The 139,937-nt window shown below is 49.0% G+C and overlaps 8 protein-coding genes and 1 pseudogene across 14 annotated transcripts; all 9 read left to right on the top strand.

The window, feature by feature from the left end:
- The window catches only part of LOC129475436 (melanoma-associated antigen 8-like), a 21,560-nt pseudogene extending 15,051 nt beyond the window's left edge, over window positions 1-6,509 (top strand).
- A 17,096-nt stretch (window positions 6,510-23,605) lies between these two features.
- LOC129475685 (transmembrane protein 185A) lies at window positions 23,606-58,007 on the top strand. 3 transcript variants are annotated; one of them, XM_055267926.2, is made up of 7 exons: window positions 23,606-23,861; window positions 43,378-43,554; window positions 45,990-46,197; window positions 50,524-50,607; window positions 54,117-54,293; window positions 54,917-55,040; window positions 56,324-58,007. In XM_055267926.2, the coding sequence occupies exons 1-7, from the start codon at window positions 23,824-23,826 to the stop codon at window positions 56,566-56,568; spliced, it is 1,053 nt and encodes a 350-aa protein (XP_055123901.1). In that variant the 5' UTR covers window positions 23,606-23,823; the 3' UTR covers window positions 56,569-58,007. The 3 variants fall into 3 exon arrangements, with proteins under 3 accessions (XP_055123901.1, XP_063491289.1, XP_063491290.1); XM_063635219.1 differs by lacking the exon at window positions 50,524-50,607 and having other exon boundaries at window positions 23,628-23,861; XM_063635220.1 differs by lacking the exon at window positions 43,378-43,554 and having other exon boundaries at window positions 23,630-23,861.
- A 121-nt stretch (window positions 58,008-58,128) lies between these two features.
- Window positions 58,129-62,020, top strand: LOC129475684 (heat shock transcription factor, X-linked-like). Its single transcript, XM_055267925.2, has 2 exons — window positions 58,129-60,439; window positions 61,277-62,020. Exons 1-2 carry the CDS (start codon window positions 59,900-59,902, stop codon window positions 62,018-62,020), a joined length of 1,284 nt encoding a protein of 427 aa, XP_055123900.1. The 5' UTR covers window positions 58,129-59,899.
- A 5,109-nt stretch (window positions 62,021-67,129) lies between these two features.
- Window positions 67,130-81,068, top strand: LOC129475435 (heat shock transcription factor, X-linked-like). The gene is made up of 8 exons (XM_055267478.2): window positions 67,130-67,194; window positions 71,165-71,235; window positions 71,311-73,186; window positions 74,024-74,670; window positions 79,761-79,842; window positions 80,224-80,371; window positions 80,677-80,814; window positions 81,007-81,068. The coding sequence occupies exons 3-8, from the start codon at window positions 72,647-72,649 to the stop codon at window positions 81,066-81,068; spliced, it is 1,617 nt and encodes a 538-aa protein (XP_055123453.1). The 5' UTR covers window positions 67,130-67,194; window positions 71,165-71,235; window positions 71,311-72,646.
- Window positions 81,069-83,601: 2,533 nt separating this feature from the next.
- Window positions 83,602-93,805, top strand: LOC129475434 (heat shock transcription factor, X-linked-like). Its single transcript, XM_055267477.2, has 8 exons — window positions 83,602-83,738; window positions 83,897-83,967; window positions 84,043-85,918; window positions 86,756-87,402; window positions 92,498-92,579; window positions 92,961-93,108; window positions 93,414-93,551; window positions 93,744-93,805. The coding sequence occupies exons 3-8, from the start codon at window positions 85,379-85,381 to the stop codon at window positions 93,803-93,805; spliced, it is 1,617 nt and encodes a 538-aa protein (XP_055123452.1). The 5' UTR covers window positions 83,602-83,738; window positions 83,897-83,967; window positions 84,043-85,378.
- On the top strand, window positions 92,584-100,392 carry LOC129476047 (heat shock transcription factor, X-linked). Of its 2 annotated transcripts, XM_063634926.1 has the most exons (4): window positions 92,584-92,664; window positions 96,634-96,704; window positions 96,780-98,655; window positions 99,493-100,392. In XM_063634926.1, the coding sequence occupies exons 3-4, from the start codon at window positions 98,116-98,118 to the stop codon at window positions 100,234-100,236; spliced, it is 1,284 nt and encodes a 427-aa protein (XP_063490996.1). In that variant the 5' UTR covers window positions 92,584-92,664; window positions 96,634-96,704; window positions 96,780-98,115; the 3' UTR covers window positions 100,237-100,392. The 2 variants fall into 2 exon arrangements, with proteins under 2 accessions (XP_063490996.1, XP_055124598.1); XM_055268623.2 differs by lacking the exon at window positions 96,634-96,704.
- A 4,913-nt stretch (window positions 100,393-105,305) lies between these two features.
- LOC129476044 (heat shock transcription factor, X-linked) lies at window positions 105,306-113,118 on the top strand. 2 transcript variants are annotated; one of them, XM_063634925.1, is made up of 4 exons: window positions 105,306-105,386; window positions 109,360-109,430; window positions 109,506-111,381; window positions 112,219-113,118. In XM_063634925.1, the coding sequence occupies exons 3-4, from the start codon at window positions 110,842-110,844 to the stop codon at window positions 112,960-112,962; spliced, it is 1,284 nt and encodes a 427-aa protein (XP_063490995.1). In that variant the 5' UTR covers window positions 105,306-105,386; window positions 109,360-109,430; window positions 109,506-110,841; the 3' UTR covers window positions 112,963-113,118. The 2 variants fall into 2 exon arrangements, with proteins under 2 accessions (XP_063490995.1, XP_055124596.1); XM_055268621.2 differs by lacking the exon at window positions 109,360-109,430.
- A 4,934-nt stretch (window positions 113,119-118,052) lies between these two features.
- LOC129476153 (heat shock transcription factor, X-linked) lies at window positions 118,053-125,865 on the top strand. 2 transcript variants are annotated; one of them, XM_063634924.1, is made up of 4 exons: window positions 118,053-118,133; window positions 122,107-122,177; window positions 122,253-124,128; window positions 124,966-125,865. In XM_063634924.1, the coding sequence occupies exons 3-4, from the start codon at window positions 123,589-123,591 to the stop codon at window positions 125,707-125,709; spliced, it is 1,284 nt and encodes a 427-aa protein (XP_063490994.1). In that variant the 5' UTR covers window positions 118,053-118,133; window positions 122,107-122,177; window positions 122,253-123,588; the 3' UTR covers window positions 125,710-125,865. The 2 variants fall into 2 exon arrangements, with proteins under 2 accessions (XP_063490994.1, XP_055124782.1); XM_055268807.2 differs by lacking the exon at window positions 122,107-122,177.
- A 4,936-nt stretch (window positions 125,866-130,801) lies between these two features.
- Window positions 130,802-138,610, top strand: LOC129476151 (heat shock transcription factor, X-linked). 2 transcript variants are annotated; one of them, XM_063634928.1, is made up of 4 exons: window positions 130,802-130,882; window positions 134,852-134,922; window positions 134,998-136,873; window positions 137,711-138,610. In XM_063634928.1, the coding sequence occupies exons 3-4, from the start codon at window positions 136,334-136,336 to the stop codon at window positions 138,452-138,454; spliced, it is 1,284 nt and encodes a 427-aa protein (XP_063490998.1). In that variant the 5' UTR covers window positions 130,802-130,882; window positions 134,852-134,922; window positions 134,998-136,333; the 3' UTR covers window positions 138,455-138,610. The 2 variants fall into 2 exon arrangements, with proteins under 2 accessions (XP_063490998.1, XP_055124779.1); XM_055268804.2 differs by lacking the exon at window positions 134,852-134,922.
- The last annotated feature ends 1,327 nt before the right edge of the window (window positions 138,611-139,937 follow it).

The raw sequence follows: 139,937 nt of genomic DNA, 5'->3' as shown, positions 1-139,937 counted from the left end.
TCATACAACACGTCCACTCTCCACAAAAGGATTGCAAGGGACACACGCAAAAGAGCAAGAAAATACATAGTCTGAAGAGACAAGACAATCAACAGAACTGGACTCTAATATGACTCAGATATTGGAATTATGTGGTGGATAATTTAAAATAACTATTTTTAAAAGTTTAAGAGGCTTTAATGGAAAAAGTGGGCAACATGGAAAAACAGATAGGTAATGCAGGAAGAGAAGTATTGCACTCAGCAAAATCCAGAGTATGGGAAACTGGACAGAACGCAAGGCATGTCTTCATTTTCAACAAATGAGTTTCAAAAAAAGATAATGTGGGGGAATCTATAAATTGCTTAGGGTGGCTATTAACAACATAAACACAATGTATAGGTCATATTTGCAAACCGATTCAAAGAAACTGCATTTTAACAGGAGCATATGTCCACCAGACACATGTGACAAATAAGTGAACATTTCATTATATTAATGACTTGCTTAAATGTTTAGGAAAGATAATAATGTTGGCTTTATGTTTTATAAGAGAGTAGTTATCTTTAGAAATGCATTCTGATGTAGTTGGAGATGAGATCACGTGGTGTCTTGGATCTGCTCCACATTATTTCAGTTTCTGCTATGCGGAGTAGGTAGGGGTATAATTAGAACCAGATTGGCCATGAGTTGAAGATTATTGATACTGAAATTCTGGCATATTAGATTAATTATAATATTTACCCTATTATTAGGTGTATTTGAAAATGTTTGTAATGAAAATATTTTTTAAATAAATATGATATTTAATTTGAAATCCTAAGTCAAATGGATAATATTTTAGGAAAATAAGTACATGAACAAATTGATACAAAAAGAAATTCAAATCTTTAACCAAACAATAAAAAGTGAAACTAATCTAAGCTCAAGCCATCCTCAAATGTGGACAAGGCAGCTTCGGAGGCCAATTCTACATTGTTATCAGGTAAAGATCGAAGCCACCTTAAGCGAACTCTTCCAAGGCATACGAAAAGTTGGGCAATTATTCAAATTATTTTCCCAGGCTAACCATTCTTCATTCAAGTACCAGAGGAGGACAGCACCGTGAAAACACTTGAGCCAAACTTCACTCACACAGAGGCAAATATATTAATTACATTAGTAGTATATTCAACATAGAAGTGAATTAACAGATTGTGTCCAAGGAACAAAAACATGATTTAATATAAAACAATTTTCAGTTGTGATTTCCTACATTATCGAATTAAGATTTTAAAAAGCGATCACTTCAATAGGTACAATAGGTATAGAAAGGATTCTGGAGGAAATTCTACAGAAGGTCATGGTCAAAACTTTTAGCAAAATGAGGTTAGAAGGAAATTAGCTTTTCCTACGGTCACTGGCCAGCATACCCAAATATGAAATGTCAGAAGAATTCTTGTCATAGGACTATGCTATAACCTCTATCTTTGGAAATTAGACTGTAACATAAGGCCACAGATGTGGATATCAAAAGAAATCAGTATAAATATTGAACAGATTTAATATTTGGGATGACAATATGATTATCTAGAAAATTCAAAGAATTGTGCAGATGGAATAGTCAAATAACAGACTTCAGAAAAATAGTATACTGAAGATTTCTACAGTAAAATCAAAATCCTTGCAACCCAAATAAATAACTATTCAGAACAAGTGATAGAAAATACCCCATTCACAATGGCAACAAAATCTAGAAATTATCCAATGGAGACAGACAAAGCATACAAGATCTTTATGGAAACAACTATGCAAGTACTGACAGATTTAGGTCAAAAAGTTCCCAGATAAACAGAGCCGTATTCCATATCCCTTAATAGGGAACAGGCTATTGAAAAGATGTCAATTTTTCTTATTCAAGATTTACAGATATAACGCTTAAAATTCAGCTGCCAAGATGAATGTCAGGCTTGCACTTCTGCCCTCAACTACCAAAATCAATCCTGGAAAACTATAGAAGAAAGAATAAAATAAAAAAAAACAAATAGTATCAACAACAAAATCTAAACAACAAAGCAAAGCCCTGGGGGAGAATGAAGCCTGTTTAACTGGTACCTTTAATCGAAGTGGCCAGAGTGTCAAGGAAGTTACGGAGAGTCCATAGCTGGCATAGAAGGAAGATGACAGGATGTGTAGAAGGAAATGTTTAAACTTTTGCCCCTATTCCACTGTGAAAATGTCAGGTGGCGCCTGAGACCACAGGTGCCAGTAGTCTGGTTTCATTGAAACAGTAGTAGCTCCAGTCTGTGCTAATAACCACCTAAAACCACATTAATAGGTGAAGATTGGCTTAACTGAACACAAAGAATGGATTACAAATAGAGTGTTGAGCATTAGAATGAAACAGGCATAATGAGGTTAAGTACGATTTCTGATGCTGAATCAAAGTTTAAAAATGAAAATCACTGCACTGAGCTATGAAATACTAGATAATTCTAACGGCAGGAATCCCCAAATTTCATGCTGCTGCTCAGCCTGTTCAATGTAAAAACAAATATTTTAGGAAAAAAGGTTTGCAAACTCGACCTCTGGCTGGGGAAGAGCTTCCTTGGGAAGGTGTGCCTCTTCTCCCAGAGGTCACTACAATCACAGAAGCTGCCACTCTGCAGGGAGTACCTGGCCTGGGACCCGCAGCCATTCTCTGCAAGAGGTGCAGCTGGGCAAATGCTCAGAAGTGGCAGAAACAGAGTATCTCCTGCCCATGGCTTCATCAAAGATCCAAGAGCCAGGAGGAGGATCCTCTTGAGTGAGGACTGAGGGTCCACCCTCCCCTCATAGAGGAACCAGAGAATCCAGCTCAGCCCCTTCTATCAGTCCTGGAAGATCCTGGCAATGTTGTCGCCCTGAACACACGCCTCCCACCACTGCCACCTCAGGGGACTGGGAGTCAGAGACTTGGTGTGAAGGGAGCAGACCCAATTGGCAGAGGGCGGGGGGTCCAGGCTCTGCAAGGAATCAATGTCAGGACCCTAAGGGAAGCTTGAGGGCCCCTATAACCATTCCTACCCCCACGCCTGGAAGAATCAGTTCCGCTGCTGCTGTCGACCCAGGGAAGCCCCAGGCTTGGGGGCCAGATGTCACGCCACTGACTTGGCCTCAGGGGTCAGAGGATAGCGAGAGCACCTCGCTCTGAGTGGCAGCTTGAGATTGGTGGAGGGAAACAGGCCCTGGCTCTGTGAGGAGGCAAGGTGAGACACTGAGGAAGACTGAGGATGCCCCCACCCCAGAGAGAGGACTCCAACTAACCCAGTGCCACCCCTGCTGCCAGCCCTGGACCACCCGGGGGCGGACTTCTCAGGCTGGGCCGCTCCTGGCTCCACTGCCACTTAAGCCGCAGGGGATTCTGGAGACACAGCTTGGTGTGACCAGGGAAGGGCTGATTAGGAAAGGGCAGAACCCATGCTCTGCCTGCCAGGCACCAAGGTCTGGACCCTGAGGGAGGGCTGAGATCCCACAGAGCGAGGCTCCATCTCTGCTGTCAGCCCTGGGAAGTTCCGGGCATGGTGGCCAGGCATGTGGATCCCTGATGTTCGCATCGGGGGCTGATGGAGGGAAGGGGATTGGTATCATGAGCATGGCCTCAGGGGAGCAGAGGGTGGGTCCAGGCCCTGCTGGGAGACAAGGCAGGCCTGAGGGGACCCAGCAACCCAGAACAGGGGGCCTACTCCACTTCTGTCTGAGACTGAGGCACCTCCTCAATTGGCCTTGGGAATTTGAGGGATATAGATTCAGGTCCACAAAGGGGTGAGGCTCAGCCCTGACAGGATCAAGAGGAGGAAGAAGAGGGAGGACTCAGAGGACCTAGACCCTGGGAGGTCCTGGGAGTGTTGGCTGTGTGTGGCACATCTTTGCTGTGTCTTTGGGGTGCCAGTGATAAGAGGGGTGTAATATGAGGAGTAGAGCCTTAGGCCAGGAAAGAGAGAAGTCCCCTAGAGCCCTGAGAGAGGACTCAGCAGACCTGTTATCCTGGACCTAGGAAATCTGCCACTGCTATCAGTCCTGGGAGGCCCCAGGGAGGCCTGTGGAGAAGGGACATGGTCCCCCACTTTCTCCTTGGGGGTCCCAGGAAGATGGCGGCCTTGGCATATAAGACTCATCCACAGTTAAGCAGGAGTGAAAGGGCTGGGCCTTGTCAGGAATAAATCTGAATACCTGGAGGACACTCAGACAGAGGAGGCACCCTGAAACCTGCTCTTTCTGTCAGCCTTGGGAATCCCGTGCAGAATTTTCCATGTGGTGCCTCCTCACTTTTTTCTCCCAGGTCTCAGAGAGGTTTGGGCCTTGGTCTGAGGCAGTGTCCTCAAGTCATAGAGCAGAGGAGGCCCAGGTATTGCCAGCAGGCAAGGTGAGGTGTTTACTTTGAATGTATACAAAGGGCTCCACCGGCCCCAGAACAGAGGGGACTCCAAAGTGCCAACCCCACCTGTCCTACTGTTAGTGCTGGAGCCTTGGCCTCTGCTGACAAGCTGCACCCTGAGGAGCCCTCTTGTTAGTGGTGGCAGGTACCCAAGTTACCCTGAGTTACTGGTGGTGTATCCATACAGGTCTGCAGCAACTTCAGTTCTTACCTCCTCAGAAGAAAGAATTCAACTGAGGGGCAAAAGGCAGAAGGAAAGACCGAGGCAAAAAACAAACAAACAAACAAAACACAAAGCTTTAGAACAGTAAGGAAAGGAAGAAAAGGAAACAAGAAAAGTATAACTCGGAAGAGGGCCAAGTAGGCAACTTGAGAAACCAAAGGCACAGCTTGACCTCTTGACTTGGGGTTTTATGTTGGCATATGTATTAGTTTTCACATTGCTGATAAAGACATACCCAAGACTGGGCAATTTACAATAGAAAGACGTTTAATTGGACTTACGGTTCCATGTGGCTGGGGAAGCCTCACAATCATGGCGGAAGGCAAGGAGAAAGCCCCATCTTACATGGATGGCAGCAAGCAAGCAAAAAAAAAAAAACTTTTGCAGGAAAACTCCCCTTTATAATAACCATCAGATCTCATGAGACTTACTATCATGAGAACAGCATGGGAAGGACCTGCCTCTGTGATTCAGTTACCTCCCACTGGGTCCCTCCCACAATGCGTGGGAATTTAAGATGAGATTTGGGTGGGGACACAGCCAAACCATATCAGCCTACTTCAGAGATCTTGTGTTACTTTCTCCCCAGTCCTGAGATCATATTGGGAAGCTGCTGATCCATTTCAGGTGTTTTCTATTAGGAGACTGCCTTTCCCTGGCAAGGGCTGTGAACAATTATTACTTTACAGAAATAGTTAACAACCATTTGACCATCGCCTGATGGTCACCCAACATTCCTTGTGTGTGTGTGTGTGTGTGTGTGCGTGCGTGTGCACGCGCGCATGCTTGTGCACATGCGTGGAGGGGCTGGGGGAACCCTCTCCTTCCCTGCTCATACCTGACTAGCTACCCACTGTAACACTCTCACTTCCTCCAAGTTCTCAGTGAACAGGCCAGCTAGGAGGATAGGTGCCCCAGGAGGCCCCAGAGGAGCACCAAATGAAAAGATCCATAAGTCTGCTTTTGTTAGAGCCTCCAAGGTTCGGCTCTCAGCTGAGGTCCTTCACTGGCTCCCTCTCTCCTCAGGCCTGTGGGTCCCACTTGCCCAGCTCCTGCCCACACTCTGCCATTCTGACCAGAGTCGTCATGTCTCCTGAGCAGAGGAATCAGCACTGCAAGCCTGAGGAAAGCCTTGAGGCCCAAGGAGATGAGGCTTTGGGCCTGGTGGGTGTGCGGGCTCCCTTGGCTGAGGAGCAGGAGGCTGCCTCCTTCTCCTCTCCTCTGACAGTGGGCACCCTGGAGGGGCTGCCTGCTGCTGGGTCACCTGGTTCTCCCCAGAGTCCTCAGGGAGCCTCCACCTCCCCCACTACCATTGACAACGCTCTATGGAGCCAATCTAATGAGGGCTCCAGCAGCCAAGAGGAGGCTCCAAGCACCTCACCAGACCCAGCAGACCTGAAGACCTTGTTCCAAGAAGCACTTGATGGGAAGGTGACTGAGTTGGTTCATTTCCTGCTCTACAAGTATTGAGTCAAGGAGACAATCACAAAGGCAAAAATGCTAGAGAGTGTCATCAAAAATTATAAGGATTACTTTCCTGTAATCTTCAAGTGCATGTGGCTGGTCTTTTTTTTTTTTTTTTTCGACGTGAAGGAAGTGGGTACCACTGGCCACTCCTACATCCTTGTCACTTCCCTGGGCCTCTCCTATGATGGCCTGCTGGAGGATGATCAGAGCAAGCCCAATGCAGGCCTCCAGATAATGGTCCTGTGCACGATTATAATGGAGGGCAACTGCACCCCTGAAGAGGTCATATGGGAAACCCTGAGTGTGATGGGGCTGTATGCTGGGAGGAAGCACAGTGTCTATGGGAAGCCCAGGAAGTTGCTCACCCAAGACTGGGTGCAGGAAGACTACCTGGAGTACCAACAGGTGCCCAGCAGTGATCCTGCATGCTATGAGTTCCTATAGAGTCCAAGAGCCCACACTAAAACCAACAAGATGAAAGTCCTGGAGTATGTGGCCAAGGTCCATGGGACAGATCCCACCTCCTACCCATCTCTGTATGAAGAGGCTTTGAGAGAGGGGGAAGAGGGAGTATGAGTACAAGTTGCAACCAGGGCCAGTAGGTGGCAGGTTTAGGGACAGGGCCAGTGCACGTTCCAGGGGCACAAGCTACCCCATGTGAAATCAGGCCCTTTCTTCACCCTGTATTTGAAGAGAGTAGTCAGAGTTCTTGGTAAGGGAGGTCATGGTGGGTGGAAGGAAACACATTGCATACCATCTTTGGCTTCCTGTTCTATTGAGCGATTGGAGATTTATCTTTGTTTCCTTTTAGTAATTTTCAAATTTGTTTCTTTTAACAGAAGATTTAATTAGTTTCAACATCTAAGTTTATGAATGATATTAATCACACATGTATTTTTACTAATCCATTTTACGTATAAGAGTTTATTTTGTAATGTTATGGGACCTTTGGGGTGTCATTTTTCTGGCAAGAAACCTCTGTGGCCAGTGGCACCTTTGCCTGAATTTTGCTTGGGCCTGTTGGGCTTGTTTTGACCACTCAACCTGGCATGCTGCACTCAGCTCACACTACCAGTCTGGGTCCCATACCTGCCAAGGGCGAGTCAGGCATGGAATGGTGAGGGTTGTGTGAATAACTGTGGGGTCCAGCCACTGCACACAGTCCGAGATGCCAGCTGCTGCAGTGGGGCAGGCAGCTTTAGGCACTGGCACAGGTGTTGGCTCTCCGCAAACCTGCAGCTGAACCAGGCACACCACAAGCAGCTTCCACAGCTGGCACTGCAGAACATAGTGGCACCTGGAAGCTTGGAGATGCCAGGAACTGCAGTGCTCCAAAGAGGGAGTCACAGCCCTGGCTCAGGGAGCTCCCAGGTCTGGGCTTCCGGATGGGCCACAGCTCTTATCTCCTTCTCTTTGCTCACAAAATGATGAGCAAGGGGCATGTTTCAGTCTGTTTGTGTTACAGCTCTGTTAGCTCAGCTATTCAATGGGTTCCAAGTTGTTGTTCTGTGACCAGGAAGAATGAGGTACACAGACAAATGGAGGGTGAGCAAGATGAAGAGGAGCTTTAATTAGCAATAGAACAGCTTAGTCTCCTGCAGGGGGGCAGCTCCTTCCTGCAGGCGGAGTGTCCCAACAAGTGTTCAGCTCCTAGCAGAGAGGAGACCCTGGAGTGGGAAGCTTCTCTGTGCAGGCAGGTCCTCCCGTCTCTGCAGCTGCCAGCAGAGGGGAGGCCCTGGAGTGGACAGCTCCTCTCTGAAGCTGGTTGTCCTGACATCTGCTCACCTCTGGCTGAGCCTGGGGATTTTGGGGCCTCAGAAGGGAGAAAGTGCATGCCAATTGGTCCATAGGTGGCCACGGGTGGGCCCAGAAAAGGCACCACAAGTTCCCACTCTGGTCCACAGGACTGGCAGCCCAGCCCCCAGACTTCAGGCCCTCCCCGGCCTGAAGGTGGGGCCTCACCAGGGACTTGCCCCCTTCTGCCCAGGAACCTGTCTGCCTCCTGCTGTCATTCACAGAGCCCAGACCATAGGTGCCAAGGGATGCCTACAGGCCAGTTATGAGCTGCCCTCACCACCCCATCAGCTTCCCTACTATGCTCATTTGCGCCCAAATTCCGTAGGGGTCCAAGCCAGCAGGGGACTGACATGTCAGCACTGCCCTGAGTGTGTGCACACCCAGCCAGGCTGTGACAGCACCTGGGCTTGGCCCAACTTTGCTCTGAGTCTGGAGTGGTTGCTGATAGCAGGCAGAAGCCAGGAGTAGGAGCAGGCATTTCTGACCCTGCCAGGGCAGTGGGGGCCTTCTTGGGCCCCCAAGAGTGCAGGTATGCCAGGATCTGCAGTGATGGTTTTGGCGGTTGCAGCTGTGCCCAGAGGAGGGGGGCGGGGCTCCTGCCTGCTCCATGGAGCAGGATGCCTGGGTCTGCAGCCATGGTTTGGGTGGCTGCAGCTGTACCCAGGGGAGTGAGGCTCCTGTCTGCTCCATGAAGCAGGAGGCCTGTATCCAAAGCTGCAACTTGGGTGGCTGTGGCTGCACCCAGGGAGCTCCCACCCCACCAACTCAGAAGGGGCAGGGCTCCCACTTGTCCCTGCCTCATGCTGGTTCCAAGGAGTGTGCAGCCCTGGCTGCACCTCCCTGTTGTAGCTCATGTGATGGTAGCATCCACTCCAGACTGGCCGCTGCTGCCTTCAGTGAGACATACTGGGAAACCTTTCATATTGCTTTGTGACTTATAAAAATATACCATGGCATTGGAATACATATTTTCTTGGCGAATGTAAGAAATTATCAATAAGATTGATGGGGCCATAAAATAGAGAAACAAAAGGAAAAGTCTGCTAATTCTAGCCTTTTTGTCCATTTTCATCTGTTGTTCTATAAAATGGAAACATATACATATACCTGGATTTGCTTTGCTTTTTCAAGGTTGTAGGAGAAATTACAACTTAAACAAAAGACCTGCTCACTGACTCTTTCTTTCCACAACTTTTATGAGCATCTCCTCTTTGGAAGGCTCTGGGTTAGTAGTGGAGTTACTAGAATAAGCCAGAGAAACCCCTACCCTTAGTCTAGGAGCTGCATTCATGTAATTAAGGTGGCGAGATGTCCTCTAAGATGCAGAGGAAAAGTAAGAGAGGGGTGAGGGTGTGGGGCTCCAGGTGAGAGTGGCGAAGTTAAATGCCCTGAGCTGGGCATTTTGATCTTTGGGAAACCGCAGTTCCTTCTTGAGGAGTTGATTATAATGAAGCTGACAAGGGCCGCAATCTCAGACCATGAGTCTCAGAGGGTGAGAGAAAAGCCTGGAATGAAAAATTGCTCTGAGAAGTTCCTTTTGGGTGGTGGATGTAGGAGAGAGGAGTCTCCACCAGGGGCAGGAATGGAAGGTGTCCTGCACTTTTGTCCCAGTGTAGTTGAACACAGTCTAAGAGGTAGCTGACTGACACCCAACATCTGCCATCTGCAAGAATTTCCTAAGAGATAAGCATGAATCTCCCAGGAAGGGAGGCCCAGAAGCCACTGGCCAGGTACTCTTCTGCCTGGTTTGGTGTACAGCTGACTCCACTGAAATGGCTATACTTTTGGTGGGGATGATATGAATGAGGTGAATGAAAAATAGTGGTTTGGTTGAAATAGAAGCTGGGAGGGAAGAAAGGAGTTTGTGACCCAAATGCTAGGATCTTAAAGTTAGTGAGTTGCACTCAGCTATGGAAGAGTCCTCAACACCTAATTAAATGAATCCTCTTCAAGGGACATTTACTAAGCAGCATTTTTAGTGATAATTCTGTTTCCCATTCAACTGCAAATTCTCTGAGATGTCCTGGAAAACAAAAATATTTTCCAAAATCTGGGGTCAAAATAATATTAGAAATAAATGATAGTTATTAAAGATGCAATGTATGTCAGGCACTGTGCCAAGTGTTTCAATAAATTTCTTATATTCTAATAGTCTATTATAAAAAGTACCAAACACATGTTACAGATAAAGAACCTGAGGCTCACTGGGCTTAGTAATTTCCCAGGATCACATAGTTAGTAAGTGACCGACTGGCACCAGATCCCTGGCCTGATTCATCTAGAGACCACGCTATTCCCATTCTCCCCAGCTTGAGGTCTATCTTCTGACTTGTAATTCATCTCTGTAGTAAGTATTGCAGAATGTCTCTGAGGTGACAAAAAGAAGAATGCTGAGGTCAAGGCACTAAAAGCTGACCTAAAGTAAGAATGTGAAAATGATCATCTGAAAACTGTGCCTTGCTCCCAGTGGAATGGCCCAGAATCACCTGCCTTCCCCCTGACATAGAGCATGCCTGCTTCCTGAAAACGTCCTTTGGCTGTCACATTGCTCACCCTGGAACTCCTCTAATGGCAACAGCCTCTTTGACATAAAAGGTCACTTGGACAGTGATGTTCAGATGCCTGGTTGTATGCCTGAGAGTCAAAATACACTCTGAAACTTTTCCAAATGGGTGTAGGGTCTGAATTGGCACACAACGTATTCCTTCTTGTTACTGAAATGTAAAGTTAGAGAAAGGGTTTTTGAAAGCATCTAGATATAGGAGTAGGATTTTAATAAAATGTCTTATTAGACTTTCCACTGAATACACACAGGTTAATAAGCTTACCTAGGTGGTCAAACATCAAAGCTTGTAGATGCAGAAAGACCATGTAAACCACTGTAGGAAAAAAAAATCTACTGAAGCAGAATTTCTAAAAACCCTGGAGCCCTCCAAGGAGGTGAAAAATGCTTCCTTTTTGGACATGCTAGCTCTGATTTAAAAAGAAAAAAATAACTATATTTCTACTATCTCTTTTCTGTGTACCTCTCCACAGGAAAATCCTTGTTTGCAATGTGCCTAATGGCACTTGCACAAGTCTTCAGGTAAGTTCAGTTATGTGGACAGTAACAAAGACTCACAAGTTAAAATTTTGACCATGAATCAAAAAGGGTAAAAATCTCAACCTACTAAGATTAGAGGTTATTGCAAAGGGAAGTGCGGAAATGTGCCATTGAGTGAAGAAGGTGAACCTTCCCTGATGAGATTTCTAGAATTATTTGAAAATTAGATGTGATCCCGTATTTGAAGCATCTGTCATATAATAAGTAGGTACTTGAAAAAGCTGGGGAATTTTGAAGCAAATCTGACCTTTTCAGAAATTCCTCCCAGAAATGAAGAGGATTGCTGTAGTAATAAATTATAATACAGTTGACCTTTGAACAACATGGGTTTGAACTGTGTGGGTTCACTTATACACAGACTTTTTAAAATAAATATATTGGAAAATTTTTTGGAGTTTGCAACAATTTGAAAAAACTCACAAACCGCATAGCCTAGAGATATAAAAAAAGAAAAGAGTTATGTCATGAATGAATAAAATATATGTGGATACTAGGCTATTTTGTTATTTAGTAACATAAAATATATGAAGTCTATTGTAAAAGGTTAAATTATCAAAATTTATGTACACAAAAAGTTACAGACCGTACATGGTATTATTCACAGTCAAGATAAATGTAAACAAATGTTGAGATGTAGTATTAAAGCATAACTGCATAAAATTAACTGTAGCATAAGCTGTGCTACTGTAATAATTTCATCGCCACCTCCTGTTGCTATTGCAGTGAACTCAAGTGTTCCTGTATCTGCTTGAAAAGCCATGGGACGCTAATTATCTCCATGTGAGGAGTTTGTCTCTCCAGTAAATTGCGTATAGCAGTAAAAAGTGATCTCTCATGGTTCTCACATATTTTTCATCATGTTTAGTCCAATACTTTAAAACTTGAATAACACCATTGGATCTATACAGTGTTCCACTAATGATGCTGGAATTCCTGCCAATAAGCAGAGAAAAGAAATAACATTACAAGAAAAGTTGAATTGCTTAACATGTACCATAGATTGGGTTTGCAGCTGTAGTTGCCCACTGTTTCAAGATTAATGAAATCTGCATAAGAACCATTGTAAAAACAAAAGAAAAAAGAAAAAGATATTCGTGAAGCTGTTTCTGCAACTACATCAGCAGGTGTGAAAACCTTGCACGTTTTGTGAAACACCTTTTTATCCCATACGGAAAATGCAGCCTTTATGTGGTGCAGAATTGCCACAAGAAAGGCATACCTATAGATTCTAATATGAATCCAGAAAAAGCCAAGTCATTATATGATAACTTAAAGCAAAAGAAACGTGAAGAATATAAAGCTGGAGAAGATAACGCCAGCAAAGGATGGTTCAATAATTTTATTATGTATATACATATATATTTAAATATATACATAATAAAATGAAATATATATATATAAATATATATACACATTATATATAAACTGGGCCAACTGAGGCCAGATATTGGGGAGTATGGGCAAGTTTGGGCAAAGCACAGGTATATATATATATACCCACTGGGCTAGAGGCAATGGTTTGATCATCTTAGAAAGAGATTTGGCTTGAAAAATGTCAAGATAACAGGAAAAGCAGCTTCTACTAACCAAGAGGTAGCAGACAAGTTCCCAGGCGTCATTAAGAAAATTATTGAGAAGAAAAGATATCTGCCTGTACAGGTTTTTAATGCAGATGAAAATACGCTACTCTGGGGGAAAAATGCCACAAAGGACATTAATTAGTGAGGAAGAGAAGTGAGCACCAGGATTTAAGGCACAAAGCAACAGGCTAACTATTGTTTTATGCAAATGCAGTCAAGTTTGTGATCAGGACTGTCCTTATCTACAAAGCTGCTAACCCTCAAACCTTGAAAGGGAAAGATAAAACATCAGCTTCTAGTCTTTGGGTTGTACAACAAGAAAGCCTGGACAATTAGAACACTTTTTCTGGATTGGTTCTATCGATGCTTTGTCCCTGGATACAGGAAGTACCTTGGCAGTAAGTGACTGCCTTTTAAAGTTCTTTTGATATTAGACAATGTCCCTGGCCACCCAGAACCCATTGAGTTCAACATTGAAGGTGCTGAAATGATCGAAGTTATCCCCAAACACAAGGTCTCTAATTCAGCCTCTAAATCAGGATAAGGACCGCTAAGGCTCACTACACATGGTACTCTATGGAAAGGATTGTCAACGCTATGGAAGAGAACTCCCATAGAGAGAAAATTATGAAAGTCTGGAAGGATTATACCATTGAAGGTGCCATTATTGTTATAGAAAATCTGTGAAAGCCATCAAACTTTAAACAATAAATTTCTGCTGGAGAAAATTATGTCCAGATATTGTGTATGATTTCACAGGATTTACGACAGAGACAAATAAGGAAATAATGAAAGAGGTTGTGGATATGGTCCAAAAGATGGAGTGTAAAAGATTTCAAGATATGAATCTTGAAAAAATACAAGAGCTAATAGACACCATGCCAGAGGAAATAACAGAAGGTGACTTGATGGAGATGAGTGTTTCCAAACCACTGACAGATCATGAGGAAAAAGATGTATAAGAAACAGTGCCAGGAAAAAAAACTAACACTAGACAATCTGGCAGAAGGGTTCCAATTTTTTAAGACTGCTTTTGACTCCTTTTACAACATAGACCCTTCTATGATGTGGGCACTGAAACTAAAACAAACAGTGGAAGAAGGATTGGTACCATATAGAAACTTTTAGATATAAGAAAAAGAAAATTACAACGTATTTTCATTCAATTACACTGAGTGTGCCTGCCTCTCCTGCTTCCCCCCCTACCTCTTCCTCCTCTACCAGCCCTGAAACAGCAAGACTAACCCCTCCTCTTCCTTTTCCTCAGCCTACTCAATGTGAAGATGATAATGACACATATCTTCATGATGATTTACTTCCACTTAATGAATAGTAAATACATTTTCTCCTCCTTATGATTTTCTTAATAACATTTTCTTTTTATAGTTTATTGTTAGAATACAGTATATTATACACATAATACACAAAAATATCTGTTAATCAACTGTTTACATCATCACTAAGGCTTCCGGTCAACAATAGCCTATTAGTTAAGTTTTGAGGGAGGCAAAAGTTATAGGTGGATTTTTGACTGAATGGAGGGTCAGTGCCCCTAACTCCCATGTTGTTCAAGGATTAATTATAGTTGCTTTATGTTGGACATCTGCAAAACAGTTTATGGGAGATACTACAAGTGCTCATCTATGTCTTGTCCTCCTTTCCTTCCTGAACACAGGGGAACATCACAGTCCTTTTGAAGTTAGGAAGGGTCATGTGATGACTCTTTGCCACTGAAATAGGAGCAGACACATTATTTTGTCACAGTCATTTCTATTGAAGGTGCTGCAGAAGCAATGCATTAATTCTCAAACCATAACAACAGAGAACACAGATCACTCTACACCTAGGAGTTGTCATACACATTTGCTCCCTTAGATGTGAGAAACCAGATTCTGTGCATCTAAGGCCCTGGGTAGGAATCACCCCACAGGATGCTGACTACAGGAAGTTTTTCATGTTACCTGCAACCTTCAGGCTTCCGAAAGTTGTGCTGTCCTCCTCAGTATGGGTGGAAGGCAGTGGCCAAAATATCTAAAATCTTGGTTGAGACCAGGGGTTTCCTTCTCCTGTTGCTGTGCCCAAACTTGCCCGTAGTCCCCAATACCTGGCCTCAGTTGGCCCCTGCGTACAGCTTTACTGTTCTTATCTCTACTAACAACCACTGGGCCCAAGATGGGATCTGATGATTATGTTAACATGCAAATATCATCATTTGAAATTCCCCAGTAAGGAATCCCCTTCGAAGATATTGTGGTAGAACTGGCAGGAGATGATGAAGTTTTTGGCGAGTCTCCTAGTGGTTGGTAAATAATAATCATTGCAGTGTGATGAGTGACAAATTACTATGATTAGGAGGTACTATTCAAATAATCCCCCATGTAATGCCTGGCTTTTGATTAACTGATTACCTTAAATGGGTGACAATGAGGTTTTGCTTTCTGAGGTTGATCCAGAGAGGTGGGGCTGGGGTGTCCTAGCAGAGGCAGCTAGGGCCTCAGTATCCCCAGACAGGCAGTTAAAGAAGACTAAAGGCTGTAGCGGATGGTGGGGGCGGTGAACATCGGAACACTCCTCAGTTCCCAGAATACCCCTAGACCCACATTAGGATTTAGAAAGGAGCTTGGTGTGAGAGGGCTTTGGGGTCCATGCTGAGGAACAGCCACCCGAGGAGATGCATGAGGAGGAGCACCTGCCAAATCCAGCTGTACTGCCCTGGGTTGGCTGTGGGGAGAGGGACATGGGAACAGAATGAGGCTGGACCATGTTATGAGCCAGGTACTCCTGGGAATGGCCAGAGGCAGATGCCTGTGTGGCACTCCAGGATAGAAGGAAGGACACTGCTGGAAACAGGGATACCGCATGTCCTTTCTTAGAGCCAATGTGTGTGGAGAGTGCTCACCCTGTGTTTCCTAAGGACTGCAGGGCTGGAGCAGCTAGAATGTTCCACACACCCCCACAGCCTCCCCTGGAGGCATTTACAGGATCCAGCATCCTCCACAGCAGCCTCCAGTGTGGGCACACATCACACAGGACAGATCCAATCTTGACCATGTCAGGGCGGAGCAGATAGGAGCCTCCCTGTGCCCATCCGTGGATAGGTCTTGAGGGTTTCCAGATGTCCTGAGCCTGCTCCCTGAGGGGCGGGTGAGAGGCCTCACAGACATGGTCTCACTTCCCTGGGAAACCTCCCTGTTCCACCAGCCATGGCTAACCCCCTACTCTGAACTCCAGCCTCCTTGGCAAGGAGCTGACCTCCTGCCTGGCTCTTGCCAGCCCTTCCCTTTGTTGACGTCAACACAATAAACTGCTGGATTTTAATTGAGATTTTGTTAAATATATAGATCAAGTTAGAAAGAACTGACATCTTGACAATACTGAATCTTCCTATCCATGTATATTTGTTTTAAATGCCTCCATTTATTGTTTTTAATGTTTCTCTATCAATATTTGTCTTAGAGTCTACATGGGCATTGATTGGTACATTTCTTCTTCTCCTGAAAATCTGTTGTCGTGGGTAGTTCATCTCACATCTCGGAACTGTGCAGATATGGTATAACTTGTTCTAGCCCTGGCTGGGGCAAAAGTCAGGGTCACTGAACTGGGGCCAGGATCAATACATGGATCTGTGGGTGTTGACCCTGAGGGAGGCTTCCAAGGCATCTTCCAGGCCCACCCTCCTTGCATTCAACCCAACACCCCAAAGCTTTGTAAGGGAGAGTCCTCTGGCTGGACACCCTGAATGCCAAAGAAAAGGTTTCACACTATGCATTCTCCCGGCCTCCCAAGTTCATGGTTTTGAGGAATGCTGGAGCCACATTCCAAATTACCTCTGTCACAGCTTGTACTTGCAGGTTGGCCCTCCAAATGACTATTTTTAAACCATTCTTACTAATTGTCTGGGAAATGCAAATTAAAACCACAATGAGACACCACCTTACTCCTGCAAGAATGGCCATAATTTAAAAATAAAAAAAAAATAGATGTTGGCATGAATGTGGTAAAAAGGGAACACTTTTACACTGCTGGTGGGAATGTAAACTAGTACAACTATAGAAAACAGTATGGATATTCCTTAAAGAACTAAAAGTATAACTACCATTTGATCCAACAACCCCACTACTGGGTATCTACCCAGAGGAAAAGAATTCATTATATGAAAAAGACACATGCACATGTATGTTTATAACAGCACAATACACAATTGCAAAAATATGGCTCCAACCCAAATGTCCGTCAACCAACAAGTGAATAAAGAAAATGTGGTAGATATACACCATGAAATACTACTCAGCCATAAAGCAGAATGAAATAATGGCCTTTGCAGCAACTTGGATGGAGCTCGAGGCCATTATTCTAAATGAAGTAACACAGGAATGGAAAACCAAACATCGTATGTTCTCACTTATAAGTGAGATCTAAGCTAAGAGGATGCAAAGGTGTAAGAATGATATAATGGACTTTGGGGACTCAGGGGGAAGGGTGGCCACGGGTGAGGGATGAAAGACTACATATTGGGTACAGCGTACCCTGCTCAGGTGATGGACGGGTGCACCAAAATCTCAGAAATCACCTCTAAAGAATTTATCCATGTAACCAAAAACCAACTATACCCCCAAAACTATTGATATTTTTAAAAAAACTATTGTTGCTCACACCATCATTTTCAAGGTTTGAATCAGCCTGGGGTTACCTACTTGTCAACTGCAAACCTCTCTTGTGCCAATAATATTTCCAATTTCCTTTTCTGCATTTCCTCCCAGAAAGCAGCCAGAAGAGGAATTATGTCTCTGAGGACACAATTATGCCCGCATAATGAACTGGAAGCCACCTCCGAGTGGTTTGGGTAAGACTCTGTGATGGTTAATACTGAGTGTCAACTTGATTGGATTGAAAGATGCAAAGTATTGATCCTGGGTGTGTCTGTGAGGGTGTTGCCAAAGGAGATTAACATTTGAGTCAGTGGGCTAGGAAAGGTAGACCCACCCTTAATCTGGGTGAGAACCATCTAATCAGCTACCAGCATGGCTAGAATATAAACCAGGCAGAAAAACATGAAAAGACTAGACTGGCATAGCCTCCCAGCCTACATCTTTCTCCTGTGCTGGATGCTTCCTGCCCTTGAACATTGGTCTCCAAGTGCTTCAGTTTTGGAGCTTCAACTGGGTCTCCTTGCTCCTCAGCTTGCAGACAGCCTATTGTGGGACCCTGTGATTGTGTGAGTTAATACTTAATAAACTCACCTTTAAATATATATACACATATCTATCCTATTAGTTCTGTCCCTCTAGAGAACCCTGACTCATACAGACTATAAAAGATTAGTTCTTCTGGCTGCACCTTTTCCATGCTTGACCCCTAGTGATCTGCCAGTTTCCTCATCTGAAAAATGGGGTGTATCAGTCCATTCTCATGCTGATATGAAGAAATACCGGAGACTGGGTAATTTATAATGAAAAGAGGTTTAATTGACTCACAGTTCTGCAGGGCTGGGGAGGCCTCAGGAAACTTATAATCATGGCAGAAGGGGAAGCAAACACGTCCTTCTTCACATGGCAGCAGCAAGAACAAAAGCTGAGCAAAAAGGGAAAAGGCCTCTTATAAAACCATAAGATCTTGTGAGAATTCACTCAGTATCCCAAGAACAGCATGAGGGTAACTGCCCCCATGATTCAATTAACTCTCACTAGGTCCCTCCCATGACAGGTGGGGATATGGGGAACTACAATTCAAGATGAGATTTGGGTGGGGACACAGCCAAACCAAACCATAGCACAACTTCAGAGCATTGGTGTAAGATTGCACTAGTTTCCTGGGACTGCCATACTGAAGTATTGTACCACAAAGTGTGTGGTATAAAACAACACTAATTAATTCTCTCTCAGTTCTGGAGGTTCAGTGCCTAATATCAAGGTGTTGGCAGGGTTCTGCTCCCTCTGAAGGCTCTAGGCGAAGATCTTTCCTTGCCTATTCCAGCTTCTGGTAGCCCCAGGTGTTCCTTGGCTTGTGGCAGCATCACTCCAGTCTCTGCCTTCAGTTTCACATGGCTGTCTTCTCTCTGGGTCTGTGTTTCATTTTCTCTTTTCTTACAAGGACATTAGTCATATTGGATTAAGGGCTCATTCCAATGACCTCATTTTAACTTTATTACAGCTGCAAAGTCCCTATTACCAGTGAGGTCACCTTCACAGCTATTGGGGATTAGGACTTCAGCATATTGAAGGGTATATTTTGGAGGGTACAATTCAACTCATGACAACGATTATAAGATGGCCCAAAGTAGGCCTTCTTATGATGAATAAAAAGGAGCAATTACTGCTGAACATCTAAGATGCACCTTCTGCTGTACATGGTAATATTTCTGAAAGAGGTACAGATCTTAAGATGCATAAGTACATTGATTTGTGCAGGGTTTTTCCCTTGAAAATCTGTTATTAAATAGATGGTTCATCTCACATCTTAGAACTGTACAAGCATGGTATAAGTTGTTTTATAATAAGACACAAAAAACCTCAACATGTCAATGATTTGTAGGAAAGTGGGAGTGTGGGTACCCACATAATGTCTGCAGCTATTAGAAACTTGGAAAGAAAGAGTCATTTTTCCTGCAGACACAAGTTGCCTGGTTTGAGGCAAGGGATGAGGAAGGACTGCTTTTTTGTTTGTGCCCTGTGACTGTCCAACATCAGCATTCATTTCATGACCATTGCCTGAGCACCTACTGCATGCCAGGATCCAAGGATGCAGGGGCATAGTGGGAAGCATCATGGGACTCCAGAACTGACTCCTCCAAGCACAGAGAGCTGAGAGAGCACATGCACAGCTGCCTGTAGGCAGAGTGGGGTGGTGGGAAGGGAAGGGAGGATGGTTGCACACAACATTGTTCTCCAAAATGGTGCACCTGCCTCCACTCACTGACTTCTGTGTTTTTACAACTGTTGTTTACTCTGCCTGGAACCTCATTTCCTCTCTTCCTACCCTGCAATGTTATTTTTTCTTTCAGATTCAGCTCAGCGGTTCCCTCATCCCCAATGCTTGTCGTGCACAATGCTGTGTTTTCATTATTCATATCTGTGTGTTCCCAGTGCCTTCCACAGTGCCCGGCACAAAGCAGACACTCTGGAAGACATATGTCAGATGAATGCGACTAAAGGAGTGAAGGTTACAGGCTCCCCAAGATGAAAGGATCCATTAGGGGAAAGCAAGATGAGGAAGAGCGCATTTGATTAGTTAGGGCAGAGGGCCCCAGAGGAATGTGTCAGAAATCCAGTGTGGAAACAGAAAGGGAGAAAAACAAGCAGTGAGTGGAGATTTAGGAATGAGAGCAGGTTGGGAACAAGGAGAAAAAGGAATCATGTGGGCAGCTCATTGGTGACCTTTGGCAAGCATGGGCCTTTGTGTCTGCCCCGTGTGCTTGGCCACACGCACTTGACCTGGGCTTTGCATACACAGCACACTGGAGGAGTGTGGCACAGCTGGGAAGGCTTCCTGGAAACCCTGGCATCAGGAGAGGTCCAGAGGAGAAGCACGGGGATACCGTGGTGGTTTGCAGGCCCAGGCAAAGGCTCCCCATTCTGCCTTCCAACAGGAAATGACCCCTGCTTCCTTTAGTAGAAAGCTTGCTCCATGAGGGATGATAAGCCACCCAATCCCGGGGCTACCCTGCGTGACAGGAGGTCCACTGGGGCCTTGGGACTGTCCTCCCTCCCTCGTCTCTCTCAGTAACTGTAATTTGCCTACCTGAGGGAAGACTCCCTGAGGAAGTGGCTCCTTCTGGGCTCTGGAAGGCCATGGGGGTTGCTGCAAGTCCAAGCAGAACTACAGCTACTACCTCTGTGGTCCCTTCGGTTGCCTCCCTGCAATCTCCTCCTCCAGTTCTCCAAGCCCCTAAATCTAGCCCTGTATTTAATCAAATCCCTGTCTAGACTCCAGACCCACCCACCTCCCAGGGAGATCTCAGATGTGTATCCAAGTTAGGCTAAAGTTGCCTGAAACAAAGGGTTCTGTCAGGAAGGGGGAGATTGCATTCTGCAGGTGGACTAATTCCCAGCATCTTCAGCAATTCTCTAATTGGTGGCATTCAAAATGTGGACTTTAGGGAACCTAGAGTGGGGAATTCCAGGCTGAGAAAACCTTGCAGGCTGGCACCTCCATGTTTCCTGGCTAAAGAACTTGTCAGTCTGACCTCCCAGAAGCTCTTTATAGTCCCATAGGCCTTGCCCGGGACTGGATCCCAGCTGGCCCTCCCTCCACTGGAGCAAGGGTGAAACTGGGGTTGAGTTCAAATCTACTAATTCCACACTCTCTCCATTCTACTGCTGCAGCCAGGGAAGGAGCCTTGGTGGTGTGTGGAGGGCTGTTCCACCGCCATTTTCTTCCCCTATGCCAGGTCTCCCCAGTCCAAGTATCTAAATGCACCAGGATTCTCTTCACCAGGGCCTTGCTCTTCAGAGGAGAGCCATCCTATATCACCACATTGGAGCCAATGTGAATATTGAATTGGACAAGCCACCAGCTTATCAGAAGGGTGGTACAAATCCAAGTTAGTCTTTAAAACTATGGTCAGATATACACTGATGCTTCTGGAACACTGTAACCTAAGCCCACCCCAAAGTCACAAGAATATGCGGTCTGGCTTATTTGGCGGTCATGCTTTCTCAATCCAGAGCCATTTCTTGCCTTTGAGTGAGGAATATTGGGAGCCCCTAGTAAGATAGCCGTGGAATTTTGTGGCAAGTCAAGGAAAAGATAAAGTCAAACTCTGCTAGTGGAGAAGATGTGGGTGTCATCTTCTCCACTAGTCGTACTTAGCATTGATGTATCACCTTTCTTCTGAGAGTGTAGAAACATTTCATAAGTGGTAATCAAGCTTCCCAACACTCCTGGTGCCTGCATATGACCCAGGGTCTTTCTTTAATGTCAGGATCACTTGTGGGTCTGTCTACACAGGTCATTGAGGCTTTGGACCTCCATCTAGGGTGGGACACTGAGTGAGGGCTCTGAAGTGTGCAGCAGGTTGTCAGTAGGGTCTTTTGCACTTGCCGGACAGAGGACCAGATGGACATCTGGTTTCTGGCTTTTTTTTCCCATGAGAGCACCAGTAGCGTACAGGGCTGGGCTTCTCGAATCAGTCCAGGTAATCCACCTCTTGAAGACTAGGGATGTGAAGCCTTGGGAAAGTCCAGTTCTTCCTGTATTTCCTCACAGACAGGTTCATATGTTCCTCTTGGCAATTTACCTTGTCAGAGCAAAAGAACACACTGACAAGTAATTTGTGCATCAGTGCCCCGTTGCCTTTGCTAGATAGCTTCCAGGGCCTGGTCAACTCTGGAAGAACTGCTAAAATTGAACTTGTGGGCCTGCAGAGCAGTGGTTCAGCTCCCGGACTCCCTGGGATCTCATTAAAGTAGCATCTGCCCTCAAGGTTCTGGACTCTGAGGAGCCTGCCTGGTCTCTATCTATGAAGCTCTTGAAAGGGCAATGATGCCTGTTATTCAAGTGTCTGAACTGGCAGACCATCTTCTCATGTCTGCTTGGGGCATGGTCACTGGTAATGAAGATGGTGCTGTCCAATCTGACCACTGGCAAGCACCTCTTTCTAACAGTGTGGGCTGCAGGTTCAGCTAGACCCTGAGTTGCATCTGTGCTCCTTCACCCTTACTTGCTGGCTCCCTCAGGGCCTGTTATACAAGCTTCTCTGTGCCTTAGTTCCTCGTCTGTATTTGAGTGTTCATTGAGAACCTCCTCTGGGCTACACATTGGACTTTACCCAGAGGATGGGAAAGGAAGATGGGTGAAAAAGTCTGGGACAGGGTCCTGGTGCTTCAGCAGATGAAAACTTGATTTGGGTTACTCATCCTTAAAATCAGCTCATATAATAATATCCATTCCCCAGTGGGTGTTGGGAAGCTTAATTACCACTTATGATATGTTTTTACGTTCTCAGAAGAAAGGTGATACATCAAGGCTAAGTATGACTATCGCAATTATGATTCTCTCAAGCTGCTCTTGGGACTAAACAGTATAAAATTGTCATTTGTGAAACTCTGCTATTGCAACAAAGGATGACTATTATCCATAATGATATTAGACTAATGTTTAAGGCATTGTTGTGCTCATGAAAACTTAAATCTGCCCGAAGTGAAGATGGTAAACTAGGTCACCTGCTATGAGCTTGTCCTGCTCTTGGATTCCAAAAGCAAACAAAATCCTTGAGGAGGCTGACACCTGAAAGAGTACCAGATAGCAACAGCATTCTTTGTACACCTATCATGTACCAGGCAGTGTGTTATGCACACGATCTCACTGAATCTTCCTAACACCCTTAGAAAAGAGGTTTTTATCATTTCCATTCTGCGGAGGAGAAAAACTGAGACTCAAAGATGTTGACTTGCCCAAGGAAGATGAACCTGGTACTTGTAAGTAGGGCAGCCTGGAGTGGAGGCAGAGGTCAGGTGTGAAGTGACCACAAAATTTAGACAGGATCCAAGGAGGCTCTGAACTGGGTTAGAAAAATGAGGATGATTTCCACGTCTCCTGCTTGAATATCCCCCTACGTACGAATAGGCCTGCTGCTAAGGGAAAAAGGGAACCCAGGAAGGGAAGGCGGTTGGGACGGGAAGTGACTTTGGTGCTAGGTAACTTGAGTTGGGAATAGCCAGCATATCTGGACACGCTGGCTTGGGAATTGGAAGGGAAGTTGGTACCCAAACTTTGGAGTCGTTGACAGATGTGACAGGTGAAGCCTGGGATGACATTGCCAAAATGCAACGTCTCACTCGTTGTCACTACTCCCAGGGCTCAGTCGTCACTGGGGAAAATCTCCACAAGGTAGCGCGGGCCAAGGTGACAGGTGTCTGCCAAGATCTGCCCGCCAGACTCCCGGGCGGCGCGCTCCCTCCCTGCAGGCCTTCAGCCCGTCAGCATCCCCTTCCTCGGGTCCCTGCTCACTCCCAGCCTCCATCCCCCTACCATCTCCTCCGCCGGTCGCGTGCGGACACAAGGATGGGGGCCTCTCAGCGAGGAGCGCTCTGGGCGGGGCTCCGGACGCATGCGCGGCCGCCGTACGGAAGCCCGGAAGGAGGGGCAGGGGGCGGTGGCTCAGGTTTCTCCGGGCGGCGGCGACGGCGACGGCGGCGACGGCAGCGGGGACGGCAGCAGTAGCGGGAGCAGCAGCGTGGACGCGGCTGGCGCTGGCGCCATGAACCCGCTGTAAGGCGCAGGCTGTGCAGCACGGGGTGCGGAGGAGGAGGAGAAGGACGCCGCGGTGAAGTTCTCCGCCATGAACCTGAGGGGCCTCTTCCAGGACTTCAACCCGAGGTGAGGCGGCGTCGTTGGCGCCCCTGGGAGTCCGCGCTGCGGGCTCGGGTGCAGGCTGGTGTTCGGCTCCGGGGAGGCACGGCGGGCGAGATGCTGCAGCCCGAGGACCCGGGCGCCTGCCCGAGCCTCCCTGCGGGTGCAAGCGGTCCCCAGGCAAAACAGTCGGCCTCGGCGCCCGCCCGCTTCCTCCTCCCGTGCCCGGTGCTTTCAGCCCCTGCCCGGCCATGGCCGGAAGGGCCCGGCCGCGAACCCCGTCCTGCCCCAAGGGAACCCCATTCCTCTCTGCTTGGTCGCTCATTGGTGTCCCAACTTCTTCGTGTCGGTTCCATCCTCTTCCACCCCGCTGCGGGCCCTCCATTCTCCGCGTCAGGGCCGTCTCACTTGACCCAAGACCCCTACCCCCACCCCAGCTGTTTCTTCCAGTTCCTCGCAGTCCTTGGGGTTTTCCTTGGGTTTCTGCCCATCCCTCTCTTGTTTGCTTCTTTGTTGAACGGATGCCTGAAACACTGTTGAATCCTTGGAGTCAGTGTCAGGGTATGGCAATACCTTATATAATGCATTTCTGGGTGAGCCCGATCATTTTCCATACTCATTTTCTCATCAGTCTTCACTACAAGTTTATTTGCAGGAAGTAGATATTGCTGTCCTTCTTTTCCAGATGGGGAACACCCAGTGGACAGTGTGGAGAAAACACTGGCTAAGCACTCAAGCGACTGTCCTTGCAGTTGCCCGACTGTTTTGTAACTGTTCTTTACCCCAGACTGTGAGCTCCCTGAAGCTGAGACCATCTCCTGCTCATCTCAGTGTCCCCAGCGCCTCCCACCCACCGTATCTGGCACATAGTAGGCACATATGAAATGTTTGTGGAACTAAACTGAGCACAAAGACTTGGATTGGAGACCAGGCCATATGTAACTGGGTGATTCTCTGCCCTTCTTTGGCTCTTCTGTAAAATGAGGAGTTGGCCTAACTGATCTCTTAAATGCACTACTCTCCGAAAGGAGTATCCATTTCCCTTATTTGCTAGTTGGGAGGACATGTGCTCAGTAAACATTTGTGTGCTGTAACCTATGCTAGGTGCTTTAGATGCTGGCGGTCTCAGCATAGGGGTAAAGAAGGGCTCGGACACTTAAGATGCCTTACAGTATTGTGCAGTGCTGTACTATGGGGGCCAACTCTGGGGACCTATGCCTTGGCTGCTTGTTGAGGATGAAAGGAAGTTTTAGGGGAGTATTTGTATGTTGAGGGTGCAGTCTCCCTAGGGATGGTGACATTTTAACTTGTGAGTCATTGTGACTTTCTGTGTGCTCTTATTCCACTTTGAGTTCATGTTCTGGTCTGGAGTGCCAGTGTCTCTAACACAGTGCAGACATTATCATTGTTGGCCTCGAAGGCATAGAGGAGGTAACAGAACTAACTGCAGTCCCTTCCTCTGCTGCATCAGGGGCTTAGGATTGGTCTGCAGGGTAGTAGGGTTGGTGCTGTAGCTGGACAAGCCATGTGTCTTCTATTTGGAGATGGTAATAAGAAAGTTAAGTAAAAACTGAATTGTTTTGTGCCCTTGGGCAACTCACTTATCTATCGTTTTATCTGTAGAATGAGTATAATCTCTCAGCAGGGTAGGGAGGCCAATTAATGATTGATTACAAAGTGCCTTACAAATAGAAAGCTACAGTGACTTGTTTGCAAGGTGACAGATAATTTAGAAGCCACAAGAAACTGCCTCAAGTGATCAAACAGGCTAACAGAGTTGCCAAAGCAAAATAGTGCTGCACCGATATTACCTTTAACCATTTTTTCCTTTAGCCCTTCCACCCCCAAAAAATTAGTATATGAAATTACAATGGAATACCTGGTATCTGAGCAGATTTGTAGTAATTATCAACATATTTATCAATCTCTTAATTCTACCTGGATTAAAATGTATTTCTACCTGAAAAGTTTAAACGTCTTTTATACTGTGCCATTTTCCTGATCCATTGTTGCCAGAGGTAGTGAGTTCCTTAATTTTACAGATATTTCAAGAGGACATTGGCCAGGTATTATTGGTAAATCAGATTTGTTTTTTAGATGGTTGTGTTTCATGTCTCCTGAGCACTCCTAGTTTTTGACAATGTGCTTTAGTCTCCTTACATGCTGAGGAAGGCCTTCTTGATAGCTAGAAAGAAAACTGAGGGGTGTACACAGGAAGTTACCTTATGCTGGGGACTCAAACCTTGATGCTACTGCTTTGCCCCCTGCCTCTAATTTTGAACCAATTCAACATCTCCCTCCTACCTCAGGACCTTGTCACACACTGTTCTCTTTACCAGGAATGTTTCCCTCTCTTTTCCTCTCCTCCAGACCTAGTGAACTCCTATTTATCCTCACTTGACACTTGCTAAGGGAAGCATTCCTGACTTCCCTGACCAGATTTACTGCTCCGTGTTTCTAGAGTTCCTGCAGTATTTACTACTCCTCCATCATAGTGCATATTTGTACCCTTGTGTCTGTCTGGATGCTTATTTGATTAATACCTGCCTCCCCAACTAAACTTTAAGGTCCATGGGGTCAAGGCCGTGACTGTGTCAGTATCATAGCCTGCATACTTGGAATAGTACCTGGCTCAATAAATATTTGTGGAGTAAATAAGTGAATAACTCTCCAGAGCCTATAAGATAAATCTAGAGCTGCTGCTTTCAATCACTGCTTTCCTGGTGGTCCGTGGCCTGGTTCTCTTTCTTCTCACACTTTTCCCACCTTCAGAGTGCAGCCATTCCATTGGAGAGATGGGAGAGAACATGGCACTAAGGCAGAATATGGCTATATTTACTTTGAAGAGTATGTCTTTGTCTTAGAAATAGTCACTGTCATGGTTTGGTAGGCCCCAAGGCATGGGTCGTGGCTCCAGATCCCCTTTCCAGCCTTTCGGATCTTGGTAAGTCTGAACCCACTGCTGCGTTGGCAAGGCTCTGGAAACTAGACAGAGAATGTGACAGAGAATGATACACAAGTGTCAACACTCAGATGTACAGGGCTGCCAGCTGACCCACTCTACCTATTTCAATCTGGCACAGAACTGGTTGATCATGAACTTCTTTTCGTAATTGCTTTTTAGTTATGCAGGTTAAGACATGCTGAAACAGATGTACTGGACCCACAGACAAGTCCTTCTTTGAATGCCTGAGGCTTCCTAACAGTGAAAGAGCCCTGTTCTTAGAATAGGCAAACTGATTCTGAGGCATTTTAGGTGGTAGGGATCTGGTAGTAGATAGCATCAGGTGGACTCCCTGCACTCACCACGGAGCCTTGAAGTTTTCTGCTACTTTGGGGGAGTTGCTGGTTCAGAGAAGGCCCTTCCACCCTGGCAGCCATGTGGCACTGGAAGGCTGTGAGAACTCTGCTGGGCTTTCTTAGTCATCTGTGGTGAGCTCCTTATGGGAGTGTGGTGTATCCCTCAGGTGTGCTAGACTGGAACAAAGGCTGAGAAATGTTGCTCTGGGGGTTCCAACTTGTGGGCATGGGGTACTGATGAGATCGGTAGTGTTTGGAAACTTCTGTATGCTCCATCTTCAAAAGACATTCTGGAGTCCATATAAGTTATCTTGTCTCTTGTTTGAAATCAGGAAAAAGGAATGCGATTGCTGGTAATATAGTTCACTAAAGTCAGCTACCTGGCCTCTAACAGTTATTTGCAAAGTATATTATAACATTGATTCATCAAACATCTCCTAGATTCCTATCTCGTGCCAAGTGATGTACTAGGTGCTCTAAGTACAAAAATAAATGGAATATAGTCCTCCTCTCAATGCGTAAGCCTAGTGGAAAAAGCAGAAATGAAAGGGAAATAAGAATTCAATAGAGTATGAGGCACTACAGAGAAAGAAACCAAATGTCTTGGAAGTACAAATGGCAGAGCCACTAATTCTGTCTTGAGCAGGCAGGGAAGAGTCTATAGTGGAAATGACTTTTGAGCTAGATTTTGAATTGAGCTAGTCTTTTGAGCCAGACTTTTGAGCTAGAATTGTAGGGTTGTCGTCAGACCAGAGAGTAGGAAGGGTATCTTGTGGGGAAAAGAAAGAGAGATCCGATTGTTACTGTCTATGTAGAAAAGGAAGACATAAGAAACTCCATTTTGATATGTACTAAGAAAAATTGTTTCTGCTTTGAGATGCTGTTAACCTGTAACTTTAGCCCCAACCCTGTGCTCACAGAAACATGTGCTGTAATGAATCAAGGTTTAATGGATTTAGGGCTGTGCAGGATGTACCTTGTTAACAATATGTTTGCAGGCAGTATGCTTGGTAAAAGTCATCGCCATTCTCCATTCTCGATTAACCAGGGACACAGTGCACTGAGGAAAGCCACAGGGACCTCTGCCCAAGAAAGCCTGGGTATTGTCCAAGGTTTCCCCCCACTGAGACAGTCTGAGATATGGCCTCGTGGGAAAGGAAAGACCTTACCACCCCCCAGCCCGACACCCGTAAAGCGTCTGTGCTGAGGAGGAGTAGTGAAAGAGGGAGGCCTCTTTGGTTGAGATAAGAGGAAGCCTTCTGTCTCCTGCTCATCCCTGGGAATGGAATGTCTCCGTGTAAAGCTGACCATTCCCATTCGTTCTATTCTGAGATAGGAGAAAACCACCCTGTGGCTGGAGGCGAAATATGCTGGCAGCAATACTGCTGTTACTCTTTGCTACACTGAGATGTTTGGGTAAAGAGAAACATAAATCTAGCCTATGTGCACATCCGGGCACAGTACCTTTCCTTGAACTTATTCATGATACAGATTCCTTTGCTTACATGTTTCCCTGCTGACCTCCCCACCTGTTGCCGTGCTACGCTCCCCTTGCCAAGATAGTAAAAATAATGATCAGTAAATACTGAGGGAACTCAGAGGCTAGCGCTGGTGCGGGTCCTCCGTATGCTGAGTGCTGGTCCCCTGGGCCCATTGTTCTTTCTCTATACTTTGTCTCTGTGTCTTATTTCTTTTCTCAGTTTCGTCCCACCTGATGAGAAATACCCACAGGTGTGGAGGGGCTGGCCCCTTTCAGTATCTCAGAAGAGACAAAGTACACAAAGGCATGGGGTCATGATAGTGCCTGGTATGTTCAGGTAGTGAAGAGGTCAGTGTGGTACGAGCACTGCAGATGACGTGTCGTGTGAATTAAAAATACATAGTGTTGGTTACTGCAAATATTTTTTACAGGTTATTGTTTTTAAGAAAGCAGTATCCAGTGCACGAGTGTACTGTCAGTACTGTCAATGAACTACTTACCACTCAAGTGACTGCTTATCTGTTGTTCTGTCCTCTCAAGCCACCTACAGTCAGAAAATGGTCTTGATTTTACTGATGTTGCTGTTGATAATAGCTGTGACTTCTTGAGTACCCACCACATGCTAGGCCCAATGTAGGGGCTTTGCATCCATTATCCATGATCTTTACAACAACCCTACAAAATTAGGTATCAGACTTATTTTAAAGTCTTGACAGCTTGTGACTTCCCTGAAGTTGCACAGGCAGGGAGAATCTAAGTCAAGATTCGAATCCACATCAGTCTCATGAAGCCTGTGCTCTTTCCTGCATGCCATGCCATAGTTAAGTGACAACTCCTTTTCCCCATGAGGAACCCTCTATTTACAAATTGTAAGTGATTAAACAAAACAAACCGCTTAGTGGCGCTTATACATCCAAATGAGTGTTGTCATTCAAAGAAGTTACTTGGGGAAAGAGAATGTATAAACCTATTCCATTGTTCATACTCCTTGTTGCTCATCTGGAATTCCCTTTAAAGTCAGTTTACATATCACATAAGAAGATCCATCTCATTGCTTTATGATCATCTATCATTTTCAACCAAAATAGTTCCACCTAGTTTGATCACACATCTTATTCACTAACCTTGGCTCTGACTGACTGTTCGCCATTTCCAAAATTTGAATCCACCCTCAGTGAAAATTTAGCACCATTTGGGATAGTCAAAAGATCAGACTGCAGGTTCTCAAGGTGCTTCCAAGAAGAAAGCTTCAAAGATGATTTGAGTAATGAAGTACCATTGGAATTACTGTATTGCCTCCCAAGGGGACTGGTTAAAGGAGAGAAATCTCATTTGAATGTATAATTTCCAGTTTTAAAAATATCATTCCTATTACTTGATAATTACACACACATTGTTCTTAGCTGTGTTCTTTGAGGGCCAGGATTTGGAGGTGCTGAATTAGGTGCTGAATGAGTGGATGTTGGGTACAAATAGACATCTACCACTGGGAAATATTTGTTGTACAGGAGAGACAGTGGATTGAAGGAGTTTTAGATAGTTTCCTAGGACTCCAGAAGTTAAGCTTTTTAATATGGAGCTTGAGTTTTCTGATTATTTTGCCTGATATGTCATGCCTGTACAAGATGACTGGAATTTAAGACAAAAGCCTCGAACTCTGGAGATAGATGCTTTATAAGTGGAGACTTATACTTTGTCAGCTCCGACCTAATAGTGACAACAATGATTGCTAAATGAGATTGTTATCTACAATGTGGCAGAACTTTTGTCTTTCATAATACTGCTAAAGCTAGAATGGGTAAAATGTGTCATTTACACAGTGCTTTCACATACCCTTGTCTTAATGAATCAGTATAGGAGGAATCAGATGAGGAGACAGACCTAGGGGAAAATAACTCACCCAAGACCACACCGCTGATGAATGGCAGTTGAGGAACTTAAATGCAGGTCTTCCTACTGGCCTGGGCTCTGCTTTTATTTGGCTTTTGTGCTTTTTTGTATCTACTGGTTAAATGCTTTTAAACATTTTTCGTCTTAATAAAACCAGCTAAAGTCTCTACTAAAAGACTTTAAATTTGGTTAATAAGATGTAAGAGGGGCAATTCCCTTGATAGTTTGTGAGTATGTCAGGTTGTCATTTGAAACCATTCTGTCAAGCTTTAGACTGGGATGTGCCATCCAAAGTTTGTGTGTGCGTATGTGCCTGTGCGTGTGTACGTGCACGCAGGCATGTGTTAATGCGCGTGTATGTGCTCCAGTGAAGCCAGCAGCTTTCACTGGAAAAAAAACTGATAGGTCTAAAAAGAGTCCAGCTGCATTCTTATGATATGCAGAAAACAGATACTAGAACTTTTACATTCAGAGTCATCATTGCTTTGCTGTGTATATTCTCTCTCTCCCTCCCTTCTTCCTTTTCTCCCTCCCTATTCTCCCAACCCTGCAAAGTGGAGAGAGGGAATTTGAGCCTGAGCAGAAAGCTCCATATAAATTTCAGAGGATACTAGCTTTGGCCCAGGTGGCACTACTTAGTGATTCATCATATACTAACACTACAGATTCAAATGAGAGTGGAATAAATCATTCTAAAGGTGTAACTGGAAAAGTGAATTTTAAGAAATAGTGGTTAATGTTAAACCAGAACCTCCCATTTCTCCCAGGTTTGTGGATAATTAAGCAGTCTATTTTTATACTTGGAATCTGGTCTGAATGTTTCTTGAAAAGTAACTCAAAGTAGTTTAGGCTATAGCCATAACTTATTTTTGTAAATACATTTTCTTATCACTGTATTATTGCATATTATTGTGTATTCTTTTGCAAATCAGGCTTGATATTTTCTTTTGGCTATGCAGTCACCTTTTACACTTTGCTTGCAAATATATTGATATAGTTAAGATACTATTCTTTCTTTCCCCAACTAGGAGTGTGTATGAATTACATCTTTTGAACTTTCTGATTATATTACTTTATTTTACTTGATCAACTTTGTAGTTTAATTTTTTTAAAAAGTTAGCTGTTGGGATTACAGATTAGTTTCATTTTTATATCTATATTTCTACTTTTAGTTTTATTATTTTCATGTTTCGGCTTTTTCCCCAAATTTCTTAGAAACTCAGTTTACTAGTTTTCTTTTGTCTCTTTTTTTTCTTTGTTTTCTACTTTTATTTAAACATTTGAAATGAACACATTTTCTCTGAGTTTTGTTTTGGCAGCTGCCCAGGTGTTTTTATGTTTCAATTGTATTTTAGCAATATTTTAAATATTCCATAATAGTGTTCTCTTTCATCCTTGACAATAATTATTTAAGGAAGGAAATTTACATTGATCTAGTGTTAACTGTTTGGTGCCAAGTCCTGCAATAAATGTTTTCTGATAGGTTATTAAATCCTTAGCACTGTCTGATAGAGGTATCTGCATTTTGCTTATGAGGAACATGAGGCTTAAATAAAATGTATGCAAAAGATCTCGTCAACTCTACTAAATTGCTTAACAAATCAGTATTGAAAATGATCCATTTTTTGTCAGTTTTTTTATGAATCGTATAAAATGTCTACCTCTGGTCTCTACTGATTACAGTCTACCTTACACACTCGTATGTATCTTCTGTCACTCTTTTGTTGAGAAAATCTGCAGTGGCCCCATATTACCTATTAATAAATTCCAAGGACTTTACCTTGATATTCACATTCCCCTACCATGTTACCACAACCAACTTCTGGCTTATTCCCCCCAGTGCCCTTTCTCCTGTCTCTGCAGCACCCTACCTACCCACCACGATTTATAGAAAGTATTCTGTGTGTTCCAGTCTGCTGGAATTGGAGAGGGGAGTATAAAGAGGGGACGGGCAATGGGTACAATAATACAGTTAGATAGAAATAATAAATCTAGTGTTTGGTAGCACAAGAGGGCAAATATAGTTAATAATGTATATTTGCAAATAACTCAAAGAGTGGAATTGAAATGTGCCTAACACAAGTAAGTGATCAGTGCTTGAGGTGATGGATATCCCAGTTACTCTGATTTGATCATTACACATTGTATGCTTGCATCACAGTATCACATGTACCCCATAAATAGACACAACTGTTTTGTATCCATAATAAATAAAAATAATTTTAAAAAATTGGAAAGCATCTTATTCCCTTTGTCTGGAATTCCTTGTTCCTAACTTGTTGCCCAGATTCCACTTCCCTTCCCAGCTCTCCCAGGGAAATTAATCTTCCAAGTCCCCTGGTTTACCATATGTAGTTACTTGTTGATACATCACCTCCCTCTATTCCTATTAGTCTGAGCACCTTGAGTGAACGCATTGTTGCTCCTTTTTATGTATCTCACACATTTCAGGCACTCAAATATTTTTAAAAATTGTTAATTAGATGTGTGTTTATTGTGTATTGCTGCCCTGTGATCCTTTTTTTCTCCCTGGAAAAACTATATGTATGTAAAGAAAGTATGTTTTCTTGTTCTGCTACTTAATTATCTTCATATAACCTTGCTGGTTTTTAAATTTTCTCATTCTGCTACTTAATTCTCTTCATATAACCTTGCTGTTTTTTAAATCTACTCTTGTGTTCATTTCCGTATTTTCCTTAGGAACTTCATCTGTTTTATCTGTCATGATTTAAGAGTAGCATGAGGAAGCCCACAATTAAAATATTTCTGTGTATCCTTAAAAATTGTAAAATTATTTCCATATTCCATAGGCCTGTTGTTAGGTTTTTGTTATTTAGGTTTTCCTTATTAGTCCTTTTAGCATTTTAATAATTTTGGCTTTGAAATCTAATTTATCTAATTTTAAAGATAGTAAATTGTTGCTCTTGTCTTCATCCAGGCATGCTAAACCTCTGTCATCTGATTTCTGTTAGTTGGTTCGACTTTTGACTTTGGTTCCAAGCGAAACTCTTGAATGTAACAGATTTACTTTCTTAATCTAGGAAGCAACTTTTCTTTTTACAGAGTTGTGGTAGGCAGAATAATGACCCCCCAAGTATGTCCACATCCTAATCCGTGGAACCAGGGAATATGTTCTGTTACATGGCAAAGGGGAATTAAGGTAGCAGATGGAATTAAGTTTGCTCATCAGCTGACCTTAAAATAGATTATTCTGGATTCTCTGGCTGAGCCCAATGTAATTACAGGGTCCTTAAATATAGAAGAGGGAGACAGAAAAGGAGGTCAGAGTGATTCAGTATGAGGAGAACTGCATTCTCCATTGGTGACTTTGAAGATGGAGGAAGGGGCCATGAGCTAAGGAATGTGGCAGCCTCTAGAGCTAGAAAAGGCAAAGAAACATTCTCTCCTAGAGCCTTCAGTAGCATAGTCCTGCTGACACCTCAGGTTTAGCCCAGCAAGACCCATATTGGACTCTGACCTTCAGAATTGTAAGGGTTATGCTTTTTAAACCACTAGGTTTATGCTTTTTAAACCACTAGGTTTGTGGCAGTTTTGAATGGTAGCAATAGGAAATTAATAAGAGAACATTCAGCCCATGTATATTTTTCTGACCCTAGTATTTGAATCATGAATTATATTTTGTGTGTCCTTTTGTAAGTTTATCTTGTTTTCTATTTTTCATGTAATAGACATAAAATTGTAAGTTTCCTTTAAATTATGTCAAAAACCACATAAAATAATCACTTTTCCAACATTTAAAACATTTTGGTACTTCTCTTTTCTTTAGTTCCACTACTCTTTTTTTATTAGATAAGGAAGCTGTTTTACAGAGGATAATGAAGTTAGCTTACAGCATTTACCACTGCCCCCCACAAATTCACTTTTTATTTATAGTCTGAAAATCCTTTAGGATAAAAATTACCTGTACATGTTATCTAATTTACATATGAATCCTGTGTCTGTCATTATCTTAGCATTTGTTAATGTTTGAATCCACTAATTTCTTTTTTAAATAGTCTGTTTTCAAGTCCATTGTTTCTGGTAATTATATTTGTAGCCACAGGCTTTAGTTGACAAGTTGGTTCTGATTTTTTTAGATTTTGGAATATTCCCCTCTGCTTTAAGAGAGAAAACTTCTGCCTCTACTAATGGTGTACTGTAATTGTGGTGATAACTCCATTTCTATTAACTTGTGAATCCCGCTCCACCCCACGTTGACACAGGCTCTCTTCTTGTCCAAAGTCTAAGGGATGAAGTCATTTTTATCTTGGTTTCTTTAAATGTTCTCTCTTTGTAGCAGCTTATAAAAGCCTGTTTTTGTTTTTGAGTATTAATAATATTAACTAATGTGTATTGAGTACGCTGGTTATCAGACTGTTTCCCACAGACCTTGGGGGTGGGCCTTGAGACCCTTTCCAGGTATCTGCAGAATCAAAATTAAAATACTAAGGCATTCTTTGCCTTGGTCGACATTGGCACTGGTGGTGCAGAAGTGGTGCATCAAACAGCTGGTGCCGGAGCACAAATCAGGACAGTGGCACCAGCTGCACTCGTCTTCTGTCACTGGATTCTTCACCACTACGTGCTGGACTTGCAGTTAAAAGAAAATGCCAGCTTCACTTACGAATGTCTTTGATAAAGCAGAAAAATATTAATCTCATTTAATCTTGACCCCTGAATGCACATCTAGTTTAATATTCCATGTGATGAAATGGGAAGAATGCATAAAGGCCTGCTGTATGCTGAAGTGCAATGGTTGACTCAAGGAAAAACGTGTGTGCCTGAGTTACAAGCTGCTGTTTTCATGGAGTATCATTTTTATTTGGAAGGACAACTGACAGACAAGACTGTGGTTATTTGTGTTATGGTGTTTGGCAGACATTTTCTTGAAAATGCAGGAAGCAAACCTTCAAGGAAAACAACTCATGGTATTTTTCGTAAATGGTAAAATTTGATCTTTCATGGGAAAACCAGAATTTTTGAAAAGTTGTATCTACTACCATGAGCTTGACAACCTCCCAGTAATTAAAATATTTCTGATGAAGTTGGTGGAGATAGTAAGTAATATGATTTTTTTTTGCTATTGTATATGAAATGTGTCAACATTTGAAAGATCTTTATAACTCAGTAAACCAATATTTTCCAGTCGACCTACATTGTATTATACAATAATGCTGGGTTAAAAGATTCATTGAAAGTATAAGAGAGACTAGTGGATTTCAGTGTAGCAAAGTACAAAAAGATCATTGATACGATTTCAGATTCCACATCATAGTTAACCTTTAAGAAACTACCACTTGTTGAGTTTTAGTGTCCTGTTGAAGAACATCTACCATTATCTGAAAGAGCTATTAAAATAGTTCTTTTCTAACTACACATCTCTGTGAGGCCAGATTTTCTTTGTATACTTGAACCAAAACAATGTATTGCAACAGAATGAATGTAAATGTAGATATTAGAATCTAGGTGTCTTCTTTGAAATCATACATTAAAAATTTTGCTAAACTGTAGAAACAGTGCTGCTACTCTCACTAAATTTGTGTTGGTTTTGGAAATGTTTTTAAATAATGTTATTTATGTTAGTATGTAATGTATTTATTACTACCTTTGAAGAGTAGGTATTTTTTGAATAACCACTGTATCATAAATATTAAATACCAATAGGGATAACCCATATCAACAAGAGCTCTTTGGGATCCTCAGTAATTGTTAAGACTGAAAAGGAGTTCTTTTTAAGAGTTAAACGCCAAAATTTTTGATACTAAAAACTTTGAGAGCCACTGATTTAGTGCTTTATACAAAGCACTTGTTATACGTATTATCTTATATTCGTAGCCACCTTATGAGGTACATATTATCGCCCTAACTTTATGGGTAAGAATACCATGACACAGTGATGCTATGTATATTTTTGTTAGCAACCCCTCTGAATCTCATGATCTTCCCGGCGCAGTTTTCTTTCTTGGAGGCTTGCTTCCGAGTTTAATTTTGTAGGTCCCGTCTTCTTACAACCCTCCTCCCTTTTTTCCAATCGAAGTTTCTTGTGTTATTTTTCATAGTACAAAAACAGTACATGTACCTTACAGAAAACTCAGATATCATAAGCAAAAGAGTATAAAGACTATCCTTAATCTTCCCGAGTGGAGACCTGTTAGCTGCTCAGCGGATATTTATTCAGATGCTTTTCTAAACATGTTCATTTATCAGTGTAAAGCCAGGATAGTATAATACTCAATTAGAAGGATTTTGGAGTCAAATGGTTTGACTCCCAACTCTGAGCTCTTAGCCAAGTTATTTAACATCTAAGCTTTCTGTTCCTTATCTGTAACCACACTGATCTGTTTTCTGTGTCTAGAGTTTTGCCCTTTCCAGAATGTCAAATAAGTAGCATTGTACAGTATCTTGTGTTTTCCATCTGAATTATTTTACTTATAGTGCATTTTAGATTCATCAGTGTTGTTGTTTTCATCCATAGTTTGTTACTGTTTACTGCTGATTAGTATTCCATTGAATGGGTATACCAAAATTGGGTTAACCATTCACCAGTTTATGGATATGTGAGTTGTTACCAGTGGCAATTATGAATAAAGCTTCTTTGAATATTTGAATACAAGCCTTTGTGTGGACATACGTTTTCCTTTTTCTTGAGTAAAATACCTAGGTGTGGGATTGCTGGGCCATAGAATAAATATACGCTTAACTGTATAAGAAACTTCCAAAATGTTTTCTAAAGTGGCTGTACTATTTTGCATTCCCACCAGCATATATAAGAGATCTAGTGTGTGTGTAATCTTATCTCATTGTGGTTTTAGTTTGTATTGTCCTAACATCTGAAAATACTGAGTATTTTTTGTGTGCTTATTTGCTTTTTGTATGCCTTCTTTGATGGGATGTCTCTGAATTTTTTGGCCATTTTTAATCGGGTTGTTCGCTTATTTTTTTAGTTGTAAAAGTCCTTTTTATATACTGGATACAGGTTACTTTGTCAGATACATGTTTTCAGAGTATGGTCTCCCGGTTTGTGGCTTGGCTGTCATTTTCTTGATGATAGATATCTTTTGGAGAGTAAGAGTTTTTCATTTTGGAGAAGTCCAATTTAATATCCCATGTAAGAAATGTTTGCCTAACCCTAGGTTGCAAGTATTTTTTTTCATGTGTGTTTTGGACATTTTATAGTTTTGTGTATGATATTTAGGTCTATGATCCATGTCACATAAATTTTTGTATATGTTGTGAGGTTAAGAGTCAAGGTGTACTTTGCTCATTTATCCAGTTGTACCACCATTTACTGAAACATAATTATTTCTCCATTGAATTGCTTTGGCACCTTTGTGGAAAATTAACTGACTCTATATGTGTGGGTCTGTTTTCCAACTCTCTAGTAGGTTCTATATATCTATCCTTATGCCAGTACTACATTGTGTTTACTACTGTAGCTTTATAGGAAGCTTTGAAAGCACATAGTATAAATTGTCCAACTTTGTTCTTTCTCAGAATTGTTTTGCCCATTCTAGGTCCTTTGCACTGTCATATGACTTTTAAAGTCAGTATGTCAATTTCTACAGAAGAACCTGCTGGCTCCCAATTTTCACTGGGATTGTATTGATTCTTTAAAATAATTTGGTTAATTTGGTGTGTGTGGTAGGCTAAATCATGGCCCTCAAAGATACCCACTTCCATGGAACCTGTTAAAGATCTTAAGATGATGGGGTTATCCAAGTGGGGCAATAAATGCAATCAATCACAGGTTCTCTTAAAAGAGGGAGATAATATTAAGAGGAGAAGGCAGTGTGGAAACAGAGAGAGAGATTTGAAGATTTTATGCTGCTGGTTTTGATGATAGAGAAAGGGGCCGTGAGCCAAGGGAATACAGCTCCGGAAACTGGAAAAAACAAGTAATAGATTCTCCCATAGAGTCTCCAGAAGGAGTAGGTCCTGCTGACATCTTGATTTTAGCCCAGTGAAACCCTTTTTGGACCTCTGGCCTCAGGATAATAAATGTGTGCCATTTTAAGTCACCAATTTTGTGGTAGTTTGTTACAGCACCCATAGGAAACTAATACACAGAGGATGTAAATCTTAACAGTATTGAGTGTTCTATGAACACAGTATTTTTCTCCATTTATTTAGATCTTTAATTTTTCTTGGCAGTTATGAACTGAATGTGTCCCTTCAAAAATCACAAGTTGACTCTAATCCCCAATGTGATGGTATTTGGAGGCGGGGCATTTGGGAGGTGATTAGCTTATGAGGGTGGAACCCTCATGGTTGGAACTAGTGCCCTTATAAAAAGAGACCAGAGAGAGAGCTAGCTCACTCTCTTTTCACCATATGAAGGGTATGAGAAGTCTGCCATCTGCCACCCAGAAGGCAGCCCTTGCCAGAACCCAGCCATGCTGGCATCCTGATCTCCAACTTCCAGCCTCTGGAACTGTGAGGAATAAATTTCTGTTGTTTATTAGCTTCCCCACAGTCCTACCAGTGTTTTGTAGGTTTCAGTATACAGGTTTTGCATATATGTTATTACAGTTATCCCTAAGTGTTTTATATTTGTGATGCTATTGTAAATGGTGCATTTTTCATAAACTTTTAATTTTTGAATAGTTATACATTTATAGGAAAGTTGCAGTAAATGATACATATTTTTAAATTTCTGTTTCCAATTTGTGATAGCTACTATATAGAAATGCAATAATTTTTGTACATTTACCTTGTATCCTTCAATTTTGTTCAATTCACTTACCAGATCTACTAGCTTTTTTGTAGATTACTTAGGATTTCCTACACAGAAAATCATGTTGTCTGTAGATAATGACAGGTTTACTTCTTTCTTTTAAAACTATATTCTTTTAATTTCTTTTTATCATCTTATTGTTGTGGCTAGGACCTTTAGTACAATGTTGAATAGATGTGTTGAAGTGGACATACTTGCTGTGTTTCCTGTCTTAAGGGGAAAGTATTGAGTCTCTCACCATTAAGCATTATAATTGCAGGTTTTTCATAGATGCTCTTCTATTCCTAATTTGTTTAGCGCTTTTAACTTGAATGGGTAGCAAATTACGTCAAATGCTTTTTACACAACTATTGAGATGATCATGTGATTTTTCTTTTTCAGCCTGCTAATACCACGAAGGTTGCTAACTGATTTTCAAATGTTAATCCAAGATTGTGATCTTGCAATCCTAGCTAAACCACACTTAGTCAAAATGTAGTATCCTTATATATTGCTGAATTCAGTTGGCTAAAATCTTTTGAGGATTTTTGCATCTCTGTTCATGAGAGATTATTGGTCTGTAGTTTTCTTTCTTTGTCAGTTTTGTTATCAGGGTAATGCTGGCTTCATAAAATAAATTGGGAAATGTTCCCCCCTTATCTTTTTTGCAAGAGTTTGTGAAGAATTGGTGCTATTTCCTCATTAAATGTTTGGTAGATTTTGCCATGGCCTGACATTTTCTTTGTGAAAAAGGTTTTAACTAGAATTGCAGTTTCCATGTCTTTGTTTCAAGAAATTTCCTGGCATAAAGTTGTTTATAATATCCCCTACTTATCCCTTTAGTATTTTTAGGATTTGTAGTGATATCCCTGCTTTCATTCTTGATATTAGTAATTTGAGCCTACTCTTTTTACTGATTATTCTGGCTGTAGATTTACCAATTTTCTTATTTTCTCAAAGAAACTGCTTTTAGTTTTGTTGATTTTTTTCTCTAATGCCTTTTTACTGTATTTTATTGATTAATATGCTTACATTTATCATTTTCTTCTTTCCTTTTACTTTTTAAAAATTTCCTTCCGTTTCTTACATGGAGGTTCCTTACCTCCATGTTCTTTCTAGTTTCATAAGATAGAATCTTAGATTATTGACTTGATGTCTTTTCAAATGTAAGTATTTGATACTAAAATTTCCCTTAAGTACTGCTTTAGCGTATCTCACAAATTTTGGTATATTGTGTTTTTGCCTTTATTTAGTTCAAAATATTTTTCAATTTTCTTCATGGTCTTTGACCTATGGATTATTTCACAGTGTGACATTTAATTTTCAAGTATTTTGAGAATTTTCCAGATATTTTTCTGTTGTTGATTTCTAGTTTGACTCCATTGCACTTATTTACTTTGTATGATTTCAGTCCTTTTAAATTTGTTGAGCCTTGTTTTATGGCCCAGAATTCAATCTATCTTGGTGAATGTTCCATGTGTGTTTGAAAGGAATCTGTATTTTGCTTTTGTTGGGAGGAACTCATTAATATTAATTAGGTCAAGTTGGTTGATAGTGTTGCTACAATCATATATATCCTTAGTAATTTTCTGTTTATGTGTTCTGTTAGTTACTAAGAAAGGAATGTTAATTTCCATTTATAACGGTTTGATTTTTTTATTTCTCCTTTTAGATTGATCAGTACTTTCTACATGTATTGTGAAACTTTGTTATTAGGCATATGACAAATTGACCCCTTTATCATTATGAAGTGCCTCTATTTGTCCCTGGAAATAGTCCTTGTTCAAAAATATATTTTTGTCAACAAAGACAAAAATGTGTCTTATGTTGTGGTAGGCAGAATGCCCCACCCCCACAAATACGCAGATACCCAGGCCCTAAGCCCTGAAACCTGTGAATATGTTATTATTTTACACGGCAAAGGGGACTTTGAAGCTATATTTATTAGCATTAGTTTCTGCTGTTACCATGACAAATTACTCTCAGTTCTTTAGGTCAGAAGTCCGGGTACAACGTGACTCAGATGGGTCTTCTGCCTAGTTTCACAGGGTCAAAATCAAAGTGTCAGGAGGGCTCTATTCCTTTCTGGAGCCTCCAGGGATTAATCTGCTTTCAAGCACATTTGGGCTATTGTCAGAATTTAGTTCCTTGGGGTTGTAGGGCTGAGGTCCCCTTTACCTTGCTGGCTGTCAGCTGTGAGTTATTCTCAGCTTCTGAAGCCTGCCTGCATTCCTTGGCTCATGGTTCCTTACCTCCATGTTCAAAGCCAGAAGTAACAGGCTGAATCCTTCTCAAGTCTGGAATCTCTCTGACTTCTGCCTCATCTCTCTTCCACCACATCTCTCCGACTTACTCTTCTGCTTTAAGGGCTCATGTGATTTCACTGGGCACACCTGAATACTCCAGTATAATCTTCCTATTGTAAAGTTAGCTGATTAGTAACCTTAATTCCATCTGCAAAGTCCCTTAACAGTATTACTTAGATTAGTGTTTGATTGAATAATCAGGGGACAGGAATCCTGGGAAACTTCTTTAGAATTCTGCCTACCATAGTTATGGACCTTAAAATAGGAAGAGTAGCCTGGCTTAACCAGGTGGACCCAGTTTCATCACATGAACTCTTAAAAGCAGAGAACTTTCTCTCACTGGAAGCAGAAGCGATATGGCAGAAGAAGTGAGAAAACATCCCAAGCATGAGAAGATTGAATATGCTATAGCTTGTTACTGGCTTTGAGATGTAGGGGCCTATTTACAAGGACCCAAGAGAGGCCCCTACTATCTAAGATCAGCTGCCAGGTGACAGCAAGCAAAGAGACATGTACCTCAGTCCTACAACCACAAGAAACTGCATTCTGCCAACAACCTGAATGAGCTTAGAAGTAGATTCTGCCAGAGTCCCCTGACAAGCATTCCTCCAACAGACATCTTTATTTCAGCCTTGTGAGATTCTGAGTAGAGAAACCAACCAAGCCCGTCTGGCTTTCTGTCATACAGAACTGTGAGATAATAAATTTACGTTGTTTTAAGCTGTTTGTGGTAATTTGTTACAGCAGCAATGGAAGACTAAACAGATATTAATATAGTAATTCCAGCTTTCTTTTGGTTAGTGTTTATTTGGTATAACTTTTTCTTTCCTTTTGCTTTTAATCTATCTATGTCTTTATAGATAGATAAAGTGGGATTCTTATAGACAGCATATAGTTGTCTTGCTTACTTATCCAATTTGATCATCTTTGTCTTTCAGTTGGCCATTTATATTTAATATAGTTATTGACAGGGTTGAGTTTTAACTACTTTCTTGCTGCAGCCTGGAAACTGCCTCTGATCTGCAAACTGGGGCAATAGTAGGGTTTACCTCCTTTATTTCCTCCCTCCCACCTGTTCTCCACTGCCTGTTGTCAATGTCTGAAAACTGTTCTTTTGTAGACTGTATCAAGTTTCTTATTTAGGCGGGAAGGTAAATTATATTCCTATTATTAAGTCAAGGCTGGAAATAGAGGTCCTCAAGAGTATAATTTCTAATTATTTCAAGGACATCCTCTGTAGCAATTCCCTTTTATATGAGACGTGAGCATGTGTGTATGTGTAATTTATTCATTCATGGAAAGTATAATACATACACTAAAATGTTCATGCCATATGAATATGACAGATGGCTGCCTTTTTAGAAATAGAATCAGTAAGTGATAGAACTTGACCATTTTCAGAGCATGTCAGCCTTTTCCAGTCTCTATGTCTTGGTATAGCTAGTTCCTTCTGCCTGGAATACTTCCTCATCTCACTTGCTTTCCTGCCTGGCAGCTTCCTACTTGCCCTCTGGAACCAGCTCTAGGGTCACCACATCTCTGCTTCTGAGTGCCTCAGACACAATCTGTATTTCCTCTTCCAAGCTCTCATCACAAACATCGTGCTGTATTATATGTTTCTGTGTGGTCTTCCTTCTATGAGGAAGCCTTAGAAAGCAGGAGACTTATTTTAGTCTTCTTTATGTTTCTTTTATTCCCAACACATTATGTCTGCCCCATAGACCTTTTCAATAAATGATTGTTGAGTTAATGACTCCTTTTACTTGCTGACAAATGTGGCTCTTATTACTCCCCATTTCAGTATCACATATTTATAAAAGTGAATCCTCCTTAATCGTTTTACTTTTCTCCTAGTAAATTCCTCATCTATGCCTGTCTGCTGCTGTTCTCTGTGCTGCTGGCCCTTCGTTTGGATGGCATCATACAGTGGAGTTACTGGGCTGTCTTTGCTCCAATATGGCTGTGGAAGTTAATGGTCATTGTTGGAGCCTCAGTTGGAACTGGAGTCTGGGCACGAAATCCTCAATATCGGTAATACTGCTTTATACAACCCATTGGTCTCTAGCATGAGGGAGCAATATCTTGACTTTTCTCACTTTTGATGAAGTAAGGACCATTTTATTTTCTACCTATCTGGGGTCTTAGAACTATAGTGTAAGCTAACAGATCTCTTCTGTATTTTTGAAAATTTAGTCTTTGGTATGTATTTTCTTACAAAAGCAGTGCCATTTGGGGGTAAGTTGCCAGCCAGCTCACAGATGCCTATATAATCCAAAATGCACTCAAAATACAGAACTGGTATGCCATACTAGACTAAGCAGCATGAAACCACCCTGTTTTTAGGAAAAGACACTCATATTATGTTTGGTCATGAAAGATCTTTCTCCAATTCAGTTTTGGAACTGGGGCTCCCCTTGTCCCACCCTCCTAGTCCCAGAGCTTTAGGACTGTTAGCAGTGTAGGGGAGGTGGCTTGGCCAGGAGACCATGAGTCCCTGAGACAGCAGCTGGGGAATGAGGAAAGTCAAAGGTTGGATGCCGAGAAGGAAAGCATTGCCTTTGGGGGCAGGGAGAGGGGGGTACCCTTTACCGTTTCCAACTCTTGCCCTCCCTGCTCTTGGATGCCTCTGCTGGCCCAAATTCCTGGGAGTTGGCTCACGCCAGCATGCAGCCTGGTGTTGCTGGGACCTGCGAGAGGCTTTCCCTTCTCTGCCACAGAGACTGTAACTACATAAAGGGAGAAAGGGGGACTTAAGACTGGGAGGCTATTATGAACCTCCACTGGGAAGATGAGGAGTACAGGAATTCCCAGAAGGCAGCTGCTCATGTGGGCAAAGTGTAAAGTTGAAACTACCTCAACTTTTTTTTTTTTTTGAGACAGAGTTTCGCTCTTGTTGCCCAGGCTGGAGTGCAATGGCGTGATCTCGGCCCACTGCAACCTCCACGTCCTGGGTTCAAGTGATTCTCCTGCCTCGGCCTCCTGAGTAGCTGGGATTACAGGCACCTGCCACCATGCCCGGCTAATTTTTTGTATTTTTAGTAGAGATATAGGGTTTCACCATGCCAGGCTAGTTTTGAACTCCTGACCTCAGGTGATCCACCCGCCTTGACCTCCCGAAGTGCTGGGATTACAGGTGTGAGCCACCACGTCCGGCCACTACATCAACTTTTTAAATTTTTGTTTACTAAATATGAAAATGATTCAGATTGTGTAAATTACATATCACATACATGTCTAAGAATTGTAAAACAGCTACACAGAGAGCCTTGGCAGGTGAGGAACATTCATGTGTAGCTGTTTCAAAGTTCTTAGATTTTTTTTGAAAGATTGATTACCTGTGTGGCTGTTATGTGTTTTATTTTTTTATGAGATATTTTCAGATATCTAATATTAATTGCTTCTCAAAGAATGCAAAGTTAAACATTTAGGTTCTACTGATTGATATTTAGAATATATTCAAACTTCTCTTTGTTGGTCTTATTTAAGATGTTTTGAGCAAGGAAAGGAATTGTGTATGTGGGGTTGAATGTAAGGAATGTACAGGCATGGTCATTCTCATGTTAACATTAACCAGTGGGACATGGTTGGGTCCTACAGGAATAACCTCTGATAGCATTTTCTCTGTGATCTAACTTCCGGTGTATTTGTCACCCACAATACATGTATATCATAAATGTTCATCTGTATTTTGAATAAACATTGTAGGCCTTTCAAATGCATTATAGAGCCTTTTCCTGATTGGTGGCCTTACCATTGCTCAATTGTAGATCTGTTAAGGTTATTGTGCATGATACTTAGCTAATTAAACTGATTTTGTTTGAGAACAATTTTAACTCTTGTTCTTCTTTCTCTTTCATCTGCAGGTGTTAATTTATCTTAATGGAATAGAAAGGAAAATGAAAATCATTTATACGTTTTATTTGCATTTAAAAATAGCACCTAACAATAGTTACTACTGTCTTGAAATATAACCGGCACTTGTTTATAGAACTAGAGTTATTTTTATAATATTGCGTGAAGGGTGGTTTACATGGTTTCTTGAAAAATGAGGATCATGAGACTTAAGGGGTATTTGCCTGGTTTTAGCAGCAGAAGCAAATCAGCTTGAATAATCTTGGAAGTAACTCTCGTTGTTGAATTTAAAGATGTGAACAGAAGTGTTTATGTACATTTTCAGGGAAATAAGAACTGGCTATTACTTTTGAGAATATCCTTATATGGTTAAAACATTAAATTCTGGTTTGGTTGTAATGTTCATTTTGTATTATGTAGTAGTTCTTCGATGTTTCAGAGATTGCCTACCAAAGCTTAGATTTAAGTTAGCTTTCTACCTGGTTTCCCTTTGCTTTTGTCAAATTTTCAAGTAAAATTCAAAGTATCAATATAAGTTGGTATTTGCCCTGAACTGCTTGCTTATAGTGGAGATTCTGAACTGAGGGTGTTTTCTTCTTCTCTCCCTTTTTTAGAGCAGAAGGAGAAACGTGTGTGGAGTTTAAAGCCATGTTGATTGCAGTGGGCATCCACTTGCTCTTGTTGATGTTTGAAGTTCTGGTCTGTGACAGAATCGAGAGAGGAAGCCATTTCTGGCTCCTGGTCTTCATGCCGCTGTTCTTTGTTTCCCCGGTGTCTGTTGCAGCTTGCGTTTGGGGCTTTCGACATGACAGGTCACTAGAGGTGAGATTTCATATATTTAAGAATGTTTTCCACTTTGGGAGGTCAAGGCAGGTGGATCACTTGAGGTCAGGAGTTTGAGACCAGCCTGGCCAACATGGTGAAACCCCATCTCTACTAATAATACAAAAATTAGCCAGGCATGGTGGCACGTGCCAGTAATCCCAGCTTCTCGGGAGGCTGAGGCGGGAGAATCTCTTGAACCCAGGAGGCGGAGGTTGCAGTGAGCCAAGATTGAACCATTGCACTCCAGCCTGGGTGACAGAATGAAACTCCGTCTTAAAAAAAAAAAAAAAAAAAGAATGTTTTCAAAAGTAAAATATTTTGCTCAGTTATTCAGTTGTCAGTTTCTTACCCTTTTTTAGGAAGAGCTTGATCATTAACAACTCTACATCATGAGACAACAAGGCAACAAAAGACGATGGAAATAACCATTTTTCTTTCTTCACTTAGAACACTAGCTTTTCACCCAGGACATGAGCCTTCTCCCAGCTTCACATCCTGTGTCAATCAGACAGAAACAGAACTGATAGGTTAGATACAGATATATGTATAAAGAGAGTTAAGGAACTGGCTCACATTACTGTGGGGCTGGCAAGTCTGAAATCTCCAGGGCAGGTGAACAGGCTGGAGACCTAGGAGGAGTTGACACTGCAGTCCCGGCGCAGAATTTCTTCCTCTCCAGGAAACCACAGTTTTTGCTTTTAAGGCCTTCACCTGATTGCATGAGGCCCACCCATGCTATGGAGGGTAGTCTCCTTTATTCAAAGTCAGTACCTTCACTGCAACACCAAGCTTAGTGTTTGATTAAATAACTGGGTATTATAGCCCAGCCAAGTTGACACTCAAAACTGACCATCTCCCCACCTCAGACCCCATGATTTAGCACCTCCCCTGCTGTCTGGTTAGCTTATCCTGATGTGCCCCTGTGTTTGTTTATTCATTGAATAAACATTTATCAAGTATTTACTAGATACCAAGCCCTTTTTCCCTAAGCATAGGGGATATGCAGATGAATAAAATACCAGGACTAGTAATAATAATGAAAATAATTGCAGGTAACGTTTATTGAGCACTTACTGTGTGCCAGGCATTGTGCGAGGCACATTACATGCGGTAGTTTTCTTATTAACTAACCCTGTGAGGTAGGTCCAGAGAAGATAAATCATTTGTTCATGGCCACGTGTGAAGGGGCAGGACCAGGATTCCATTTGAGTCAGCCCGACTCTAAAGCCCGGGCACATAACTGCATAACTGCACAGAAGCTGAGGGCCCAAAGCTGAATACTGGTGGGTTGAGGGGAGAACTAGAGGCTGTAGATGCCTGGTTTTGAGCCGTGTGGATAAAGAGTGAAGGAAGAAGACTGCAGTTGGCTTAAGAAGTAAACATAGCAGCTATAGGGTGGGTCAGGCATATAAGCCTGGACCCCAGGTATGGGCGTGAGGGGAAGGTATGTAGACAGAGGGACAGTGATGGAGCAAGGCCCTGTGGGACTCAGGGAGAATGGGACCTGGAGCACCAGGAAGGGTTTGGCCTTGAACAAGGGGAGCTATTCCCTGATTTTCATGTTGGTGGAAAGGCCACAGCATGGGTATGACTGGTAGGTAGGAGTGAGCCGTGGAAGGAGAGTATCTGATGGTCCACTTTCACCCTCCCTACAATTCCCAATTTCTATCAGGGACTTGAGCATCCATGGATTTTGATATCCACAGGGGGTCCTGGAACTAATCCCCCACAGATACCGAGGGACAACTATACAAGGGCTAGGACTGCATTGGGCCTGAATTACAGAAAGTAAGTCTTTCATATATTCACACTCTTGGCATTCCTGCCCTTTGAAGAAACAAGATACCAGGAGCTGAGCTCCCTCCTCCTGTGGCGCAAGAACAGTACCTATCTTGGTGAGGGGGTGGTTTGGAGTAGGCTCATACAGAGATGGGAAGGAGGAGTTGAGGGTCTGCCAGGAAGCCCTGTGTTGGGAGGGAAGGGATGGCATTTTTGGGACACATTGAAGCCTAGAGGCAGGAAACACTCCATCAGCTGAGTGGACTGTGGTGATTCAGATCCGACGGGAGCACACGGTGGAAAGGAAGGAACTATGGGAGTTGGGAAGAGAGGGAGCCTCTACAGAGGGACTGGGGCAAATAGGGGCCACATCCTCAGTCCGCAGAGTATGTGCTGAAGTGCCCCAGGCACCCCAGTGCACTCACAGGGCACCAGGGGATAGTGGACATTTTGAGGAAAACAGTAATACCTGACATTTGTTGGGACACCATACAAACTACTAGCTTGAAATAGTTTACAGGTTTATTTTTAGGCCACACTACATTCCTTTCAGTGACGTCGTATCTTTAAGAAGCTGGGTTTTCAGCAGTTGCTGTGAAAACAAAAAAGGCTAGTGCTGTGTGAAAATCCAGGTGAAGAACAGGTAACGAGTGGGAGCACCTTGTCTGATTCCAAGGCGTGGGAAATGGTGAGCTACCTGACAGGCACATGCATCCCACTGGGAATTAGTTTTGGTTATTTACGAATAATACTAACATTTTTCTTTAGATTTATATGAATTATTTTTTCTAGTGGCTAGTTAGAACAGAAATACTAAGTTAGATGTAATTACTTAAATCAGTGCAACTGTTGGCATTCCCAGCCACATTAGGGATTTCTTTTGGCCTAGAGGTCTATGGAGGAGTTACTAAATTCGCCATGTACCTATGTACTGAGAACTTTTGGGAAGCTCTGGGCCCAGTCCCAGATTTCAATTTTGTGGGCAAGAATGTACTTTACCAGAGTGAGGAGCAGCCTGCAGGGCGTTTGGGCTGGAGGCAGGAGGTTAGTAAGGGGTTGCTGAAGTGGTAGGAGGATGGTGCGGAAGAAGGCCTCACTAGGCAGTCATCATCAGGATAGGAAGTGGGCACAGGATTCAGGAGAAGTCTGGACACTACAGTGGACAGGATGTGGTGACTGAATGCGACAGTGTGGGAAAAAGAATACAGGGTGATTCCCGGGCTCATGGCTTGAGAAATGAGACCACTGTTGTGCCTCAAAGTGACATGGGAGGCTATAGAAAGAGGAGATACAAGGTTCTAAGTGCAGGCGATAATGATCTCTATTTGGGACTAGCTTCATTTGAGGTGCCTCTAGGAGAGCCGAGTGGCCTGTGCACAGCTGGGTCTGCTATGCAGCAGGAAGGCTAAGTTGGAGACAGATGTGAGAACTAACCACTAAGGAGGTAATAATGCAAGCCAAGGGTCTGGTTGAAATTTCTTCTCCCCCAGTCCAGGGTGCAGTGCATGAGTGAAAATATGTGTGTTTGTGTGTCTGTATCCCTAGTCGGGAGAGAAGACTGAGTTTGTGGCTCTGCAGAGCATCACCATTTAAGGAGGGGGAAAAGGAGACAGAAGGAATTAACCAGAGCACTCCAGAGGGCTCCAAGACTGCATGGTGGGATCCTAGAAGGCCAGGAGGAGGGGAGCAAACAGGAAAGAGTCATCCACAGTATAAGTAGGATGCCAGTTGAAGTGTTTTCGCTGCCTCCCGGTTATCGGTGACTTTGATGAAAGCTGTCTTCTGGTGGTCATGGGGGTGGAGGCCAGATCACAATGAAGGAAGCTGGGAATGGTAGATGAGATAGTAGGGGCTTGCATATTCATTACTGTCTCACAGAGAGAAACCTGAGGCTGAGAGGGGTCTTGGATCAAAGGATGGGGTGGGTTTATCTGGTTTTGGGGTTTTTGTTTTTAATGAGAAGGAGTTGTTTCTGTGCTGCTAGGAGGGATCAATGGAATAGGTGGGGTTAAAGATACAGTAAGGAATCTGTAGTTGATGGCTTGATGTGAAAAGGTCCTCAAGGAGCCTGAAAGGAAGGGGTGGGATCCAAGGGCAAATTTGAGGTATGAGAAGAAGGATGCACCAGGATGGTTTCGAGTAGACAGTATTGTTGGTAGGGGCATGAAGGAAGCTTAGTGGTCTATTGCAGCTAGCCTGTGTTCCCAGTCAACCTGGAAACAAGGTTCTCATCTGTGCTCAGGCCTCAGGCCAGAAAGGGCGAGGCAGCAGAGGGGCAAGACAGCAGAGGGGCAAGGCAGCAGAGGGGCAGGACAGCAGAGGGGCAAGGCAGCAGAGGGGCAGGGCAGCAGGCCGAACCCTATTTCCCCTTGCCGTAATACTGCTGTGCCCCTCTGGTACTGAAAATCAGGAGTTTCCAGTGCAATGTAATATACAAGTTACACTGTATTATAATGTATATTGTCTTTTAGTGTTTTAACCAAATTACTGCAGTAGTAAATGCAAATTATACTTTGTTTAACTGATTCTTCTCTTCATTTTTAGTTAGAAATCCTGTGTTCTGTCAACATTCTCCAGTTTATATTCATTGCCTTAAGACTGGACAAGATCATCCACTGGCCCTGGCTTGTATGTAACTTTTAAAATCCTAAAATAAACTTTTTTTATTATAAAAGTAATTCATATTCACTGTACAAAGCTTGGAAAAGACAGACAAGCAGAAGTAATAGCCTAATAGTCACCCATAATCCCACCATGGAGAGATAACATGGTTGGTGTTTTTTATGTCTGTGTTTTATACAAACAGTTGTGATATAGCCGTGTGCACCATTTTGTATCCTGATTTTTTTGTTTTAATGTTGTATCATAAACATTTTATCATGTTAATAAAAGGTCTTTATAAACATGACTTCTAAAGTTTAATTGATACAAAATATTCTTCAAGTGCATGTATTAAACCATCCTCTTATTTCTAAAATATGGTGTTTCCATTGTTGCCAGTGTTGAATGATTTTAAATCATACTGCAGTATATATGTTTATGCATTAAAATTTTTGCCTTTTTTTTTTTGGTTGTTTTCTTAGGAAATAGTCCAGAAATAGTGTTACTGAGCTAGAGGTTGGGAACTATTTGAGATTCCTATATACGTATACTGCACTGCCAACTTACTTTTCCAAAAGTCATACCTGGCCAGGCGCAGTGGCTTACACTTACAGTCCCAGCACTTTGGGAGGCCGAGGTGAGCTGATCACTTGAGCTCAGGAGTTCTAGACCAACCTGTGCAATGTAGCGAGACACTGTCTCAAAAGAAAAAAAAAAAGCCATACCCATTTACACTCTTGCTGGTGGTGGCATCTATGTCATGCTTCTAAACTGTGACTTCAGTTACTGGGCATTTGGTTGAAATTAACTGTGAATAAATGGGTAGATGGATGCAGAGATACAAAGATAAGTGGCAAGGTAGAAATTAGAGAACACAGTATAGTTTCCACTATTAAATGCATGGAAAAAAGGTGGAGACTAAAGGCAGAAGAGTTCCATTGCCACTGGGAGGTAAGGTCATGCTAGTGTTTTTGTTCGGTTTTATTTTCTCTGTTGTTTGATGTATAATTTTGCATATAATATATTTTATGTATTAAATATAGTTACCTTTAAAAAGTAAAAAGTATAGCAAAGAATTGGGAGCAGAGAAGAAACGAAGGGAACCTAAGTATACTCCATACTTAAAGATGGGAATAATCACTTCAGCCCAAAGTCTTTGATAAAACCTTCATAATAAAAAGTACTCACTCACTCATCCTACAACTTCACAGTGCTGCATCTGGAGAATGGTCATTGGGTTCAAAACTGTTTCTGTTGTGACGTGGAGGAAACATATCTAAACAAGACCAAACTTTTTTGTATAAGATACTGTCAGGGAAAAAAAAAGATTAGTAATTTTGAGAGCTTTCCACAAATGAGAAGAATGATTTTTTCTGCCCTTCATCCTCTGTAGATCCCAGTTGATGAAGCAGTCTGAGTACATGTTTCCCATAGTGAGCAAGAGAGAACAAGGAAGGCTATTGAGATCTAACATTCCACCCATGAAGGGAACTTCAGTAAAAAGGAGAATCTCATCACAGAACGGGGAAGGGGGAAGAAAGGCTGTGCATAGACTCTGCAGAAAAACCTACAATCAAGAACTCCAGGCTGGTCAGGAGAAGTAAAATTCATATGCCAACTCAAATCGTAGATCTAAAAGAAAATGTAAAACTATAGATCTGTTAGGAAATAACATAGGACAGAATCTTTGGGGTTTGCAGTTAGGCAAAGAGTACTTAGAAATGGCACTGTTAATATGGTCCATATGAGAGAGAAATCATAAATTTGGACTTCCTCAAAATTAAAATGAAATGAAGACAGGCCACAGACTGGGAGAAAATATTTGCAAAGCACACATCAAAACACTGACTTGTACCCAGAACATACAGAGAACTCTTAAAAACTCAAAACTGCAAAAAGAAACACCTAAAAATTGGCAAAAGAGTTGACAATTTGCGAAGGGGATATATGCATGGGGGAAAAAGCACAGGAAAAGATGCTCAACACCATTACAGGTTAGGGAAGACAAACTACAACCAGGATGAGGGCCCGAAACACATGGCTTCAGAATGGTGAAACTCAACAACACTGACAAGGCCACCTGCCTGGGAGGATGCAGAGGAACTGGGACACTCCAGCGTTACTGGCGGGAAGGCAGGTGGTACCGGCACTGTAGAAAACGGTTTGGCCGTCTCCAATGCAGTTAAAAGCGCCCTCACCATGGGACTTGGCTGCCCCACTCCTGGGTATAAGATTTACCCCAGAGAAGTGAAAGCGTGCAGCCTTGTAGAAACCCACACACCAGTGTTTGTAGCAGTCTTGTTTGCATTTTGGATAGCAGCCTTGTTAGGTTTTCACAAACCACCCTCAGCGGACAGTCAGATAAACAAACTGTAGGCATCCATACAATGGAATACCCCTCAGAGGGAACGACCTGTGGATACAGGGAGGGAACAACTTGGATGAATCTCATTACAGACGTTATGGGGATGGCGGGAAGCCAGTCTCAACAGGTTACTTGTCTCGCAATGCCATCTACATAAAGTTCCAGCAGAGACGAAAGTACAGTGCTGGAGAACAGATCAGTGTTTGCCGGGGCTAATGGTGGGACAGTGTGACAGTGAAGGGACAGCATGAGAGAGTTTTGCAGGGTGACAGACCTCTTCTGCATCCTGTCTACAGCTGTGCGAATCTACACTTGTGTGAAGACTCAGAGAACTCACACCAAAGGAAGACAGTCACTTTTCCTACCGTATGATAGATAATAAAAAGGGAGAACGGAGAAGTGTCGTCCCAGGGGGCAGGGCAGGAGGGCAAAGACGTGTCACAGGGGAGCCTGGCCAAGTGGCGCCCCCAGAACTCATCTTCTGGGCTTGTGTGTGGATGAGACAAGGTCTACCTGGTACGACAGCGCTATACTTGGAATGCCCCCTTGTCATGGAGGCAGGGACCCGGCAGTGCTACGTATCCAGCATCAGCCTGTATCCAGCATCAACCTGCCAAGTTCACTAACTTGGTAGGGGTGAGGTTAGGGATCCTTAGGAGCCCAGGCAGCCACACTTTCTGGGGAGCCCGTTCCCATTTGTGTTGCCAAAGTACCCCCAGCAGGTTGTGGGAATGTTGCCTGTGAAGAGCGTCTGTTGTGGTGAGATCTTGTGTGTGTGCACAGGGTGACAGCTGTGTCCCGTTTCCCGGGAAGCTATGATGGCAGCAGAACCTAGGGGAGCCTGACGGAGTGTGGGAGGGTGGGCCTCTGGAACAGTAGAGGCTGCGGAGCCAGATGCAGGGCTGTCTGTCACCCAAAGGTAGAGGGACTGATGACTCACTGAGCGTGTGTGTCCCTTGGTGGCAGCAGGCCCCATAGTGAACATACCATACCTTTTCTGTCCTGAGCGATCCTCGCAGCAGTCCTAGGAGGTGGAACGGTCCTTATTCGGCTCGCGGGAGGGACCGCCTTAACTGGACAGACACAGCAAGGTGCTAAAGATGCCTTCCATCAGAGGCCAGGTTGGAAGCTCTAAAGAGACTTCTCTCGCTGTTCTCTCACCCACCCCCAGGTTGTGTGTGTCCCGCTGTGGATTCTCATGTCCTTTCTGTGCCTGGTGGTCCTCTACTACATTGTGTGGTCCGTCTTGTTCTTGCGCTCTATGGATGTGATTGCGGAGCAGCGCAGGACACATATAACCATGGCCCTGAGCTGGATGACCATCGTCGTGCCCCTTCTTACATTTGAGGTAAGCGTTCCACAGGAAGCCTCTTCAGCCCCTGAAGCTTGCGCTTCCCCTGACAGGATTCTGCACCCCTAGAAAGGCAGCTTCTGTCCCTCGAGCTCACAGTGAGCCCACTCCAGGAGAGGGGAGAGAACACAGCCGTCTCCAAGAGGGAGCTTCGGTGAAAGGAGAGCATCCTTCCTTTCTCATGGGAGCAGCGCGTGGGGCTGGCAGGGAGAAGAGTGCACCTTTTTAGCCATGGTGCCTCTGTATGGCTCGTTTCCCCTTTTGGAAAAGCAGAGTTGGATGTCAGATTTGTGTATTGGAGTCACGTGGAGAATTCTAGAATGGGAGCTGTTGACTCCTTAGAACAAACACCCGGAGGAGTTTGCCATAAAACTGCTGGCATTGGGAATTTTTCAGGCAGATAGGCTATTGCCGAGCTCTGAAGAGGGACATAAAAGCTCATTTCAAGCTTTCCCCAGGGATAGGTGGTTTCCTGCCTTTTCCTGGCGGTGCTGATGTTCCCTATTCTGGGAGCTCACGCGGGGGTGCGGTGGTGGGGAGGAACTCCCTAATGAGGTCTGGCTTCCGCCTCTGTCCATTTTCGGTGCTGGCATCAACCGGGACTATGTCTCTTTCTTTAGATTCTGCTGGTTCACAAACTGGATGGCCACAACGCCTTCTCCTGCATCCCGATCTTTGTCCCCCTTTGGCTCTCGTTGATCACGCTGATGGCAACCACATTTGGACAGAAGGGAGGAAACCACTGTATGTACTCAGCATTTCAGAAGTCCTTGGTGTGTGTCTGGGGTGGGACCGGGGAGTGGGGGGCGGATAGAAGTCTAGGAAGGGATGAGTCCCTGAGATTCCCAATTTAGAAGCTTGTGTGGGAAAGCGAGGGCTGAGGAAATTCTGGGACCTTCTAAGGGAAGAGCATACCGTAACTCTGGTGTTCTGGCCTGCACTGAGACTTTTCTCGCAGTGCACGCTGCCATTTGAGGTAGAACCAGACAAGGCAGGCAACCTCTCAGAGATCCCGTTCCCTCCTCTGCAAAATGGGGATCAAGACAGATTCTTCCCAGGCCCTTGAGGGTTTGATGGAAAATCCACATCTCCCACCCAAAACCTGGGATTCATCCTAGGTCTCTGTTGGCCCCTCTGGCCTCCCCGCCCCATCACCCAAGTCTTGCCTGTCTTGCCTTGCTAACACTCTATTCCCCTCTACCTGCTTGCTGAGGCAGACACTTCCAAAATGATCTCTGCAGAGGGTGCCTTCCTGGCAAGGCTGTGAGCTCCATGGCATGGAAGCCCAGAGCATTGTCCTTCCAAAAGCCAGTGGGTTTGGGGGCAGGGCCTCACTGCAGCCCAGCAGCCCAGCAGCCCAGGCTATGCTTGCTGTTTGTTCCTCTGCCCCCGCACCCCGCGAGCGGGGGGGGCCTGCACCCAGCTGACACTCCATTAGCCTACAGAGAGGAATAGTGGGACTGGGAAAGTGGCTTTAAGGTGGCTCCATGAGTTCAGGCCCCCTGCTGGCCAGGACCCACGCATGACTGCCGCCCTCGCGGATTCCAGAAGGTGACAGAAATCTTGTTCTTGGGTGGCACTGTCATCCATGAGTTTATCCTGGCTGGAGAAGATTAGCAGAAGACACCATAGTCTACGCACCACAGATACTTTGAGACTCACTGAAGCAGTAGTTCTCAAACTTGGGCACCCAGCAGAATCCCAAAAGGGCCGGAAAAGGGGACTGCTGGAGCCCACCCTAGCCAGACTGTTTCTGGAGGTCTGGGCTGGGGCCCGAGAATGGCATCCCTAACTAGGGCCCGGGGACGCTGCCCCTGCTGGTCCGGGAACCCCACTCCGAGCACCACAGAGCTAGCATTTGCACTTCCTCCCCATTTTGGGTACTCAAGCCCTGTTCAGGCTTTGTGACTCAGGAGTCTGGATAAAGTATGTTATGACATTGTAGGAGTGAAACTTCTTGTTATGGAAAGAAAGTTAACAGGGTCAGTTGAGCCTCGTGTGTGAAATAAAAAATTCTTATTTTTCAGGGTGGTTTGGTATCCGCAAAGATTTCTGTCAGTTTCTGCTTGAAATCTTCCCATTTCTACGAGAATATGGAAACATTTCCTATGATCTCCATCATGAAGATAATGAAGAAACCGAAGAGACCCCCGTTCCGGAGCCTCCTAAAATCGCACCCATGTTTCGAAAGAAGGCCAGGGTGGTCATTACCCAGAGCCCTGGGAAGTATGTGCTCCCACCTCCCAAATTAAATATCGAAATGCCAGATTAGATGCCACTTCCCGGGACAGAGCTTAAGTGGACTGGGACGCGCTCTCTCTGCCTGCCTCTGCCCCGTCGTTCACCCCGCAGACCAGAACCAGTACTGGAGCTGGGTCTCCAGGTACGTCCATCTCATGCCTTGTTTGCATCCAGCGCCTATCAGCCACTCACCATGACGGGACGCGGAAGTGGCAGGTGACGGGGGTGTGTGCCAGCAGATGCGGATGCCAGGAAGAGTATGAGAACGGGTGGGATTTCCATCTGTCTGGGAGGAGCTCCAGGTACCCCTCTTCCCCATCAGACCCACTGGGGGATGGCTGCTTGCCAGGCCCCCAGAAGGAACATCTGTCTACACGGTGCTGAAATCTCAATCAAAAGTGTTGTTTCGAAATGTATTTCTCCACAGGGCTGACCTCCCGCAGCTCCCTCAGCACTCCCAGGTCCTCAGCACTCCCAGGTCGCGGCTGGGGCAGTCAGTAGGAACTGTAACTATGTCTCTGATGCACCACGTGTTTAGACACAGCACAGTCCTTTTTTCTGTTCCTACTGTGGAAGTAGTTTCTCTCTGGGCATGCTGACAGCAGGTTCTCATAGCCTCACCCATGAGCCCTTTCGATGGGAGTGACTCCATGCCTGTATACAGAGTATTTATACAAATGTTTTAGCATCTTCATATGCGGTGTTAACCCCTAGTTCTGTACAGCATATTCTGTTCAAGTATTTTTTTACAAGCTTGTGCTGTAGGCACATGCCTTCTGCTGCAGAAGTGGATGCCCGTGGCACACCCACCCCGTCCCAGTGGGGTTCCACGCCTTCGTGGGACATTGCCACTTCTGCCCTGGAACTCCTGCAGGTACGTAGTAGCTGCTACTGGCAGAACAGCAACGCCAAGCAAGACATGGTCCATGCTTTTCTGACGTTCTCAGAATAGTGGCTAGCCTAAAACCTGACAAGCGCTGCTTGAAGCCGGAACACTGGAGAATGTTGCTGAGAGCAGAAACGGCCACGCGGGTCACGACTATGCATGGGAAAGTCTCAAGCTTCCCTCCTGCCAGCAACAAGAAGGCTTTGGGGTAGGCGCGATGTTTTCCTATGTGCGTGCCGTTTCTCCAAGCACTGCAGGTTCCGCCGTGTGTCAGAGGCTGCAAGTTTAACGTCCTCCTGCCTGAAAACAAATAGGTCCTTTGCTGAAAAGAGGGTAAAAAAAGAGCTTTGATCTTCTCAGCCAGGAGAAGAGTGTGGCGTTTTAACACAGGCAACTGCTCGACGGCCTACATGGGGTTAATTCAAGTCTGCTGCGAACACGACTCCGCCTCCAGCAAGCCCTGTTCTCTTTGGGGTACAGGGGAACAGGATGGTTTAGCCCTTCCTGCTCAGTGTGTAAAAAATGTAGCTAAAGCCACTATTTTTGCCCTCTTAAGCTGTTCAATAAACCGGTTCCTCATTTTACACGTGCATGATGTGTATCTTATTTGCTGGGTGGCCCAGGAAACTGGAATGGTCCTCTCAGCCAGCCTCAGAGGAAAGAAATCTCTAGCTGGCACAGGCAGCCAAGTGAGGCTGGCGGCTGCAGGGGCACAGCCTTTAGAATGAGTCCTTCAGTGCACAGCTCCCAGGGTATAGGGGGTAGTGGGAGGAAGGAGGGGACGCCTCACAGATGCCACTGTTGGCTGGGCTACGCCGTGCCACACTTGTTACTGCTTAGGAGGCTTTCTGGAGTGTTCCTTGGGTGCTACGACAGTCTGCAGCAGACACTGTCCTTTTACTGCTCCTGGTCCTCGTTTGCTCCCCAGTGATGTCAACAGCTGAGGAGTGCTCATGCTGCAACAAAAGGCTCTGCAATTGCTGTCTAGCTCGCCCTAGCCATCTCTAGAGTTCTGCCTGAACTGAAACCCAAGTGGGGTTCAGCTCATGACTTGGGGCAATTGACCAGGAAATCCACCAGTTGCTGTGGCTGGAAGGATTTTCAGTCCTGTGGGTTGTAACCAGAGGCCACAGGTGGATTCTGCCTTAGGCTCATGAGATTTCCGACTTGCTGTTCAAGAAAATGCCTTGTGAAGCGACAACAGTAGCTGTGACCCAACTGCCGGGTGCCTTGCTAGTTCCTATACGTCCCACTGGATCCTCACAGCCCCGGGAAGCAGGTGCTACTACTCTTATCCCCGGGAGGAGACGGAGGCCGAGAGAGGTTAAGTGACGTGCCCAAGTCACACAGCTCGGCAGCGGCCAGGTTGAGACACCAGCATCAGCAGTCTGTTTGCAGACCCCTCACTGTCACCCCCTGAGCCAGTGCATCTTGGGCCCTGCGGTCAGGGTGTCTCAAGCGTGGAGGCATCACCGGTTCGTGGCAGTCTCTGGAAGATCCCTGAGCTCTGTGCCCAGAATCGAGTCGGGGGAGTCTGTGCAGAGGTGGCCCTGTGTGTGGGGACAGTGTACGACACAGACACTGCTTTGGATGGACACCTCTCCCGTGACCTCCTAGCATCCGATCCCAAAGGAACAACTGTTGCAGAGATGGACCACTAGGCACAAACCCATGTGCGTTTCTCTGGAGACACTGGCCAAGGAAAACAAGACATGCTCAAAGGCCAACAGCTGCATGCCCCACCACGATGTGACTGCAGAGACCCGGGGTGTAGAAGGGTGTCTCTGCTTGGTGGGGGGACACGTGCAGGCCGAGGAGAGGCAGGAAGAAGGCTGCCTCCGACTCCCCACTGGACTGCATGGCGACGGTGTGTGCTGGGGCAGTCAGCTAAGCCATTTGCCTAAGTGGCTGTCGGGTATCTGCGTGCTGGGGACCGACAGTGTGGGTGTGTTAGGAGGATCTGTATGGAGCACATTGCTGCCTCTGGCTAGGACAGGGTGGAAAGGGTGGCGTGGCTACAGCCTGACCCGTGGGCATTGTCCTACCCTTTATTCTGTGCTTCAAAGTGTCAGTCATGTGCTGGGGTCTGTGGGCCCATGACTCAGATGGTGAGCTCTGACCTTCCTGAGCCAGGGCTTTCCTGTAGTTCTGCCTGGCTCAGGAGCTCTAGGACAAGGGGACCGCTCCAGGTCTGCACCTAAGGTGTGGCAGGGCCCCTTGGCACTCCTGTGCACTAGTGTCATCTTTCCCATTGAAATGACTGTGAGGATCGGAATGTGCACATGCAGATGGGCAGCTACTTGTCTGCCTTGGCCCTTTATTACATAACTTGCTGGGTGTGTGGAGATGCCACCCCTCCCCCGGCAGTCAGAGCCCCTTTATGATGTCATGGGGCTGGTTACATGACTGCCAAGGGGTGCTGCTGGCCACACTGCACTAGCAAGTTTGCCAGTTGGAGGACTAGCCATCATTGATCATGGCTCGCTGTGAAGAAAGAAATTTGAGAGGACAGGGTCACGGCTTGGAAAGGGTGCCTTTTCCTCCCCAATTGCACTCAGAGACCTACCTTCACCCAGCAGATCCTTCCCCTGCCTGGCACGACCCAGTGTCCACTGGGAGCCCTAACTTCATGCTGCTGACAGAAGAAATCGCTTTCCAACCTCTGGCCGAGGCAGCTTCGTTCAGAAGGCCGCACCCTGACGGTGACGTCCCGCCCCAGGGAGCAGATAATCTCCTCTCCCTCCCCTTTCCGCAGAAACTGTGGAGACTGGTCAGCAGCAACCAGTTTTCGTCCATCTGGTGGGATGACAGTGGGACTTGTATAGTGATCAATCAAAAACTCTTTGAAAAGGAGATTCTCAAAAGGGACGTCGCACACAAAGTGTTTGCCACAAATTCGATAAAGAGCTTCTTCCACCAGCTAAACTTGCATGGCTTCCGAAAATGGCGTCAATGCGCTTTCAGGACCTTCACCCGCATTTTCTCCACAAACAGGCCGGTCTCCATCTCGAATAAGGTAATGAACGACAAGCCTCTGGGGGGGTTAAGTCGGTGGGCTCTGGGGCCTGGTCGGGTGGAAGTCCCAGGACTGCCTCCTGGGAAGTGGGCGACCTCAGGCAGGGTGTGGGGCCATCACTGTGGGCTTGTGTCCCCCTCTGGGTGGAGGTGACATGAACTAAGAGCGAATGTGGGGAGAGGGCTGAGGATGGTACCTGCCCCTCTCGAGTGTGTAAAATATCACAGGTGCTAAGTAGCCATATCTGCATGTCCTCCTGCCCCGGGCCAGCCATGTCGTCTGGTGGTTGCTGTGTCCCCCTGACTCCATAGCGCTTTACCGTGTGAGGTGAGCAGGCCAGGGGAGTCTGGTATTTGTACCACTGTCACCCTAGCTGGTGTCTGGAGAAGTGCTCAAGTTGAAGTGCTGAAGGGCGCCTGGCGCAGGAGGTGCAGATGCTCCTGCTGCCCTTGGTAGGTGGGCCCCTGGTGTGGAAGAGCCAGTGCCCAGGGCCTCCAGCCCAGCCGGGGTGCATTCTGTTGCCAGCCGACACTGCATGGGGGAGGCCCAGAATCTTCTTCCCTCCTGGTCTGCAACTTCAAAGACCCTTTCCGCTGGCCATGGACACCCTAATCTGCCATTTTGAGGCTTTTTCCAAGACGGAAAGGCCCGCCACAACTTGGTAAACCTTGACGATGTGAACGCGAGTCCCCAGCTTCCTTTGGGGACTGGGACCTTTTCCAGAAAGGCCTCCTGGGCCAGCAGAGTTCTCTTGCACAGGGGCGTAGATGGTTGGTAGTTGTAGTCCATCCTTGTGACTTGCAGTTTCCTTTTGTTTATTTAAACTTTGACTTACAGTTAGAGTTCTACTGCCATCCTTACTTTCAAAGAGACTCCCCTCACCTCCTCGTGAGGATGAAGAGAAGAGTGGGCGTCAAGTCTGCACCAAGACATCAGGAGGAGGACAAGCCAGAAGCTGCTGGATCCTGTCTGGCACCAGCAGACACTGAGCAACAAGATCACACATCTCCGAATGAGAATGACCAGGTCACACTGCAACACCAGGAACCGGCCGGTCCCAACACCCAAATCAGGAGTGGCTCTGCTCCACCAGCAACTCCTGTGATGGTGCCCAATCCCGCCATGGCGAGTGACAACGCTCCAGCGACCCAGCCGGCGGGCGAGTGGTCAGAGGGCAGCCAGGCTCACGTCACTCCGGTGGCCACTGTCCCTGGGCCTGCAGCACTGCCCTTCCTCTATGTCCCTGGATATCCCACTCAGATGAATTCTTACGGGCCTGTGGTGGCCCTTCCCACAGCGTCCCCTAGTGCCCTTGCCATGGACACCACAGGACTTCCTGCACCTGGCATGCTGCCCTTTTGCCATCTCTGGGTACCGGTGACCCTAGTGGCTGCTGGGGCTGCACAGCCTGCTGCCTCCATGGCCATGTTCCCCCATCCCCCAGCTCTGCACCACCATTGCCCCCACAGCCACCGCATGTCACGGTACATGCCAGCTAGCGATGGGCCCAGGCGTACCCAGCCTATGCAGACCAGAGCACATAGAGGCGAGCATTTGGGCAGAATATGTGCTGGTCAATAAATGTGTCAGAAAATGAGTAATTTTCTGACTGCACAAAAAAGTCTTCATGGTCTCCATCCTTTTTCTTTCTTTGCAGTCCAGTACCCCGCTCTGACATCTTTGGCTTGCATGATAGAGACTTCAGCCTAACACGCCTCCCTGGAAAAGTGCCCAGGAGGTTCTCGAGCAGGTGCTGGGTTTTAGGAAGCCCCTCAGACATCCTGCCTCTGCTCATTAAAAATTATCTGGAGCTGGCTGGGCGCGGTGGCTCACATGTGTAACCCCAGCCCTTTGGGAGGCTGAGGCGGGTGGATCACAAGCTCAGGAGATGGAGACCGTCCTGGCTAACACAGAGAAACCCCGTCTGTACTAAAAATACAAAAAATTAGCCGGGCGTGGTGGCGGGAGCCTGTAGTCACAGCTACTCGGGAGGCTGAGGCAGGAGAATGGCATGAACCCGGGAGGCGGAGCTTGCAGCGAGCCGAGATCGCACCACTGCACTCCAGCCTGGGTGACAGAGCAAGACTCCGTCTCAAAAAAAAAAAAAAAAAATTACCTGGAGTTGCTCGCTGAGTGCCAATTGTGCTGCTAGCATTGCCGGCTGAGGGTTCACAATGACACTGTGTTGCTGGCCATTCCTTGTCATGGTGGTGCCTTTATATAACAGGATCTTCACTTTACATACAGATGAGATCACGTCTGGCTTTGTCATTGAGTTAAAAAGTGCCCTTGATAGTTGTGGCGGTGACACATACTACCAAGGAGTCCTACAGGTTTGCAGTTTAGAGGGTGCTCATTAGTGTCTGGTGGACAGGATTTACGTTTGGCTTTTATGTCTGTACTGGATCTGGTGGGGTTTTTTACTTCCTTCCTTGATTCCCCCACTATGCCCCCACTTTTTCTTTCTTGTTTTCCTTTCCTTTCCTTTCCTTTTTTCTTTCTCTTTCTCTCTTTCTTTCTCTCTCTCTCTGCTTCCTTCCTTCCTTCCTTCCTTCCTTCCTTCCTTCCTTCCTTCCTTCCTTCCTTCCGTCTCTCTCTCTCTCTCTCCCTTTCCCTCCCTTCCTTCCTTCTCCTTCTTTCTTTTGGAGCCAAAAATTAATTTAAAAGATGTCATGTCATGTTTTAACTTAGGAAGCAGCCTTTTCTGGTCACTTGGGGTGTTCATCTTAGAACACATGCTATCATCGACAAACCTCTTTGAATGATCAGAAGAAACAGATTCAAGTCCTTACCATAGACACAACTGGGCACAGACATCAAAAGAGCTCTGAAATCAGGGCGTGCAGAGAGCCCCAACACCCACACACCAGAACCCAGAGGTATCCCTGCCTGTGATTTTTAATTTGACAGTAGGTGGCAGAGTCCTGGGAGACGTGGGAAGAGGCCATAAGAGAATGCAGACATGGGAATGGATTAATCCAGAGTCCAGCCAGGTCTGCATCTCCCTGTCTCGGCCTGCTCACTTACAAATGGGTGCTCATTTACAAATCGGTGTGAATCACATTTCATCATTTGTGAGCTCCTTAGTTTCCAAGAAGTACAATTTTCTCATGTGTTTCTTGGACTTTATACATATGCCTCCAGAGTTTGAATCATGCAAAGATGCTGCCACTTAAAAACCTCTTTCCTACAAACTTATACCCCTCCGATCCTGGTTTTCCTGTGAATCTCAGCCGGGCACGGTGGCTCACGCCTGTCATCCCAGCACTTTGGGAGACTGAGGCAGGTGGATCATGAGGTCAGGAGTTCAAGACCAGCCTGGCCAAGATGGTGAAATCCTGTCTCTACTAAAAATACAAAAATTAGCCGGGCACGTTTGCAGGCACCTGTAATCCCAGCTACTCGGGAGGCTGAGGCAGGAGAATCGCTTGAACTCAGGGGGTAGAGATTGCAGTGAGTCGAGATCACGCCACTGCACTCCAGGCTGGGGGACAGAGTGAGGCTCCATCTCCAAAAAAAAAAAAAAAAAAAAAAAAATACTGTTAGAAGAATGGAAAAAACGATATAGATGGAGAGAAAATATTAGTAATCTGATGTCTGATAAAGAACTCATATGCTGAATAAACACCAAACTTTTAACATTCAACCTTTGAAAACAAAGAATCCAACTAAAGATGTAAATGATTTGAAGACATTCACCAATGAAGACACGCAGAAATACACATACATTCACCAATGAAGATACACACGTGAAAAGATGATCACCATAATTATTCACTAATAATGCAAATGTCAACAGCACTAAGATTCCTCTACCCACCTAGTACAATGGATAGAATTCAAATACCTGAGAATATCAAATTCTGGAGAGGATGTGGAATTCTCATTCATAGCTGGTAGACAAGAAAAATGTTTCATTCACTCTAGAAGGCCTTTTGGCCCTTTCTTATGTAGTAAAACATAGACTTACCTTTAGATCCATCAGTCGTACTCCTAGGTTTTACCTAAGTGAATTGGAAACTTTGGTTCTCACATGGAAGATCGTGTACACGAATGTATATAGTAGTTTATTCATAATCACCAACCAAGATGTCCTTGAAGAGGTGAATGGATAAAACCAATGGTACTTCCACAAACTGAAAGTGTATTCAAAGTTCAATCTACCCTCAAATATTCCAGGACAGGAAATTTTGGAGGCCCGTTCAGCCAAGTGGCAAGGGAAAATGAATCACTGTCTTATCTCAACTCTTCCAATGCATCCAAAATGGGCAATTGTTTAACTCATTCTCCCAGGCTCGCTCTCCTAGATTCATAAACAGATGAAGGCACCCGAGCACTCATGAAAAGAATTTGTGAGGCAAGTGTTCACACATATCACAGCAAATGTCATAAACAGATAATCACATATCCAACACAACAGTGGATTAAACGAACAAGCCGCCTGTATGCATGGAATAAAAATACGATGAAATGTTAGAAAAAAATTCAATTCTAATTCCCTGCATACAAGATAGACTAGAAAAAAACATTCAGTCATGGCAATGGGTACAGGCAAAGGCTCTGAAATGAATTCTATGTAAGTACAAATTAACAATGTTAAGCAAACTAACATTAAAAGGAACTTCCATTTCCTCAAATCGGCAGCAAGCATACATAAATGTGAAATGTCAGAAGCTCTGCCATTCACGGCAGTGACAAGTCGTTGACCTATGCTGTCACCACTACCACCTACATCTGCAGTGAATATGAAAATGAAAAAGAGACAGAGCTATGGATGTCAAAATGAAAATGAGATATGAAGACTGCTAAGAAATAGTATTTGTTAACTATATGATTATCTACATAGAAAATTCAAAGGAATAGACACATTGAATATTCAAATGAATAAAAGACTTCAGAAAACGTCATATAGAAGGTGATTACAGCAAAATCATGAGCCTTGCCACACAGAAGCAACTTAGTGCATAAAATAGAAAATAGAAAATATACCATTCACAGCAGCATTAAAATCCAAAATGGAAGTAAGAAGAGCCTAACAAGACCTTCATGGAAGCAACTGTGCAAAGTTGCTGATAGACTCAGGAAATAATCTCAAGTAAATGGATCTGTATACCATATTCCTTGATGGGGAACAGAATATGGCAAAGATGTAAACGCTACTTAAATTAAATACAGAGTGAGTGCCTTAACTGTCATTGCCAAAGTGACAACCAAGCTCAGGTTGCTGTGCTCTGCTCCCCAAATCAACCCCGGAAAAATATAGAAGGGAAAAGATTAAAAAAAAAAAAAAAAAACATCAAAACAGAGAAAGCCCTGGGGATGACTGAAGCCTGTGCTAAACTAGTACTTGTGTTTTGGGTCCAGGGAGCAGCAGGGAAATCGAGGAGGTCTGTACCCTGCATAGATGGCAGATTACAGGATGGATAGGAGAAAGTGTTTAACATTCCACCCCACATCATTGCGCAATCTGAGGCAGCGCCACAGAATCTGATGCCAGTAGCCGTGGGGTAATATCACGACACCAGGAAATTTGAGTTGATTGAGACACTATGGCTCCAGAGTTCTGCTAACAACCACCTGAAACAAACTTAGTAGGAGAAGACCAGCCTTCCACAAAATTATTATTTTAATGGAATATAAAGAATGAACTAGGAATAGAATAGTAAGTATGTGTGAAGGCCACATACTATGAGTAGATATTAATAAAATATGTGTGCATATATATAGTATAAAGTCTACAAATACAAACGAATATGTATCTAAAGATATATACACGTAAGTATATATAATTATACATCTATGATATAAAGATATATATGCATGTATATATACATATAAGCATAAATGTACATAATGTCTAAAACAGGTATGTATATAAACGTAGATATAAACAAAATGTACATATACTATATCTAATGTACACATACAATGTAAAATTTATTACCATATGAATGAGGATTAAAATATGAAAATCACTAATCTGGACTCTGCTGTGTTCGATACCTTCAAAACACATGGCTTCTCCAAATCTCTTGCTGCTGCTCAGCCTCTTCCGTGTAAAAATAAACCTTTTAGGACAAAAGGTTTGCAAAGTCTAGCTCTGGCTGGGGAGGAGCCCCCATGGGAAGGTGTGCATCTTCTCTCAGAGGTCCTACAATCACAGGTGCTGCAGCCCCCCAGGGAGCATCTAGCCTTGGACCCGCAGCCATTCTCTGCAACGCGTGCAGCTGGACAAATGCTCAAAGGTGACATAAACGGATCATCTCCCACCCATCACTTCATCGAAGAGCCAGGAGCCAGGAGGAGAACCCTCCTGAGTAGAGACTGAAGGTCCACCCTCCCCACATAGAGGGGCCACAGAATCCAGCTCAGCCCTTCCTGTCAGCCCTGGAAGACCCTGGCAATGTCGTCACCCCGACCACACCCCTCCCCTCACTGCCACCTCATGCGACTGGGAGTCAGAGACTTGGTCTGAGAGGAGCACACCCAATCGGCAGAAAATGGGGATCCAGACCCAGGTATCAAGGTCAGGACCCTCTGAGGGATGACTGAGGGCCCCTATCCCCATCCCCACCCTTACTCCACCAGAACCCGATTCAGCCCCTACTGTCAACCCAGGGAAGCCCCAGGCTTAGAGGCCGGATGTGACGTCACTGACACGCGCACTGGGGTCAGAGAGAAGGGAGAGGCCTCCTTCTGAGGGGCGGCTTCATACCGGTGGAGGGAAGCGGGCCCAGGCTCTGTGAGGAGTCAAGGTGAGGTGCTGAGGGAAGACTGAGAATGCCCCCGCCCCAGATAGAGGACCCCAAAGAACCAAGTGCCTTCTCCGCTCCCAGCCCTGTACCACCCGGGGGCTGATCTGGGGCTGACTTGTGAGGCTGGGCCGACCCCCTCCCTCCGCCGCTCAAGCTGCTGGGCACTCTGGAGTGAGAGCTTGGTGTGACCAGGGCAGGGCTGGTTAGGAGAGGGCAGGGCCCAGGCTCTGCGGGGCATCAAGGTCAGGACCCTGAGGGAGGGCTGCCCCCCCCCCCCCACCGAACCATGACCTACAGCCCCAGGTTCCCCAGCCCCATCCTCAGCCCCACTCTACACCCCACCCCACCCCACCCCACCCTAAACTCCACCCCACCCTCAACTCTCCCGCGGCAGAATCTGGTTCCACCTCTGTTGTCAACCCAGGGAAGCCCCAGGTGCCCGGATGTAAGGCCAGTGACTTGCACGCTGGGTGTCAGAGAGTAGCGGGGGGTCTCGCTGTGAGCGGTGGGTCGATATCGGCCGAGGGAAGCGGGCCCAGGCTCTGTGAGGAGGCAAGGTGAGACCCTGAGAGAGGACTCAAGAACACCCACCCCAGATAGAGGACCCCAAATAATACAGCACGGCCCCTGTGCCAGCCCTGGACAACCTGACCTGGCGGAGTCGGGCTTATCAGGCTGGGCCCAGGCTCTGACTGGCATCAAGTTCAGAACCCTGAGGGAGGGCTGAATGCCTCCACACCCCTAACCCAGCCACCACCACCATGACCTACAGTCTCAGGTTCCCCACCTCCATCCTCAACCCCCCACTCCACCCCACCCCCAAGTCTCCCGTGGCAGAATCCGGTTTGGCCCCTGCTGTCAACCCAGGGAAGCTCCGGGTGCCCGGATGTAAGGCCTCTGACTTGCGCACTGGGGGTCAGAGAGTAGCAAGGGCTTGGTTCTGAGTGGTGGCTGAAGATCGGCAGAGGGAAGCGGGCCCAGGCTCTGTGGGGAGGCAAGGTGAGACGCTGAGGGAGGACTGAGGACGCCCCCACCCCAGATAGAGGGCCCCAAATAATCCAGCACCACCCCTGCTGCCAGCCCTGGACCACCCGGGGGTGGACTTCTCGGGCTGGGCCACCCTTCGCCACCTCACTGCTTAAGCCCCAGGGGACTCTGGGTCAGAGCTTGGTGTGACCAGGGCAGGACTGGTTGGGAGAGGGCAGGGGCCAGGCTCTGCCAGGCATCAGGGCCAGGACCCTGAGGGAGGGCTGAGGCCCCACAGAGGGAGTCACTGCCCCTGCAGTCAACCCTGGGACGTTCCGGGCATGGCGGTCAGGGAAGCGGATCCTGATATCTGCATCCTGGGCTGACCGAGGGAAGGGGGTTGGTATCGTTAGCATGGCCGCGGGAGAATAGAGGGAGGGTCCGGGTCCTGCTGGGAGACAAGGAAGGCCTGAGCGGACCCAGTACCCCAGGACAAGGGGCCCACCCGGCCCCTATCTGAGACCGAGGCCCCTCCTCATTCAGCCTCGGGAATCCGACAGATAGAGACTCAGGTCCACAGAGGGGTGGGGCCCAGCCCTCTAGGAGACCAGGGAAGGAACAAGACAGAGGACAGAGGGGACCCTGGAGTCCAGCTCGGTGGGGATCCTGGCCTGGGTGATCCCGGGCACGGTGGCCACATGTGGTGCATTGTGGCTGGTGGGATCGGGTGTCAATGGGGACAGGGCTGTGGTACGAGGAGTGGGGCCTCAGGTGAGCAGAAGGAGGAGTCCCAGAGGCCTGAGGAAGGATTCACCAGACCTCTCATCCCAGACCTAGGAAACCTGCCCCTGCTGTCAGTCTTGGGAGGCCCCAGGCAGGACTGTGAGGAAGGGAAGTGCCCTGTCCACCCCCAACACACACTTTCTCAAAGAGGGTCTAAGGGAGAAATTGGCCTTGGTCTGCAAGACTCATCTCTGGTTCAGCAAAATGGAAGGGGCCAGATTCTGTGAGGAGCAAATATGAATACCTAGAGGACACCGAGACCGACGAGGCCCCCTGAAACCTGCTCCTTTGGTCAGCCTTGGGTATCTCACGCATGAGTGACCATGAGGTGCCCCCTCACTTCTGCCTCCCAGGTCTCAGGGAGGTGGGGGCCTTGGTCCGAGGGGTTTCCTCAGCTCAGCAGAGGGAGCCACACCTGGTCAGCACAGGGTGGAATCCAGGGTCTTCCAGGAGTGACGGGGAGGAAGTTTGGTGAGGACTGAAGGTAAGAAGGTACCTCCACGCTCTCAGAAAAGAAAGGACCTCACAGACACTGGTGTCACCTGTTCTCAGCCCCAGGTGGCCCCAGGCAGGAATGGCATGAGGCATGGTCTCATTTCTCCCGTCGTGACTAGGGGTGAGAGGTCTGAGGGAGGTGAGTACCTTGATCCCAGAGGGCACTGAAAGATTCAACAGAGGGCTCCACACCTGGTCAGTAGAAGGAGGACTCCCAGGATCAGCAGGACCCGAGGTTTGCCCCGTTCATGAGGAATGGAGGTACCCCCAACCCAGAAAGAAGCCACCCCACAGAGTCCAGGTGAATTCTGTTCTTAGATGTGGGGGCCGGGGGGGTAGCTGATCAGGGATGGTGCTAAGTGGCAAGCTCACTTGCACCACGGCAGGAAGTTGAGGAGCCCTCAGGGGGATGAGGCATTGGTGTCAAGGGAGATGTCTGCTCATCTCAAGGGTTTGAGGGTCGAGTAAGTAGAAGCCCCAGCAGAAGTAAAGATGAATAACCCACAGGAGGACTTTGGAACACCCACCTCATACCTGAAGGATTCAGCTGGTGGGGTCAGCCGTGGACACCCCACGCAGAGGTGACAGATGTGGGGCCTCCTCACCTCTGTTTCTGGATCTCAGGGAGGTGAGGACTTTGTTCTCAGAGGGTGTGTGGACAAAACAGGGAGGCACTGTGTTCAACAGACACAGTGGTCACAGGATTGGAGAGCAGTCCAGGTGAGGAACCTAAGGGAGGATTGAGGGTACCTCCAGGCCAGAGAAACTCTCAGATCAAGAGAGTTTGCCCTGCCCCTACTGTCACCCCAGAGAACCCGGGCAGGACTGTCTGCTGAGGTCCCTCCTTTATCCTGGGATCATTGGTGTCAGGGAGGGCTGGCCTTGGTCTGAGGGCGCTGCACTGAAGTCAGCAGAGGGAGGGTCCCAGGCCCTGCCAGGAGTCCAGGTGCAGACTGAGGGGACCCCACTCACCAAACACAGAGGACCTAGCCCCACCCTGCCCCTTCTGTCAGCTGAGGGAAGCCGCTGGGTGGATGGACTCCCCTCACTTCCTCTTCAGGTGTCTCCTGGAGATAGGGCCTCAGGTCAACAGGGGGAGGGTTCCAGACCCTGCAGGCATCAAGATGAGGACCGGGCAGTATCCTCACCCCAGGACACATGGACCCCATTGAATTTGGACATCTCTTACTGTACTTCCGAGGAAACCCTGGGCAGGTGTGGGCAGATGTTGGTTGGGGCATGTCCTTCTGTTCCATATCAGGGATGTGAGCTCTTGATCCGAGAGATTCTCAGGCGAGTAGAGGAGTGGAGTCCAGTCCCTGCCAGGAGAAAGGTGAGGGCCCTGAGTGAGCGCAGAGGGGACCATCTGCCCCAAAGGTGTGTAGAACTCAAGAGTGTCCTGCCCGCCCTCTTGACAGCACTGAGGGACCGGGGCTCTACCTGCAGTCTGCAGCCTAAGGGCCCCTCGATTCCTCTTCCGGGAGCTCCAGGAAGCAGTCAGGCCTTGGTCTGAGACAGTGTCCTCAGGTCACAGAGCAGAGGAGGCCCAGGCAGTGTCAGCAGTGAAGGTGAAGTGTTCACCCTGAATGTGCACCAAGGGCCCCACCTGCCCCAGCACACATGGGACCCCATAGCACCTGGCCCCATTCACCCTACTGTCACTCATAGAGCCTTGATCTCTGCAGGCTAGCTGCACGCTGAGTAGCCCTCTCACTTCCTCCTTCAGATTCTCAGGGGACAGGCTGACCAGGAGGACAGGAGCCCCAAGAGGCCCCAGAGCAGCACTGAAGAAGACCTGTAAGTCAGCCTTTGTTAGAACCTCCAAGGTTCGGTTCTCAGCTGAAGTCTCTCACACACTCCCTCTCTCCACAGGCCTGTGGGTTCTCCATCACCCAGCTCCTGCCCACGCTCCTGACTGCTGCCTTGACCAGAGTCATCATGTCTCTTGAGCAGAGGAGTCCGCCCTGCAAGCCTATACGTCCCACTGGATCCTCACAGCCCCGGGAAGCAGGTGCTACTACTCTTATCCCCGGGAGGAGACGGAGGCCGAGAGAGGTTAAGTGACGTGCCCAAGTCACACAGCTCGGCAGCGGCCAGGTTGAGACACCAGCATCAGCAGTCTGTTTGCAGACCCCTCACTGTCACCCCCTGAGCCAGTGCATCTTGGGCCCTGCGGTCAGGGTGTCTCAAGCGTGGAGGCATCACCGGTTCGTGGCAGTCTCTGGAAGATCCCTGAGCTCTGTGCCCAGAATCGAGTCGGGGGAGTCTGTGCAGAGGTGGCCCTGTGTGTGGGGACAGTGTACGACACAGACACTGCTTTGGATGGACACCTCTCCCGTGACCTCCTAGCATCCGATCCCAAAGGAACAACTGTTGCAGAGATGGACCACTAGGCACAAACCCATGTGCGTTTCTCTGGAGACACTGGCCAAGGAAAACAAGACATGCTCAAAGGCCAACAGCTGCATGCCCCACCACGATGTGACTGCAGAGACCCGGGGTGTAGAAGGGTGTCTCTGCTTGGTGGGGGGACACGTGCAGGCCGAGGAGAGGCAGGAAGAAGGCTGCCTCCGACTCCCCACTGGACTGCATGGCGACGGTGTGTGCTGGGGCAGTCAGCTAAGCCATTTGCCTAAGTGGCTGTCGGGTATCTGCGTGCTGGGGACCGACAGTGTGGGTGTGTTAGGAGGATCTGTATGGAGCACATTGCTGCCTCTGGCTAGGACAGGGTGGAAAGGGTGGCGTGGCTACAGCCTGACCCGTGGGCATTGTCCTACCCTTTATTCTGTGCTTCAAAGTGTCAGTCATGTGCTGGGGTCTGTGGGCCCATGACTCAGATGGTGAGCTCTGACCTTCCTGAGCCAGGGCTTTCCTGTAGTTCTGCCTGGCTCAGGAGCTCTAGGACAAGGGGACCGCTCCAGGTCTGCACCTAAGGTGTGGCAGGGCCCCTTGGCACTCCTGTGCACTAGTGTCATCTTTCCCATTGAAATGACTGTGAGGATCGGAATGTGCACATGCAGATGGGCAGCTACTTGTCTGCCTTGGCCCTTTATTACATAACTTGCTGGGTGTGTGGAGATGCCACCCCTCCCCCGGCAGTCAGAGCCCCTTTATGATGTCATGGGGCTGGTTACATGACTGCCAAGGGGTGCTGCTGGCCACACTGCACTAGCAAGTTTGCCAGTTGGAGGACTAGCCATCATTGATCATGGCTCGCTGTGAAGAAAGAAATTTGAGAGGACAGGGTCACGGCTTGGAAAGGGTGCCTTTTCCTCCCCAATTGCACTCAGAGACCTACCTTCACCCAGCAGATCCTTCCCCTGCCTGGCACGACCCAGTGTCCACTGGGAGCCCTAACTTCATGCTGCTGACAGAAGAAATCGCTTTCCAACCTCTGGCCGAGGCAGCTTCGTTCAGAAGGCCGCACCCTGACGGTGACGTCCCGCCCCAGGGAGCAGATAATCTCCTCTCCCTCCCCTTTCCGCAGAAACTGTGGAGACTGGTCAGCAGCAACCAGTTTTCGTCCATCTGGTGGGATGACAGTGGGACTTGTATAGTGATCAATCAAAAACTCTTTGAAAAGGAGATTCTCAAAAGGGACGTCGCACACAAAGTGTTTGCCACAAATTCGATAAAGAGCTTCTTCCACCAGCTAAACTTGCATGGCTTCCGAAAATGGCGTCAATGCACTTTCAGGACCTTCACCCGCATTTTCTCCACAAACAGGCCGGTCTCCATCTCGAATAAGGTAATGAACGACAAGCCTCTGGGGGGGTTAAGTCGGTGGGCTCTGGGGCCTGGTCGGGTGGAAGTCCCAGGACTGCCTCCTGGGAAGTGGGCGACCTCAGGCAGGGTGTGGGGCCATCACTGTGGGCTTGTGTCCCCCTCTGGGTGGAGGTGACATGAACTAAGAGCGAATGTGGGGAGAGGGCTGAGGATAGTACCTGCCCCTCTCGAGTGTGTAAAATATCACAGGTGCTAAGTAGCCATATCTGCATGTCCTCCTGCCCCGGGCCAGCCATGTCGTCTGGTGGTTGCTGTGTCCCCCTGACTCCATAGCGCTTTACCGTGTGAGGTGAGCAGGCCAGGGGAGTCTGGTATTTGTACCACTGTCACCCTAGCTGGTGTCTGGAGAAGTGCTCAAGTTGAAGTGCTGAAGGGCGCCTGGCGCAGGAGGTGCAGATGCTCCTGCTGCCCTTGGTAGGTGGGCCCCTGGTGTGGAAGAGCCAGTGCCCAGGGCCTCCAGCCCAGCCGGGGTGCATTCTGTTGCCAGCCGACACTGCATGGGGGAGGCCCAGAATCTTCTTCCCTCCTGGTCTGCAACTTCAAAGACCCTTTCCGCTGGCCATGGACACCCTAATCTGCCATTTTGAGGCTTTTTCCAAGACGGAAAGGCCCGCCACAACTTGGTAAACCTTGACGATGTGAACGCGAGTCCCCAGCTTCCTTTGGGGACTGGGACCTTTTCCAGAAAGGCCTCCTGGGCCAGCAGAGTTCTCTTGCACAGGGGCGTAGATGGTTGGTAGTTGTAGTCCATCCTTGTGACTTGCAGTTTCCTTTTGTTTATTTAAACTTTGACTTACAGTTAGAGTTCTACTGCCATCCTTACTTTCAAAGAGACTCCCCTCACCTCCTCGTGAGGATGAAGAGAAGAGTGGGCGTCAAGTCTGCACCAAGACATCAGGAGGAGGACAAGCCAGAAGCTGCTGGATCCTGTCTGGCACCAGCAGACACTGAGCAACAAGATCACACATCTCCGAATGAGAATGACCAGGTCACACTGCAACACCAGGAACCGGCCGGTCCCAACACCCAAATCAGGAGTGGCTCTGCTCCACCAGCAACTCCTGTGATGGTGCCCAATCCCGCCATGGCGAGTGACAACGCTCCAGCGACCCAGCCGGCGGGCGAGTGGTCAGAGGGCAGCCAGGCTCACGTCACTCCGGTGGCCACTGTCCCTGGGCCTGCAGCACTGCCCTTCCTCTATGTCCCTGGATATCCCACTCAGATGAATTCTTACGGGCCTGTGGTGGCCCTTCCCACAGCGTCCCCTAGTGCCCTTGCCATGGACACCACAGGACTTCCTGCACCTGGCATGCTGCCCTTTTGCCATCTCTGGGTACCGGTGACCCTAGTGGCTGCTGGGGCTGCACAGCCTGCTGCCTCCATGGCCATGTTCCCCCATCCCCCAGCTCTGCACCACCATTGCCCCCACAGCCACCGCATGTCACGGTATATGCCAGCTAGCGATGGGCCCAGGCGTACCCAGCCTATGCAGACCAGAGCACATAGAGGCGAGCATTTGGGCAGAATACGTGCTGGTCAATAAATGTGTCAGAAAATGAGTAATTTTCTGACTGCACAAAAAAGTCTTCATGGTCTCCATCCTTTTTCTTTCTTTGCAGTCCAGTACCCCGCTCTGACATCTTTGGCTTGCATGATAGAGACTTCAGCCTAACACGCCTCCCTGGAAAAGTGCCCAGGAGGTTCTCGAGAAGTTGCTGAGTTTTAGGAAGCCCCTCAGACATCCTGCCTCTGCTCATTAAAAATTATCTGGAGCTGGCTGGGCGCGGTGGCTCACATCTGTAACCCCAGCACTTTGGGAGGCTGAGGCGGGTGGATCACAAGCTCAGGAGATGGAGACCGTCCTGGCTAACACGGAGAAACCCCGTCTGTACTAAAAATACAAAAAATTAGCCGGGCGTGGTGGCGGGAGCCTGTAGTCACAGCTACTCGGGAGGCTGAGGCAGGAGAATGGCATGAACCCGGGAGGCGGAGCTTGCAGCGAGCCGAGATCGCACCACTGCACTCCAGCCTGGGTGACAGAGCAAGACTCCGTCTCAAAAAAAAAAAAAAAAAATTACCTGGAGTTGCTCGCTGAGTGCCAATTGTGCTGCTAGCATTGCCGGCCGAGGGTTCACAATGACACTGTGTTGCTGGCCATTCCTTGTCATGGTGGTGCCTTTATATAACAGGATCTTCACTTTACATACAGATGAGATCACGTCTGGCTTTGTCATTGAGTTAAAAAGTGCCCTTGATAGTTGTGGCGGTGACACATACTACCAAGGAGTCCTACAGGTTTGCAGTTTAGAGGGTGCTCATTAGTGTCTGGTGGACAGGATTTACGTTTGGCTTTTATGTCTGTACTGGATCTGGTGGGGTTTTTTACTTCCTTCCTTGATTCCCCCACTATGCCCCCACTTTTTCTTTCTTGTTTTCCTTTCCTTTCCTTTCCTTTTTTCTTTCTCTTTCTCTCTTTCTTTCTCTCTCTCTCTGCTTCCTTCCTTCCTTCCTTCCTTCCTTCCTTCCTTCCTTCCTTCCATCTCTCTCTCTCTCTCTCCCTTTCCCTCCCTTCCTTCCTTCTCCTTCTTTCTTTTGGAGCCAAAAATTAATTTAAAAGATGTCATGTCATGTTTTAACTTAGGAAGCAGCCTTTTCTGGTCACTTGGGGTGTTCATCTTAGAACACATGCTATCATCGACAAACCTCTTTGAATGATCAGAAGAAACAGATTCAAGTTCTTACCATAGACACAACTGGGCACAGACATCAAAAGAGCTCTGAAATCAGGGCGTGCAGAGAGCCCCAACACCCACACACCAGAACCCAGAGGTATCCCTGCCTGTGATTTTTAATTTGACAGTAGGTGGCAGAGTCCTGGGAGACGTGGGAAGAGGCCATAAGAGAATGCAGACATGGGAATGGATTAATCCAGAGTCCAGCCAGGTCTGCATCTCCCTGTCTCGGCCTGCTCACTTACAAATGGGTGCTCATTTACAAATCGGTGTGAATCACATTTCATCATTTGTGAGCTCCTTAGTTTCCAAGAAGTACAATTTTCTCATGTGTTTCTTGGACTTTATACATATGCCTCCAGAGTTTGAATCATGCAAAGATGCTGCCACTTAAAAACCTCTTTCCTACAAACTTATACCCCTCCGATCCTGGTTTTCCTGTGAATCTCAGCCGGGCACGGTGGCTCACGCCTGTCATCCCAGCACTTTGGGAGACTGAGGCAGGTGGATCATGAGGTCAGGAGTTCAAGACCAGCCTGGCCAAGATGGTGAAATCCTGTCTCTACTAAAAATACAAAAATTAGCCGGGCACGTTTGCAGGCACCTGTAATCCCAGCTACTCGGGAGGCTGAGGCAGGAGAATCGCTTGAACTCAGGGGGTAGAGATTGCAGTGAGTCGAGATCACGCCACTGCACTCCAGGCTGGGGGACAGAGTGAGGCTCCATCTCCAAAAAAAAAAAAAAAAAAAAAAATACTGTTAGAAGAATGGAAAAAACGATATAGATGGAGAGAAAATATTAGTAATCTGATGTCTGATAAAGAACTCATATGCTGAATAAACACCAAACTTTTAACATTCAACCTTTGAAAACAAAGAATCCAACTAAAGATGTAAATGATTTGAAGACATTCACCAATGAAGACACGCAGAAATACACATACATTCACCAATGAAGATACACACGTGAAAAGATGATCACCATAATTATTCACTAATAATGCAAATGTCAACAGCACTAAGATTCCTCTACCCACCTAGTACAATGGATAGAATTCAAATACCTGAGAATATCAAATTCTGGAGAGGATGTGGAATTCTCATTCATAGCTGGTAGACAAGAAAAATGTTTCATTCACTCTAGAAGGCCTTTTGGCCCTTTCTTATGTAGTAAAACATAGACTTACCTTTAGATCCATCAGTCGTACTCCTAGGTTTTACCTAAGTGAATTGGAAACTTTGGTTCTCACATGGAAGATCGTGTACACGAATGTATATAGTAGTTTATTCATAATCACCAACCAAGATGTCCTTGAAGAGGTGAATGGATAAAACCAATGGTACTTCCACAAACTGAAAGTGTATTCAAAGTTCAATCTACCCTCAAATATTCCAGGACAGGAAATTTTGGAGGCCCGTTCAGCCAAGTGGCAAGGGAAAATGAATCACTGTCTTATCTCAACTCTTCCAATGCATCCAAAATGGGCAATTGTTTAACTCATTCTCCCAGGCTCGCTCTCCTAGATTCATAAACAGATGAAGGCACCCGAGCACTCATGAAAAGAATTTGTGAGGCAAGTGTTCACACATATCACAGCAAATGTCATAAACAGATAATCACATATCCAACACAACAGTGGATTAAACGAACAAGCCGCCTGTATGCATGGAATAAAAATACGATGAAATGTTAGAAAAAAATTCAATTCTAATTCCCTGCATACAAGATAGACTAGAAAAAAACATTCAGTCATGGCAATGGGTACAGGCAAAGGCTCTGAAATGAATTCTATGTAAGTACAAATTAACAATGTTAAGCAAACTAACATTAAAAGGAACTTCCATTTCCTCAAATCGGCAGCAAGCATACATAAATGTGAAATGTCAGAAGCTCTGCCATTCACGGCAGTGACAAGTCGTTGACCTATGCTGTCACCACTACCACCTACATCTGCAGTGAATATGAAAATGAAAAAGAGACAGAGCTATGGATGTCAAAATGAAAATGAGATATGAAGACTGCTAAGAAATAGTATTTGTTAACTATATGATTATCTACATAGAAAATTCAAAGGAATAGACACATTGAATATTCAAATGAATAAAAGACTTCAGAAAACGTCATATAGAAGGTGATTACAGCAAAATCATGAGCCTTGCCACACAGAAGCAACTTAGTGCATAAAATAGAAAATAGAAAATATACCATTCACAGCAGCATTAAAATCCAAAATGGAAGTAAGAAGAGCCTAACAAGACCTTCATGGAAGCAACTGTGCAAAGTTGCTGATAGACTCAGGAAATAATCTCAAGTAAATGGATCTGTATACCATATTCCTTGATGGGGAACAGAATATGGCAAAGATGTAAACGCTACTTAAATTAAATACAGAGTGAGTGCCTTAACTGTCATTGCCAAAGTGACAACCAAGCTCAGGTTGCTGTGCTCTGCTCCCCAAATCAACCCCGGAAAAATATAGAAGGGAAAAGATTAAAAAAAAAAAAAAAAAACATCAAAACAGAGAAAGCCCTGGGGATGACTGAAGCCTGTGCTAAACTAGTACTTGTGTTTTGGGTCCAGGGAGCAGCAGGGAAATCGAGGAGGTCTGTACCCTGCATAGATGGCAGATTACAGGATGGATAGGAGAAAGTGTTTAACATTCCACCCCACATCATTGCGCAATCTGAGGCAGCGCCACAGAATCTGATGCCAGTAGCCGTGGGGTAATATCACGACACCAGGAAATTTGAGTTGATTGAGACACTATGGCTCCAGAGTTCTGCTAACAACCACCTGAAACAAACTTAGTAGGAGAAGACCAGCCTTCCACGAAATTATTATTTTAATGGAATATAAAGAATGAACTAGGAATAGAATAGTAAGTATGTGTGAAGGCCACATACTATGAGTAGATATTAATAAAATATGTGTGCATATATATAGTATAAAGTCTACAAATACAAACGAATATGTATCTAAAGATATATACACGTAAGTATATATAATTATACATCTATGATATAAAGATATATATGCATGTATATATACATATAAGCATAAATGTACATAATGTCTAAAACAGGTATGTATATAAACGTAGATATAAACAAAATGTACATATACTATATCTAATGTACACATACAATGTAAAATTTATTACCATATGAATGAGGATTAAAATATGAAAATCACTAATCTGGACTCTGCTGTGTTCGATACCTTCAAAACACATGGCTTCTCCAAATCTCTTGCTGCTGCTCAGCCTCTTCCGTGTAAAAATAAACCTTTTAGGACAAAAGGTTTGCAAAGTCTAGCTCTGGCTGGGGAGGAGCCCCCATGGGAAGGTGTGCATCTTCTCTCAGAGGTCCTACAATCACAGGTGCTGCAGCCCCCCAGGGAGCATCTAGCCTTGGACCCGCAGCCATTCTCTGCAACGCGTGCAGCTGGACAAATGCTCAAAGGTGACATAAACGGATCATCTCCCACCCATCACTTCATCGAAGAGCCAGGAGCCAGGAGGAGAACCCTCCTGAGTAGAGACTGAAGGTCCACCCTCCCCACATAGAGGGGCCACAGAATCCAGCTCAGCCCTTCCTGTCAGCCCTGGAAGACCCTGGCAATGTCGTCACCCCGACCACACCCCTCCCCTCACTGCCACCTCATGCGACTGGGAGTCAGAGACTTGGTCTGAGAGGAGCACACCCAATCGGCAGAAAATGGGGATCCAGACCCAGGTATCAAGGTCAGGACCCTCTGAGGGATGACTGAGGGCCCCTATCCCCATCCCCACCCTTACTCCACCAGAACCCGATTCAGCCCCTACTGTCAACCCAGGGAAGCCCCAGGCTTAGAGGCCGGATGTGACGTCACTGACACGCGCACTGGGGTCAGAGAGAAGGGAGAGGCCTCCTTCTGAGGGGCGGCTTCATACCGGTGGAGGGAAGCGGGCCCAGGCTCTGTGAGGAGTCAAGGTGAGGTGCTGAGGGAAGACTGAGAATGCCCCCGCCCCAGATAGAGGACCCCAAAGAACCAAGTGCCTTCTCCGCTCCCAGCCCTGTACCACCCGGGGGCTGATCTGGGGCTGACTTGTGAGGCTGGGCCGACCCCCTCCCTCCGCCGCTCAAGCTGCTGGGCACTCTGGAGTGAGAGCTTGGTGTGACCAGGGCAGGGCTGGTTAGGAGAGGGCAGGGCCCAGGCTCTGCGCGGCATCAAGGTCAGGACCCTGAGGGAGGGCTGCCCCCCCCCCCCACCGAACCATGACCTACAGCCCCAGGTTCCCCAGCCCCATCCTCAGCCCCACTCTACACCCCACCCCACCCCACCCCACCCTAAACTCCACCCCACCCTCAACTCTCCCGCGGCAGAATCTGGTTCCACCTCTGTTGTCAACCCAGGGAAGCCCCAGGTGCCCGGATGTAAGGCCAGTGACTTGCACGCTGGGTGTCAGAGAGTAGCAGGGGGTCTCGCTGTGAGCGGTGGGTCGATATCGGCCGAGGGAAGCGGGCCCAGGCTCTGTGAGGAGGCAAGGTGAGACCCTGAGAGAGGACTCAAGAACACCCACCCCAGATAGAGGACCCCAAATAATACAGCACGGCCCCTGTGCCAGCCCTGGACAACCTGACCTGGCGGAGTCGGGCTTATCAGGCTGGGCCCAGGCTCTGACTGGCATCAAGTTCAGAACCCTGAGGGAGGGCTGAATGCCTCCACACCCCTAACCCAGCCACCACCACCATGACCTACAGTCTCAGGTTCCCCACCTCCATCCTCAACCCCCCACTCCACCCCACCCCCAAGTCTCCCGTGGCAGAATCCGGTTTGGCCCCTGCTGTCAACCCAGGGAAGCTCCGGGTGCCCGGATGTAAGGCCTCTGACTTGCGCACTGGGGGTCAGAGAGTAGCAAGGGCTTGGTTCTGAGTGGTGGCTGAAGATCGGCAGAGGGAAGCGGGCCCAGGCTCTGTGGGGAGGCAAGGTGAGACGCTGAGGGAGGACTGAGGACGCCCCCACCCCAGATAGAGGGCCCCAAATAATCCAGCACCACCCCTGCTGCCAGCCCTGGACCACCCGGGGGTGGACTTCTCGGGCTGGGCCACCCTTCGCCACCTCACTGCTTAAGCCCCAGGGGACTCTGGGTCAGAGCTTGGTGTGACCAGGGCAGGACTGGTTGGGAGAGGGCAGGGGCCAGGCTCTGCCAGGCATCAGGGCCAGGACCCTGAGGGAGGGCTGAGGCCCCACAGAGGGAGTCACTGCCCCTGCAGTCAACCCTGGGACGTTCCGGGCATGGCGGTCAGGGAAGCGGATCCTGATATCTGCATCCTGGGCTGACCGAGGGAAGGGGGTTGGTATCGTTAGCATGGCCGCGGGAGAATAGAGGGAGGGTCCGGGTCCTGCTGGGAGACAAGGAAGGCCTGAGCGGACCCAGTACCCCAGGACAAGGGGCCCACCCGGCCCCTATCTGAGACCGAGGCCCCTCCTCATTCAGCCTCGGGAATCCGACAGATAGAGACTCAGGTCCACAGAGGGGTGGGGCCCAGCCCTCTAGGAGACCAGGGAAGGAACAAGACAGAGGACAGAGGGGACCCTGGAGTCCAGCTCGGTGGGGATCCTGGCCTGGGTGATCCCGGGCACGGTGGCCACATGTGGTGCATTGTGGCTGGTGGGATCGGGTGTCAATGGGGACAGGGCTGTGGTACGAGGAGTGGGGCCTCAGGTGAGCAGAAGGAGGAGTCCCAGAGGCCTGAGGAAGGATTCACCAGACCTCTCATCCCAGACCTAGGAAACCTGCCCCTGCTGTCAGTCTTGGGAGGCCCCAGGCAGGACTGTGAGGAAGGGAAGTGCCCTGTCCACCCCCAACACACACTTTCTCAAAGAGGGTCTAAGGGAGAAATTGGCCTTGGTCTGCAAGACTCATCTCTGGTTCAGCAAAATGGAAGGGGCCAGATTCTGTGAGGAGCAAATATGAATACCTAGAGGACACCGAGACCGACGAGGCCCCCTGAAACCTGCTCCTTTGGTCAGCCTTGGGTATCTCACGCATGAGTGACCATGAGGTGCCCCCTCACTTCTGCCTCCCAGGTCTCAGGGAGGTGGGGGCCTTGGTCCGAGGGGTTTCCTCAGCTCAGCAGAGGGAGCCACACCTGGTCAGCACAGGGTGGAATCCAGGGTCTTCCAGGAGTGACGGGGAGGAAGTTTGGTGAGGACTGAAGGTAAGAAGGTACCTCCACGCTCTCAGAAAAGAAAGGACCTCACAGACACTGGTGTCACCTGTTCTCAGCCCCAGGTGGCCCCAGGCAGGAATGGCATGAGGCATGGTCTCATTTCTCCCGTCGTGACTAGGGGTGAGAGGTCTGAGGGAGGTGAGTACCTTGATCCCAGAGGGCACTGAAAGATTCAACAGAGGGCTCCACACCTGGTCAGTAGAAGGAGGACTCCCAGGATCAGCAGGACCCGAGGTTTGCCCCGTTCATGAGGAATGGAGGTACCCCCAACCCAGAAAGAAGCCACCCCACAGAGTCTAGGTGAATTCTGTTCTTAGATGTGGGGGCCGGGGGGGTAGCTGATCAGGGATGGTGCTAAGTGGCAAGCTCACTTGCACCACGGCAGGAAGTTGAGGAGCCCTCAGGGGGATGAGGCATTGGTGTCAAGGGAGATGTCTGCTCATCTCAAGGGTTTGAGGGTCGAGTAAGTAGAAGCCCCAGCAGAAGTAAAGATGAATAACCCACAGGAGGACTTTGGAACACCCACCTCATACCTGAAGGATTCAGCTGGTGGGGTCAGCCGTGGACACCCCACGCAGAGGTGACAGATGTGGGGCCTCCTCACCTCTGTTTCTGGATCTCAGGGAGGTGAGGACTTTGTTCTCAGAGGGTGTGTGGACAAAACAGGGAGGCACTGTGTTCAACAGACACAGTGGTCACAGGATTGGAGAGCAGTCCAGGTGAGGAACCTAAGGGAGGATTGAGGGTACCTCCAGGCCAGAGAAACTCTCAGATCAAGAGAGTTTGCCCTGCCCCTACTGTCACCCCAGAGAACCCGGGCAGGACTGTCTGCTGAGGTCCCTCCTTTATCCTGGGATCATTGGTGTCAGGGAGGGCTGGCCTTGGTCTGAGGGCGCTGCACTGAAGTCAGCAGAGGGAGGGTCCCAGGCCCTGCCAGGAGTCCAGGTGCAGACTGAGGGGACCCCACTCACCAAACACAGAGGACCTAGCCCCACCCTGCCCCTTCTGTCAGCTGAGGGAAGCCGCTGGGTGGATGGACTCCCCTCACTTCCTCTTCAGGTGTCTCCTGGAGATAGGGCCTCAGGTCAACAGGGGGAGGGTTCCAGACCCTGCAGGCATCAAGATGAGGACCGGGCAGTATCCTCACCCCAGGACACATGGACCCCATTGAATTTGGACATCTCTTACTGTACTTCCGAGGAAACCCTGGGCAGGTGTGGGCAGATGTTGGTTGGGGCATGTCCTTCTGTTCCATATCAGGGATGTGAGCTCTTGATCCGAGAGATTCTCAGGCGAGTAGAGGAGTGGAGTCCAGTCCCTGCCAGGAGAAAGGTGAGGGCCCTGAGTGAGCGCAGAGGGGACCATCTGCCCCAAAGGTGTGTAGAACTCAAGAGTGTCCTGCCCGCCCTCTTGACAGCACTGAGGGACCGGGGCTCTACCTGCAGTCTGCAGCCTAAGGGCCCCTCGATTCCTCTTCCGGGAGCTCCAGGAAGCAGTCAGGCCTTGGTCTGAGACAGTGTCCTCAGGTCACAGAGCAGAGGAGGCCCAGGCAGTGTCAGCAGTGAAGGTGAAGTGTTCACCCTGAATGTGCACCAAGGGCCCCACCTGCCCCAGCACACATGGGACCCCATAGCACCTGGCCCCATTCACCCTACTGTCACTCATAGAGCCTTGATCTCTGCAGGCTAGCTGCACGCTGAGTAGCCCTCTCACTTCCTCCTTCAGATTCTCAGGGGACAGGCTGACCAGGAGGACAGGAGCCCCAAGAGGCCCCAGAGCAGCACTGAAGAAGACCTGTAAGTCAGCCTTTGTTAGAACCTCCAAGGTTCGGTTCTCAGCTGAAGTCTCTCACACACTCCCTCTCTCCACAGGCCTGTGGGTTCTCCATCACCCAGCTCCTGCCCACGCTCCTGACTGCTGCCTTGACCAGAGTCATCATGTCTCTTGAGCAGAGGAGTCCGCCCTGCAAGCCTATACGTCCCACTGGATCCTCACAGCCCCGGGAAGCAGGTGCTACTACTCTTATCCCCGGGAGGAGACGGAGGCCGAGAGAGGTTAAGTGACGTGCCCAAGTCACACAGCTCGGCAGCGGCCAGGTTGAGACACCAGCATCAGCAGTCTGTTTGCAGACCCCTCACTGTCACCCCCTGAGCCAGTGCATCTTGGGCCCTGCGGTCAGGGTGTCTCAAGCGTGGAGGCATCACCGGTTCGTGGCAGTCTCTGGAAGATCCCTGAGCTCTGTGCCCAGAATCGAGTCGGGGGAGTCTGTGCAGAGGTGGCCCTGTGTGTGGGGACAGTGTACGACACAGACACTGCTTTGGATGGACACCTCTCCCGTGACCTCCTAGCATCCGATCCCAAAGGAACAACTGTTGCAGAGATGGACCACTAGGCACAAACCCATGTGCGTTTCTCTGGAGACACTGGCCAAGGAAAACAAGACATGCTCAAAGGCCAACAGCTGCATGCCCCACCACGATGTGACTGCAGAGACCCGGGGTGTAGAAGGGTGTCTCTGCTTGGTGGGGGGACACGTGCAGGCCGAGGAGAGGCAGGAAGAAGGCTGCCTCCGACTCCCCACTGGACTGCATGGCGACGGTGTGTGCTGGGGCAGTCAGCTAAGCCATTTGCCTAAGTGGCTGTCGGGTATCTGCGTGCTGGGGACCGACAGTGTGGGTGTGTTAGGAGGATCTGTATGGAGCACATTGCTGCCTCTGGCTAGGACAGGGTGGAAAGGGTGGCGTGGCTACAGCCTGACCCGTGGGCATTGTCCTACCCTTTATTCTGTGCTTCAAAGTGTCAGTCATGTGCTGGGGTCTGTGGGCCCATGACTCAGATGGTGAGCTCTGACCTTCCTGAGCCAGGGCTTTCCTGTAGTTCTGCCTGGCTCAGGAGCTCTAGGACAAGGGGACCGCTCCAGGTCTGCACCTAAGGTGTGGCAGGGCCCCTTGGCACTCCTGTGCACTAGTGTCATCTTTCCCATTGAAATGACTGTGAGGATCGGAATGTGCACATGCAGATGGGCAGCTACTTGTCTGCCTTGGCCCTTTATTACATAACTTGCTGGGTGTGTGGAGATGCCACCCCTCCCCCGGCAGTCAGAGCCCCTTTATGATGTCATGGGGCTGGTTACATGACTGCCAAGGGGTGCTGCTGGCCACACTGCACTAGCAAGTTTGCCAGTTGGAGGACTAGCCATCATTGATCATGGCTCGCTGTGAAGAAAGAAATTTGAGAGGACAGGGTCACGGCTTGGAAAGGGTGCCTTTTCCTCCCCAATTGCACTCAGAGACCTACCTTCACCCAGCAGATCCTTCCCCTGCCTGGCACGACCCAGTGTCCACTGGGAGCCCTAACTTCATGCTGCTGACAGAAGAAATCGCTTTCCAACCTCTGGCCGAGGCAGCTTCGTTCAGAAGGCCGCACCCTGACGGTGACGTCCCGCCCCAGGGAGCAGATAATCTCCTCTCCCTCCCCTTTCCGCAGAAACTGTGGAGACTGGTCAGCAGCAACCAGTTTTCGTCCATCTGGTGGGATGACAGTGGGACTTGTATAGTGATCAATCAAAAACTCTTTGAAAAGGAGATTCTCAAAAGGGACGTCGCACACAAAGTGTTTGCCACAAATTCGATAAAGAGCTTCTTCCACCAGCTAAACTTGCATGGCTTCCGAAAATGGCGTCAATGCGCTTTCAGGACCTTCACCCGCATTTTCTCCACAAACAGGCCGGTCTCCATCTCGAATAAGGTAATGAACGACAAGCCTCTGGGGGGGTTAAGTCGGTGGGCTCTGGGGCCTGGTCGGGTGGAAGTCCCAGGACTGCCTCCTGGGAAGTGGGCGACCTCAGGCAGGGTGTGGGGCCATCACTGTGGGCTTGTGTCCCCCTCTGGGTGGAGGTGACATGAACTAAGAGCGAATGTGGGGAGAGGGCTGAGGATGGTACCTGCCCCTCTCGAGTGTGTAAAATATCACAGGTGCTAAGTAGCCATATCTGCATGTCCTCCTGCCCCGGGCCAGCCATGTCGTCTGGTGGTTGCTGTGTCCCCCTGACTCCATAGCGCTTTACCGTGTGAGGTGAGCAGGCCAGGGGAGTCTGGTATTTGTACCACTGTCACCCTAGCTGGTGTCTGGAGAAGTGCTCAAGTTGAAGTGCTGAAGGGCGCCTGGCGCAGGAGGTGCAGATGCTCCTGCTGCCCTTGGTAGGTGGGCCCCTGGTGTGGAAGAGCCAGTGCCCAGGGCCTCCAGCCCAGCCGGGGTGCATTCTGTTGCCAGCCGACACTGCATGGGGGAGGCCCAGAATCTTCTTCCCTCCTGGTCTGCAACTTCAAAGACCCTTTCCGCTGGCCATGGACACCCTAATCTGCCATTTTGAGGCTTTTTCCAAGACGGAAAGGCCCGCCACAACTTGGTAAACCTTGACGATGTGAACGCGAGTCCCCAGCTTCCTTTGGGGACTGGGACCTTTTCCAGAAAGGCCTCCTGGGCCAGCAGAGTTCTCTTGCACAGGGGCGTAGATGGTTGGTAGTTGTAGTCCATCCTTGTGACTTGCAGTTTCCTTTTGTTTATTTAAACTTTGACTTACAGTTAGAGTTCTACTGCCATCCTTACTTTCAAAGAGACTCCCCTCACCTCCTCGTGAGGATGAAGAGAAGAGTGGGCGTCAAGTCTGCACCAAGACATCAGGAGGAGGACAAGCCAGAAGCTGCTGGATCCTGTCTGGCACCAGCAGACACTGAGCAACAAGATCACACATCTCCGAATGAGAATGACCAGGTCACACTGCAACACCAGGAACCGGCCGGTCCCAACACCCAAATCAGGAGTGGCTCTGCTCCACCAGCAACTCCTGTGATGGTGCCCAATCCCGCCATGGCGAGTGACAACGCTCCAGCGACCCAGCCGGCGGGCGAGTGGTCAGAGGGCAGCCAGGCTCACGTCACTCCGGTGGCCACTGTCCCTGGGCCTGCAGCACTGCCCTTCCTCTATGTCCCTGGATATCCCACTCAGATGAATTCTTACGGGCCTGTGGTGGCCCTTCCCACAGCGTCCCCTAGTGCCCTTGCCATGGACACCACAGGACTTCCTGCACCTGGCATGCTGCCCTTTTGCCATCTCTGGGTACCGGTGACCCTAGTGGCTGCTGGGGCTGCACAGCCTGCTGCCTCCATGGCCATGTTCCCCCATCCCCCAGCTCTGCACCACCATTGCCCCCACAGCCACCGCATGTCACGGTATATGCCAGCTAGCGATGGGCCCAGGCGTACCCAGCCTATGCAGACCAGAGCACATAGAGGCGAGCATTTGGGCAGAATACGTGCTGGTCAATAAATGTGTCAGAAAATGAGTAATTTTCTGACTGCACAAAAAAGTCTTCATGGTCTCCATCCTTTTTCTTTCTTTGCAGTCCAGTACCCCGCTCTGACATCTTTGGCTTGCATGATAGAGACTTCAGCCTAACACGCCTCCCTGGAAAAGTGCCCAGGAGGTTCTCGAGAAGTTGCTGAGTTTTAGGAAGCCCCTCAGACATCCTGCCTCTGCTCATTAAAAATTATCTGGAGCTGGCTGGGCGCGGTGGCTCACATCTGTAACCCCAGCACTTTGGGAGGCTGAGGCGGGTGGATCACAAGCTCAGGAGATGGAGACCGTCCTGGCTAACACGGAGAAACCCCGTCTGTACTAAAAATACAAAAAATTAGCCGGGCGTGGTGGCGGGAGCCTGTAGTCACAGCTACTCGGGAGGCTGAGGCAGGAGAATGGCATGAACCCGGGAGGCGGAGCTTGCAGCGAGCCGAGATCGCACCACTGCACTCCAGCCTGGGTGACAGAGCAAGACTCCGTCTCAAAAAAAAAAAAAAAAAATTACCTGGAGTTGCTCGCTGAGTGCCAATTGTGCTGCTAGCATTGCCGGCCGAGGGTTCACAATGACACTGTGTTGCTGGCCATTCCTTGTCATGGTGGTGCCTTTATATAACAGGATCTTCACTTTACATACAGATGAGATCACGTCTGGCTTTGTCATTGAGTTAAAAAGTGCCCTTGATAGTTGTGGCGGTGACACATACTACCAAGGAGTCCTACAGGTTTGCAGTTTAGAGGGTGCTCATTAGTGTCTGGTGGACAGGATTTACGTTTGGCTTTTATGTCTGTACTGGATCTGGTGGGGTTTTTTACTTCCTTCCTTGATTCCCCCACTATGCCCCCACTTTTTCTTTCTTGTTTTCCTTTCCTTTCCTTTCCTTTTTTCTTTCTCTTTCTCTCTTTCTTTCTCTCTCTCTCTGCTTCCTTCCTTCCTTCCTTCCTTCCTTCCTTCCTTCCTTCCTTCCTTCCATCTCTCTCTCTCTCTCTCCCTTTCCCTCCCTTCCTTCCTTCTCCTTCTTTCTTTTGGAGCCAAAAATTAATTTAAAAGATGTCATGTCATGTTTTAACTTAGGAAGCAGCCTTTTCTGGTCACTTGGGGTGTTCATCTTAGAACACATGCTATCATCGACAAACCTCTTTGAATGATCAGAAGAAACAGATTCAAGTTCTTACCATAGACACAACTGGGCACAGACATCAAAAGAGCTCTGAAATCAGGGCGTGCAGAGAGCCCCAACACCCACACACCAGAACCCAGAGGTATCCCTGCCTGTGATTTTTAATTTGACAGTAGGTGGCAGAGTCCTGGGAGACGTGGGAAGAGGCCATAAGAGAATGCAGACATGGGAATGGATTAATCCAGAGTCCAGCCAGGTCTGCATCTCCCTGTCTCGGCCTGCTCACTTACAAATGGGTGCTCATTTACAAATCGGTGTGAATCACATTTCATCATTTGTGAGCTCCTTAGTTTCCAAGAAGTACAATTTTCTCATGTGTTTCTTGGACTTTATACATATGCCTCCAGAGTTTGAATCATGCAAAGATGCTGCCACTTAAAAACCTCTTTCCTACAAACTTATACCCCTCCGATCCTGGTTTTCCTGTGAATCTCAGCCGGGCACGGTGGCTCACGCCTGTCATCCCAGCACTTTGGGAGACTGAGGCAGGTGGATCATGAGGTCAGGAGTTCAAGACCAGCCTGGCCAAGATGGTGAAATCCTGTCTCTACTAAAAATACAAAAATTAGCCGGGCACGTTTGCAGGCACCTGTAATCCCAGCTACTCGGGAGGCTGAGGCAGGAGAATCGCTTGAACTCAGGGGGTAGAGATTGCAGTGAGTCGAGATCACGCCACTGCACTCCAGGCTGGGGGACAGAGTGAGGCTCCATCTCCAAAAAAAAAAAAAAAAAAAAAAAATACTGTTAGAAGAATGGAAAAAACGATATAGATGGAGAGAAAATATTAGTAATCTGATGTCTGATAAAGAACTCATATGCTGAATAAACACCAAACTTTTAACATTCAACCTTTGAAAACAAAGAATCCAACTAAAGATGTAAATGATTTGAAGACATTCACCAATGAAGACACGCAGAAATACACATACATTCACCAATGAAGATACACACGTGAAAAGATGATCACCATAATTATTCACTAATAATGCAAATGTCAACAGCACTAAGATTCCTCTACCCACCTAGTACAATGGATAGAATTCAAATACCTGAGAATATCAAATTCTGGAGAGGATGTGGAATTCTCATTCATAGCTGGTAGACAAGAAAAATGTTTCATTCACTCTAGAAGGCCTTTTGGCCCTTTCTTATGTAGTAAAACATAGACTTACCTTTAGATCCATCAGTCGTACTCCTAGGTTTTACCTAAGTGAATTGGAAACTTTGGTTCTCACATGGAAGATCGTGTACACGAATGTATATAGTAGTTTATTCATAATCACCAACCAAGATGTCCTTGAAGAGGTGAATGGATAAAACCAATGGTACTTCCACAAACTGAAAGTGTATTCAAAGTTCAATCTACCCTCAAATATTCCAGGACAGGAAATTTTGGAGGCCCGTTCAGCCAAGTGGCAAGGGAAAATGAATCACTGTCTTATCTCAACTCTTCCAATGCATCCAAAATGGGCAATTGTTTAACTCATTCTCCCAGGCTCGCTCTCCTAGATTCATAAACAGATGAAGGCACCCGAGCACTCATGAAAAGAATTTGTGAGGCAAGTGTTCACACATATCACAGCAAATGTCATAAACAGATAATCACATATCCAACACAACAGTGGATTAAACGAACAAGCCGCCTGTATGCATGGAATAAAAATACGATGAAATGTTAGAAAAAAATTCAATTCTAATTCCCTGCATACAAGATAGACTAGAAAAAAACATTCAGTCATGGCAATGGGTACAGGCAAAGGCTCTGAAATGAATTCTATGTAAGTACAAATTAACAATGTTAAGCAAACTAACATTAAAAGGAACTTCCATTTCCTCAAATCGGCAGCAAGCATACATAAATGTGAAATGTCAGAAGCTCTGCCATTCACGGCAGTGACAAGTCGTTGACCTATGCTGTCACCACTACCACCTACATCTGCAGTGAATATGAAAATGAAAAAGAGACAGAGCTATGGATGTCAAAATGAAAATGAGATATGAAGACTGCTAAGAAATAGTATTTGTTAACTATATGATTATCTACATAGAAAATTCAAAGGAATAGACACATTGAATATTCAAATGAATAAAAGACTTCAGAAAACGTCATATAGAAGGTGATTACAGCAAAATCATGAGCCTTGCCACACAGAAGCAACTTAGTGCATAAAATAGAAAATAGAAAATATACCATTCACAGCAGCATTAAAATCCAAAATGGAAGTAAGAAGAGCCTAACAAGACCTTCATGGAAGCAACTGTGCAAAGTTGCTGATAGACTCAGGAAATAATCTCAAGTAAATGGATCTGTATACCATATTCCTTGATGGGGAACAGAATATGGCAAAGATGTAAACGCTACTTAAATTAAATACAGAGTGAGTGCCTTAACTGTCATTGCCAAAGTGACAACCAAGCTCAGGTTGCTGTGCTCTGCTCCCCAAATCAACCCCGGAAAAATATAGAAGGGAAAAGATTAAAAAAAAAAAAAAAAAACATCAAAACAGAGAAAGCCCTGGGGATGACTGAAGCCTGTGCTAAACTAGTACTTGTGTTTTGGGTCCAGGGAGCAGCAGGGAAATCGAGGAGGTCTGTACCCTGCATAGATGGCAGATTACAGGATGGATAGGAGAAAGTGTTTAACATTCCACCCCACATCATTGCGCAATCTGAGGCAGCGCCACAGAATCTGATGCCAGTAGCCGTGGGGTAATATCACGACACCAGGAAATTTGAGTTGATTGAGACACTATGGCTCCAGAGTTCTGCTAACAACCACCTGAAACAAACTTAGTAGGAGAAGACCAGCCTTCCACGAAATTATTATTTTAATGGAATATAAAGAATGAACTAGGAATAGAATAGTAAGTATGTGTGAAGGCCACATACTATGAGTAGATATTAATAAAATATGTGTGCATATATATAGTATAAAGTCTACAAATACAAACGAATATGTATCTAAAGATATATACACGTAAGTATATATAATTATACATCTATGATATAAAGATATATATGCATGTATATATACATATAAGCATAAATGTACATAATGTCTAAAACAGGTATGTATATAAACGTAGATATAAACAAAATGTACATATACTATATCTAATGTACACATACAATGTAAAATTTATTACCATATGAATGAGGATTAAAATATGAAAATCACTAATCTGGACTCTGCTGTGTTCGATACCTTCAAAACACATGGCTTCTCCAAATCTCTTGCTGCTGCTCAGCCTCTTCCGTGTAAAAATAAACCTTTTAGGACAAAAGGTTTGCAAAGTCTAGCTCTGGCTGGGGAGGAGCCCCCATGGGAAGGTGTGCATCTTCTCTCAGAGGTCCTACAATCACAGGTGCTGCAGCCCCCCAGGGAGCATCTAGCCTTGGACCCGCAGCCATTCTCTGCAACGCGTGCAGCTGGACAAATGCTCAAAGGTGACATAAACGGATCATCTCCCACCCATCACTTCATCGAAGAGCCAGGAGCCAGGAGGAGAACCCTCCTGAGTAGAGACTGAAGGTCCACCCTCCCCACATAGAGGGGCCACAGAATCCAGCTCAGCCCTTCCTGTCAGCCCTGGAAGACCCTGGCAATGTCGTCACCCCGACCACACCCCTCCCCTCACTGCCACCTCATGCGACTGGGAGTCAGAGACTTGGTCTGAGAGGAGCACACCCAATCGGCAGAAAATGGGGATCCAGACCCAGGTATCAAGGTCAGGACCCTCTGAGGGATGACTGAGGGCCCCTATCCCCATCCCCACCCTTACTCCACCAGAACCCGATTCAGCCCCTACTGTCAACCCAGGGAAGCCCCAGGCTTAGAGGCCGGATGTGACGTCACTGACACGCGCACTGGGGTCAGAGAGAAGGGAGAGGCCTCCTTCTGAGGGGCGGCTTCATACCGGTGGAGGGAAGCGGGCCCAGGCTCTGTGAGGAGTCAAGGTGAGGTGCTGAGGGAAGACTGAGAATGCCCCCGCCCCAGATAGAGGACCCCAAAGAACCAAGTGCCTTCTCCGCTCCCAGCCCTGTACCACCCGGGGGCTGATCTGGGGCTGACTTGTGAGGCTGGGCCGACCCCCTCCCTCCGCCGCTCAAGCTGCTGGGCACTCTGGAGTGAGAGCTTGGTGTGACCAGGGCAGGGCTGGTTAGGAGAGGGCAGGGCCCAGGCTCTGCGCGGCATCAAGGTCAGGACCCTGAGGGAGGGCTGCCCCCCCCCCCCACCGAACCATGACCTACAGCCCCAGGTTCCCCAGCCCCATCCTCAGCCCCACTCTACACCCCACCCCACCCCACCCCACCCTAAACTCCACCCCACCCTCAACTCTCCCGCGGCAGAATCTGGTTCCACCTCTGTTGTCAACCCAGGGAAGCCCCAGGTGCCCGGATGTAAGGCCAGTGACTTGCACGCTGGGTGTCAGAGAGTAGCAGGGGGTCTCGCTGTGAGCGGTGGGTCGATATCGGCCGAGGGAAGCGGGCCCAGGCTCTGTGAGGAGGCAAGGTGAGACCCTGAGAGAGGACTCAAGAACACCCACCCCAGATAGAGGACCCCAAATAATACAGCACGGCCCCTGTGCCAGCCCTGGACAACCTGACCTGGCGGAGTCGGGCTTATCAGGCTGGGCCCAGGCTCTGACTGGCATCAAGTTCAGAACCCTGAGGGAGGGCTGAATGCCTCCACACCCCTAACCCAGCCACCACCACCATGACCTACAGTCTCAGGTTCCCCACCTCCATCCTCAACCCCCCACTCCACCCCACCCCCAAGTCTCCCGTGGCAGAATCCGGTTTGGCCCCTGCTGTCAACCCAGGGAAGCTCCGGGTGCCCGGATGTAAGGCCTCTGACTTGCGCACTGGGGGTCAGAGAGTAGCAAGGGCTTGGTTCTGAGTGGTGGCTGAAGATCGGCAGAGGGAAGCGGGCCCAGGCTCTGTGGGGAGGCAAGGTGAGACGCTGAGGGAGGACTGAGGACGCCCCCACCCCAGATAGAGGGCCCCAAATAATCCAGCACCACCCCTGCTGCCAGCCCTGGACCACCCGGGGGTGGACTTCTCGGGCTGGGCCACCCTTCGCCACCTCACTGCTTAAGCCCCAGGGGACTCTGGGTCAGAGCTTGGTGTGACCAGGGCAGGACTGGTTGGGAGAGGGCAGGGGCCAGGCTCTGCCAGGCATCAGGGCCAGGACCCTGAGGGAGGGCTGAGGCCCCACAGAGGGAGTCACTGCCCCTGCAGTCAACCCTGGGACGTTCCGGGCATGGCGGTCAGGGAAGCGGATCCTGATATCTGCATCCTGGGCTGACCGAGGGAAGGGGGTTGGTATCGTTAGCATGGCCGCGGGAGAATAGAGGGAGGGTCCGGGTCCTGCTGGGAGACAAGGAAGGCCTGAGCGGACCCAGTACCCCAGGACAAGGGGCCCACCCGGCCCCTATCTGAGACCGAGGCCCCTCCTCATTCAGCCTCGGGAATCCGACAGATAGAGACTCAGGTCCACAGAGGGGTGGGGCCCAGCCCTCTAGGAGACCAGGGAAGGAACAAGACAGAGGACAGAGGGGACCCTGGAGTCCAGCTCGGTGGGGATCCTGGCCTGGGTGATCCCGGGCACGGTGGCCACATGTGGTGCATTGTGGCTGGTGGGATCGGGTGTCAATGGGGACAGGGCTGTGGTACGAGGAGTGGGGCCTCAGGTGAGCAGAAGGAGGAGTCCCAGAGGCCTGAGGAAGGATTCACCAGACCTCTCATCCCAGACCTAGGAAACCTGCCCCTGCTGTCAGTCTTGGGAGGCCCCAGGCAGGACTGTGAGGAAGGGAAGTGCCCTGTCCACCCCCAACACACACTTTCTCAAAGAGGGTCTAAGGGAGAAATTGGCCTTGGTCTGCAAGACTCATCTCTGGTTCAGCAAAATGGAAGGGGCCAGATTCTGTGAGGAGCAAATATGAATACCTAGAGGACACCGAGACCGACGAGGCCCCCTGAAACCTGCTCCTTTGGTCAGCCTTGGGTATCTCATGCATGAGTGACCATGAGGTGCCCCCTCACTTCTGCCTCCCAGGTCTCAGGGAGGTGGGGGCCTTGGTCCGAGGGGTTTCCTCAGCTCAGCAGAGGGAGCCACACCTGGTCAGCACAGGGTGGAATCCAGGGTCTTCCAGGAGTGACGGGGAGGAAGTTTGGTGAGGACTGAAGGTAAGAAGGTACCTCCACGCTCTCAGAAAAGAAAGGACCTCACAGACACTGGTGTCACCTGTTCTCAGCCCCAGGTGGCCCCAGGCAGGAATGGCATGAGGCATGGTCTCATTTCTCCCGTCGTGACTAGGGGTGAGAGGTCTGAGGGAGGTGAGTACCTTGATCCCAGAGGGCACTGAAAGATTCAACAGAGGGCTCCACACCTGGTCAGTAGAAGGAGGACTCCCAGGATCAGCAGGACCCGAGGTTTGCCCCGTTCATGAGGAATGGAGGTACCCCCAACCCAGAAAGAAGCCACCCCACAGAGTCTAGGTGAATTCTGTTCTTAGATGTGGGGGCCGGGGGGGTAGCTGATCAGGGATGGTGCTAAGTGGCAAGCTCACTTGCACCACGGCAGGAAGTTGAGGAGCCCTCAGGGGGATGAGGCATTGGTGTCAAGGGAGATGTCTGCTCATCTCAAGGGTTTGAGGGTCGAGTAAGTAGAAGCCCCAGCAGAAGTAAAGATGAATAACCCACAGGAGGACTTTGGAACACCCACCTCATACCTGAAGGATTCAGCTGGTGGGGTCAGCCGTGGACACCCCACGCAGGGGTGACAGATGTGGGGCCTCCTCACCTCTGTTTCTGGATCTCAGGGAGGTGAGGACTTTGTTCTCAGAGGGTGTGTGGACAAAACAGGGAGGCACTGTGTTCAACAGACACAGTGGTCCCAGGATTGGAGAGCAGTCCAGGTGAGGAACCTAAGGGAGGATTGAGGGTACCTCCAGGCCAGAGAAACTCTCAGATCAAGAGAGTTTGCCCTGCCCCTACTGTCACCCCAGAGAACCCAGGCAGGACTGTCTGCTGAGGTCCCTCCTTTATCCTGGGATCATTGGTGTCAGGGAGGGCTGGCCTTGGTCTGAGGGGGCTGCACTCAAGTCAGCAGAGGGAGGGTCCCAGGCCCTGCCAGGAGTCCAGGTGCAGACTGAGGGGACCCCACTCACCAAACACAGAGGACCTAGCCCCACCCTGCCCCTTCTGTCAGCTGAGGGAAGCCGCTGGGTGGATGGACTCCCCTCACTTCCTCTTCAGGTGTCTCCTGGAGATAGGGCCTCAGGTCAACAGGGGGAGGGTTCCAGACCCTGCAGGCATCAAGATGAGGACCGGGCAGTATCCTCACCCCAGGACACATGGACCCCATTGAATTTGGACATCTCTTACTGTACTTCCGAGGAAACCCTGGGCAGGTGTGGGCAGATGTTGGTTGGGGCATGTCCTTCTGTTCCATATCAGGGATGTGAGCTCTTGATCCGAGAGATTCTCAGGCGAGTAGAGGAGTGGAGTCCAGTCCCTGCCAGGAGAAAGGTGAGGGCCCTGAGTGAGCGCAGAGGGGACCATCTGCCCCAAAGGTGTGTAGAACTCAAGAGTGTCCTGCCCGCCCTCTTGACAGCACTGAGGGACCGGGGCTCTACCTGCAGTCTGCAGCCTAAGGGCCCCTCGATTCCTCTTCCGGGAGCTCCAGGAAGCAGTCAGGCCTTGGTCTGAGACAGTGTCCTCAGGTCACAGAGCAGAGGAGGCCCAGGCAGTGTCAGCAGTGAAGGTGAAGTGTTCACCCTGAATGTGCACCAAGGGCCCCACCTGCCCCAGCACACATGGGACCCCATAGCACCTGGCCCCATTCACCCTACTGTCACTCATAGAGCCTTGATCTCTGCAGGCTAGCTGCACGCTGAGTAGCCCTCTCACTTCCTCCTTCAGATTCTCAGGGGACAGGCTGACCAGGAGGACAGGAGCCCCAAGAGGCCCCAGAGCAGCACTGAAGAAGACCTGTAAGTCAGCCTTTGTTAGAACCTCCAAGGTTCGGTTCTCAGCTGAAGTCTCTCACACACTCCCTCTCTCCCCAGGCCTGTGGGTTCTCCATCACCCAGCTCCTGCCCACGCTCCTGACTGCTGCCTTGACCAGAGTCATCATGTCTCTTGAGCAGAGGAGTCCGCCCTGCAAGCCTATACGTCCCACTGGATCCTCACAGCCCCGGGAAGCAGGTGCTACTACTCTTATCCCCGGGAGGAGACGGAGGCCGAGAGAGGTTAAGTGACGTGCCCAAGTCACACAGCTCGGCAGCGGCCAGGTTGAGACACCAGCATCAGCAGTCTGTTTGCAGACCCCTCACTGTCACCCCCTGAGCCAGTGCATCTTGGGCCCTGCGGTCAGGATGTCTCAAGCGTGGAGGCATCACCGGTTCGTGGCAGTCTCTGGAAGATCCCTGAGCTCTGTGCCCAGAATCGAGTCGGGGGAGTCTGTGCAGAGGTGGCCCTGTGTGTGGGGACAGTGTACGACACAGAGACTGCTTTGGATGGACACCTCTCCCGTGACCTCCTAGCATCCGATCCCAAAGGAACAACTGTTGCAGAGATGGACCACTAGGCACAAACCCATGTGCGTTTCTCTGGAGACACTGGCCAAGGAAAACAAGACATGCTCAAAGGCCAACAGCTGCATGCCCCACCACGATGTGACTGCAGAGACCCGGGGTGTAGAAGGGTGTCTCTGCTTGGTGGGGGGACACGTGCAGGCCGAGGAGAGGCAGGAAGAAGGCTGCCTCCGACTCCCCACTGGACTGCATGGCGACGGTGTGTGCTGGGGCAGTCAGCTAAGCCATTTGCCTAAGTGGCTGTCGGGTATCTGCGTGCTGGGGACCGACAGTGTGGGTGTGTTAGGAGGATCTGTATGGAGCACATTGCTGCCTCTGGCTAGGACAGGGTGGAAAGGGTGGCGTGGCTACAGCCTGACCCGTGGGCATTGTCCTACCCTTTATTCTGTGCTTCAAAGTGTCAGTCATGTGCTGGGGTCTGTGGGCCCATGACTCAGATGGTGAGCTCTGACCTTCCTGAGCCAGGGCTTTCCTGTAGTTCTGCCTGGCTCAGGAGCTCTAGGACAAGAGGACCGCTCCAGGTCTGCACCTAAGGTGTGGCAGGGCCCCTTGGCACTCCTGTGCACTAGTGTCATCTTTCCCATTGAAATGACTGTGAGGATCGGAATGTGCACATGCAGATGGGCAGCTACTTGTCTGCCTTGGCCCTTTATTACATAACTTGCTGGGTGTGTGGAGATGCCACCCCTCCCCCGGCAGTCAGAGCCCCTTTATGATGTCATGGGGCTGGTTACATGACTGCCAAGGGGTGCTGCTGGCCACACTGCACTAGCAAGTTTGCCAGTTGGAGGACTAGCCATCATTGATCATGGCTCGCTGTGAAGAAAGAAATTTGAGAGGACAGGGTCACGGCTTGGAAAGGGTGCCTTTTCCTCCCCAATTGCACTCAGAGACCTACCTTCACCCAGCAGATCCTTCCCCTGCCTGGCACGACCCAGTGTCCACTGGGAGCCCTAACTTCATGCTGCTGACAGAAGAAATCGCTTTCCAACCTCTGGCCGAGGCAGCTTCGTTCAGAAGGCCGCACCCTGACGGTGACGTCCCGCCCCAGGGAGCAGATAATCTCCTCTCCCTCCCCTTTCCGCAGAAACTGTGGAGACTGGTCAGCAGCAACCAGTTTTCGTCCATCTGGTGGGATGACAGTGGGACTTGTATAGTGATCAATCAAAAACTCTTTGAAAAGGAGATTCTCAAAAGGGACGTCGCACACAAAGTGTTTGCCACAAATTCGATAAAGAGCTTCTTCCACCAGCTAAACTTGCATGGCTTCCGAAAATGGCGTCAATGCACTTTCAGGACCTTCACCCGCATTTTCTCCACAAACAGGCCGGTCTCCATCTCGAATAAGGTAATGAACGACAAGCCTCTGGGGGGGTTAAGTCGGTGGGCTCTGGGGCCTGGTCGGGTGGAAGTCCCAGGACTGCCTCCTGGGAAGTGGGCGACCTCAGGCAGGGTGTGGGGCCATCACTGTGGGCTTGTGTCCCCCTCTGGGTGGAGGTGACATGAACTAAGAGCGAATGTGGGGAGAGGGCTGAGGATGGTACCTGCCCCTCTCGAGTGTGTAAAATATCACAGGTGCTAAGTAGCCATATCTGCATGTCCTCCTGCCCCGGGCCAGCCATGTCGTCTGGTGGTTGCTGTGTCCCCCTGACTCCATAGCGCTTTACCGTGTGAGGTGAGCAGGCCAGGGGAGTCTGGTATTTGTACCACTGTCACCCTAGCTGGTGTCTGGAGAAGTGCTCAAGTTGAAGTGCTGAAGGGCGCCTGGCGCAGGAGGTGCAGATGCTCCTGCTGCCCTTGGTAGGTGGGCCCCTGGTGTGGAAGAGCCAGTGCCCAGGGCCTCCAGCCCAGCCGGGGTGCATTCTGTTGCCAGCCGACACTGCATGGGGGAGGCCCAGAATCTTCTTCCCTCCTGGTCTGCAACTTCAAAGACCCTTTCCGCTGGCCATGGACACCCTAATCTGCCATTTTGAGGCTTTTTCCAAGACGGAAAGGCCCGCCACAACTTGGTAAACCTTGACGATGTGAACGCGAGTCCCCAGCTTCCTTTGGGGACTGGGACCTTTTCCAGAAAGGCCTCCTGGGCCAGCAGAGTTCTCTTGCACAGGGGCGTAGATGGTTGGTAGTTGTAGTCCATCCTTGTGACTTGCAGTTTCCTTTTGTTTATTTAAACTTTGACTTACAGTTAGAGTTCTACTGCCATCCTTACTTTCAAAGAGACTCCCCTCACCTCCTCGTGAGGATGAAGAGAAGAGTGGGCGTCAAGTCTGCACCAAGACATCAGGAGGAGGACAAGCCAGAAGCTGCTGGATCCTGTCTGGCACCAGCAGACACTGAGCAACAAGATCACACATCTCCGAATGAGAATGACCAGGTCACACTGCAACACCAGGAACCGGCCGGTCCCAACACCCAAATCAGGAGTGGCTCTGCTCCACCAGCAACTCCTGTGATGGTGCCCAATCCCGCCATGGCGAGTGACAACGCTCCAGCGACCCAGCCGGCGGGCGAGTGGTCAGAGGGCAGCCAGGCTCACGTCACTCCGGTGGCCACTGTCCCTGGGCCTGCAGCACTGCCCTTCCTCTATGTCCCTGGATATCCCACTCAGATGAATTCTTACGGGCCTGTGGTGGCCCTTCCCACAGCGTCCCCTAGTGCCCTTGCCATGGACACCACAGGACTTCCTGCACCTGGCATGCTGCCCTTTTGCCATCTCTGGGTACCGGTGACCCTAGTGGCTGCTGGGGCTGCACAGCCTGCTGCCTCCATGGCCATGTTCCCCCATCCCCCAGCTCTGCACCACCATTGCCCCCACAGCCACCGCATGTCACGGTACATGCCAGCTAGCGATGGGCCCAGGCGTACCCAGCCTATGCAGACCAGAGCACATAGAGGCGAGCATTTGGGCAGAATACGTGCTGGTCAATAAATGTGTCAGAAAATGAGTAATTTTCTGACTGCACAAAAAAGTCTTCATGGTCTCCATCCTTTTTCTTTCTTTGCAGTCCAGTACCCCGCTCTGACATCTTTGGCTTGCATGATAGAGACTTCAGCCTAACACGCCTCCCTGGAAAAGTGCCCAGGAGGTTCTCGAGCAGGTGCTGGGTTTTAGGAAGCCCCTCAGACATCCTGCCTCTGCTCATTAAAAATTATCTGGAGCTGGCTGGGCGCGGTGGCTCACATCTGTAACCCCAGCCCTTTGGGAGGCTGAGGCGGGTGGATCACAAGCTCAGGAGATGGAGACCGTCCTGGCTAACACAGAGAAACCCCGTCTGTACTAAAAATACAAAAAATTAGCCGGGCGTGGTGGCGGGAGCCTGTAGTCACAGCTACTCGGGAGGCTGAGGCAGGAGAATGGCATGAACCCGGGAGGCGGAGCTTGCAGCGAGCCGAGATCGCACCACTGCACTCCAGCCTGGGTGACAGAGCAAGACTCCGTCTCAAAAAAAAAAAAAAAAATTACCTGGAGTTGCTCGCTGAGTGCCAATTGTGCTGCTAGCATTGCCGGCCGAGGGTTCACAATGACACTGTGTTGCTGGCCATTCCTTGTCATGGTGGTGCCTTTATATAACAGGATCTTCACTTTACATACAGATGAGATCACGTCTGGCTTTGTCATTGAGTTAAAAAGTGCCCTTGATAGTTGTGGCAGTGACACATACTACCAAGGAGTCCTACAGGTTTGCAGTTTAGAGGGTGCTCATTAGTGTCTGGTGGACAGGATTTACGTTTGGCTTTTATGTCTGTACTGGATCTGGTGGGGTTTTTTACTTCCTTCCTTGATTCCCCCACTATGCCCCCACTTTTTCTTTCTTGTTTTCCTTTCCTTTCCTTTCCTTTTTTCTTTCTCTTTCTCTCTTTCTTTCTCTCTCTCTCTGCTTCCTTCCTTCCTTCCTTCCTTCCTTCCTTCCGTCTCTCTCTCTCTCTCTCCCTTTCCCTCCCTTCCTTCCTTCTCCTTCTTTCTTTTGGAGCCAAAAATTAATTTAAAAGATGTCATGTCATGTTTTAACTTAGGAAGCAGCCTTTTCTGGTCACTTGGGGTGTTCATCTTAGAACACATGCTATCATCGACAAACCTCTTTGAATGATCAGAAGAAACAGATTCAAGTCCTTACCATAGACACAACTGGGCACAGACATCAAAAGAGCTCTGAAATCAGGGCGTGCAGAGAGCCCCAACACCCACACACCAGAACCCAGAGGTATCCCTGCCTGTGATTTTTAATTTGACAGTAGGTGGCAGAGTCCTGGGAGACGTGGGAAGAGGCCATAAGAGAATGCAGACATGGGAATGGATTAATCCAGAGTCCAGCCAGGTCTGCATCTCCCTGTCTCGGCCTGCTCACTTACAAATGGGTGCTCATTTACAAATCGGTGTGAATCACATTTCATCATTTGTGAGCTCCTTAGTTTCCAAGAAGTACAATTTTCTCATGTGTTTCTTGGACTTTATACATATGCCTCCAGAGTTTGAATCATGCAAAGATGCTGCCACTTAAAAACCTCTTTCCTACAAACTTATACCCCTCCGATCCTGGTTTTCCTGTGAATCTCAGCCGGGCACGGTGGCTCACGCCTGTCATCCCAGCACTTTGGGAGACTGAGGCAGGTGGATCATGAGGTCAGGAGTTCAAGACCAGCCTGGCCAAGATGGTGAAATCCTGTCTCTACTAAAAATACAAAAATTAGCCGGGCACGTTTGCAGGCACCTGTAATCCCAGCTACTCGGGAGGCTGAGGCAGGAGAATCGCTTGAACTCAGGGGGTAGAGATTGCAGTGAGTCGAGATCACGCCACTGCACTCCAGGCTGGGGGACAGAGTGAGGCTCCATCTCCAAAAAAAAAAAAAAAAAAAAAAAAAATACTGTTAGAAGAATGGAAAAAACGATATAGATGGAGAGAAAATATTAGTAATCTGATGTCTGATAAAGAACTCATATGCTGAATAAACACCAAACTTTTAACATTCAACCTTTGAAAACAAAGAATCCAACTAAAGATGTAAATGATTTGAAGACATTCACCAATGAAGACACGCAGAAATACACATACATTCACCAATGAAGATACACACGTGAAAAGATGATCACCATAATTATTCACTAATAATGCAAATGTCAACAGCACTAAGATTCCTCTACCCACCTAGTACAATGGATAGAATTCAAATACCTGAGAATATCAAATTCTGGAGAGGATGTGGAATTCTCATTCATAGCTGGTAGACAAGAAAAATGTTTCATTCACTCTAGAAGGCCTTTTGGCCCTTTCTTATGTAGTAAAACATAGACTTACCTTTAGATCCATCAGTCGTACTCCTAGGTTTTACCTAAGTGAATTGGAAACTTTGGTTCTCACATGGAAGATCGTGTACACGAATGTATATAGTAGTTTATTCATAATCACCAACCAAGATGTCCTTGAAGAGGTGAATGGATAAAACCAATGGTACTTCCACAAACTGAAAGTGTATTCAAAGTTCAATCTACCCTCAAATATTCCAGGACAGGAAATTTTGGAGGCCCGTTCAGCCAAGTGGCAAGGGAAAATGAATCACTGTCTTATCTCAACTCTTCCAATGCATCCAAAATGGGCAATTGTTTAACTCATTCTCCCAGGCTCGCTCTCCTAGATTCATAAACAGATGAAGGCACCCGAGCACTCATGAAAAGAATTTGTGAGGCAAGTGTTCACACATATCACAGCAAATGTCATAAACAGATAATCACATATCCAACACAACAGTGGATTAAACGAACAAGCCGCCTGTATGCATGGAATAAAAATACGATGAAATGTTAGAAAAAAATTCAATTCTAATTCCCTGCATACAAGATAGACTAGAAAAAAACATTCAGTCATGGCAATGGGTACAGGCAAAGGCTCTGAAATGAATTCTATGTAAGTACAAATTAACAATGTTTAGCAAACTAACATTAAAAGGAACTTCCATTTCCTCAAATCGGCAGCAAGCATACATAAATGTGAAATGTCAGAAGCTCTGCCATTCACGGCAGTGACAAGTCGTTGACCTATGCTGTCACCACTACCACCTACATCTGCAGTGAATATGAAAATGAAAAAGAGACAGAGCTATGGATGTCAAAATGAAAATGAGATATGAAGACTGCTAAGAAATAGTATTTGTTAACTATATGATTATCTACATAGAAAATTCAAAGGAATAGACACATTGAATATTCAAATGAATAAAAGACTTCAGAAAACGTCATATAGAAGGTGATTACAGCAAAATCATGAGCCTTGCCACACAGAAGCAACTTAGTGCATAAAATAGAAAATAGAAAATATACCATTCACAGCAGCATTAAAATCCAAAATGGAAGTAAGAAGAGCCTAACAAGACCTTCATGGAAGCAACTGTGCAAAGTTGCTGATAGACTCAGGAAATAATCTCAAGTAAATGGATCTGTATACCATATTCCTTGATGGGGAACAGAATATGGCAAAGATGTAAATGCTACTTAAATTAAATACAGAGTGAGTGCCTTAACTGTCATTGCCAAAGTGACAACAAAGCTCAGGTTGCTGTGCTCTGCTCCCCAAATCAACCCCGGAAAAATATAGAAGGGAAAAGATTAAAAAAAAAAAAAAAAAACATCAAAACAGAGAAAGCCCTGGGGATGACTGAAGACTGTGCTAAACTAGTACTTGTGTTTTGGGTCCAGGGAGCAGCAGGGAAATCGAGGAGGTCTGTACCCTGCATAGATGGCAGATTACAGGATGGATAGGGGAAAGTGTTTAACATTCCACCCCACATCATTGCGCAATCTGAGGCAGCGCCACAGAATCTGATGCCAGTAGCCCTGGGGTAATATCACGACACCAGGAAATTTGAGTTGATTGAGACACTATGGCTCCAGAGTTCTGCTAACAACCACCTGAAACAAACTTAGTAGGGGAAGACCAGCCTTCCACAAAATTATTATTTTAATGGAATATAAAGAATGAACTAGGAATAGAATAGTAAGTATGTGTGAAGGCCACATACTATGAGTAGATATTAATAAAATATGTGTGCATATATATAGTATAAAGTCTACAAATACAAACGAATATGTATCTAAAGATATATACACGTAAGTATATATAATTATACATCTATGATATAAAGATATATATGCATGTATATATACATATAAGCATAAATGTACATAATGTCTAAAACAGGTATGTATATAAACGTAGATATAAACAAAATGTACATATACTATATCTAATGTACACATACAATGTAAAATTTATTACCATATGAATGAGGATTAAAATATGAAAATCACTAATCTGGACTCTGCTGTGTTCGATACCTTCAAAACACATGGCTTCTCCAAATCTCTTGCTGCTGCTCAGCCTCTTCCGTGTAAAAATAAACCTTTTAGGACAAAAGGTTTGCAAAGTCTAGCTCTGGCTGGGGAGGAGCCCCCATGGGAAGGTGTGCATCTTCTCTCAGAGGTCCTACAATCACAGGTGCTGCAGCCCCCCAGGGAGCATCTAGCCTTGGACCCGCAGCCATTCTCTGCAACGCGTGCAGCTGGACAAATGCTCAAAGGTGACATAAACGGATCATCTCCCACCCATCACTTCATCGAAGAGCCAGGAGCCAGGAGGAGAACCCTCCTGAGTAGAGACTGAAGGTCCACCCTCCCCACATAGAGGGGCCACAGAATCCAGCTCAGCCCTTCCTGTCAGCCCTGGAAGACCCTGGCAATGTCGTCACCCCGACCACACCCCTCTCCTCACTGCCACCTCATGCGACTGGGAGTCAGAGACTTGGTCTGAGAGGAGCACACCCAATCGGCAGAAAATGGGGATCCAGACCCAGGTATCAAGGTCAGGACCCTCTGAGGGATGACTGAGGGCCCCTATCCCCATCCCCACCCTTACTCCACCAGAACCCGATTCAGCCCCTACTGTCAACCCAGGGAAGCCCCAGGCTTAGAGGCCGGATGTGACGTCACTGACACGCGCACTGGGGTCAGAGAGAAGGGAGAGGCCTCCTTCTGAGGGGCGGCTTCATACCGGTGGAGGGAAGCGGGCCCAGGCTCTGTGAGGAGTCAAGGTGAGGTGCTGAGGGAAGACTGAGAATGCCCCCGCCCCAGATAGAGGACCCGAAAGAACCAAGTGCCTTCTCCGCTCCCAGCCCTGTACCACCCGGGGGCTGATCTGGGGCTGACTTGTGAGGCTGGGCCGACCCCCTCCCTCCGCCGCTCAAGCTGCTGGGCACTCTGGAGTGAGAGCTTGGTGTGACCAGGGCAGGGCTGGTTAGGAGAGGGCAGGGCCCAGGCTCTGCGGGGCATCAAGGTCAGGACCCTGAGGGAGGGCTGCCCCCCCCGCCACCGAACCATGACCTACAGCCCCAGGTTCCCCAGCCCCATCCTCAGCCCCACTCTACACCCCACCCCACCCCACCCCACCCCACCCTAAACTCCACCCCACCCCCAACTCTCCCGCGGCAGAATCTGGTTCCACCTCTGTTGTCAACCCAGGGAAGCCCCAGGTGCCCGGATGTAAGGCCAGTGACTTGCACGCTGGGTGTCAAAGAGTAGCGGGGGGTCTCGCTGTGAGCGGTGGGTCGATATCGGCCGAGGGAAGCGGGCCCAGGCTCTGTGAGGAGGCAAGGTGAGACCCTGAGAGAGGACTCAAGAACACCCACCCCAGATAGAGGACCCCAAATAATACAGCACGGCCCCTGTGCCAGCCCTGGACAACCTGACCTGGCGGAGTCGGGCTTATCAGGCTGGGCCCAGGCTCTGACTGGCATCAAGTTCAGAACCCTGAGGGAGGGCTGAATGCCTCCACACCCCTAACCCAGCCACCACCACCATGACCTACAGTCTCAGGTTCCCCACCTCCATCCTCAACCCCCCACTCCACCCCACCCCCAAGTCTCCCGTGGCAGAATCCGGTTTGGCCCCTGCTGTCAACCCAGGGAAGCTCCGGGTGCCCGGATGTAAGGCCTCTGACTTGCGCACTGGGGGTCAGAGAGTAGCAAGGGCTTGGTTCTGAGTGGTGGCTGAAGATCGGCAGAGGGAAGCGGGCCCAGGCTCTGTGGGGAGGCAAGGTGAGACGCTGAGGGAGGACTGAGGACGCCCCCACCCCAGATAGAGGGCCCCAAATAATCCAGCACCACCCCTGCTGCCAGCCCTGGACCACCCGGGGGCGGACTTCTCGGGCTGGGCCACCCTTCGCCACCTCACCGCTTAAGCCCCAGGGGACTCTGGGTCAGAGCTTGGTGTGACCAGGGCAGGACTGGTTGGGAGAGGGCAGGGGCCAGGCTCTGCCAGGCATCAGGGCCAGGACCCTGAGGGAGGGCTGAGGCCCCACAGAGGGAGTCACTGCCCCTGCAGTCAACCCTGGGACGTTCCGGGCATGGCGGTCAGGGAAGCGGATCCTGATATCTGCATCCTGGGCTGACCGAGGGAAGGGGGTTGGTACCGTTAGCATGGCCGCGGGAGAATAGAGGGAGGGCCCAGGTCCTGCTGGGAGACAAGGAAGGCCTGAGCGGACCCAGTACCCCAGGACAAGGGGCCCACCCGGCCCCTATCTGAGACCGAGGCCCCTCCTCATTCAGCCTCGGGAATCCGACAGATAGAGACTCAGGTCCACAGAGGGGTGGGGCCCAGCCCTCTAGGAGACCAGGGAAGGAACAAGACAGAGGACAGAGGGGACCCTGGAGTCCAGCTCAGTGGGGATCTTGGCCTGGGTGATCCCGGGCACGGTGGCCACATGTGGTGCATTGTGGCTGGTGGGATCGGGTGTCAATGGGGACAGGGCTGTGGTACGAGGAGTGGGGCCTCAGGTGAGCAGAAGGAGGAGTCCCAGAGGCCTGAGGAAGGATTCACCAGACCTCTCATCCCAGACCTAGGAAACCTGCCCCTGCTGTCAGTCTTGGGAGGCCCCAGGCAGGACTGTGAGGAAGGGAAGTGCCCTGTCCACCCCCAACACACACTTTCTCAAAGAGGGTCTAAGGGAGAAATTGGCCTTGGTCTGCAAGACTCATCTCTGGTTCAGCAAAATGGAAGGGGCCAGATTCTGTGAGGAGCAAATATGAATACCTAGAGGACACCGAGACCGACGAGGCCCCCTGAAACCTGCTCCTTTGGTCAGCCTTGGGTATCTCATGCATGAGTGACCATGAGGTGCCCCCTCACTTCTGCCTCCCAGGTCTCAGGGAGGTGGGGGCCTTGGTCCGAGGGGTTTCCTCAGCTCAGCAGAGGGAGCCACACCTGGTCAGCACAGGGTGGAATCCAGGGTCTTCCAGGAGTGACGGGGAGGAAGTTTGGTGAGGACTGAAGGTAAGAAGGTACCTCCACGCTCTCAGAAAAGAAAGGACCTCACAGACACTGGTGTCACCTGTTCTCAGCCCCAGGTGGCCCCAGGCAGGAATGGCATGAGGCATGGTCTCATTTCTCCCGTCGTGACTAGGGGTGAGAGGTCTGAGGGAGGTGAGTACCTTGATCCCAGAGGGCACTGAAAGATTCAACAGAGGGCTCCACACCTGGTCAGTAGAAGGAGGACTCCCAGGATCAGCAGGACCCGAGGTTTGCCCCGTTCATGAGGAATGGAGGTACCCCCAACCCAGAAAGAAGCCACCCCACAGAGTCTAGGTGAATTCTGTTCTTAGATGTGGGGGCCGGGGGGGTAGCTGATCAGGGATGGTGCTAAGTGGCAAGCTCACTTGCACCACGGCAGGAAGTTGAGGAGCCCTCAGGGGGATGAGGCATTGGTGTCAAGGGAGATGTCTGCTCATCTCAAGGGTTTGAGGGTCGAGTAAGTAGAAGCCCCAGCAGAAGTAAAGATGAATAACCCACAGGAGGACTTTGGAACACCCACCTCATACCTGAAGGATTCAGCTGGTGGGGTCAGCCGTGGACACCCCACGCAGGGGTGACAGATGTGGGGCCTCCTCACCTCTGTTTCTGGATCTCAGGGAGGTGAGGACTTTGTTCTCAGAGGGTGTGTGGACAAAACAGGGAGGCACTGTGTTCAACAGACACAGTGGTCCCAGGATTGGAGAGCAGTCCAGGTGAGGAACCTAAGGGAGGATTGAGGGTACCTCCAGGCCAGAGAAACTCTCAGATCAAGAGAGTTTGCCCTGCCCCTACTGTCACCCCAGAGAACCCAGGCAGGACTGTCTGCTGAGGTCCCTCCTTTATCCTGGGATCATTGGTGTCAGGGAGGGCTGGCCTTGGTCTGAGGGGGCTGCACTCAAGTCAGCAGAGGGAGGGTCCCAGGCCCTGCCAGGAGTCCAGGTGCAGACTGAGGGGACCCCACTCACCAAACACAGAGGACCTAGCCCCACCCTGCCCCTTCTGTCAGCTGAGGGAAGCCGCTGGGTGGATGGACTCCCCTCACTTCCTCTTCAGGTGTCTCCTGGAGATAGGGCCTCAGGTCAACAGGGGGAGGGTTCCAGACCCTGCAGGCATCAAGATGAGGACCGGGCAGTATCCTCACCCCAGGACACATGGACCCCATTGAATTTGGACATCTCTTACTGTACTTCCGAGGAAACCCTGGGCAGGTGTGGGCAGATGTTGGTTGGGGCATGTCCTTCTGTTCCATATCAGGGATGTGAGCTCTTGATCCGAGAGATTCTCAGGCGAGTAGAGGAGTGGAGTCCAGTCCCTGCCAGGAGAAAGGTGAGGGCCCTGAGTGAGCGCAGAGGGGACCATCTGCCCCAAAGGTGTGTAGAACTCAAGAGTGTCCTGCCCGCCCTCTTGACAGCACTGAGGGACCGGGGCTCTACCTGCAGTCTGCAGCCTAAGGGCCCCTCGATTCCTCTTCCGGGAGCTCCAGGAAGCAGTCAGGCCTTGGTCTGAGACAGTGTCCTCAGGTCACAGAGCAGAGGAGGCCCAGGCAGTGTCAGCAGTGAAGGTGAAGTGTTCACCCTGAATGTGCACCAAGGGCCCCACCTGCCCCAGCACACATGGGACCCCATAGCACCTGGCCCCATTCACCCTACTGTCACTCATAGAGCCTTGATCTCTGCAGGCTAGCTGCACGCTGAGTAGCCCTCTCACTTCCTCCTTCAGATTCTCAGGGGACAGGCTGACCAGGAGGACAGGAGCCCCAAGAGGCCCCAGAGCAGCACTGAAGAAGACCTGTAAGTCAGCCTTTGTTAGAACCTCCAAGGTTCGGTTCTCAGCTGAAGTCTCTCACACACTCCCTCTCTCCCCAGGCCTGTGGGTTCTCCATCACCCAGCTCCTGCCCACGCTCCTGACTGCTGCCTTGACCAGAGTCATCATGTCTCTTGAGCAGAGGAGTCCGCCCTGCAAGCCTATACGTCCCACTGGATCCTCACAGCCCCGGGAAGCAGGTGCTACTACTCTTATCCCCGGGAGGAGACGGAGGCCGAGAGAGGTTAAGTGACGTGCCCAAGTCACACAGCTCGGCAGCGGCCAGGTTGAGACACCAGCATCAGCAGTCTGTTTGCAGACCCCTCACTGTCACCCCCTGAGCCAGTGCATCTTGGGCCCTGCGGTCAGGATGTCTCAAGCGTGGAGGCATCACCGGTTCGTGGCAGTCTCTGGAAGATCCCTGAGCTCTGTGCCCAGAATCGAGTCGGGGGAGTCTGTGCAGAGGTGGCCCTGTGTGTGGGGACAGTGTACGACACAGAGACTGCTTTGGATGGACACCTCTCCCGTGACCTCCTAGCATCCGATCCCAAAGGAACAACTGTTGCAGAGATGGACCACTAGGCACAAACCCATGTGCGTTTCTCTGGAGACACTGGCCAAGGAAAACAAGACATGCTCAAAGGCCAACAGCTGCATGCCCCACCACGATGTGACTGCAGAGACCCGGGGTGTAGAAGGGTGTCTCTGCTTGGTGGGGGGACACGTGCAGGCCGAGGAGAGGCAGGAAGAAGGCTGCCTCCGACTCCCCACTGGACTGCATGGCGACGGTGTGTGCTGGGGCAGTCAGCTAAGCCATTTGCCTAAGTGGCTGTCGGGTATCTGCGTGCTGGGGACCGACAGTGTGGGTGTGTTAGGAGGATCTGTATGGAGCACATTGCTGCCTCTGGCTAGGACAGGGTGGAAAGGGTGGCGTGGCTACAGCCTGACCCGTGGGCATTGTCCTACCCTTTATTCTGTGCTTCAAAGTGTCAGTCATGTGCTGGGGTCTGTGGGCCCATGACTCAGATGGTGAGCTCTGACCTTCCTGAGCCAGGGCTTTCCTGTAGTTCTGCCTGGCTCAGGAGCTCTAGGACAAGAGGACCGCTCCAGGTCTGCACCTAAGGTGTGGCAGGGCCCCTTGGCACTCCTGTGCACTAGTGTCATCTTTCCCATTGAAATGACTGTGAGGATCGGAATGTGCACATGCAGATGGGCAGCTACTTGTCTGCCTTGGCCCTTTATTACATAACTTGCTGGGTGTGTGGAGATGCCACCCCTCCCCCGGCAGTCAGAGCCCCTTTATGATGTCATGGGGCTGGTTACATGACTGCCAAGGGGTGCTGCTGGCCACACTGCACTAGCAAGTTTGCCAGTTGGAGGACTAGCCATCATTGATCATGGCTCGCTGTGAAGAAAGAAATTTGAGAGGACAGGGTCACGGCTTGGAAAGGGTGCCTTTTCCTCCCCAATTGCACTCAGAGACCTACCTTCACCCAGCAGATCCTTCCCCTGCCTGGCACGACCCAGTGTCCACTGGGAGCCCTAACTTCATGCTGCTGACAGAAGAAATCGCTTTCCAACCTCTGGCCGAGGCAGCTTCGTTCAGAAGGCCGCACCCTGACGGTGACGTCCCGCCCCAGGGAGCAGATAATCTCCTCTCCCTCCCCTTTCCGCAGAAACTGTGGAGACTGGTCAGCAGCAACCAGTTTTCGTCCATCTGGTGGGATGACAGTGGGACTTGTATAGTGATCAATCAAAAACTCTTTGAAAAGGAGATTCTCAAAAGGGACGTCGCACACAAAGTGTTTGCCACAAATTCGATAAAGAGCTTCTTCCACCAGCTAAACTTGCATGGCTTCCGAAAATGGCGTCAATGCACTTTCAGGACCTTCACCCGCATTTTCTCCACAAACAGGCCGGTCTCCATCTCGAATAAGGTAATGAACGACAAGCCTCTGGGGGGGTTAAGTCGGTGGGCTCTGGGGCCTGGTCGGGTGGAAGTCCCAGGACTGCCTCCTGGGAAGTGGGCGACCTCAGGCAGGGTGTGGGGCCATCACTGTGGGCTTGTGTCCCCCTCTGGGTGGAGGTGACATGAACTAAGAGCGAATGTGGGGAGAGGGCTGAGGATGGTACCTGCCCCTCTCGAGTGTGTAAAATATCACAGGTGCTAAGTAGCCATATCTGCATGTCCTCCTGCCCCGGGCCAGCCATGTCGTCTGGTGGTTGCTGTGTCCCCCTGACTCCATAGCGCTTTACCGTGTGAGGTGAGCAGGCCAGGGGAGTCTGGTATTTGTACCACTGTCACCCTAGCTGGTGTCTGGAGAAGTGCTCAAGTTGAAGTGCTGAAGGGCGCCTGGCGCAGGAGGTGCAGATGCTCCTGCTGCCCTTGGTAGGTGGGCCCCTGGTGTGGAAGAGCCAGTGCCCAGGGCCTCCAGCCCAGCCGGGGTGCATTCTGTTGCCAGCCGACACTGCATGGGGGAGGCCCAGAATCTTCTTCCCTCCTGGTCTGCAACTTCAAAGACCCTTTCCGCTGGCCATGGACACCCTAATCTGCCATTTTGAGGCTTTTTCCAAGACGGAAAGGCCCGCCACAACTTGGTAAACCTTGACGATGTGAACGCGAGTCCCCAGCTTCCTTTGGGGACTGGGACCTTTTCCAGAAAGGCCTCCTGGGCCAGCAGAGTTCTCTTGCACAGGGGCGTAGATGGTTGGTAGTTGTAGTCCATCCTTGTGACTTGCAGTTTCCTTTTGTTTATTTAAACTTTGACTTACAGTTAGAGTTCTACTGCCATCCTTACTTTCAAAGAGACTCCCCTCACCTCCTCGTGAGGATGAAGAGAAGAGTGGGCGTCAAGTCTGCACCAAGACATCAGGAGGAGGACAAGCCAGAAGCTGCTGGATCCTGTCTGGCACCAGCAGACACTGAGCAACAAGATCACACATCTCCGAATGAGAATGACCAGGTCACACTGCAACACCAGGAACCGGCCGGTCCCAACACCCAAATCAGGAGTGGCTCTGCTCCACCAGCAACTCCTGTGATGGTGCCCAATCCCGCCATGGCGAGTGACAACGCTCCAGCGACCCAGCCGGCGGGCGAGTGGTCAGAGGGCAGCCAGGCTCACGTCACTCCGGTGGCCACTGTCCCTGGGCCTGCAGCACTGCCCTTCCTCTATGTCCCTGGATATCCCACTCAGATGAATTCTTACGGGCCTGTGGTGGCCCTTCCCACAGCGTCCCCTAGTGCCCTTGCCATGGACACCACAGGACTTCCTGCACCTGGCATGCTGCCCTTTTGCCATCTCTGGGTACCGGTGACCCTAGTGGCTGCTGGGGCTGCACAGCCTGCTGCCTCCATGGCCATGTTCCCCCATCCCCCAGCTCTGCACCACCATTGCCCCCACAGCCACCGCATGTCACGGTACATGCCAGCTAGCGATGGGCCCAGGCGTACCCAGCCTATGCAGACCAGAGCACATAGAGGCGAGCATTTGGGCAGAATACGTGCTGGTCAATAAATGTGTCAGAAAATGAGTAATTTTCTGACTGCACAAAAAAGTCTTCATGGTCTCCATCCTTTTTCTTTCTTTGCAGTCCAGTACCCCGCTCTGACATCTTTGGCTTGCATGATAGAGACTTCAGCCTAACACGCCTCCCTGGAAAAGTGCCCAGGAGGTTCTCGAGCAGGTGCTGGGTTTTAGGAAGCCCCTCAGACATCCTGCCTCTGCTCATTAAAAATTATCTGGAGCTGGCTGGGCGCGGTGGCTCACATCTGTAACCCCAGCCCTTTGGGAGGCTGAGGCGGGTGGATCACAAGCTCAGGAGATGGAGACCGTCCTGGCTAACACAGAGAAACCCCGTCTGTACTAAAAATACAAAAAATTAGCCGGGCGTGGTGGCGGGAGCCTGTAGTCACAGCTACTCGGGAGGCTGAGGCAGGAGAATGGCATGAACCCGGGAGGCGGAGCTTGCAGCGAGCCGAGATCGCACCACTGCACTCCAGCCTGGGTGACAGAGCAAGACTCCGTCTCAAAAAAAAAAAAAAAAATTACCTGGAGTTGCTCGCTGAGTGCCAATTGTGCTGCTAGCATTGCCGGCCGAGGGTTCACAATGACACTGTGTTGCTGGCCATTCCTTGTCATGGTGGTGCCTTTATATAACAGGATCTTCACTTTACATACAGATGAGATCACGTCTGGCTTTGTCATTGAGTTAAAAAGTGCCCTTGATAGTTGTGGCAGTGACACATACTACCAAGGAGTCCTACAGGTTTGCAGTTTAGAGGGTGCTCATTAGTGTCTGGTGGACAGGATTTACGTTTGGCTTTTATGTCTGTACTGGATCTGGTGGGGTTTTTTACTTCCTTCCTTGATTCCCCCACTATGCCCCCACTTTTTCTTTCTTGTTTTCCTTTCCTTTCCTTTCCTTTTTTCTTTCTCTTTCTCTCTTTCTTTCTCTCTCTCTCTGCTTCCTTCCTTCCTTCCTTCCTTCCTTCCTTCCTTCCTTCCTTCCTTCCTTCCGTCTCTCTCTCTCTCTCTCCCTTTCCCTCCCTTCCTTCCTTCTCCTTCTTTCTTTTGGAGCCAAAAATTAATTTAAAAGATGTCATGTCATGTTTTAACTTAGGAAGCAGCCTTTTCTGGTCACTTGGGGTGTTCATCTTAGAACACATGCTATCATCGACAAACCTCTTTGAATGATCAGAAGAAACAGATTCAAGTCCTTACCATAGACACAACTGGGCACAGACATCAAAAGAGCTCTGAAATCAGGGCGTGCAGAGAGCCCCAACACCCACACACCAGAACCCAGAGGTATCCCTGCCTGTGATTTTTAATTTGACAGTAGGTGGCAGAGTCCTGGGAGACGTGGGAAGAGGCCATAAGAGAATGCAGACATGGGAATGGATTAATCCAGAGTCCAGCCAGGTCTGCATCTCCCTGTCTCGGCCTGCTCACTTACAAATGGGTGCTCATTTACAAATCGGTGTGAATCACATTTCATCATTTGTGAGCTCCTTAGTTTCCAAGAAGTACAATTTTCTCATGTGTTTCTTGGACTTTATACATATGCCTCCAGAGTTTGAATCATGCAAAGATGCTGCCACTTAAAAACCTCTTTCCTACAAACTTATACCCCTCCGATCCTGGTTTTCCTGTGAATCTCAGCCGGGCACGGTGGCTCACGCCTGTCATCCCAGCACTTTGGGAGACTGAGGCAGGTGGATCATGAGGTCAGGAGTTCAAGACCAGCCTGGCCAAGATGGTGAAATCCTGTCTCTACTAAAAATACAAAAATTAGCCGGGCACGTTTGCAGGCACCTGTAATCCCAGCTACTCGGGAGGCTGAGGCAGGAGAATCGCTTGAACTCAGGGGGTAGAGATTGCAGTGAGTCGAGATCACGCCACTGCACTCCAGGCTGGGGGACAGAGTGAGGCTCCATCTCCAAAAAAAAAAAAAAAAAAAAAAAAAAATACTGTTAGAAGAATGGAAAAAACGATATAGATGGAGAGAAAATATTAGTAATCTGATGTCTGATAAAGAACTCATATGCTGAATAAACACCAAACTTTTAACATTCAACCTTTGAAAACAAAGAATCCAACTAAAGATGTAAATGATTTGAAGACATTCACCAATGAAGACACGCAGAAATACACATACATTCACCAATGAAGATACACACGTGAAAAGATGATCACCATAATTATTCACTAATAATGCAAATGTCAACAGCACTAAGATTCCTCTACCCACCTAGTACAATGGATAGAATTCAAATACCTGAGAATATCAAATTCTGGAGAGGATGTGGAATTCTCATTCATAGCTGGTAGACAAGAAAAATGTTTCATTCACTCTAGAAGGCCTTTTGGCCCTTTCTTATGTAGTAAAACATAGACTTACCTTTAGATCCATCAGTCGTACTCCTAGGTTTTACCTAAGTGAATTGGAAACTTTGGTTCTCACATGGAAGATCGTGTACACGAATGTATATAGTAGTTTATTCATAATCACCAACCAAGATGTCCTTGAAGAGGTGAATGGATAAAACCAATGGTACTTCCACAAACTGAAAGTGTATTCAAAGTTCAATCTACCCTCAAATATTCCAGGACAGGAAATTTTGGAGGCCCGTTCAGCCAAGTGGCAAGGGAAAATGAATCACTGTCTTATCTCAACTCTTCCAATGCATCCAAAATGGGCAATTGTTTAACTCATTCTCCCAGGCTCGCTCTCCTAGATTCATAAACAGATGAAGGCACCCGAGCACTCATGAAAAGAATTTGTGAGGCAAGTGTTCACACATATCACAGCAAATGTCATAAACAGATAATCACATATCCAACACAACAGTGGATTAAACGAACAAGCCGCCTGTATGCATGGAATAAAAATACGATGAAATGTTAGAAAAAAATTCAATTCTAATTCCCTGCATACAAGATAGACTAGAAAAAAACATTCAGTCATGGCAATGGGTACAGGCAAAGGCTCTGAAATGAATTCTATGTAAGTACAAATTAACAATGTTTAGCAAACTAACATTAAAAGGAACTTCCATTTCCTCAAATCGGCAGCAAGCATACATAAATGTGAAATGTCAGAAGCTCTGCCATTCACGGCAGTGACAAGTCGTTGACCTATGCTGTCACCACTACCACCTACATCTGCAGTGAATATGAAAATGAAAAAGAGACAGAGCTATGGATGTCAAAATGAAAATGAGATATGAAGACTGCTAAGAAATAGTATTTGTTAACTATATGATTATCTACATAGAAAATTCAAAGGAATAGACACATTGAATATTCAAATGAATAAAAGACTTCAGAAAACGTCATATAGAAGGTGATTACAGCAAAATCATGAGCCTTGCCACACAGAAGCAACTTAGTGCATAAAATAGAAAATAGAAAATATACCATTCACAGCAGCATTAAAATCCAAAATGGAAGTAAGAAGAGCCTAACAAGACCTTCATGGAAGCAACTGTGCAAAGTTGCTGATAGACTCAGGAAATAATCTCAAGTAAATGGATCTGTATACCATATTCCTTGATGGGGAACAGAATATGGCAAAGATGTAAATGCTACTTAAATTAAATACAGAGTGAGTGCCTTAACTGTCATTGCCAAAGTGACAACAAAGCTCAGGTTGCTGTGCTCTGCTCCCCAAATCAACCCCGGAAAAATATAGAAGGGAAAAGATTAAAAAAAAAAAAAAAAAACATCAAAACAGAGAAAGCCCTGGGGATGACTGAAGACTGTGCTAAACTAGTACTTGTGTTTTGGGTCCAGGGAGCAGCAGGGAAATCGAGGAGGTCTGTACCCTGCATAGATGGCAGATTACAGGATGGATAGGGGAAAGTGTTTAACATTCCACCCCACATCATTGCGCAATCTGAGGCAGCGCCACAGAATCTGATGCCAGTAGCCCTGGGGTAATATCACGACACCAGGAAATTTGAGTTGATTGAGACACTATGGCTCCAGAGTTCTGCTAACAACCACCTGAAACAAACTTAGTAGGGGAAGACCAGCCTTCCACAAAATTATTATTTTAATGGAATATAAAGAATGAACTAGGAATAGAATAGTAAGTATGTGTGAAGGCCACATACTATGAGTAGATATTAATAAAATATGTGTGCATATATATAGTATAAAGTCTACAAATACAAACGAATATGTATCTAAAGATATATACACGTAAGTATATATAATTATACATCTATGATATAAAGATATATATGCATGTATATATACATATAAGCATAAATGTACATAATGTCTAAAACAGGTATGTATATAAACGTAGATATAAACAAAATGTACATATACTATATCTAATGTACACATACAATGTAAAATTTATTACCATATGAATGAGGATTAAAATATGAAAATCACTAATCTGGACTCTGCTGTGTTCGATACCTTCAAAACACATGGCTTCTCCAAATCTCTTGCTGCTGCTCAGCCTCTTCCGTGTAAAAATAAACCTTTTAGGACAAAAGGTTTGCAAAGTCTAGCTCTGGCTGGGGAGGAGCCCCCATGGGAAGGTGTGCATCTTCTCTCAGAGGTCCTACAATCACAGGTGCTGCAGCCCCCCAGGGAGCATCTAGCCTTGGACCCGCAGCCATTCTCTGCAACGCGTGCAGCTGGACAAATGCTCAAAGGTGACATAAACGGATCATCTCCCACCCATCACTTCATCGAAGAGCCAGGAGCCAGGAGGAGAACCCTCCTGAGTAGAGACTGAAGGTCCACCCTCCCCACATAGAGGGGCCACAGAATCCAGCTCAGCCCTTCCTGTCAGCCCTGGAAGACCCTGGCAATGTCGTCACCCCGACCACACCCCTCTCCTCACTGCCACCTCATGCGACTGGGAGTCAGAGACTTGGTCTGAGAGGAGCACACCCAATCGGCAGAAAATGGGGATCCAGACCCAGGTATCAAGGTCAGGACCCTCTGAGGGATGACTGAGGGCCCCTATCCCCATCCCCACCCTTACTCCACCAGAACCCGATTCAGCCCCTACTGTCAACCCAGGGAAGCCCCAGGCTTAGAGGCCGGATGTGACGTCACTGACACGCGCACTGGGGTCAGAGAGAAGGGAGAGGCCTCCTTCTGAGGGGCGGCTTCATACCGGTGGAGGGAAGCGGGCCCAGGCTCTGTGAGGAGTCAAGGTGAGGTGCTGAGGGAAGACTGAGAATGCCCCCGCCCCAGATAGAGGACCCGAAAGAACCAAGTGCCTTCTCCGCTCCCAGCCCTGTACCACCCGGGGGCTGATCTGGGGCTGACTTGTGAGGCTGGGCCGACCCCCTCCCTCCGCCGCTCAAGCTGCTGGGCACTCTGGAGTGAGAGCTTGGTGTGACCAGGGCAGGGCTGGTTAGGAGAGGGCAGGGCCCAGGCTCTGCGGGGCATCAAGGTCAGGACCCTGAGGGAGGGCTGCCCCCCCCGCCACCGAACCATGACCTACAGCCCCAGGTTCCCCAGCCCCATCCTCAGCCCCACTCTACACCCCACCCCACCCCACCCCACCCCACCCTAAACTCCACCCCACCCCCAACTCTCCCGCGGCAGAATCTGGTTCCACCTCTGTTGTCAACCCAGGGAAGCCCCAGGTGCCCGGATGTAAGGCCAGTGACTTGCACGCTGGGTGTCAAAGAGTAGCGGGGGGTCTCGCTGTGAGCGGTGGGTCGATATCGGCCGAGGGAAGCGGGCCCAGGCTCTGTGAGGAGGCAAGGTGAGACCCTGAGAGAGGACTCAAGAACACCCACCCCAGATAGAGGACCCCAAATAATACAGCACGGCCCCTGTGCCAGCCCTGGACAACCTGACCTGGTGGAGTCGGGCTTATCAGGCTGGGCCCAGGCTCTGACTGGCATCAAGTTCAGAACCCTGAGGGAGGGCTGAATGCCTCCACACCCCTAACCCAGCCACCACCACCATGACCTACAGTCTCAGGTTCCCCACCTCCATCCTCAACCCCCCACTCCACCCCACCCCCAAGTCTCCCGTGGCAGAATCCGGTTTGGCCCCTGCTGTCAACCCAGGGAAGCTCCGGGTGCCCGGATGTAAGGCCTCTGACTTGCGCACTGGGGGTCAGAGAGTAGCAAGGGCTTGGTTCTGAGTGGTGGCTGAAGATCGGCAGAGGGAAGCGGGCCCAGGCTCTGTGGGGAGGCAAGGTGAGACGCTGAGGGAGGACTGAGGACGCCCCCACCCCAGATAGAGGGCCCCAAATAATCCAGCACCACCCCTGCTGCCAGCCCTGGACCACCCGGGGGCGGACTTCTCGGGCTGGGCCACCCTTCGCCACCTCACCGCTTAAGCCCCAGGGGACTCTGGGTCAGAGCTTGGTGTGACCAGGGCAGGACTGGTTGGGAGAGGGCAGGGGCCAGGCTCTGCCAGGCATCAGGGCCAGGACCCTGAGGGAGGGCTGAGGCCCCACAGAGGGAGTCACTGCCCCTGCAGTCAACCCTGGGACGTTCCGGGCATGGCGGTCAGGGAAGCGGATCCTGATATCTGCATCCTGGGCTGACCGAGGGAAGGGGGTTGGTACCGTTAGCATGGCCGCGGGAGAATAGAGGGAGGGCCCAGGTCCTGCTGGGAGACAAGGAAGGCCTGAGCGGACCCAGTACCCCAGGACAAGGGGCCCACCCGGCCCCTATCTGAGACCGAGGCCCCTCCTCATTCAGCCTCGGGAATCCGACAGATAGAGACTCAGGTCCACAGAGGGGTGGGGCCCAGCCCTCTAGGAGACCAGGGAAGGAACAAGACAGAGGACAGAGGGGACCCTGGAGTCCAGCTCAGTGGGGATCTTGGCCTGGGTGATCCCGGGCACGGTGGCCACATGTGGTGCATTGTGGCTGGTGGGATCGGGTGTCAATGGGGACAGGGCTGTGGTACGAGGAGTGGGGCCTCAGGTGAGCAGAAGGAGGAGTCCCAGAGGCCTGAGGAAGGATTCACCAGACCTCTCATCCCAGACCTAGGAAACCTGCCCCTGCTGTCAGTCTTGGGAGGCCCCAGGCAGGACTGTGAGGAAGGGAAGTGCCCTGTCCACCCCCAACACACACTTTCTCAAAGAGGGTCTAAGGGAGAAATTGGCCTTGGTCTGCAAGACTCATCTCTGGTTCAGCAAAATGGAAGGGGCCAGATTCTGTGAGGAGCAAATATGAATACCTAGAGGACACCGAGACCGACGAGGCCCCCTGAAACCTGCTCCTTTGGTCAGCCTTGGGTATCTCATGCATGAGTGACCATGAGGTGCCCCCTCACTTCTGCCTCCCAGGTCTCAGGGAGGTGGGGGCCTTGGTCCGAGGGGTTTCCTCAGCTCAGCAGAGGGAGCCACACCTGGTCAGCACAGGGTGGAATCCAGGGTCTTCCAGGAGTGACGGGGAGGAAGTTTGGTGAGGACTGAAGGTAAGAAGGTACCTCCACGCTCTCAGAAAAGAAAGGACCTCACAGACACTGGTGTCACCTGTTCTCAGCCCCAGGTGGCCCCAGGCAGGAATGGCATGAGGCATGGTCTCATTTCTCCCGTCGTGACTAGGGGTGAGAGGTCTGAGGGAGGTGAGTACCTTGATCCCAGAGGGCACTGAAAGATTCAACAGAGGGCTCCACACCTGGTCAGTAGAAGGAGGACTCCCAGGATCAGCAGGACCCGAGGTTTGCCCCGTTCATGAGGAATGGAGGTACCCCCAACCCAGAAAGAAGCCACCCCACAGAGTCTAGGTGAATTCTGTTCTTAGATGTGGGGGCCGGGGGGGTAGCTGATCAGGGATGGTGCTAAGTGGCAAGCTCACTTGCACCACGGCAGGAAGTTGAGGAGCCCTCAGGGGGATGAGGCATTGGTGTCAAGGGAGATGTCTGCTCATCTCAAGGGTTTGAGGGTCGAGTAAGTAGAAGCCCCAGCAGAAGTAAAGATGAATAACCCACAGGAGGACTTTGGAACACCCACCTCATACCTGAAGGATTCAGCTGGTGGGGTCAGCCGTGGACACCCCACGCAGGGGTGACAGATGTGGGGCCTCCTCACCTCTGTTTCTGGATCTCAGGGAGGTGAGGACTTTGTTCTCAGAGGGTGTGTGGACAAAACAGGGAGGCACTGTGTTCAACAGACACAGTGGTCCCAGGATTGGAGAGCAGTCCAGGTGAGGAACCTAAGGGAGGATTGAGGGTACCTCCAGGCCAGAGAAACTCTCAGATCAAGAGAGTTTGCCCTGCCCCTACTGTCACCCCAGAGAACCCAGGCAGGACTGTCTGCTGAGGTCCCTCCTTTATCCTGGGATCATTGGTGTCAGGGAGGGCTGGCCTTGGTCTGAGGGGGCTGCACTCAAGTCAGCAGAGGGAGGGTCCCAGGCCCTGCCAGGAGTCCAGGTGCAGACTGAGGGGACCCCACTCACCAAACACAGAGGACCTAGCCCCACCCTGCCCCTTCTGTCAGCTGAGGGAAGCCGCTGGGTGGATGGACTCCCCTCACTTCCTCTTCAGGTGTCTCCTGGAGATAGGGCCTCAGGTCAACAGGGGGAGGGTTCCAGACCCTGCAGGCATCAAGATGAGGACCGGGCAGTATCCTCACCCCAGGACACATGGACCCCATTGAATTTGGACATCTCTTACTGTACTTCCGAGGAAACCCTGGGCAGGTGTGGGCAGATGTTGGTTGGGGCATGTCCTTCTGTTCCATATCAGGGATGTGAGCTCTTGATCCGAGAGATTCTCAGGCGAGTAGAGGAGTGGAGTCCAGTCCCTGCCAGGAGAAAGGTGAGGGCCCTGAGTGAGCGCAGAGGGGACCATCTGCCCCAAAGGTGTGTAGAACTCAAGAGTGTCCTGCCCGCCCTCTTGACAGCACTGAGGGACCGGGGCTCTACCTGCAGTCTGCAGCCTAAGGGCCCCTCGATTCCTCTTCCGGGAGCTCCAGGAAGCAGTCAGGCCTTGGTCTGAGACAGTGTCCTCAGGTCACAGAGCAGAGGAGGCCCAGGCAGTGTCAGCAGTGAAGGTGAAGTGTTCACCCTGAATGTGCACCAAGGGCCCCACCTGCCCCAGCACACATGGGACCCCATAGCACCTGGCCCCATTCACCCTACTGTCACTCATAGAGCCTTGATCTCTGCAGGCTAGCTGCACGCTGAGTAGCCCTCTCACTTCCTCCTTCAGATTCTCAGGGGACAGGCTGACCAGGAGGACAGGAGCCCCAAGAGGCCCCAGAGCAGCACTGAAGAAGACCTGTAAGTCAGCCTTTGTTAGAACCTCCAAGGTTCGGTTCTCAGCTGAAGTCTCTCACACACTCCCTCTCTCCCCAGGCCTGTGGGTTCTCCATCACCCAGCTCCTGCCCACGCTCCTGACTGCTGCCTTGACCAGAGTCATCATGTCTCTTGAGCAGAGGAGTCCGCCCTGCAAGCCTATACGTCCCACTGGATCCTCACAGCCCCGGGAAGCAGGTGCTACTACTCTTATCCCCGGGAGGAGACGGAGGCCGAGAGAGGTTAAGTGACGTGCCCAAGTCACACAGCTCGGCAGCGGCCAGGTTGAGACACCAGCATCAGCAGTCTGTTTGCAGACCCCTCACTGTCACCCCCTGAGCCAGTGCATCTTGGGCCCTGCGGTCAGGATGTCTCAAGCGTGGAGGCATCACCGGTTCGTGGCAGTCTCTGGAAGATCCCTGAGCTCTGTGCCCAGAATCGAGTCGGGGGAGTCTGTGCAGAGGTGGCCCTGTGTGTGGGGACAGTGTACGACACAGAGACTGCTTTGGATGGACACCTCTCCCGTGACCTCCTAGCATCCGATCCCAAAGGAACAACTGTTGCAGAGATGGACCACTAGGCACAAACCCATGTGCGTTTCTCTGGAGACACTGGCCAAGGAAAACAAGACATGCTCAAAGGCCAACAGCTGCATGCCCCACCACGATGTGACTGCAGAGACCCGGGGTGTAGAAGGGTGTCTCTGCTTGGTGGGGGGACACGTGCAGGCCGAGGAGAGGCAGGAAGAAGGCTGCCTCCGACTCCCCACTGGACTGCATGGCGACGGTGTGTGCTGGGGCAGTCAGCTAAGCCATTTGCCTAAGTGGCTGTCGGGTATCTGCGTGCTGGGGACCGACAGTGTGGGTGTGTTAGGAGGATCTGTATGGAGCACATTGCTGCCTCTGGCTAGGACAGGGTGGAAAGGGTGGCGTGGCTACAGCCTGACCCGTGGGCATTGTCCTACCCTTTATTCTGTGCTTCAAAGTGTCAGTCATGTGCTGGGGTCTGTGGGCCCATGACTCAGATGGTGAGCTCTGACCTTCCTGAGCCAGGGCTTTCCTGTAGTTCTGCCTGGCTCAGGAGCTCTAGGACAAGAGGACCGCTCCAGGTCTGCACCTAAGGTGTGGCAGGGCCCCTTGGCACTCCTGTGCACTAGTGTCATCTTTCCCATTGAAATGACTGTGAGGATCGGAATGTGCACATGCAGATGGGCAGCTACTTGTCTGCCTTGGCCCTTTATTACATAACTTGCTGGGTGTGTGGAGATGCCACCCCTCCCCCGGCAGTCAGAGCCCCTTTATGATGTCATGGGGCTGGTTACATGACTGCCAAGGGGTGCTGCTGGCCACACTGCACTAGCAAGTTTGCCAGTTGGAGGACTAGCCATCATTGATCATGGCTCGCTGTGAAGAAAGAAATTTGAGAGGACAGGGTCACGGCTTGGAAAGGGTGCCTTTTCCTCCCCAATTGCACTCAGAGACCTACCTTCACCCAGCAGATCCTTCCCCTGCCTGGCACGACCCAGTGTCCACTGGGAGCCCTAACTTCATGCTGCTGACAGAAGAAATCGCTTTCCAACCTCTGGCCGAGGCAGCTTCGTTCAGAAGGCCGCACCCTGACGGTGACGTCCCGCCCCAGGGAGCAGATAATCTCCTCTCCCTCCCCTTTCCGCAGAAACTGTGGAGACTGGTCAGCAGCAACCAGTTTTCGTCCATCTGGTGGGATGACAGTGGGACTTGTATAGTGATCAATCAAAAACTCTTTGAAAAGGAGATTCTCAAAAGGGACGTCGCACACAAAGTGTTTGCCACAAATTCGATAAAGAGCTTCTTCCACCAGCTAAACTTGCATGGCTTCCGAAAATGGCGTCAATGCACTTTCAGGACCTTCACCCGCATTTTCTCCACAAACAGGCCGGTCTCCATCTCGAATAAGGTAATGAACGACAAGCCTCTGGGGGGGTTAAGTCGGTGGGCTCTGGGGCCTGGTCGGGTGGAAGTCCCAGGACTGCCTCCTGGGAAGTGGGCGACCTCAGGCAGGGTGTGGGGCCATCACTGTGGGCTTGTGTCCCCCTCTGGGTGGAGGTGACATGAACTAAGAGCGAATGTGGGGAGAGGGCTGAGGATGGTACCTGCCCCTCTCGAGTGTGTAAAATATCACAGGTGCTAAGTAGCCATATCTGCATGTCCTCCTGCCCCGGGCCAGCCATGTCGTCTGGTGGTTGCTGTGTCCCCCTGACTCCATAGCGCTTTACCGTGTGAGGTGAGCAGGCCAGGGGAGTCTGGTATTTGTACCACTGTCACCCTAGCTGGTGTCTGGAGAAGTGCTCAAGTTGAAGTGCTGAAGGGCGCCTGGCGCAGGAGGTGCAGATGCTCCTGCTGCCCTTGGTAGGTGGGCCCCTGGTGTGGAAGAGCCAGTGCCCAGGGCCTCCAGCCCAGCCGGGGTGCATTCTGTTGCCAGCCGACACTGCATGGGGGAGGCCCAGAATCTTCTTCCCTCCTGGTCTGCAACTTCAAAGACCCTTTCCGCTGGCCATGGACACCCTAATCTGCCATTTTGAGGCTTTTTCCAAGACGGAAAGGCCCGCCACAACTTGGTAAACCTTGACGATGTGAACGCGAGTCCCCAGCTTCCTTTGGGGACTGGGACCTTTTCCAGAAAGGCCTCCTGGGCCAGCAGAGTTCTCTTGCACAGGGGCGTAGATGGTTGGTAGTTGTAGTCCATCCTTGTGACTTGCAGTTTCCTTTTGTTTATTTAAACTTTGACTTACAGTTAGAGTTCTACTGCCATCCTTACTTTCAAAGAGACTCCCCTCACCTCCTCGTGAGGATGAAGAGAAGAGTGGGCGTCAAGTCTGCACCAAGACATCAGGAGGAGGACAAGCCAGAAGCTGCTGGATCCTGTCTGGCACCAGCAGACACTGAGCAACAAGATCACACATCTCCGAATGAGAATGACCAGGTCACACTGCAACACCAGGAACCGGCCGGTCCCAACACCCAAATCAGGAGTGGCTCTGCTCCACCAGCAACTCCTGTGATGGTGCCCAATCCCGCCATGGCGAGTGACAACGCTCCAGCGACCCAGCCGGCGGGCGAGTGGTCAGAGGGCAGCCAGGCTCACGTCACTCCGGTGGCCACTGTCCCTGGGCCTGCAGCACTGCCCTTCCTCTATGTCCCTGGATATCCCACTCAGATGAATTCTTACGGGCCTGTGGTGGCCCTTCCCACAGCGTCCCCTAGTGCCCTTGCCATGGACACCACAGGACTTCCTGCACCTGGCATGCTGCCCTTTTGCCATCTCTGGGTACCGGTGACCCTAGTGGCTGCTGGGGCTGCACAGCCTGCTGCCTCCATGGCCATGTTCCCCCATCCCCCAGCTCTGCACCACCATTGCCCCCACAGCCACCGCATGTCACGGTACATGCCAGCTAGCGATGGGCCCAGGCGTACCCAGCCTATGCAGACCAGAGCACATAGAGGCGAGCATTTGGGCAGAATACGTGCTGGTCAATAAATGTGTCAGAAAATGAGTAATTTTCTGACTGCACAAAAAAGTCTTCATGGTCTCCATCCTTTTTCTTTCTTTGCAGTCCAGTACCCCGCTCTGACATCTTTGGCTTGCATGATAGAGACTTCAGCCTAACACGCCTCCCTGGAAAAGTGCCCAGGAGGTTCTCGAGCAGGTGCTGGGTTTTAGGAAGCCCCTCAGACATCCTGCCTCTGCTCATTAAAAATTATCTGGAGCTGGCTGGGCGCGGTGGCTCACATCTGTAACCCCAGCCCTTTGGGAGGCTGAGGCGGGTGGATCACAAGCTCAGGAGATGGAGACCGTCCTGGCTAACACAGAGAAACCCCGTCTGTACTAAAAATACAAAAAATTAGCCGGGCGTGGTGGCGGGAGCCTGTAGTCACAGCTACTCGGGAGGCTGAGGCAGGAGAATGGCATGAACCCGGGAGGCGGAGCTTGCAGCGAGCCGAGATCGCACCACTGCACTCCAGCCTGGGTGACAGAGCAAGACTCCGTCTCAAAAAAAAAAAAAAAAAATTACCTGGAGTTGCTCGCTGAGTGCCAATTGTGCTGCTAGCATTGCCGGCCGAGGGTTCACAATGACACTGTGTTGCTGGCCATTCCTTGTCATGGTGGTGCCTTTATATAACAGGATCTTCACTTTACATACAGATGAGATCACGTCTGGCTTTGTCATTGAGTTAAAAAGTGCCCTTGATAGTTGTGGCAGTGACACATACTACCAAGGAGTCCTACAGGTTTGCAGTTTAGAGGGTGCTCATTAGTGTCTGGTGGACAGGATTTACGTTTGGCTTTTATGTCTGTACTGGATCTGGTGGGGTTTTTTACTTCCTTCCTTGATTCCCCCACTATGCCCCCACTTTTTCTTTCTTGTTTTCCTTTCCTTTCCTTTCCTTTTTTCTTTCTCTTTCTCTCTTTCTTTCTCTCTCTCTCTGCTTCCTTCCTTCCTTCCTTCCTTCCTTCCTTCCTTCCTTCCTTCCTTCCTTCCGTCTCTCTCTCTCTCTCTCCCTTTCCCTCCCTTCCTTCCTTCTCCTTCTTTCTTTTGGAGCCAAAAATTAATTTAAAAGATGTCATGTCATGTTTTAACTTAGGAAGCAGCCTTTTCTGGTCACTTGGGGTGTTCATCTTAGAACACATGCTATCATCGACAAACCTCTTTGAATGATCAGAAAAAACAGATTCAAGTCCTTACCATAGACACAACTGGGCACAGACATCAAAAGAGCTCTGAAATCAGGGCGTGCAGAGAGCCCCAACACCCACACACCAGAACCCAGAGGTATCCCTGCCTGTGATTTTTAATTTGACAGTAGGTGGCAGAGTCCTGGGAGACGTGGGAAGAGGCCATAAGAGAATGCAGACATGGGAATGGATTAATCCAGAGTCCAGCCAGGTCTGCATCTCCCTGTCTCGGCCTGCTCACTTACAAATGGGTGCTCATTTACAAATCGGTGTGAATCACATTTCATCATTTGTGAGCTCCTTAGTTTCCAAGAAGTACAATTTTCTCATGTGTTTCTTGGACTTTATACATATGCCTCCAGAGTTTGAATCATGCAAAGATGCTGCCACTTAAAAACCTCTTTCCTACAAACTTATACCCCTCCGATCCTGGTTTTCCTGTGAATCTCAGCCGGGCACGGTGGCTCACGCCTGTCATCCCAGCACTTTGGGAGACTGAGGCAGGTGGATCATGAGGTCAGGAGTTCAAGACCAGCCTGGCCAAGATGGTGAAATCCTGTCTCTACTAAAAATACAAAAATTAGCCGGGCACGTTTGCAGGCACCTGTAATCCCAGCTACTCGGGAGGCTGAGGCAGGAGAATCGCTTGAACTCAGGGGGTAGAGATTGCAGTGAGTCGAGATCACGCCACTGCACTCCAGGCTGGGGGACAGAGTGAGGCTCCATCTCCAAAAAAAAAAAAAAAAAAAAAAAAAAAATACTGTTAGAAGAATGGAAAAAACGATATAGATGGAGAGAAAATATTAGTAATCTGATGTCTGATAAAGAACTCATATGCTGAATAAACACCAAACTTTTAACATTCAACCTTTGAAAACAAAGAATCCAACTAAAGATGTAAATGATTTGAAGACATTCACCAATGAAGACACGCAGAAATACACATACATTCACCAATGAAGATACACACGTGAAAAGATGATCACCATAATTATTCACTAATAATGCAAATGTCAACAGCACTAAGATTCCTCTACCCACCTAGTACAATGGATAGAATTCAAATACCTGAGAATATCAAATTCTGGAGAGGATGTGGAATTCTCATTCATAGCTGGTAGACAAGAAAAATGTTTCATTCACTCTAGAAGGCCTTTTGGCCCTTTCTTATGTAGTAAAACATAGACTTACCTTTAGATCCATCAGTCGTACTCCTAGGTTTTACCTAAGTGAATTGGAAACTTTGGTTCTCACATGGAAGATCGTGTACACGAATGTATATAGTAGTTTATTCATAATCACCAACCAAGATGTCCTTGAAGAGGTGAATGGATAAAACCAATGGTACTTCCACAAACTGAAAGTGTATTCAAAGTTCAATCTACCCTCAAATATTCCAGGACAGGAAATTTTGGAGGCCCGTTCAGCCAAGTGGCAAGGGAAAATGAATCACTGTCTTATCTCAACTCTTCCAATGCATCCAAAATGGGCAATTGTTTAACTCATTCTCCCAGGCTCGCTCTCCTAGATTCATAAACAGATGAAGGCACCCGAGCACTCATGAAAAGAATTTGTGAGGCAAGTGTTCACACATATCACAGCAAATGTCATAAACAGATAATCACATATCCAACACAACAGTGGATTAAACGAACAAGCCGCCTGTATGCATGGAATAAAAATACGATGAAATGTTAGAAAAAAATTCAATTCTAATTCCCTGCATACAAGATAGACTAGAAAAAAACATTCAGTCATGGCAATGGGTACAGGCAAAGGCTCTGAAATGAATTCTATGTAAGTACAAATTAACAATGTTTAGCAAACTAACATTAAAAGGAACTTCCATTTCCTCAAATCGGCAGCAAGCATACATAAATGTGAAATGTCAGAAGCTCTGTCATTCACGGCAGTGACAAGTCGTTGACCTATGCTGTCACCACTACCACCTACATCTGCAGTGAATATGAAAATGAAAAAGAGACAGAGCTATGGATGTCAAAATGAAAATGAGATATGAAGACTGCTAAGAAATAGTATTTGTTAACTATATGATTATCTACATAGAAAATTCAAAGGAATAGACACATTGAATATTCAAATGAATAAAAGACTTCAGAAAACGTCATATAGAAGGTGATTACAGCAAAATCATGAGCCTTGCCACACAGAAGCAACTTAGTGCATAAAATAGAAAATAGAAAATATACCATTCACAGCAGCATTAAAATCCAAAATGGAAGTAAGAAGAGCCTAACAAGACCTTCATGGAAGCAACTGTGCAAAGTTGCTGATAGACTCAGGAAATAATCTCAAGTAAATGGATCTGTATACCATATTCCTTGATGGGGAACAGAATATGGCAAAGATGTAAACGCTACTTAAATTAAATACAGAGTGAGTGCCTTAACTGTCATTGCCAAAGTGACAACCAAGCTCAGGTTGCTGTGCTCTGCTCCCCAAATCAACCCCGGAAAAATATAGAAGGGAAAAGATTAAAAAAAAAAAAAAAAAACATCAAAACAGAGAAAGCCCTGGGGATGACTGAAGCCTGTGCTAAACTAGTACTTGTGTTTTGGGTCCAGGGAGCAGCAGGGAAATTGAGGAGGTCTGTACCCTGCATAGATGGCAGATTACAGGATGGATAGGAGAAAGTGTTTAACATTCCACCCCACATCATTGCGCAATCTGAGGCAGCGCCACAGAATCTGATGCCAGTAGCCGTGGGGTAATATCACGACACCAGGAAATTTGAGTTGATTGAGACACTATGGCTCCAGAGTTCTGCTAACAACCACCTGAAACAAACTTAGTAGGAGAAGACCAGCCTTCCACAAAATTATTATTTTAATGGAATATAAAGAATGAACTAGGAATAGAATAGTAAGTATGTGTGAAGGCCACATACTATGAGTAGATATTAATAAAATATGTGTGCATATATATAGTATAAAGTCTACAAATACAAACGAATATGTATCTAAAGATATATACACGTAAGTATATATAATTATACATCTATGATATAAAGATATATATGCATGTATATATACATATAAGCATAAATGTACATAATGTCTAAAACAGGTATGTATATAAACGTAGATATAAACAAAATGTACATATACTATATCTAATGTACACATACAATGTAAAATTTATTACCATATGAATGAGGATTAAAATATGAAAATCACTAATCTGGACTCTGCTGTGTTCGATACCTTCAAAACACATGGCTTCTCCAAATCTCTTGCTGCTGCTCAGCCTCTTCCGTGTAAAAATAAACCTTTTAGGACAAAAGGTTTGCAAAGTCTAGCTCTGGCTGGGGAGGAGCCCCCATGGGAAGGTGTGCATCTTGTCTCAGAGGTCCTACAATCACAGGTGCTGCAGCCCCCCAGGGAGCATCTAGCCTTGGACCCGCAGCCATTCTCTGCAACGCGTGCAGCTGGACAAATGCTCAAAGGTGACATAAACGGATCATCTCCCACCCATCACTTCATCGAAGAGCCAGGAGCCAGGAGGAGAACCCTCCTGAGTAGAGACTGAAGGTCCACCCTCCCCACATAGAGGGGCCACAGAATCCAGCTCAGCCCTTCCTGTCAGCCCTGGAAGACCCTGGCAATGTCGTCACCCCGACCACACCCCTCCCCTCACTGCCACCTCATGCGACTGGGAGTCAGAGACTTGGTCTGAGAGGAGCACACCCAATCGGCAGAAAATGGGGATCCAGACCCAGGTATCAAGGTCAGGACCCTCTGAGGGATGACTGAGGGCCCCTATCCCCATCCCCACCCTTACTCCACCAGAACCCGATTCAGCCCCTACTGTCAACCCAGGGAAGCCCCAGGCTTAGAGGCCGGATGTGACGTCACTGACACGCGCACTGGGGTCAGAGAGAAGGGAGAGGCCTCCTTCTGAGGGGCGGCTTCATACCGGTGGAGGGAAGCGGGCCCAGGCTCTGTGAGGAGTCAAGGTGAGGTGCTGAGGGAAGACTGAGAATGCCCCCGCCCCAGATAGAGGACCCCAAAGAACCAAGTGCCTTCTCCGCTCCCAGCCCTGTACCACCCGGGGGCTGATCTGGGGCTGACTTGTGAGGCTGGGCCGACCCCCTCCCTCCGCCGCTCAAGCTGCTGGGCACTCTGGAGTGAGAGCTTGGTGTGACCAGGGCAGGGCTGGTTAGGAGAGGGCAGGGCCCAGGCTCTGCCGGGCATCAAGGTCAGGACCCTGAGGGAGGGCTCCCCCCCCCCCCCACCGAACCATGACCTACAGCCCCAGGTTCCCCAGCCCCATCCTCAGCCCCACTCTACAACCCACCCCACCCCACCCCACCCTAAACTCCACCCCACCCCCAACTCTCCCGCGGCAGAATCTGGTTCCACCTCTGTTGTCAACCCAGGGAAGCCCCAGGTGCCCGGATGTAAGGCCAGTGACTTGCACGCTGGGTGTCAGAGAGTAGCGGGGGGTCTTGCTGTGAGCGGTGGGTCGATATCGGCCGAGGGAAGCGGGCCCAGGCTCTGTGAGGAGGCAAGGTGAGACCCTGAGAGAGGACTCAAGAACACCCACCCCAGATAGAGGACCCCAAATAATACAGCACGGCCCCTGTGCCAGCCCTGGACAACCTGACCTGGCGGAGTCGGGCTTATCAGGCTGGGCCCAGGCTCTGACTGGCATCAAGTTCAGAACCCTGAGGGAGGGCTGAATGCCTCCACACCCCTAACCCAGCCACCACCACCATGACCTACAGTCTCAGGTTCCCCACCTCCATCCTCAACCCCCCACTCCACCCCACCCCCAAGTCTCCCGTGGCAGAATCCGGTTTGGCCCCTGCTGTCAACCCAGGGAAGCTCCGGGTGCCCGGATGTAAGGCCTCTGACTTGCGCACTGGGGGTCAGAGAGTAGCAAGGGCTTGGTTCTGAGTGGTGGCTGAAGATCGGCAGAGGGAAGCGGGCCCAGGCTCTGTGGGGAGGCAAGGTGAGACGCTGAGGGAGGACTGAGGACGCCCCCACCCCAGATAGAGGGCCCCAAATAATCCAGCACCACCCCTGCTGCCAGCCCTGGACCACCCGGGGGCGGACTTCTCGGGCTGGGCCACCCTTCGCCACCTCACCGCTTAAGCCCCAGGGGACTCTGGGTCAGAGCTTGGTGTGACCAGGGCAGGACTGGTTGGGAGAGGGCAGGGGCCAGGCTCTGCCAGGCATCAGGGCCAGGACCCTGAGGGAGGGCTGAGGCCCCACAGAGGGAGTCACTGCCCCTGCAGTCAACCCTGGGACGTTCCGGGCATGGCGGTCAGGGAAGCGGATCCTGATATCTGCATCCTGGGCTGACCGAGGGATGGGGCTTGGTATCGTTAGCATGGCCGCGGGAGAATAGAGGGAGGGCCCAGGTCCTGCTGGGAGACAAGGAAGGCCTGAGCGGACCCAGTACCCCAGGACAAGGGGCCCACCCGGCCCCTATCTGAGACCGAGGCCCCTCCTCATTCAGCCTCGGGAATCCGACAGATAGAGACTCAGGTCCACAGAGGGGTGGGGCCCAGCCCTCTAGGAGACCAGGGAAGGAACAAGACAGAGGACAGAGGGGACCCTGGAGTCCAGCTCAGTGGGGATCTTGGCCTGGGTGATCCCGGGCACGGTGGCCACATGTGGTGCATTGTGGCTGGTGGGATCGGGTGTCAATGGGGACAGGGCTGTGGTACGAGGAGTGGGGCCTCAGGTGAGCAGAAGGAGGAGTCCCAGAGGCCTGAGGAAGGATTCACCAGACCTCTCATCCCAGACCTAGGAAACCTGCCCCTGCTGTCAGTCTTGGGAGGCCCCAGGCAGGACTGTGAGGAAGGGAAGTGCCCTGTCCACCCCCAACACACACTTTCTCAAAGAGGGTCTAAGGGAGAAATTGGCCTTGGTCTGCAAGACTCATCTCTGGTTCAGCAAAATGGAAGGGGCCAGATTCTGTGAGGAGCAAATATGAATACCTAGAGGACACCGAGACCGACGAGGCCCCCTGAAACCTGCTCCTTTGGTCAGCCTTGGGTATCTCATGCATGAGTGACCATGAGGTGCCCCCTCACTTCTGCCTCCCAGGTCTCAGGGAGGTGGGGGCCTTGGTCCGAGGGGTTTCCTCAGCTCAGCAGAGGGAGCCACACCTGGTCAGCACAGGGTGGAATCCAGGGTCTTCCAGGAGTGACGGGGAGGAAGTTTGGTGAGGACTGAAGGTAAGAAGGTACCTCCACGCTCTCAGAAAAGAAAGGACCTCACAGACACTGGTGTCACCTGTTCTCAGCCCCAGGTGGCCCCAGGCAGGAATGGCATGAGGCATGGTCTCATTTCTCCCGTCGTGACTAGGGGTGAGAGGTCTGAGGGAGGTGAGTACCTTGATCCCAGAGGGCACTGAAAGATTCAACAGAGGGCTCCACACCTGGTCAGTAGAAGGAGGACTCCCAGGATCAGCAGGACCCGAGGTTTGCCCCGTTCATGAGGAATGGAGGTACCCCCAACCCAGAAAGAAGCCACCCCACAGAGTCTAGGTGAATTCTGTTCTTAGATGTGGGGGCCGGGGGGGTAGCTGATCAGGGATGGTGCTAAGTGGCAAGCTCACTTGCACCACGGCAGGAAGTTGAGGAGCCCTCAGGGGGATGAGGCATTGGTGTCAAGGGAGATGTCTGCTCATCTCAAGGGTTTGAGGGTCGAGTAAGTAGAAGCCCCAGCAGAAGTAAAGATGAATAACCCACAGGAGGACTTTGGAACACCCACCTCATACCTGAAGGATTCAGCTGGTGGGGTCAGCCGTGGACACCCCACGCAGGGGTGACAGATGTGGGGCCTCCTCACCTCTGTTTCTGGATCTCAGGGAGGTGAGGACTTTGTTCTCAGAGGGTGTGTGGACAAAACAGGGAGGCACTGTGTTCAACAGACACAGTGGTCCCAGGATTGGAGAGCAGTCCAGGTGAGGAACCTAAGGGAGGATTGAGGGTACCTCCAGGCCAGAGAAACTCTCAGATCAAGAGAGTTTGCCCTGCCCCTACTGTCACCCCAGAGAACCCAGGCAGGACTGTCTGCTGAGGTCCCTCCTTTATCCTGGGATCATTGGTGTCAGGGAGGGCTGGCCTTGGTCTGAGGGGGCTGCACTCAAGTCAGCAGAGGGAGGGTCCCAGGCCCTGCCAGGAGTCCAGGTGCAGACTGAGGGGACCCCACTCACCAAACACAGAGGACCTAGCCCCACCCTGCCCCTTCTGTCAGCTGAGGGAAGCCGCTGGGTGGATGGACTCCCCTCACTTCCTCTTCAGGTGTCTCCTGGAGATAGGGCCTCAGGTCAACAGGGGGAGGGTTCCAGACCCTGCAGGCATCAAGATGAGGACCGGGCAGTATCCTCACCCCAGGACACATGGACCCCATTGAATTTGGACATCTCTTACTGTACTTCCGAGGAAACCCTGGGCAGGTGTGGGCAGATGTTGGTTGGGGCATGTCCTTCTGTTCCATATCAGGGATGTGAGCTCTTGATCCGAGAGATTCTCAGGCGAGTAGAGGAGTGGAGTCCAGTCCCTGCCAGGAGAAAGGTGAGGGCCCTGAGTGAGCGCAGAGGGGACCATCTGCCCCAAAGGTGTGTAGAACTCAAGAGTGTCCTGCCCGCCCTCTTGACAGCACTGAGGGACCGGGGCTCTACCTGCAGTCTGCAGCCTAAGGGCCCCTCGATTCCTCTTCCGGGAGCTCCAGGAAGCAGTCAGGCCTTGGTCTGAGACAGTGTCCTCAGGTCACAGAGCAGAGGAGGCCCAGGCAGTGTCAGCAGTGAAGGTGAAGTGTTCACCCTGAATGTGCACCAAGGGCCCCACCTGCCCCAGCACACATGGGACCCCATAGCACCTGGCCCCATTCACCCTACTGTCACTCATAGAGCCTTGATCTCTGCAGGCTAGCTGCACGCTGAGTAGCCCTCTCACTTCCTCCTTCAGATTCTCAGGGGACAGGCTGACCAGGAGGACAGGAGCCCCAAGAGGCCCCAGAGCAGCACTGAAGAAGACCTGTAAGTCAGCCTTTGTTAGAACCTCCAAGGTTCGGTTCTCAGCTGAAGTCTCTCACACACTCCCTCTCTCCCCAGGCCTGTGGGTTCTCCATCACCCAGCTCCTGCCCACGCTCCTGACTGCTGCCTTGACCAGAGTCATCATGTCTCTTGAGCAGAGGAGTCCGCCCTGCAAGCCTATACGTCCCACTGGATCCTCACAGCCCCGGGAAGCAGGTGCTACTACTCTTATCCCCGGGAGGAGACGGAGGCCGAGAGAGGTTAAGTGACGTGCCCAAGTCACACAGCTCGGCAGCGGCCAGGTTGAGACACCAGCATCAGCAGTCTGTTTGCAGACCCCTCACTGTCACCCCCTGAGCCAGTGCATCTTGGGCCCTGCGGTCAGGATGTCTCAAGCGTGGAGGCATCACCGGTTCGTGGCAGTCTCTGGAAGATCCCTGAGCTCTGTGCCCAGAATCGAGTCGGGGGAGTCTGTGCAGAGGTGGCCCTGTGTGTGGGGACAGTGTACGACACAGAGACTGCTTTGGATGGACACCTCTCCCGTGACCTCCTAGCATCCGATCCCAAAGGAACAACTGTTGCAGAGATGGACCACTAGGCACAAACCCATGTGCGTTTCTCTGGAGACACTGGCCAAGGAAAACAAGACATGCTCAAAGGCCAACAGCTGCATGCCCCACCACGATGTGACTGCAGAGACCCGGGGTGTAGAAGGGTGTCTCTGCTTGGTGGGGGGACACGTGCAGGCCGAGGAGAGGCAGGAAGAAGGCTGCCTCCGACTCCCCACTGGACTGCATGGCGACGGTGTGTGCTGGGGCAGTCAGCTAAGCCATTTGCCTAAGTGGCTGTCGGGTATCTGCGTGCTGGGGACCGACAGTGTGGGTGTGTTAGGAGGATCTGTATGGAGCACATTGCTGCCTCTGGCTAGGACAGGGTGGAAAGGGTGGCGTGGCTACAGCCTGACCCGTGGGCATTGTCCTACCCTTTATTCTGTGCTTCAAAGTGTCAGTCATGTGCTGGGGTCTGTGGGCCCATGACTCAGATGGTGAGCTCTGACCTTCCTGAGCCAGGGCTTTCCTGTAGTTCTGCCTGGCTCAGGAGCTCTAGGACAAGAGGACCGCTCCAGGTCTGCACCTAAGGTGTGGCAGGGCCCCTTGGCACTCCTGTGCACTAGTGTCATCTTTCCCATTGAAATGACTGTGAGGATCGGAATGTGCACATGCAGATGGGCAGCTACTTGTCTGCCTTGGCCCTTTATTACATAACTTGCTGGGTGTGTGGAGATGCCACCCCTCCCCCGGCAGTCAGAGCCCCTTTATGATGTCATGGGGCTGGTTACATGACTGCCAAGGGGTGCTGCTGGCCACACTGCACTAGCAAGTTTGCCAGTTGGAGGACTAGCCATCATTGATCATGGCTCGCTGTGAAGAAAGAAATTTGAGAGGACAGGGTCACGGCTTGGAAAGGGTGCCTTTTCCTCCCCAATTGCACTCAGAGACCTACCTTCACCCAGCAGATCCTTCCCCTGCCTGGCACGACCCAGTGTCCACTGGGAGCCCTAACTTCATGCTGCTGACAGAAGAAATCGCTTTCCAACCTCTGGCCGAGGCAGCTTCGTTCAGAAGGCCGCACCCTGACGGTGACGTCCCGCCCCAGGGAGCAGATAATCTCCTCTCCCTCCCCTTTCCGCAGAAACTGTGGAGACTGGTCAGCAGCAACCAGTTTTCGTCCATCTGGTGGGATGACAGTGGGACTTGTATAGTGATCAATCAAAAACTCTTTGAAAAGGAGATTCTCAAAAGGGACGTCGCACACAAAGTGTTTGCCACAAATTCGATAAAGAGCTTCTTCCACCAGCTAAACTTGCATGGCTTCCGAAAATGGCGTCAATGCACTTTCAGGACCTTCACCCGCATTTTCTCCACAAACAGGCCGGTCTCCATCTCGAATAAGGTAATGAACGACAAGCCTCTGGGGGGGTTAAGTCGGTGGGCTCTGGGGCCTGGTCGGGTGGAAGTCCCAGGACTGCCTCCTGGGAAGTGGGCGACCTCAGGCAGGGTGTGGGGCCATCACTGTGGGCTTGTGTCCCCCTCTGGGTGGAGGTGACATGAACTAAGAGCGAATGTGGGGAGAGGGCTGAGGATGGTACCTGCCCCTCTCGAGTGTGTAAAATATCACAGGTGCTAAGTAGCCATATCTGCATGTCCTCCTGCCCCGGGCCAGCCATGTCGTCTGGTGGTTGCTGTGTCCCCCTGACTCCATAGCGCTTTACCGTGTGAGGTGAGCAGGCCAGGGGAGTCTGGTATTTGTACCACTGTCACCCTAGCTGGTGTCTGGAGAAGTGCTCAAGTTGAAGTGCTGAAGGGCGCCTGGCGCAGGAGGTGCAGATGCTCCTGCTGCCCTTGGTAGGTGGGCCCCTGGTGTGGAAGAGCCAGTGCCCAGGGCCTCCAGCCCAGCCGGGGTGCATTCTGTTGCCAGCCGACACTGCATGGGGGAGGCCCAGAATCTTCTTCCCTCCTGGTCTGCAACTTCAAAGACCCTTTCCGCTGGCCATGGACACCCTAATCTGCCATTTTGAGGCTTTTTCCAAGACGGAAAGGCCCGCCACAACTTGGTAAACCTTGACGATGTGAACGCGAGTCCCCAGCTTCCTTTGGGGACTGGGACCTTTTCCAGAAAGGCCTCCTGGGCCAGCAGAGTTCTCTTGCACAGGGGCGTAGATGGTTGGTAGTTGTAGTCCATCCTTGTGACTTGCAGTTTCCTTTTGTTTATTTAAACTTTGACTTACAGTTAGAGTTCTACTGCCATCCTTACTTTCAAAGAGACTCCCCTCACCTCCTCGTGAGGATGAAGAGAAGAGTGGGCGTCAAGTCTGCACCAAGACATCAGGAGGAGGACAAGCCAGAAGCTGCTGGATCCTGTCTGGCACCAGCAGACACTGAGCAACAAGATCACACATCTCCGAATGAGAATGACCAGGTCACACTGCAACACCAGGAACCGGCCGGTCCCAACACCCAAATCAGGAGTGGCTCTGCTCCACCAGCAACTCCTGTGATGGTGCCCAATCCCGCCATGGCGAGTGACAACGCTCCAGCGACCCAGCCGGCGGGCGAGTGGTCAGAGGGCAGCCAGGCTCACGTCACTCCGGTGGCCACTGTCCCTGGGCCTGCAGCACTGCCCTTCCTCTATGTCCCTGGATATCCCACTCAGATGAATTCTTACGGGCCTGTGGTGGCCCTTCCCACAGCGTCCCCTAGTGCCCTTGCCATGGACACCACAGGACTTCCTGCACCTGGCATGCTGCCCTTTTGCCATCTCTGGGTACCGGTGACCCTAGTGGCTGCTGGGGCTGCACAGCCTGCTGCCTCCATGGCCATGTTCCCCCATCCCCCAGCTCTGCACCACCATTGCCCCCACAGCCACCGCATGTCACGGTACATGCCAGCTAGCGATGGGCCCAGGCGTACCCAGCCTATGCAGACCAGAGCACATAGAGGCGAGCATTTGGGCAGAATACGTGCTGGTCAATAAATGTGTCAGAAAATGAGTAATTTTCTGACTGCACAAAAAAGTCTTCATGGTCTCCATCCTTTTTCTTTCTTTGCAGTCCAGTACCCCGCTCTGACATCTTTGGCTTGCATGATAGAGACTTCAGCCTAACACGCCTCCCTGGAAAAGTGCCCAGGAGGTTCTCGAGCAGGTGCTGGGTTTTAGGAAGCCCCTCAGACATCCTGCCTCTGCTCATTAAAAATTATCTGGAGCTGGCTGGGCGCGGTGGCTCACATCTGTAACCCCAGCCCTTTGGGAGGCTGAGGCGGGTGGATCACAAGCTCAGGAGATGGAGACCGTCCTGGCTAACACAGAGAAACCCCGTCTGTACTAAAAATACAAAAAATTAGCCGGGCGTGGTGGCGGGAGCCTGTAGTCACAGCTACTCGGGAGGCTGAGGCAGGAGAATGGCATGAACCCGGGAGGCGGAGCTTGCAGCGAGCCGAGATCGCACCACTGCACTCCAGCCTGGGTGACAGAGCAAGACTCCGTCTCAAAAAAAAAAAAAAAAAATTACCTGGAGTTGCTCGCTGAGTGCCAATTGTGCTGCTAGCATTGCCGGCCGAGGGTTCACAATGACACTGTGTTGCTGGCCATTCCTTGTCATGGTGGTGCCTTTATATAACAGGATCTTCACTTTACATACAGATGAGATCACGTCTGGCTTTGTCATTGAGTTAAAAAGTGCCCTTGATAGTTGTGGCAGTGACACATACTACCAAGGAGTCCTACAGGTTTGCAGTTTAGAGGGTGCTCATTAGTGTCTGGTGGACAGGATTTACGTTTGGCTTTTATGTCTGTACTGGATCTGGTGGGGTTTTTTACTTCCTTCCTTGATTCCCCCACTATGCCCCCACTTTTTCTTTCTTGTTTTCCTTTCCTTTCCTTTCCTTTTTTCTTTCTCTTTCTCTCTTTCTTTCTCTCTCTCTCTGCTTCCTTCCTTCCTTCCTTCCTTCCTTCCTTCCTTCCTTCCTTCCTTCCGTCTCTCTCTCTCTCTCTCCCTTTCCCTCCCTTCCTTCCTTCTCCTTCTTTCTTTTGGAGCCAAAAATTAATTTAAAAGATGTCATGTCATGTTTTAACTTAGGAAGCAGCCTTTTCTGGTCACTTGGGGTGTTCATCTTAGAACACATGCTATCATCGACAAACCTCTTTGAATGATCAGAAAAAACAGATTCAAGTCCTTACCATAGACACAACTGGGCACAGACATCAAAAGAGCTCTGAAATCAGGGCGTGCAGAGAGCCCCAACACCCACACACCAGAACCCAGAGGTATCCCTGCCTGTGATTTTTAATTTGACAGTAGGTGGCAGAGTCCTGGGAGACGTGGGAAGAGGCCATAAGAGAATGCAGACATGGGAATGGATTAATCCAGAGTCCAGCCAGGTCTGCATCTCCCTGTCTCGGCCTGCTCACTTACAAATGGGTGCTCATTTACAAATCGGTGTGAATCACATTTCATCAT

This window comes from Symphalangus syndactylus, chromosome X (assembly GCF_028878055.3).
Source record: "Symphalangus syndactylus isolate Jambi chromosome X, NHGRI_mSymSyn1-v2.1_pri, whole genome shotgun sequence".
Taxonomy (NCBI): Eukaryota; Metazoa; Chordata; class Mammalia; order Primates; family Hylobatidae; genus Symphalangus; species Symphalangus syndactylus.
This window is presented reverse-complemented; position numbering and strand designations above follow the sequence as displayed.

Excerpts from the sequence above, each read along its gene's own strand:
- LOC129475685 (XM_055267926.2), top strand. The coding sequence starts at position 23,824 with ATGAACCTGAGGGGCCTCTTCCAGGACTTCAACCCGAG. Across the intron at positions 23,862-43,377 it reads TTCCAGGACTTCAACCCGAG|TAAATTCCTCATCTATGCCT; the intron begins GTGAGGCGGCGT and ends CTTTTCTCCTAG. Across the intron at positions 54,294-54,916 it reads TGCCCCTTCTTACATTTGAG|ATTCTGCTGGTTCACAAACT; the intron begins GTAAGCGTTCCA and ends CTCTTTCTTTAG.
- LOC129475684 (XM_055267925.2), top strand. The coding sequence starts at position 59,900 with ATGGCTCGCTGTGAAGAAAGAAATTTGAGAGGACAGGGTCACGGCTTG. Across the intron at positions 60,440-61,276 it reads CGGTCTCCATCTCGAATAAG|TTAGAGTTCTACTGCCATCC; the intron begins GTAATGAACGAC and ends TTTGACTTACAG.
- LOC129475435 (XM_055267478.2), top strand. The coding sequence starts at position 72,647 with ATGGCTCGCTGTGAAGAAAGAAATTTGAGAGGACAGGGTCACGGCTTG. Across the intron at positions 73,187-74,023 it reads CGGTCTCCATCTCGAATAAG|TTAGAGTTCTACTGCCATCC; the intron begins GTAATGAACGAC and ends TTTGACTTACAG. Across the intron at positions 80,815-81,006 it reads GAAGCTCCGGGTGCCCGGAT|CCCTGGACCACCCGGGGGTG; the intron begins GTAAGGCCTCTG and ends CCCTGCTGCCAG.
- LOC129475434 (XM_055267477.2), top strand. The coding sequence starts at position 85,379 with ATGGCTCGCTGTGAAGAAAGAAATTTGAGAGGACAGGGTCACGGCTTG. Across the intron at positions 85,919-86,755 it reads CGGTCTCCATCTCGAATAAG|TTAGAGTTCTACTGCCATCC; the intron begins GTAATGAACGAC and ends TTTGACTTACAG. Across the intron at positions 93,109-93,413 it reads GAAGCCCCAGGTGCCCGGAT|CCACCACCACCATGACCTAC; the intron begins GTAAGGCCAGTG and ends CCCCTAACCCAG.
- LOC129476047 (XM_055268623.2), top strand. The coding sequence starts at position 98,116 with ATGGCTCGCTGTGAAGAAAGAAATTTGAGAGGACAGGGTCACGGCTTG. Across the intron at positions 98,656-99,492 it reads CGGTCTCCATCTCGAATAAG|TTAGAGTTCTACTGCCATCC; the intron begins GTAATGAACGAC and ends TTTGACTTACAG.
- LOC129476044 (XM_055268621.2), top strand. The coding sequence starts at position 110,842 with ATGGCTCGCTGTGAAGAAAGAAATTTGAGAGGACAGGGTCACGGCTTG. Across the intron at positions 111,382-112,218 it reads CGGTCTCCATCTCGAATAAG|TTAGAGTTCTACTGCCATCC; the intron begins GTAATGAACGAC and ends TTTGACTTACAG.
- LOC129476153 (XM_055268807.2), top strand. The coding sequence starts at position 123,589 with ATGGCTCGCTGTGAAGAAAGAAATTTGAGAGGACAGGGTCACGGCTTG. Across the intron at positions 124,129-124,965 it reads CGGTCTCCATCTCGAATAAG|TTAGAGTTCTACTGCCATCC; the intron begins GTAATGAACGAC and ends TTTGACTTACAG.
- LOC129476151 (XM_055268804.2), top strand. The coding sequence starts at position 136,334 with ATGGCTCGCTGTGAAGAAAGAAATTTGAGAGGACAGGGTCACGGCTTG. Across the intron at positions 136,874-137,710 it reads CGGTCTCCATCTCGAATAAG|TTAGAGTTCTACTGCCATCC; the intron begins GTAATGAACGAC and ends TTTGACTTACAG.